General features: G+C 40.2%; 7 protein-coding genes across 11 annotated transcripts in view; 2 read left to right on the top strand and 5 right to left on the bottom strand.

Annotated features, from left to right (window-relative positions):
• Positions 1-5,590, bottom strand: part of LOC146628884 (keratin, type I cytoskeletal 18) — an 8,741-nt gene extending 3,151 nt beyond the window's left edge. The window contains exons 1-5 of the mRNA XM_085358160.1: positions 5,544-5,590; positions 2,768-3,040; positions 2,517-2,642; positions 1,997-2,079; positions 1,157-1,313 (exon numbers count right to left, since the gene is read on the bottom strand). Of these exons, the coding sequence (XP_085214286.1) occupies positions 1,157-1,313; positions 1,997-2,079; positions 2,517-2,642; positions 2,768-3,031 (630 nt within the window). The 5' untranslated portion in view covers positions 3,032-3,040; positions 5,544-5,590. The remainder of the gene's footprint in view (positions 1-1,156; positions 1,314-1,996; positions 2,080-2,516; positions 2,643-2,767; positions 3,041-5,543) is intronic.
• Positions 5,591-43,810: 38,220 nt separating this feature from the next.
• Positions 43,811-53,608, bottom strand: ndufa8 (NADH:ubiquinone oxidoreductase subunit A8). Its single transcript, XM_085358159.1, has 4 exons — positions 53,423-53,608; positions 51,136-51,299; positions 45,584-45,749; positions 43,811-44,262 (listed from the first exon to the last, which is right to left on the bottom strand). The coding sequence occupies exons 1-4, from the start codon at positions 53,471-53,473 to the stop codon at positions 44,125-44,127; spliced, it is 519 nt and encodes a 172-aa protein (XP_085214285.1). The 5' UTR covers positions 53,474-53,608; the 3' UTR covers positions 43,811-44,124.
• A 313-nt stretch (positions 53,609-53,921) lies between these two features.
• On the top strand, positions 53,922-69,492 carry morn5 (MORN repeat containing 5). Its single transcript, XM_085358158.1, has 6 exons — positions 53,922-53,968; positions 54,091-54,238; positions 57,641-57,752; positions 58,065-58,196; positions 66,716-66,768; positions 69,370-69,492. The coding sequence occupies exons 1-6, from the start codon at positions 53,922-53,924 to the stop codon at positions 69,490-69,492; spliced, it is 615 nt and encodes a 204-aa protein (XP_085214284.1).
• On the bottom strand, positions 69,445-80,847 carry lhx6a (LIM homeobox 6a). The gene is made up of 9 exons (XM_085358157.1): positions 80,770-80,847; positions 79,775-79,846; positions 79,328-79,510; positions 77,475-77,596; positions 70,702-70,922; positions 70,257-70,357; positions 70,067-70,162; positions 69,740-69,914; positions 69,445-69,588 (listed from the first exon to the last, which is right to left on the bottom strand). The coding sequence occupies exons 1-9, from the start codon at positions 80,845-80,847 to the stop codon at positions 69,509-69,511; spliced, it is 1,128 nt and encodes a 375-aa protein (XP_085214283.1). The 3' UTR covers positions 69,445-69,508.
• Positions 80,848-83,187: 2,340 nt separating this feature from the next.
• Positions 83,188-98,903, bottom strand: rbm18 (RNA binding motif protein 18). Of its 4 annotated transcripts, none has more exons than XM_085358153.1 (6): positions 98,731-98,903; positions 97,647-97,760; positions 92,122-92,248; positions 91,247-91,333; positions 86,921-87,021; positions 83,188-84,123 (listed from the first exon to the last, which is right to left on the bottom strand). In XM_085358153.1, exons 2-6 carry the CDS (start codon positions 97,751-97,753, stop codon positions 83,943-83,945), a joined length of 603 nt encoding a protein of 200 aa, XP_085214279.1. In that variant the 5' UTR covers positions 97,754-97,760; positions 98,731-98,903; the 3' UTR covers positions 83,188-83,942. The 4 variants fall into 4 exon arrangements, with proteins under 4 accessions (XP_085214279.1, XP_085214280.1, XP_085214281.1 ...); XM_085358154.1 differs by having other exon boundaries at positions 91,253-91,333; XM_085358155.1 differs by lacking the exons at positions 83,188-84,123; positions 86,921-87,021 and adding an exon at positions 87,301-87,666.
• Positions 98,904-99,128: 225 nt separating this feature from the next.
• On the top strand, positions 99,129-124,733 carry mrrf (mitochondrial ribosome recycling factor). Of its 2 annotated transcripts, none has more exons than XM_085358152.1 (7): positions 99,129-99,188; positions 103,646-103,822; positions 103,958-104,110; positions 112,487-112,605; positions 122,102-122,193; positions 123,491-123,593; positions 124,438-124,733. In XM_085358152.1, exons 2-7 carry the CDS (start codon positions 103,648-103,650, stop codon positions 124,513-124,515), a joined length of 720 nt encoding a protein of 239 aa, XP_085214278.1. In that variant the 5' UTR covers positions 99,129-99,188; positions 103,646-103,647; the 3' UTR covers positions 124,516-124,733. The 2 variants fall into 2 exon arrangements, with proteins under 2 accessions (XP_085214278.1, XP_085214277.1); XM_085358151.1 differs by having other exon boundaries at positions 123,491-123,650.
• Positions 124,734-139,730: 14,997 nt separating this feature from the next.
• The window catches only part of LOC146628878 (coxsackievirus and adenovirus receptor homolog), a 7,436-nt gene continuing 2,987 nt past the window's right edge, over positions 139,731-144,179 (bottom strand). The window contains exons 6-10 of the mRNA XM_085358150.1: positions 143,399-143,509; positions 141,904-141,972; positions 141,702-141,755; positions 141,442-141,568; positions 139,731-140,389 (exon numbers count right to left, since the gene is read on the bottom strand). Of these exons, the coding sequence (XP_085214276.1) occupies positions 139,903-140,389; positions 141,442-141,568; positions 141,702-141,755; positions 141,904-141,972; positions 143,399-143,509 (848 nt within the window). The 3' untranslated portion in view covers positions 139,731-139,902. The remainder of the gene's footprint in view (positions 140,390-141,441; positions 141,569-141,701; positions 141,756-141,903; positions 141,973-143,398; positions 143,510-144,179) is intronic.

Here is a 144,179-nt window from a genome sequence, read left to right as displayed (position 1 = left end):
TGCTCACATTGTCATTTTTAAACCAAATTATTTTAGTTGCACTGTGTATTAAATGTCACTTCTAATTAAATGTAACCAACACTGGTTTCCACAGTCAGCATATGAAGAAGGCGTGGAAGAGATCGCTGAACCCTACACCGCAGAGTGACAGAGAGGATGTGATGGCACTTTAATTATTTAGATGTTTCTCATAAATACTGAATGGGAAAGAGCTCAGCTTACCCCTGGCCTTTCAACTTGCACACAAATAATCCTGCTCAAGCATGCTTGGTGGATTTCTTTCACTCTCTCTTCTTTGTTACATTGTTCTCTGTCACTAGTCTGTTTTATTCTAAAGTAGTGTATTACTAAAGCTCTTGATATATGTTTATACACATTTTTCTAAACTTTATTGGGCAACAAACTTGAATTATAGTTTATATATTTCATGCTTAGTCACTGAATTCTTGCTTAGGGTCTATCTAATGTCCCAATGCTCCCCAAAGAGACACTGCTTATCTAAATGAGTTGCCATATATTCAACAAAAAGGCATAGATTCCAGAGATTCACATTCACAAAGCAAGCACCACATGGGTAAAATACATAAAAATTAAGAATATGTGATCTGTTCTAATAATCTACTCTTATTTGGTTAAATTCATGCTGAATATTTGCAGCAGTTCATTGTTTCATTGTGAAAATGAGGTTTTAAAAACCTCCAGTCTCGGACATATTGCTTCTTTCTTTGCATCACATTATTCTAGTGGCCTCTAAGTGGCACCAAATAGGATCTACACAGTCTTGTTTCAGTAAAAGGGAGATCAGTTCCTCCTTTGGTGTGAGGGGGTAAGTTTATCTTTGCCTTGGAGAACACCTCGGATCAGCTGACTGGACAGAGAGAGCAGGTGTGAGCAACCAGATCTACCTGCTGCTTTTGTCCACAGTAACCAGAGGACCACCTATCGCTGCGCTCTCCTCAACCACACATCGTTTTCTGTCTATGTTGGCACTAAAAAAGCCCACTGAGTCCACCAAAGTGGGTCAAGCGTGTTTCAAGCAAGTGTTTGTGAGCGCAGGCTGGGGAAGGGAGAGGGCCAAAATGAAAATGAGACTACACAAATGTCAAGTAGTGAGAAGAGAAAACGAGAACATGGGGATGGTGGCAAACACACTAACCTCTTCATGGTTTTTCTTGAGGAAGTAAAGTTCCTCTTTCAGGCTGTCCAAATCTCCCCTCAAAGAGGCGATGATCTGCTCGTGATCGGTCTTGGCCTTTTTCAGGGCAATACAGTCTCGCTCCACAGACTGACACATCACCATTTCAGTCTCCCATCTAGTAGTTTGGAAAGATGAGCAGCATCGTATATTACAGTAAACTTTTATTCATTACCTCCACAGATAAACTGCTTTTTCCCCCCTTGTTTTTACTGCGGTAGAAACTGCCTATACTGGATATGAAATAACATGTTTGCAGGAAAAAGTATTGTTTTGTCATGTTTTGTTTTTTCATAATTAAAGTTAAACATTTGCATTTGTGTTGCTGTACTTCTGCTTCTGACTTCCCTTTGCATAATATTTATTAGTCAAAGTAGTAAGAAATGCCTATGCAGTCAGGAAGTCTTACAAAAGTAGCCTGAAATTAATTAATACAGCAATAAAAACTCAAAGAACACAAACATTTTCTAATAATAAGAAAAACTTTGTATTAAATATACATTTACTGATATATACTGATAAATATTTGGCTGTATGTAATGAAAACTGTATGTTAGCTGACATACTATCCTTTTTATGCTTTTTAGTGTTCCTACAGTAATCTTTTAATTTAATAATCAGTACTTAAATAACTTTTTCCAAAGAACGCTGTGTTAATGTGCAAACATTTTTTTGTTGATTGAGCAAATGTTTGACCAAAACATGACAGAGGCGTCAATGACATTATTAACAGAAACATCTCTTTGTATCATTCTGCGAAAACAGCTTTATATCACCATGGTGCAATCATTAATCACTCACTTGATTCTGAAGTCATCGGCAGCCAGTTTAGCATTATCGATCTCTAGCATGAGACGAGCATTTTCCAAGGTCTTCTTCCTCACCTGATAAATATTAACATAGGTCAATAATAGCATTAAATCCTGGACTAAAGCTTATATAATATAATTTAACTTTAGTGTATGTTCATGTTACCTTTGTGTGTTACACTAATAGCAACAAGGTTTCTAAATGATACATTAAGAGTTGGATTTGTTCGAGCTTCATTGAACTGTGACTAATTCTGTTTTAAAAAGCACAAAACAATCATTAACTCTGGCCTGGCTTCTTTTACTACTTGTTAACTAGAAGTATGAGCTGATTCTGCCTGTGATGACTCTCCTAGTGCACTTCCTGCTAAAATAGATCTGATATTTGCATGAATGTTTTGTCTATGTAAAGTGATCAGTCATTATAACCTTGAGCCTTGTTTGCCCCTTCTAAACTCAGATCTTATGCTGACCTGACATTTTCCCCTGCCTGCCTGCCACTCGATGCCTACCTCTTGCTCAACAGCATGAGCTTGGGCCATCATGGAATCGAGGTCATGACCTTTGGGAATGCGTTCGAGCATCAGCTGCTTAATTTTCATTTCCAGATCAGCGTTGGAGCGCTCCAGTGAACGCACCTGGAGGATACAAAGAGCCACAGAGAAGGGAGGACACAGGTTAATGATCAAAGTCTTTCAGCTTACTGCTTGTGTTATTTCCTGGGCTGATAACGTAACAGTGGAGTGCTGTGTTATTGTCAGACCTTGTCCAGGTAGTTGGCCAGACGGTTGTTGAGACTCTGCATAGCTTCCTTCTCATTGGTGCTGTTGCCATGCAGTCCGTTAATTTGAAGGCTTGCTGGCCCGTTGAGATCCTGGCTGATGGAAGCTGAACGGGTGAGCGGGCTCGCTACAGCGAAAGACACAGAAGCCCGAGAGCGAGCACGGCCGGTGTCCATCAGCGAACGGCTGGAAAAGGAGGGCTGACGGCCAATAGAGTAGCTTTTCATTGAAATACTGGAGGCCATGATTGGCGGCTGTGAAGGCGTAAAGAACAAAGCAAAAAGGTTCGGGGGTTAAACAATGTTGTGTTTCAAGCCAGTGGTTCCCAACCTTTCTGATATGCCTCACGGCCCCTTTATCAACTCAATTTAAACTGGATCTGGACAGCTTTTACCTTACAATATCAAGGTTTTGCAGTCATGTGACCACTAACCGCATGGCGTTAACTTGTCTAGCATTTTTTGTAAATGTGACAAATGTCAGGTCAGTTGAACAAGACGCCAATTACACAGCCCTGGACACCATTGGTCGCAAGGGCAAAATGTGTATTCCCCAACCTGATGGCAAATGGTCGCTGGAGGTTGATGCTAGGCCTTGCCCCGTCAGCCAGCGACAGATCTTGCCAGATACCCGACCATTTGGCAAAAAGCTTGATTTTGTTGGTTGGTAGTTTCCGTGGAGCATGTGCTCTTGAGTGCAAAGATTCACTAACTACTCTCTGAGCGCCTTCAGAGTAAAAGCTGCACCTTTTGAAACGTGTTGGTTGGGGCAACGAAGTACAAATTTTACTTTACAGATGAACATTCTTCGTTTAAGGTTTGCCTCAAACTTTTAAAACTTCTACTACTGCTCGGCAAGTATTTTGTGACTATTTGCAGACAACTGGCACCTTCCAAGCAAACTACAGGCAACTGTGGCAATCTGCATTAAACATTAAAAAGGTAGCCTCCTCTTTGCAGCTGATTTCATACCGACAGCCAGCGACTTCCAGCAAACACTCGCCAACCAGTTGGTAAATAGATATTTTTTTCCTCAAGACTGACTAGAATAACTTTAATGACAACTTTTAAATGTGTTTTATTTATTTATTTATCCATCCTATAAGTTAACAAGTGAGCAGCTTAAACTTGATTTTAGTAGTTCTGTGCTATTAGCTGACAGTTAGCTATAATGTTAGCTACTAATCTCAGCCAGTTGTTTGTATTTAAAGCATATGTACATTTATTTTGGTTGTGTATTTCCATTGCTAGCCATTACTTTTAGTTGTCTTTAATGCTGAAACCTGCTCTCATCTTACATTAAATGGTTAATTTCTGTTATTACATATTAGCTAAGTTTGGCTATGTAGCATGACTTACCCTTGGGGTACTTATACGTTTATTTTTAACTACGAAGACAAGACGGAGGAAATGCATAAACTTGAGAAACAGAACCAGAGCACAATCACAGAGGTTTAGTCTCTTACAGGTTCATATCTTCGAAGAGAGCAGATGAATGTTTAAATTACACACATCATAACTTCAAAAGCCAGTCTGTTTGACCTTTGGCAGTCATTTAAATGTAGTGTTGCATGAGATCCGGTTGTAGAAAAGCTCTTTTGTGATCCTTGAGCAAATGTGCTTTATTCTAGCATTTCAGCAGACTTTGATGGAAATACAAGTAGGGTCTTATATTCAAGACCACTGATCGCCCACTGAAAATGATGAAAGGAGTCTTTCAATGAGCGTATGCACGGCTGCCTCGTGGCTGTTCATCCTAAGCATCTGCATCAAGAGATGACTGACTTCGTGGCCGGAGACTCTTCAGTCTGTCAGTCTCAGCTCTGTGCAGACATAATTCAACTCAAGTCAGCATAAAATCTAAATGCAAATGACCACAGCTCGGCTATGGGCTGAAGAAGAGCCTCTCACTGAGACTGTGGGACTCTCACATATTCTTTTACGTCTGATAATAAGATGTGTTTTATATTCAAGAAGAGACTGATAGAGGATTTCTAAAAGAACAGAAGCAAACAGAGAAGCATACAGGTGTCTATGCGCCTTCAAATGGCACGTCTTTGTAATCGGTTTTTAATGATCAATGATGTTACTGTCAGTAATATTAGTACCAACGCAACAGGTGTTCATGGTATTTCCTTGACTTTACAAAAGGTTAACTGTTTTTTGGATGTCAAACGTAGTGAAGGACAGGGTGGCTTTGTGTGTGTGTGTGTGTGTGTGTGTGTGTGTGTGTGTGTGTGTGTGTGTGTGTGTGTGTGTGTGTGTGTACGCTCGCAAAGTTTCAGTAGCAGATTAGCGGTCAAGGGAACCTCTCTGTCTCTCTGTCACTTGATCCTCACAACACCGTTCCCACAACACTACAAAGGACCCAGCAGGAGACAGACAGTCCTTGTTCAGATGAGAGATAGAGCTTGGGAAAATGATCTAGAAAATATTCAGAGTGAATTCCAGCAACACAACGGGACACGCTGTACAGCAGGAAATGGGCATTTTATAATGTGGGATCATCATCACGCTATCAACTGACTAATATGTGTGCTGACCATTTGAATGAAACTGAGCAAGAAGTTTAGAAGTTTTATTTGGATTCATGTCAGTGCATTATTATAATTATTCCATGATAACAACCTTATTACTAATTAAATGTATTAAACAAGCAAGCAAAACCACTAATTAATATTTACCTGTTTCATTTAAGTCTGATTCCTAAAAATAAAGAATAAAAGAATAAAACCAACAAGATATATATTCTCCTTACCAGGACTTTGTTCAGGTAGAGTCAGTCTACGATCCAGAAGAATGTAGTAGGCTCTGTTTGCTGCTGATGCTACAGGTGTGCTTATATGCAGGTGAGCGGGAGTGGGAGGATCTAACTCTCAAGTAGAGGTGTGTTTAATGCACCTGAAGGTCTTGAGAAAGGTAGGGTGCTCTTCCCACTCATGCCTGCTCACTTTATGTCTTTGTCATTGTTATTTGCGTTTAAACTCCGATGAAAAGTGAACAGGTAAACTAAACGCAAGACATAATGAAAAAACCAGGTGCTACATTTTTGGGAGGTGATGGTAGGGATAGGAGCTTTAGATCTCCTCATAAACCCGATAATATGTTCTATAGATTTCTGCAGACACTCATGGAGTCATCGGGTTTCACAGCATCAGGCACACATTTAAAACCACTATCAGGCAGAGTGAGTAGCACTGTTTATCTCAGGAAAATGACACCTGTAAACATTACTAGCAACATGCAGGCAGTTCTTAAAATTGCTGCGTTGAAGCAGGAAAAACGGGCAGCATAGTTGTTGATGGCTGAAACTGCAAGACTCTTGGTCAGATCATCTCCAGAATGGCAGGTACTACTAAAAGGATATAATAGAAAGAAAGCAGAACGCATTGCAACATACCAAAAGTTCTTATGCTAACCTCTTTCCTAAGCGCCTATAATTGGCATGTGTGCTCAACTTACCACCGATCAATGAAATAGTATGAGTTGGTCTGAGGAATTACATTTTGTTTTAATTCATGCGACTGACAACAAACGCATGTGTGTCATTTATTGAGAGAAGAGGTGACAATGTGATGCAGTACAGGAAGAAGCCAGGTTGACAGGTGCTGCTAGGAAACCTGGCATTCATGTGGCCGTTACAGTGACTTGTGCTCATAACTGAAACAACAGAAGTCCTTGAATGTTCATAAATGGTTTGCAGAACATAGTAAAGAGTTGAAATTGCCTCAAAATTCCCAAGACCTCAATCTGAACAAGCATTTACGAGATGTGTTTGGAAAAAAGTAGTATAAAATCATGGAGGCCTCACCTTTAAAGTCACAGGATCTACAGCTAATTCCACTTGTCTGATACCACTAGACACCTTCAGCAGTCTTGTGGATTTCATCGTTTGTTGGTTTAGCATAGGGAAGAAGTTGACCGAGACCTTTCTGTGGCTCTGATCTGTATAGTTTGAGAGGGACACGCACAATATTCAGCAGAAATGATTTTCATTTTGTGGCTAAGTGGTGGACTTCTATTTTGGTCTTTTTGGGAGTAATACGAGTCTCACTGGCAGCTAAATGATCCACTGTGGTCATTCTTTTGCCGATGACTTTGCATTTGTTTGTATCACCTCACTGATTGCAGTCAGTTATTGTCATTCCCAGACATATCAACACTATCTGGCCTGTTCCACAAACTAAGTTCATGTCACCTCATTTAGGTGTGTTAGTCCTGTGTTACTGAAACGACGTTCAGGCCCAGTGTTTCCGCTTTATAAGCACAATAAAATTTTGCATTAAGAGAATCAGTGATGTTCACTGAAGAGACTTGAGTTTCATATGTCTTTTGTTTTAGGTTTTGGGTTTTTTGCTGTTTGGTCAGGCGTAAACACCAAAACTACTTGGTTGTAACTAGGGAAAGCCAGGGTTTGGGTAAAAACAGACTTCCACCATATAGAAAGCCCCAAAAGCCTCCAAGCATGAAATTTTACAAGTAAGCCTACATATTCTCACGGCTACAAGAGCTGCCCTGCATGATCACCTACTGAATGATGCTAACAGATGATAACAGTCATTCCGTGGGCTGATAACCTGTCTGCTGGGTAGCAATGGCTTGTTGTGGTTGGCTGATGAAAGTAGTGAGTAAAAGAGCTGCGGTGTAAAACCATAAAGCAGTGAGCACAAAGATGCTCGCAAGGCATTACAATAATTTTTTATTAGTGATATAAAGACATTGATTAGAGTAACTTTCTGAGTAACTAATACTCCTTAACCAGCATATCCTCAAAACGTAGCTACTGTGCTGTTCAGTTTCCACCTCTCATCACAATAATGTGTGTGTTCTCATGTGTCTGTGCTATTGAATATCTAATTAGCCCCACCAGCCTTTTACCGCTAGCACGTATGTGTGCGAGGCTCCACCTGTGGATCTCTGCAACCCTCCTGCCCTGCAGTCACTCATCCTGCTGTAACTCAACCCTCCTTCTCCACGCTGGAGATGAAATATTCAAAAAGTCACTCAGAGAAGGAAAAGCTGCTGGTGGAAGCACTTATACACAAATGTGGTAGAGGATGAGAAAATTAGCCAAACGATCAGTGCTTTCTGTAATTGGTGCACTGAGGAACAAGACAGAAAAATGTTTCAGTGTACTTAAAATTTTAACCTCTAAACTAATTGTGTATGCGTTCTTTACTATGGAAGCTCCTTTTCATGCTTATACCCTCAAATTCCCACAGAGGAAGAAAGACCAGGGACTCCATTTACTCTGGTCTTGTGAATTTTGTCTATGCAAAGTCTCAGAGAAATAGTGGTGCTGCTGATATTAAAATGCGGGTAAAGCATGTGATTCCAGCCTGTATTATCATATTCAAATTGAAGTCTGATGAAAATAACGCGTGCGTCTCACAGCATAGCAAATATCTTTATTTGCATCTCATTCTTAGACTTTCAGAATTCTTCAGTCCTGCATGCGATAAAATGAAAACACATTTGTTTATAACTTTTACATTTTGTGTCTTGTGCAAACTAGTAAATCAACACTCAAGATTCCTCCTTAAAGAAAGGAGGAAAAAAATAGATTTTATAAACACCAAGCACTCTTGTGATTGGCTAAATACCATATCATCAGAAAGATGACATCAGTCCTGTGATGAATGTAACTGTACACGCCCTGCTTTTTTAGGCCCCATTTGCCTATTTGTACACACATTCATCCAGAGCCTCATCCGCCATACGCACTGTTTGCTGGTGGATGTATTCAGGCCAGGTTCAGAGCTGGGCATCGAACCTCCGACATCAGTGGACGACCTGTTCAGCTGTAGTCATTACACAAGATCTATAACCAATGCAATAATTATTATTATTATTATAAACAGGAAACAAATGGGTAAACTTTAGTTTTAAGAACTGATCATTAAAATAATAAAGTGCAGAAATTTATGTAGGAAGACTTTGCAGTAAGATAACCAAAAACCAAAGTGGACATACTTATGTGAGTGGTTGAAAGAGGTGTTTAAATACTGAAATAATAGTCCATCATGCGTCTCCACTGTGTGGCAAAGGCTTGTAAATACAAGCGAAGTTTAATCTAAAAGTAGCACCAGAACTTTCCAAAAGAGGGCAGCAGCAAGCTTTGCTCCTGCACTTCCCTTACAGTCCAGATGAAAGGCTGTATTCCTTTTTGAATGTAGTAAGGGCAAAATTCACAATAACTGAGCTCATGACTGATATTAAAAACAAAAAAGTATTATTTTAACCCTCTCACATATAGTTTTGCAGTTTAATTAATATAGTTTTTTTCTGTTATTTGGGTGAAACGTTAATTCAGATGAAAATAATTTACAGGTAGATGAATCGGGCATCATTTTATGCACACGATGCTTAATTTTTTTTTTTATTTCCTCCCAAATTTCTTTTTCACATCTTTATGAACTTTTGGATCTGTATTTTTGCAATCTATAAAATGAATAACAAGCTGGACAAACAGTTGGATATGAGATATGCACGCCAACACCAGCCACGGAGCTCTGAACCTTAATCAACCCCTCCTGCTACTTTCACTTTCTCGCTCTCTGCTTTAGTCGGTGTCGATCAGAGTTTGGCTGTTAAATAAATAAACAGGTGATTAGACTGCCAGGATGTCAGGATACTACTCATGACCCCACTTGACCCACATGACCCCTGTCACAAATGATCATATGGCCATATCAGCCAAATTGCACACCAGTAAAAGAAAGTAGAGCTGTGATACTGTGGTACTGAGGATGTCCAGGTAAGATCATCACTTTACAGCAATATGCAACAAATTACACTTGTAAAAGTCTTTCGATGGTTCATCTTGATTCTGAAATATTACAATGAAATGTTGAATTTACGCCGAAATCAGTGTGAAAAAACACCACTTATGATTTATACTTTTTGTGAATATAACCGTTTAATTTCAGGGAACATATTGTGTTGTAAGTTGATGACCACATGCAGACTAAAGTCATAAGAAATACACAAATGTGACAGCCATCACTTATACACAACCACAGAAGTGCTTTCTTTGGCTTGTGGAGCAGGTCACCATCATGAAACTAACTTCAGATGACTTGGAGCTGTGCATCATCCTCGCTTCTTCTCTCGTGAAAAGTCACCTCCCAATAATAATTCTGCTCCTGAAGTGATATTGCTTCCTGTTACAGCTCTGCTGCTCCCCTCACAAGCTTTCATGTTGCTTGGCTGACAGGCAAACAAATACAGACACACAGACAAATTTAGCTCCACGAGCTTTGGAGCCTTCCTGCCATAATAATTCAGTCCAGAAAAAAAATGTAAGACTGAAAAATATCTCAGCTTTTGTGTGTGCGTGCGTGCGTGCGTGTGTGTGTGCGTGTGTGTGTGTGTGTGTGTGTGCTCAGAAAAATGCAGGGTTTCGTTTCTCAAGCTGATCAAACCAAAAACGTGGGATGATTGAAAACTAGTAGTAATTCAAGTCCAAGTTTAAAGTTCACTCACTGATTGATCCAAGTGAAGTGCTCCTCTCTCTTGTGAAAACCATGTAATGAGTTTTCTTCTTTGAGAAATCAAGCTACATATAAAGGTTTCCTTTCTTTAGGGGGGCAAGTCTGTAAAAATTAAGGAAAACCTTTTTTAAGCAGGTAGTCTGTGTGAAGACGTGCTTCAATGCTTCAGTTCACTGCTTGGCAAAACGTTTCGGCATTATTTTCTTCCGAACATTTTCCTGTGCCTGGAATCACTCTTGCACATGCTTTTCATAACTGGGGAAATGTCTAATGTATCTCTGCGCATCATCTGTGAGTCTGTCTATCCTTAACTTTATATACAAATATTATACTATGTGCATTTTTTGTACACAGATGCCTCTTTAAAAAAATATGAGACCTTTTAAAATAATGGATTTCATGCCCAATAAGACTAGCAAACATTTTATGCTCGTCTTCTGTGTTTAGTCATGTCTCAGATTAACTTTTTAACATCCGCCAGACCACGATGACCCATTCAGGCTTCATGTTAGGAAGTGTTTTAGCCACAAGCTTTAGAAGCACAAGCTTTTTCTTATTAAACAAAGCCCATTGCTTGAAGTTTGGCCAAATAATTATTCAGTCCTACACCATAACATACCTCCGGAGACGTGGTAGATGTTAAAAGATGTTAAAAGTTTAATGACAGACAATATCATAATTTGTCTAATAACACTTTTTCCAACTTTATTATTCAGCAGCTACTGTGTTAGCGACACAGAGGCTTTCCTTTTTTGTTCATATCATAAAGCCTTTCATTTGGACATATCTGTCCTCCTTCAAATGAGGTATGATGGGAGAAGGAGAGCATAAAGGGAGGTTTCTTAAATGTAACAAACTCCTGAGAGCCATCTCTCTTTGCCTGAATTATGCATAAAGCAATGTGTTGATTACCATAACACACTGTGACTACCTTACTCATAACACCTTACTGTAATACAAACAAGCCTGCAGGCTTTTCTCAAGCTCTGTTTCTTCCAGTTCCTCATCAAATGTTTAAATCTAAGGTAACCAGTGGAAGTGAATTCATTATTCCCGTGGTTTAAGGAACTCCAAACCCTGATGTAATTTGGGCCCCAAGTCAGCGTTTGATAGGCGGACCTCAGTTCACCAGCCGTTCTCTGATAAGGAGATAGCAATCTGCAGTGGAGAAATTACACACAGATAACAACATATGTGAGCAACTCTGGAGGTCAGCACCTGCACTTGCTCTTTCTTTTCTTCTTCTGTTACTATCAGGTCCCCCCCTCCTCATTTGGGCTTTCCTTTCCCCCACCGCCGCCTAAGTGCAGGTTGCTTTTGTCTGACGGAAACACGTCAGACCTCTGTGTGTGTGTGTAGATTCTTATCAAAAGGGGTTTGGCAATATTTAAGATACAGATCTATATGCGTTGCTGGTGACTGTATGAAAAGTTGAAAGGAAAGAGGTCTGTGTGTGTGTGTGTGTGTGTGTGTGTGTGTGTGTTTAAACCACGGGGAAACTTGGCTAAGAACTGTTTTATCCTGTACATGACCTGGGGAAGTAGCAACAGAAGGAGGCAGGGCGGCACCTTCGGGAGCCGCTTAGCGATACAAACCTATCTTGCCGACAGCTGAACCACTGTATTGAGTTTGGTGCTGTGCTCTGTGGCGCTCTGGCAGCTGTAATATTTCCCACAAACAGTCAGAGTGAGGGTTTGAACCGCACAGGCTCTGATTTCAAGCTCACCTGCCAAGGCAGCAGTACCAGCTGAATGGGCATAGCAGGCAACTGTCCCACCACAAAACTACCTATTTAACCGTGCGTCTGTCAGTTAAGTAAATCTGATGAATATGGAATATGTTTGGGCATTTTTCCCAGTGAAGTACAACCAACTGATGCAGGTTTTGCATTACAGGGGAGATTTTTTTGTTTACCGCTAAGTTTTAAATGCTCTGAAAACTATTTTCTCAGTTTGAATGTGTGGGATTGTTTTAATCCATTGCGTGGTTTTTACATATTTTGCATACAATTAAACGTGTTTATCTCATACTGGGCATGACCTCAACTTTTATCTAAATTTGTATATAGTACTCTGTTCACATATTTGAAAGACAACCATCGGACCATCGCTTCTTCTTGATATGAAGTGTTTCTATAATAACAGTATTTAGATTTGATGCTTTACATCTACATCCTGTCTTACATGATTCCCACAACAGCTTTGTTCTGTAAGTGTTGCTGCAGCAGTTCTTCTTCTTTCACATGATGATTCATTTATAGGAAGTTACAGAACAGGAGCTGTTACATGTTGCTGCACACCCCACATAATTAAATGATATTTGTATTAAATTGTGATGACAGTTTTGGAAACACTGCCAGCACTCTCAGTCTGACCAATCCACACCTGCGCACTACTGTAGGAGTTTAACTGACTCTTTGGCCGTTAAATTCATTAAAAAATAGTCAGATGGGGGTTTGGGTTTTTTTTTTTAACCCTGTAACTTAATAATTTAGACATATATCAACAAATATTCATAGAAATGTTAAAGATGTGACAACAGGATTTCATGGGATTTCAAGATGCTTACTTTTTACATTTTTAAATGAAGCCAGGTATAAACAAATGTGCACAGACGCATGTTAGACACTGTTAAACTGTAAGCATGATGTTTCCAGTAAGCTGATGTTTTCAGCACTGGGTCCCACAAGTTCCATACTGTGCATAGCGGATGGTATAAGGAGCTCAAATCCAAATTGTTGTCATAAAGCACACATGTCACTTGCAGGTCAGTCATCTTACACTGGCCATGAGAAACCGGTGTAAATTAATTTTACTGAAACTCTCCAAAAATGTATTTATGTTGGTGAAAACGAGTGAGGCTGAGGCCGTAAACCAGAGAAGACACACAAGACAATAATGATATATCTCTGTCATCCATCGCTAATGCGATCATTGAATGTTTGTTTTGAGGCAGAGAGCTCAAAATCCGATGTTGCTCAGCTTTCCTTCATTTGGTCCCATTAACTGCTGGCAGCACTCTTGTTTTTCCGTTGTTGTTGAAAGAAGCCCTTTCATATTCATATGCCATGTTCTGAAGTCTGCACTCACTCTGTGTGTGTGTGCTTGTGTGTGTGCATTTCCTCGGGAATGATTTCATAACTAAAAGAAAAAAAGTCTCCTGCAGTCCAAAGTTGAGGGTTAAATATTGAGCAGCATGAAAAAAGGGGAAAAATATTTTAAACACACTTTGTAAAGGATAATAAGACTAATTATTCAGTTAAAACCGTTTTTTTGATGTAGAGTGCTTAAGAAATAAATGTATTACGCACATCGGTTTGCTATAAATGAACGAAGAAACGCCTGATATACAAGTGTTTGTGAAAGTTTTTTTTTTTTTTAATTCTAACCCGGCACAGCATTGTTAGGGGCAGTGAACTTTAAGTGCAGTTAATTAGGTTAAGTACAAGCAGGAATTAATATTTGAATTAAGACTATTTTTTAATGAATGGCATGTTTTGTCACTTCCTTTTCAATGTGACACGTTAACAATTAGCCTGTACCTGAGCCTGATTAAAATAAATACTCCTTGCCTAGTTAAAGGGCTTGTCCTACCAGATATTACTGTGTCAATTTTGACAACAGGAAAGGAAAGAGTGTTTCTTTAGCAGTGACAGAGCGACATGATACATTTCAGTGCTTCTTGCTTGAAGTAAGTTGTTGATCAATATGCCCAGCGGGTGCAATGAATATGCACGAGGCGTCCGCCGCGGCGGCCCGGTAATTGCCGGTCGTCAGGGGTGGCAGGCATGGTAATTTGCATCTTGGGGATCCTGCAATCAGCGTTCTATTCATTACCGCGCCAGCCGCTTCATCTGCTGGCCACTCAGAGCTGCCAATCTCCCCTCGGCAGCCAAAGCATTTGGGAAAAAAAAAGAATGGAAAAGTTTCAATTATAAGCCAAGGCTGCGGGTAGTGGTGTAACAAGTCTTAAACCCTATATTTAGGCTTCTTTATGCAGGTGATTGACTGTTATTGCATTGTGAAAGAGAACTGGAGGAAAAGCTCAATGAAACAACCATAATCTCTTGTATTCTCGATCACCTTTATCTCTGGCTGACTGTCTCTATTCACAGGGGGAAGGGGAACAGTGGCTGCAACATCTTTGACCGTCTGAAGAGGGCCTTCAGTGCCTCCATCGAAACAGAGGGGGGAAGGGTTACATGAAAGAAAGCTTATTATAAGTGAACACTGGCACTCAACGCCATTGTCTCATGACGATTACACACAGCGGGCAGGCTATAGGCTAGCACAAGCCACCCTGGGAATCTATCATTTTCTTTGCAACAATAATGCAGTGATTGCAATATGGCTGCACATGACACACGAGGCGAGCGAGCTGATGTATGAGTGGTGCACACACACCTGACACACTTTTCTCTTTTTTGCCCCCCTCGCAGCTTCATAAATCTAACACATGGCATGCTGACATACATCTCACTTTTATATCCTGTATCCTGTCTCTGTCGTCTCCCCTGTGCTTTATTTCTTTCTTTCTTTTTTTGTACCCACTTTGGAAAAAAGGATGTACGAAGCTATCCGGATGACTTGTGAGTCCAGGGGGATGTGTCACTCAGTGTGTGCGTTTCTTCCAGCAATGCAGCAGGAAGGGAGTTCCTTGCCGTAGACGCACAGGGGTCTGAGGACAAGTGCCAAAAGAGTGCACGTGTGTGTGTTTGCAGTAGCGCCGTGAATCTTCTATTGTTTTACAGTGACACAGTTGCTGTTTCCTGCATCATAAATCTGCATGTTCACACACACACACACACACACACACACACACACACACACACACACACACACACACACACACACACTCAATAACATTCAAGTAATTTATAAGTAAAATCACACCTCTTAATCACCCTAAAAATCCTACTTTACACGCATGCACAGATATTTAAAATACCTCCCCACCACTAGTAAAAAAAAAGTTACACACTATTGATCAATAATATTACACCTTCATGCATTCATTTGCTAACTTTCTGTACACACGCCTCCTTTGTCCTGCCATTGTCTTGCAGAGGATGCCTGTGAGGAAGAGGAGGTCAGTCTTGCCCTCAGCTGGAGGGCAACATGGGGCAACTGATGGAGAGAAAACACAGGGATGGAAAGATGAGGCCAAGAGGAGATAAAGAAAGAAGAGGTAGGACCAAAAAAACAGGAGGAGGCCAGGTTTAACTGTTAGCTAATCTATGTGTACGTACACAACAAAGATCAAAGAAATAGTTCAGTTTTTGAGTTAACAAATTTCACAATATTTTGTTCTTATGTCGAGACAGCTTATGTTTGCAGGGGAACAAAACTTGTGTCAGTCTTTGTAACATATAGGTCAGCAGTCTCTCTGACACATACAAATGCACCTCTATCGCACAAGCAAGGATCTGATGGCATTATAATAGAGTCGGCTAACTGGACTGTAATGCCCTCCCTGGCACAGAAACATTCAGCTGATTAAAGCCACCACATCAATCTTTGTGTGCGTAAGCGTGTGTGTGTGATTGATACAGTATTTATATAATCATAAAGAGTTAACAGCTACCATGTTTGATGCGTGCAGCCTGAAACAAAGGAAACAGTGGCCTAATTCAAAGAATACTAGACTTTTGAAGAAGGTTTTAATGTATTTCGAGGGGGAAAAAAATCAACACAGCATTCATTCCCCCAAGAGCAATTAATCTTGTAACAGCCAGATCAGCATACGGAGGCCATAAACAATGAACCACGATTGGCTTTTGATTTTTTGATTTGCTTGTTTGTGTAAGAGGTGCAATACAGCAATGAAAGCCACAAAGCTAGCGAGCGTTTGTCAAAGACGTCTATGTTAATTATTAAAGTTGAATTCAAAGCGCTAAAGGTAAAGGTGCAAATGGTGAATTTAATGTAAAACAATGACATAAAAAGTCATACATATACTTCACAGGACCCACCTAGATATCCCACTCCTACATCAGCACCTCCATCTCTTCAGGTGGCTACTGACACAGTCTCAAACCAGCTCACAGTTCTCCAGCATCCTAAAAATGTTCTTTTTGGCTGCAAGCTTCATCAAAACCCAATGTTTTGCACAGAATATCAAATAAAAAAAGGATACCTTCAAAACATTTAAATGTCATACAATCTAAAACACACATTTCTAGCACTCTTTCATTGACGCCAATACATTTGCAATCATTGCACGCCACCCAGGTGTCGTGTCACTGAAACTGAAAACTAAGGGGCACTGTCTCTTCACTCGCTGAAACAACATAACTGATTTGACGTGAATCTGTCAAATTATTATATAGCACCTCTCCCATTTCTGCTTCGATGCATATCTTTGCTTGCACTATTGCAGCCGGACTCTGCGCACACACTGGCTCCCCTTTCTCTCCAAATGACTGAAATAACACTATTACTCTCGCCATCATCATGTCAAAACGCCTTTTAGTGTCAGTTTGTCTCAGCCAGCGTGGATGACCAGACCTACAGCTGTCAAAATTAGACAAAAAAAAGGAAAAGGAAAATAATGTTGGTTGTAAGAAAGAACTCAAAGAGGAATCGAGGAGTAGTTGAAAAGTAAGGTGAATTCCAGAGAGGGAAGCCGTCGGGAATTTACCCTGGTTAGGCTTCTTGTCCGGTTTAGAACAACAAACCTTTTTTTGTTTTGTTTTTTTGTTAAGAGGTGTGAGTGGTATGCCAGCACCGTCGCGCTTTGCTGGACCTGAAAGGAAAGAAACTGCAGCGAACTCACGGCTCTGCCCACAAAGACACCTTGACACGCACCTGTCAGAGACATCAGTGTGGTTTGTGTGCACGTGCACGGGAAAGACACAGCGAGGAGGAGACAGAAAAGGCAGCAAGCAGACAGTGCAGTGCAGCTCAGTGGGTGGCAAAGGAAAAGGATCACTGGATCTGACAGGAGCCATTTGACTAATCCAAAACAACAGCTGTAAGGTAGGGCTAGAGGGATGAAGGGGAGGAGAGGGCGGAGGGGAGGTGAGGGAAGCAGGAGGGCTGTCAGTTGAGCAGGATTTTGGAAAAAAGGGAAGTGGAATATGAAAATTAATTCCTCATGTAAGCCACAGCGGTGGTGGTGGTGGGGAGGGTATCAAAATGGTGCAAATAGTAAAATGAAAGGATTGGACACAAGAAAAGGAAAAGTGAAGGGTGAGGCGATGTAAAAGCTGCAGAAATGTGACGGGAAGGAAGCAAGACAAAGGGGAGAGAGACATGCAGAAACGGTGTAGCTAGCCTGCATCCATTAGCCTCCACACAAGGGGTTGTATCAGCACACAGGTGAAAATGATTACACACACACACACTCATACAGTACACACACACACACCATCCTCACACATACACTGGCCTTCATTAAACATCTGGTTGAATTTTGTGGAGAGAAGCTGCAGTTGGGTGGTCCTCAATCCTTGAACACATCTAGCCTGTTAACATGGCAGGCCACGGTGAGTCCATCACCTGCAGGGAAACATCCGAACATCTTAGTGTGCCCTGCATGTGTGTGTGGAGTGTAGAAGCAGCAGTCACGGCTCACTGTAGCAGTGCAAAAGCAGCTAAGAAAGAAGACTCTAAAAACTGTTAGTTTAGCATGTGAAAATTGATAGGAAGCAGGGTTATTTATTTTCATGTGGAGCAATACGCGTGACGTCGTTAGCCGTTTCTGGTGCAAACTCTTCTTCAGTTCCCAAACGCAAACAGACACTGTGGCAACACTGAGAGTTAAAAACAGCCCAAATACTTTTATTGTTATCACTATCCATAAGAAAGACAGGATTTATAAAGTTTAATGGAGTTTGAAGTTAGCATAAAGTTAGCTTGCTAGTTTCCACCTAAAGCTGATACTGAGGGGTTCCTAAAACACTACAACGTGCAGTTCTCCTATCTCTGCCGATATAAATGAAGACAGAAAACTAAACAGCAGCAATGTTTATTTGGTTATTGAATTTGGCATATAATGGTGGCTGGGTACAGAGCTAGCCAGCGAATATGTAGGATGAGCTCTAACTTTAAGTGAATGTGAAGATCTCCAATGGACAAATGCAACCACAGGGGAGGAAAAAGATGCTGAAAACAGACCAAACGTCAGTCAAGAGAACACCTGAAATGATCCATCCTTAGCACAAGGTTAGTCACAAATATGCTTCTTCGTGGTTTGGATTACTGATCTGAAGCGTTATATACCCATTGAAATCTTAACCTAAGGCTGCGGTGCACATGAATAGTAGTAGAGAAGCCTAAAGTGACCACTATTTTTTTCAGAGGCTTATTTATATTAAATAAAACAAGATATGAAGCATTACGCATGATCAAAACACAACAAAATTAATGAACGCAGTAGGAGCTTGGGCCCAAAAGCAGACTTGAGATGTCATCACTTAACAACCAGATGACATCATCTAGCAAAGCAGAACTTGCTAATTCCCTCTGTTGAAGACGGACATTCACACGCGGCTGCTACTACATGGTGGCTACTTCCATCTTTCCTATGCAATCTAACTCCAACCCCAATGTATGGACACAGAAAGTCATTTGAAGACTTGGGAAGCTATGCATTTTTCCAAATAATTACATGATCAGATGAAGTTGCCGTGGCAACCTTGCCCTGCTGCACTGCCTGCCCCCCTCATCACTGCTACAATGTCTAATTTTTCAATCAACACACACGAAAATAGTAAATGAGACGTCCTCCACCCGTGCAAGTGATAGTCCAACATGTAATCCTACCCCAAAAACAACAGCTACTTCTATAGTTTTATAGTGAGCACGGGTCCAAGCTCTTAAGACAAAATCTAGCATAAAAACACAAGAGTGATTTCTTCTCTTCTAATGCCCAACAAGAAAATAAACAACCAGTTTCACAAAATTAAACAACCGCATTTCTTAAAGAAAGAGAACGATCAATTCTAATCACTCAATCTATCAGTTCAATATCCAGTAGGAGACCCCGGAGACTTCTTTTGCATGATTTGAGCATGAAAAAGAAATACTACGCTGCTATATGCTTCATTCAAAATGTCAATTCCCAACACAAAACATTAAAAGTTGCTATCTGATGCATTTTTTTCTGTGCAGCCTTCAAAGCATATGGTGACAACCTAAAGATGGTGCTTTCAGAAAGCCCAATCCAAGGCACTGAATGCTGTCTGCTGTGCATTAAATTTAGTTGTGTGATCTATTACTACAATCTATTTAAATATGTGTATTTTAATCTGTGCCTCTCTTCATTGCACAAATTCTATTAACAAACTTGAGGTTCAGCTGGTATCCCGGCCCCTGTACATAGAGAGACAGAGGTCTGCAATCTGCAGTTCTGGGTTCTGTTTAACCCACTGAGGTTACCTCGGTTCGGCTCAGAGACTTGGCTGTGAAGCCCAGTTCTTGTGGCTTCAGCCCAAACCAAGAAAAGAAACTTGCAGAGTTTTTCTACACGTCTGGCTTCTCTCATCTTACTACCCAGTGTCTTCTCGATCTCGTTCCAGAAACCATGGAAGCGAAATTGGCGTAATCTTCTTATGCACTTCTACTGCTGTGGCATTGCTGAAATATCAGAGGGTTTTCACTGATGTATGCTGAAGCTTCATTTTTGATGGGATCAGGCCTTGTTTGGGCATGAATATGGTTTGGGGCAAAGAGACGTGAATGAAAGGGAATGAAAACTGACAGAGTTAAACAGTCGAAGGTGAAGAGCTAATGCGGTGGGCAGCCAAGGAAAGACCAATGTGGTCGGTGTAACTATCAGGCTGTAGTGTTTGCTCGGTGAAGTCAGAGAAAAGCACTACTGTCTGTATGTCAGTGATCTAATATCAAAAGAAGAAACAGACAAATGCAGAGGAGCATGAAGTCAAACAGCTTTTATCGTTTTGCATTGTAAGGTAAAGACTGCAGAGTATTAACCAAAATATAAATAAATTCAATGATCCACTATGAGCAAGCACTTGGAAACAGGGGGAAGAAAAGCTAAACCACTCTCAGACTGCAGCCATGTGCCCCGACACTCACATTACATCATTTTAAATATTACATGCAATAAGCATTAGACACATCTATTATTTTAAAGGCCATAATGCTTAAATTATTTTCTAAAGGTTTAGCACACACCACATCGCATCTTACCTGAACGTCTAGTCATGGACTTTTCTTTAACGTCACTTTAGAAACTTTAAACACGCCTTTATGTCTGATTGGCTGTCAGCTCCTCAGTAACCCATACAGGGCAGCTCCTGCATCATGTATGTGTGTGTTGTGTGAGTGTGTGCACGCCGGTGCTCACGGCTGCATCATGCACCTAATTAGCAACAGATGCTGCACTGACCTCAGAGACTTCCTGGAAACGCAAATTTGTCAAAATGAAGCAAGAAAACGACAGAGCAGCAGTTTAGGTAAATGTAACATATAGGACACGCACACACGCACGCACGCACCAGCATACAGACAAACACAAACTGGCAGCCAAGGCACACTGACACACATGTCCCTTCACTTTGTGGACACAGCCACACTTTGGGTTGTACAACATGGGATGCACACAATAAATAATTGCAAATACAAACACATACATATCTACACGATATCTGGCGTTGACCACAAAAACACACATTTACGACTTCTAACTTCACTACAAGTGCAAAGTCAGTCTACGTTATAATTGCATCAGTATGATCCCTACTGATAAAGGATAGGCCAGATATTAACCAGGCAATATAAACAGAAGAAACACTGAAGAAGTATCTGGCTGAATGGGGACAGAAATAATTAAATAACCTAGGCTAAAACAAAAATGTTAATAATTGCCTTTAAAAAGGGAAGCTCTGACGGGCTAAATCTTTATCTGACATTACGTTTCAGGAAAAAAAAAACCCAACAATAAATCCCTGCAGCTGAAATTTTATCTTCAAAAGATAAAAACTACAAAAGTTTGTTTTTTGATGAAGGACAATTTCCTGCCGATGTAATGACGGAACATTTAAAACACAGCTTGCAAAACAAATCATGTTCTGACTTTGGCTTTGCTCCAGAGGGGCTTTTTTTGTGTGCTTGTCGGCCTTTAAACGATAACACCAAATAATTTGATGTGTGATTTACTGCAGCGGTAAATCCTCACTGAGAACCACATTGCCCTCTCATCCATCTCCCATCTTTCTTTCTGCAGTACCGGAAGCAATCACACTATCTTGGTGACGAACAAGCAGCCTGACCGCATGATATCACCTCTTTAGGAAAACAAGAGGGAACGCGTGCCAGTTGCGCTCACATGCGATCAATTATTTTACGTTGAAGTCAGGCTGGGGGGAAATTTTCAGCCATTAGCCCTTTAGTGCAGGGATCATACCGAGGGTAATAGTGACTAAACACTGAATAAACACATTTGGCTAATAGGTCATTCAAACCTGAAGGGGAGAAGTTGGGGTTGCTGATTGGCTCGAAGGTTGTTTTAAGTAGGCCTACTTATTCTGAAGTGCTGAAATGGGAAAGACAAAAGGCAAAGAAAGCAACACAAACACTTTATAAAACAGCTTGTGGCATTTGGTTTTTGTTCAGTCTGTCACATGAAATTACAGCAAACACTGTAAATCACAGTTTCAAAGGAAACAAGTGACACATATGAGCCACACTGCTGACTTACAATTAGCAATGTGTGTGTGTCAGCTTTAATAGCATTTAAGGAAACACAGGCACTTCGACGCAGACAGTTCCTGCCTGGATTTCTGGATCGTTATTCATTTTTTAAATTATGCAGTGTTGTAAAGGGGAGAATGCTTCAACATCTGGGACAACAAAACACAGCTGCACAGGAATAGGCAAGTTAATTTGTTCCTGAAACTGTCAGACAATGACAGATATAATAGTTACCTATCTATTGTTTCACGCAAGTATATTTAAAGCATTTCTGTGTTTTAAGCAAATCCATTTCATTAGCGTAATAAAGACTATAATGTTCAGTGCCTCAAAGTTATTATTAATGATCAATATAATAATGATAACTATTATATCATTGAGTTATGTCATGTTATTATTTAGTTCAATTCATAAGCTGCTTAATATTGCATGGTAAAGACCCTATGTTATTAAAAAAAACAACAACAGTCACACAACCCTCTAAGAGAAAGCACTTGGCGACAGTGGGAAGGCAAAACTTGCTTTTAACAGGAAGAAGCCTCTGGCAAAATAAGGTTGGACCAACACCATACAATCAAAGAGCATAGTACTAAACAGTTTAAGAAACAGCTTAATGTCATCATCATGTATTAAATGCATGAAAAGGGGCTTTACTTATTAGGCAGAAAAGGAGCAGATGAGATATATATGATGGAATCTGTGTTATAAATCCACATCCTTAATCCTGTAGCTGGTCTAAGTAACCTTATATACTCTTTACTTTTAAAAACCATGGTTTATACTGTGCCAAAGCTCTTATGTCTGCATTTTATAAATGTATTGAACATTTTAAATGTAAATGATATAGTTTAAAATAGGTTCACCACTGCAGGTTATTTAATTTAAATGCAGACAGCATTTTTTAATGTGTGGCTATTATAAGATTTATAAAAGTTAAAGATTTCTGTTTAGCCTTATATATGGGGCTATGTTGGGCATATGACCTAGACCTCAGAGAGTTAATTGTTTAATAGCCTATGTAACATTTTCATGTTATTCTTTTATAGTCTGCTAGCTTTACATTGTCCCAGATGTTTCCAGTAATATTCAGTCACACTTTTAGAAGAACTCGTTACATTTCATTCAGTGTAACCACACATTACAGTGCCCCATCCGTTGACATGGTTTATCCTGAGATACTTTTTACACTGGTGATGGTGGTGAGTACCCTCTTTTATTTTCCCCCCCCCGCTATAGGTGCACATAAACATATCCACAAACTGCTTTGGGCGATGTATGTGCAGGCTAAAGCACAACTACTTACCTAATTAACACAGGCTGAAGGTTTCCCCTCTTACTCCATCACCTTTAACCTCAACATAAGAACCGACTACTCAACAGAAAACCTCTATTATGCTGATTCTGGGTTTTTTAATAAGTCACCAATATCTGCATGTTGTATTCACACTGTTGTCTCCATTCATAAGATTATATTTTTTAATATTTTTTTTTATAGAAATATATCCACAGTGCGCACTCTCTCTCTTCCCATCAGCCTCTCTGTTTTTTTCCCCGCCCTCCTCTCTCGCTCTTACTGTTTATTCTTCTGGTGGTGTAGCAGGCCCCAGAGCCCAGAGGCAGGTCGTGTTCTCAGGGAAACAGCAACTCTCTACAGAGCTGATATCAAAATAGTTTAAAATGTGAATTGTCTGATAGTTCCCAGTGAGTGCAGAGCTGAGCCAAACACTTCCAGATCCCCGTTCCAGGAGAATGTAAACAAAGCCGGGGCTGTGAGAGAGCAAGTGAACCTGCTGTGTTCTTGTCACACAATATAGCTCAGACCGATCTGCTTGGTTTGGTTTACTAGGACCAAGGTTTCCAAACACCCCCCCACGCCCCTCCTTTTATTTTTAAGTGATTTGTTATTTGCACAAAGAGTCAAGGACGTGTTTGGGTGGTGACTCTCAATGGGGGAAATATTTTGTCAAGGCTAGAGTGCTGAGATGAACCAGATATCCTTGGATAGTGTCAATGTTTCATCACTTTCATGTTTCAAATTAAAAATGGTAAAAATCCGAAGTTGTTTCTGCTGACAGAAAGACAGGGAAAAAAAGTCTGGATTTTTGGGTTGCTTGGTTACAGACAATCAATTACAAAATCAACGTGGAAGATTAAAAATAGAAGATGGAAAAATATAAACCTTGTATATAAAATGTGTTTAAGGTGCCCCATTCAAGGTGCAATTTAACATGTTAAAACAAAGAATGATAGATAAAAAAGAACAAAATAGCACACATATATATAACATAATAATGAAAAGCCAACAATACAACAACAACAAAAAATACTGTGTACAACATATACTAGCTATGGCAAGTGTAAATAGTCCAGGTGTTATAGGGAGTTGTAAAATTTGATGCTCACAGGTATTAGGAATCATTTCCTGTGGTTGCTGATCGTGCTCCTCTAACTGTCCAACACATCATGGAGAGGGTGTGGGGAGGATTCCCAGTGCTGTTCCTGACTTGGAGTAGATTTCTTTCTTTCTGGCCCTGCCATCAGAGAGTCAAGCTCCACACCCACAGTGGTATTTGTTACTGAATGGATAATGTCAGTGTCTCTAGGTCAAGCTGTTTGTAAGCAACTCATTCTCTCCCATCAGTCCTTTCCCATATGGAAAAGAAATAGTAAAAACTTATATGTGATTACTCATGAAAGTGGCCACTTTCTCATTACTTTCATATATTGTTTTAGTAAGTATCCAAAACATACAAGTTTCATTATATAATTTTTTAAGGGATCTTATATCTGTTTTCACTCTTATATGCTTTTCATACAAGTTTCACACAAGACAGATACAAACTTTATAAGATTTATATGTATCTTTTCCATATGGGTTTCTACATACGTGATTTTCCCACTTTAAAATAAAAAAATCTAAATGCTTAAAACACTACTAAAAAATCTGAAACCCTGTTTTTGCTGAATAAGATGGTGAAGACAAAATATAACTGTGATAAGTGTAAAGATGTTATCAAAGTGCAAAAACATGTAAATACATTTAAAAAACTGATTTCATTTCTAAAAATATGTCAGTTCTATTTATACATGAATGCAAATAAATACATAATTATTTAGTAGTATTTATTATGTATGATAAATAAATAGCCAGACTTGTGTGATTCACTGTAATTATGAATACAACAGTGAAACAGTAAGTGTAGCACTTAGAATTTTACACAAGTTAAAAAAAAAAGATAAAGTTGTGCATAAATGAATGAATTCACTCAAAAATTCAAAAATTGTCTTTAAACAGTGGGTAATATTTACTGTTGCTTTGAAACATTTATTCATTATTTCCTAACACCTACATTTTGATCAAAGGATTTTTTTTAAATAAATCATTCCTCCTACACGTCAGGAAAACTGATAAATATATCCAAAAGTACACTAAACTCGGAAAAATAAAACAAAAATGTTACACTTCCATAAAATATAGAAAATAAAGTCTTCAATTCACAGATGGGGTAAACTGCCAGAAACAATTGAGCTTGCACTACAAATGACCCCTAACATGGAAAATTCAATGATCTCCAGCTGTTAGCTTGAAAATCCCCAAAATATCATTTGATTTATTCTGTGTGTGTCTCTGTGTGTTTGTTTTCGTTTGGGAGTAAAATATCTAAATCCAGTGTGTATTTTCAGTGCATTTTTGATTTGAGGGTTTTATTGATGTGCTGGAAGATGTAATATTTGTGCATCTTTGCAAAACATGCCAGCATGCAGAAAGGGCACATCTTGCATGATGCTTAATTCTCCCTTTAATTTGTTTGCCCGTTTGTTAGTTTGTGCAGAAATCCAGTCTTTGTTTGTCGAGCAGGTAGAGATGCCAGCATGGAGTTACACAATGTGCTGCATTTGAGGTCGATTCCATTATCATCATCATCACGTCCAGTTCTGCGATGTGTGTTTGAGGCAAATGCAAAACTTGATCCATTGATTTTTTTCATGTGGTTACTTTAAACTATATGTAATTTCTGAAGGTAGTTTTCATGTGCAAAAGATTTCTTTCATTGTTCACTGACAAAGAAAAGCTGTGCCCCCGCTCTTGTTTAGATATGTATTTATGTCCTTCTACTTGCACTGGGTATGTGCAGCACTTCTAATGTTTCTACTCGAGATCACTAAATACAAATTAATGAATTTTTTTTTTAACAAGGAAAAAATTAAACACGGAAAACAAAATTGTTCACAAGCATGTTTGCATGTTGGGCGTTTCTGGGCTCTGCCTGAATAAGCAGTGGAACTTTCCAGCGTTTCTTTTTCCTTATTTATTTTTTGTCTGTGTTGTTTTCTCAGTATTGCAATGCATCACTTGACATTACCCAAGCAAGTTTGAGCTGCAGCGCATCAGCTGAAAGCAATTTGGTCCAGAGCGCAGCTGCCAGGCGGATAAGACTTTCCTTCTTTCGTTTACTTTGAAATGTTCCTTTTTTTTTTTCAACATCCAAAATACACAAGGCAGCCAAATTGCTGACATCTGTGCGAGACTCCTGTGAGACTCCTGCATTCTTTCATGCCCCACTATGCAAAACTCCACATTGTTTATTTAAAGAACACTGAACACTTTAGCACTATTAAGAAACATGTCATATAGTAAACTAAAGGTTTCCTCTCAGGAAAAATCCCTGTCAGTTTATTTTTCCTTTGCATAAAGTTATTTTAGTTTTGACTCACAAACTGCCTGCATTCACAATTAAGCAAAAGTGTTGTAAGCGCGGGATGCTAACGAGCTAGGAAAACCTGGAAGTGGTGTGATTATTTATGTGTTGATGCGCGGACAGGTGGGATAGCAGGACTGGGCTGTCTCCTTCTCGCTTCCTGGCGATCTCTCGAATAAGATGACACCACAGAGAAGACGGTGAGTAAAGCTGGTGTTTAGTTTTTAGCTTTTCTCTTGTTTTTAGCTTGGGCTGCACAATATGCAAAGATTATGTTTCTGGGAAAACAAAAAATGAATCAGTGTGTCTTCGAAACCTACCCAACAGCAAAGTGCAGAGTGTTCGATCACAGCAGGAGTCTGCTTCAATGCAAGTGTAAATTGAAGATGATGTGTCAGGACTGTATTTTGAGATGTCATGATCTTAGTGGAAGACAAAGAGTGAGACAGAGGGGAACGTAAGGGCGAAGAGACATCGAAAACTGACAACTAAACTTAGGATGATAGCCAGAGGACGGCCTGTGCGTCAGTGCAGGCGAGGTGGTGTGTGGGAGGAGGGTGTGGACGCGGGGAAAGAGAGTAGGGAGGACCCACTGTGACTGATAGCCCACCGGGGCCTCAGAGTGGACCGACACTGGGAACAGCTAACCTATCTTGACATGCGTAGGAAACCCAAGACTTTCTTAGCCCTCTGTCAGATAGGAACCACCCACAGGAGCCCTGCCACAACTGTGTAGCCCGAGCTGCTGCGCGTCTTTTTTAACTAGCTCTGTTTAGATGAACACACGGCGGAGGAATGCTGCAGTATACCTTGTAGAAACCGCAAGCACAACAGAATTAGGGCGACTTCCCAGGGAAATCCATGGGAATGAGACAGCTTTGCCTACTAGCAAGATCATAACTGTGTGTGTATGAGTCTCAGTAAAAGTCCCTTTGATGCCGTGGTGCTGTCAGCAAGCAGTCAATAAGAGCTGACAAGGGCGAAGTGCCTCCGAGGTGGTTTTGAGTCATGTTTAGTTGGTGGGTATTACTGTAGTCATACCAAGATTTGAAAGAAAGTGAGGAACCACTCGATTCAAATGCGATGGTCAGTATCAGTTGTCACCCATCCCATACATACCAGCAGTAGATGCGGGGCGCTGACTCAGCAGGCTGTTGTTATTAACTCCAGTGATAAACAGACACAGATAATTTAGGAGACCTCTAGTGGCTGTACATAGAAGTGCATGCAAAATCTCAGGTTGAAAATATAGTTGTAAGCTTTGCATTTTAACCCAAACTGTGATCTTTTCCAAAAACTAACCGAGCAATTCGGACCCCTAAACATGACCAAGCCATCTTTACATTCTTTTATATTTTTTTTTTTACCTCCACCTAACCACGTTTAGTTTTAGTGGGTAAAACTAAATCATCTATTTCTGCTGACTGAACCCAACCAAACACCACATGAAAACAAACATTCAAAGATTTATGTTGCATACTTGCAACACCAATTTCACCACCCAGAAACTTTCACACCAGCAAATAGCAAAACTACTTCCTTCCAAAGAGCAACAACCAGAATTTAGCAACAGCAGCCTTTTCAGATCTTAGGATTGTGGTTTTTAAAACTTGCCTCTATGCCCTCACCTGTTTTTGTTCTTGAATAATATCACACTAGCTGTCCACAAACAACAACATGACTGGCTTGTTTTCTATGTCTTATTGTTACGCTGTCAGGAGAATCCACAGTCCACGTGAAGCTCTCAGTTTACACACTTTCACGACAAGGCGTCAAGTAAATTTGTCACCGGAGCTGACATATTCATCCGGCACAAATTTGCTTCAGCTTCAGTCTTTGCATAGACTTTTTATGTAATCGTGCCACGTGCTAAAATATTGCCTCATTTTTGTTTTAGTCACGACCATTGACTACAGTCAATGGTCACAACATTAGGTCATTTCAGTGAAAGGATGTGTTACATCAAAATACAACTAGGGCTGCCACGATTAGTCGACTAGTCACAATTACGTCGACTATCAAAATCGTCGACGACTGATTTAAAAGTCGACGCGTCGTTTGAAGCTTTGTAAGATCACAAAAGACGCAGGAATAAATAGTAGGATTTAAGAGTGTAATAACGGACTGTGTCCCAGAATTCATAGCGCAGCCCAGCTCAGTTTCCAACAATGGCAGCAGCTAGTTAGTTTTAATGTTACTCTTATTATTCTTTTTGGGCCACAAAATAAACGTTTAACATATTTTCAGGCGAGAATGTAACTATGTAAACCTCAAATATCTGCTCAGTTTATCAAGACACCACATATTTTCGGAGACGTCTGTTCCCCACTAGCTCGAGTGTTAGCCGGGGTTCAAGGCTCACTAGAGCCGTGAGAACACCGGACTCCCGGCAAATCGTTTTCAAACCCACCGCCGTCTTTCGCTACTCAGGTTAAACATGTAATATAAGTCACTTAGATAACTTAAAAATGTTATTGTTTGGCTTTTTTTAGTATTTTATTTGTTCCTGACTAAATCGGTTTGGCTGAGATTAAAGTTTTTACACAGCTGAATAAACGTCAAGCAGACAACTGATCATCAGAAGTGTGAGATGCTGGAGAATTTACTCCGGTGTCCTGTTATATTTTAGATAGCAAGGAGTTTATTAAACTTCACCGAAACAATCTGCAAAATTCATTAAAATTTAATAAACTACCATCTTGTCTTTATTTTTAGTTAGCACATACTTTAAACACTTAAAGCTGTAAGCTAATGATAGTTATATAAGAGCAGACTCATGCTGGTGCAATAAGCTGTAGTTTTACGTCCAATGGATGCATGATCTGATTAGTCGACTGATCGCAAAAATAATCGGTGACTAGTCGACTATCAAAATAATTGTTTGTGGCAGCCCTAAATACAACCTTCTCACAGTAAAACGTGAGTGTCCCACAATTCCTTTTAACGCCTAAGAGTTCACAAATCAGACTACAATTCCCAGCTTACTTCAAAGTAAAACATACTAAAGAAAACTACAAATAGTGATTCTCATCAGGGGCAGATTTAGGGACTCCGTGAGATTTAATTTTAAAACAGTCTGTTAAAAACTGTCCATTTAACCGAAGAGATTCTGACATGACAGTCGGAAGAGCACAGGTGTAACCGACTGAATTAATCACGGCTGAAGTCTGTTTGAGTTTCAGTTGGATCGCTGTCACACTTTCATCACACTGTCGTCACTTTTATTCATAAGACTGTGCTCCAGTGCAACACAAATCAAAACACGAACAACCAATAACACAAAGGAAAGAATGAGGAAAGGGCGGAGATGGACACACACTTGGCCATCATTCAATCTATTTTGGCTGACAGCGAGAGAAGGGGTTTTGGGGGGTTTTTTGCTTCCTTTTTTTCAGACCAACGTTGGGACACAAAAAAATATGAGACAGAGCAAATGACGACAGCATGGAGAGGAGAGGGTATAAAAAGGATTGGATGTTGGCACGCAGGGAAAAGCAGTCTGCGGTAGACTTGTAAATAGCCGGAGGGACAGAGGGATGGAGGAATGGAGCTATCAGCAGAGAAGTGATGAAGGTCTGGGATCGGGCCAAGATAAACACAAGCCAGCCCAGAAGGAGCTGCAGCAACACACACACACACACACACACATTTATGACCAACAGCACATACATGTACAAATGCACAAACACCCAAACACATGAGGCTGCTAGCACTTTATATCCATCATGCACTTACATATACACAAACACACCCATGCATGCACGTATGAACACACACACACACACCTGCAGAAAAATAAACAGTTATGTATGGCTCCCCGACCACAGCTTCTTGAGTGTTAAGCTGTGTGACAACAGGCCGGGCTGTCATTTTGACATCTCATTTCATCACATAGTTCACATTAGTCCATTTGCTCAGATACCACAGAGTAAACACGAAGCCAAAAGAAATGGTTGGAGTTTTATTTTTAAACACGACGAATAAACAGACTCAAGAGTTATTTGAGCCTTCAGAAAATCCCTCTTCGTTTTTGGCAGTCATTTAAATCCAGCTTGGAGAAAGAACCTTGTCCTTTGTAATTACCATAAATCCTCAAAGAAGAAAAAGTCAGCTGTGTCCTGAAGATTTAATCATAACGCAGGGACATTGGGACGTTGTTTTTTTTTGCCGCTACTGTTAATGTGCACGCATGCGTGCTTCTTTCTTTTTTCAGTGTATTTGTTCAAATGTGTTCAGATGTGTGTGACTGAGTTTCATTAGCGTGCTGTGAAGCGCAGGCTCTCCTGCTCCGTCTTGTCTCCAACTGACTAACATCTCGAGTGAAACCATAAAAATCTGCTAAATGTTATCTTAAGCGTGGCATTCAGAGGCAAAACTGCAGTGTGAAAGAGCTGCTGCGAAGCGTGTCGCGCTGGAATGCAAAACACAAGTCATGGTCATCGTCCTGTCACCGCACAGGTTTGAACTGCAAGGACCTACGCTCATTTTTAACTGCAGTCTGTTAAATTTCCCTTAAGCATGGCACTTAATGGTGACTGCTGTGTGAAACAGGGGGCAATGATCATGTATCCATCTATCCTACAGAAATAAAGATTAATCAGATGCTATTTAAAGATTCTCCCATGAATGTTTTTACTTTAACTGATTATGTGACGATTATGTGTATTGTTTTGAAATCTGCAGTTCTACTAAGTTAGATGTATCAGTCCGTTCCACCCCAAGACCAGAGGTCTGTGTCATATCAAAGAGTGCATGAAGACAATGTGACAAGCCCATTAAAAGCTGATGTAGGACATGAAGTGGGCAATTTAGCAGACTAATTAGTCGATACACACTTCGAAATTCATCAACATCCACCTGTAAAGACGAAATGGAAAGTTATGGGCTGGAATAAACAAAAGACTGCTCTCTTCTTCCACAGAATAATGTTGCATGGGTTCACTTATGTTTAACTGTCATCTACACATGGCATAAAGTTCACTATGCTGTATGTGCTAAAATTATGTGAATCCTATAAAGCAGCGGTCCCCAACCCCCGGCCCTCGGACCGGTACTGGCCCGTGAGTCGCGAGAGTTGAGGCTCAGGTGTGAAATGTGTGGTTTTCAGGGTCTTTATCGGTTTTCAGTGTTATTTTTTTATCGTTTTGATCGTTAACTCGGTCTTCCTGGGTCTTTTCACGTGTGTTATGAATAAATCTTCTTTTTTTCGGTACCGGTACTAATTTTATTTTGTTGTATTTATGCAAAATATTGTCGGGCATAAACCGGTCCGTGGCGCAAAAAAGGTTGGGGACCGCTGCTACACTGAAAAAAATATGTTGTTGGATTTACTTAATTCAATGGTGGACATTTGTTGCACACAGATGTTTTGCTTTGGCAGCAACTTAAACAATTGAGTTAAATTAACACAATTTATTCATGTTCAATAAACCTGTGCAATTTGTGTTGATAAAATGTGACTTAAACATGTTTTGATGAAGTAATTTGAGCCCTTGAAATATTTTAATCCTTCACAATTTTCTCACTTTATCCCAACACCATTCAATAACTTTTACCCAATACTACTTGGTCACTTAAATGCTACATGTTATCTTCAAATTACATTTTGCTATTATATTCTAGCATCAAATACACAATTTTCAAATGGAGGCCTTATAACAGATTGTATTGTTCTCTTCCAAGATGGTTGCTGGCATCCACCAGTAACCTTTCAAAACAAAATGTCTAATTTCACTGCATTGACAGTAGGTAAAGAATTAAACTGACATTACTCCTCCACTGAATCTACATAAATCAACAGTTAAATAATGTCAGTTCTTCCGTGTTCTCTGGAATCAATCACAGCAAAGAAATTAGACTGTTTCTTTTGAAAAATGTTGGGAAAGAACAAATCAAAACATTCTATTTAAGGCCTCTGACGTCAAGATTCAGTTAAACAACAATTATAACTAAACAATTTGAGGTAATGTTAGTTTCCATTAACATTAAATTAGGTTACTGAATTGGCAAACACCTTCCTATTAACATTACCCATTTTACCCCAATAACTAAAGAAATTAGCACTTGCAGGTCAAAACCTTTATTCAAGAGATGCAAAAATAACATTGATACAGTGACTGTCAAAAATTACAGCACTGATCATACTGTGACATCTTGGTTCAAAACAGCACACTTAGAAATATTCAACGTTCTTTACTTCAACTGAATGAAACTGAAAATAACATTTCACACGACCCATATGGGATATTTAGACTGCATAACTGTTCATGCTACATCTCTTCATTAGTAAAAGAAAGAAAAAATACAAAGAGAAATTTAAAAATGCTGCCAAAATGCTGTACAGAGCAAAAGGAAAAACAAACAACAACAACAAAAACGACTCGTCCTCATGGCAGTTGCAGAGTATATAAAAATGAACCCTGCGATCTGTTCCTGGAATTGAGCTTCAAAAATGCAGCAGAACAAGTGTGAGATTTAAATGTCCTCTCACCTAGAGCTGGTCACCTCACATGCATAACAGTGAGCTTCGTTGCAGGAGCAGTTTTGTCTTAGTTGTGAGCTTTTCTTGAGAGCTGAGTTGCATCCAACTCCATTACCACCCTTTGAATCACCTCAAAAGTGTAGCAGAGTTGTGATGGGTAACTCATATTGAAGGAATAAAAAAGGTCCAAACAGCATGGCTACTGCAAAGGTCACGTTATCCAGATCTTGAAGAACTACTATACCCTCGATGATGATGCCAACATCAGAAAAGTCATTGCCTGGTGCATCCTCTGGAGACAGATGTTCATTGTGGTTTTCTCAATCTGTGCAGTGGCCTCAGTCAAGTCCTGGTTAAACACAAAACATTTCTTTAAGATTCCTTTTTAAACTCATCTCTTTTGAATCTACCAGTTCTAATGTTAGAGTAATTTAAACCAATGCAAGCAACATAGTAAATAGCTATAGCCAAAGAGTGGCCTGCCATGCTGCCATTCATGGTCTAACAGAGTTTCTAAGACAGAGTGAAAAACATAATAATTTCAAATGCTTTACATTAGTTTTTGTTAGAAAGACACCGGCCCATCAGAAATCCAGGTTATGTCACTCAGAAGATGTTAGAATTTAGACTTTCAGCCCCACAATTTGGTTAGCTGTTGGTCTTTTTTTTTTTTTTTCAAACAAAAGCTAAATATTGGGGGGATTTTCCTTTGTTCACTAGAATGACAAATTTAAAGTTTTTTCACACTGATGTGACCCCTAATATAGGGGGGTGGGGCCTCAAGGGGGGGCGGCCGAGTTCACTACCAGGCCTCATGTGAACTTCAAATTATTAAAGAGGACTACTGGTCCTAACCAGTCCAATGAGGATCAAGTGGATAACTAAATGCATTTTTAAATGTTGCAAAGCCACAATCTACTCATAAAACACTCACCATGAACTCCTGCACCAAGATGTTGCAATTGTCTTTCACACAGATGCGGAGCACTTTGATGAGACTCCCTTCGAGCATTAATGTCATCCTAAAGTATTATAACAAAGAAAACAGAGATTTGTGAACTTTTCAGTAGCACAGAATAGGGCTGCTCAATTAATCGAATTTTAATCACGATTACGATCTGGGCTTTCAACGATCATTAAAAATGACTGAGCCGATTATTAGCCCCTCCCTCATTTATCCGCAACACCTTAAAGGCCGGTCCGTGAAAATATTGTCGGGCATAAACCGGTCCGTGGCGCAAAAAAGGTTGGAGACCGCTGATTAAGAGGACCCGAGGGAAGCTCGGAAAGCTAAGCAGAAGTTATTTGGAGAGGAGAGTGACTGCTGTTGGTTGAAAAGAGAGGTAAAAAAAAAAAAAACTTCAGTGGTGTTGCACACTATTTTATATTATTTTTTAAAGTCATTGTTAACCCTTTAAATCCGGTCAGAGCAGCACGCTCCGTGTTGTGTAACTATTTTTAAATCCCTGTAGAACCTGAACCGTGTAAGCTAGCGCAATAATTTGTTTTGCATATGAAACCGGAGGAGTTGTACTTACAACTTATGCCATCAGCTTGTCCTCGGTCACGGTTTCCTTCCACATATAGCTTTGCAAAAACTGCATAAAAAGCGCTTGCAGGAAAAAAAAACATAATACTCCAGAAACACGCTTTGCCGATCCATCAGCTGTTCGTAACACTTCCCACAGTGAAATGATGCACCGGCTGTTTTCTTTGCAAATTTGCATCATAGGATTGTTTTTTGTTTTTCCTGCAGTATATAAAAACTGTATCTCCAAAATAAAACTATGAAGACACTCAAAATAAATTTCCTGTTGTTGTAAACTATTTTTTGCAACTTTATTGTATTTAAAGTTTTGAGGGATAAACCTCTTAAATTTCTCCAAGTAGAAATATATGTAAACAAAACAAAAGCGATTTTCAATTTTTTTTGTAGGTTATTGCACTTTTTTGCAATTTATGTAGGGGAGAGCGGGGTAAGTTGTCACACGGGTAAGTTGTCACACTGTTCATAACTCCAACACTAGAGGCTCTATCTCAAAAATGAAATAGCCACTTTGTGTGACTTCTTCTTCTATAGTCAACCTCCTGTTCACATGTGGTCAAGACTGCTCTAATCTGAGGTGAGCACATCTTTTTTATTTTTTTGACCTAAAAGGAAAAATAAATCACTTTAAATTTTCTTCAGTACAACTTTGTTAGGTATAGATGTTACAGATTATTATTTTACACAAAATAGAGGAGACATTAACGTGTCTTTTGATACTTCAGCTGATGTGCTATGTTGAGCTAACCCTGACATTTAGCCAAAATTAGCATAAATGTCAGTTTGGGGCAAGTTGTCTCATTAACTTTGGGGCAAGTCGTCACATGTGACAACTTGCCCCAGTACAAATAAATGCTCCAAAAAATTGTGATATTGTAATTCATTTGTATTTGTAATAAGGTTTTTGAAGAAAGGAAGGAGAGGCAGGAATTAAGGAAGGAAGGAAGAAAGTAAGATGGTTCGAAATTATCAACGAAAGACAGAGCGTGGCAGAACACCACCTGACATTATGTTAAAGGCAGTCAGGCAGGTAAAGATGCAGAACAAATCAATCACAAGTACAGCAAAGGATTTTGACATAAATTACCGCACTGCAATTACTGACAGCGGACTACCAACTCCAGAGGACATCCAGCCATATCCAAAAGCTGGCCGCCGAAAACCATCCAGCAAAGGAAGAAAACGACGCAAATCAGCAATTCTAACCGACACGCCAGTGAAGCAGCAACTAGAAAAAGAAAAGAATAAGGCTGAATCTAGCAAAAAGCTGTTTCAAAAGAGAGGGACGCGAGGGGGGAAAACATCTGGACCTATGAAGAACAACGCAGCTAAAAGAAGAAAAATAATTCAAGAGTCATCATCAGATGATGAAGAGTGCTTCTGCCTTGTCTGTGTGGAGCCATTTTCAAACAGTCGTCCAAAAGAGACCTGGGTAAAATGCGTAAAATGCAACAAATGGGCCCATGATGCTTGCACCTCAGGCCAGGCAATTTATGTGTGCCAGAATTGTGACTATGAAGTTGAGTCTGATTAATCAGAAATAAGGCATCTGTTTTGTTCAGAGTATAAACATGTTAAGTAAAGCAAGTTATTTGCAGCATTCCATTCAGTTATGATGGATTTATGTGCAAGCCAGAGAACATTTGAGTTTAAAGTTCAAACTAAAGTTTTCTTTCTACTTAATGTTTTGATTAAAATGTGTATTGGATTGAAATAATTGTTTTTTTTCCAAATTCTCTTGGCATAATTGTTCAAATTTCCAGTTTTGGTTTGAATTTAACAATTAAAATCAATAATCATAATTAAGTATTTGTGTTCATATTTTAAGATAATCTAGTGTGACAACTTACCTGCCGATGGGGCAAATTGTCACAAGTGCACATTCTCCTTTCAACAGTCTACAACTCCGTAATGAGATAAGATATGAAAATGTAATCAATACATCATATGTGCCCGAGACTTCCGTCTTTCATTTGGTGAAACATTTATTACGTTGTGATGTATGGTGCTCAGTAAAAGTTAGTCAGTGTGAAGAGTGTGACAACTTACCCCGCTCTCCCCTAATTACTATGGACTTAATGCATACATATTATTAAAATATGGGCTATAACAGTTGTATTGATGTATAGCAACTTGAAATGCTCCCACAAATGGCACTACAGCATGTAAAAAAAATAATATAAGCTCTGGTGGACTTGGTTCTATAGTAGGTCTTAAAGGGTTAAATAAATATCGTCAAATAATCGTGATCTCAATTTCAGTGAAAATAATCGTGATTATCATTTTTGCCATAATCGAGCAGCCCTACTTCAAAGTTTAACTTAAGTGGAAGCAAAAATGTGTGAGTTATGATACTATTAAAAGTATTTAGTCTTAAAAGTATTTAGTCTGGCCCTGATTAAAGTTTCACAAGTTGCCAATTGTCCTTCACAACGTCTGACTCCCCTGTTGATCCTGAGCCAGCAGGGATGGCTACCCTCCTGGTAATGGGAGAAAAAGACCCCACTGCTAAGGAACGATCACGCCCTCATCATAGATGGAGCTGGTCCAAGAGATCCCGTCTGTGAATATTTTACCAATTACAGCCTATTATATTCTTCCTTTTTTTGGTTACCCAGCATGAGGTTACTTAAATATAGATGATATGGTAATTCATCAATAATTGTGGGTTGCTGGGATAACAGACCACATATAGGCAAAGGGGAGTATCAATTAAGCAGTCAATCATTTCTCACTTAGGCTGTGCAATGATTCTATATTTGTCAAAGGGGGTTTTGCCTTAAGTTGGGCTTTGAACAAAGTGCTATATGGAAAAATGTCCAATCTCCACTGAACTGAGATTTATCTCATTATTCATAAGGCCTTGAAGAAACTCAAGGGGAGGAAAAATAATTTAAAGGTAGAAGCAAATGACAAGATTTCTTAAACTAATTATGCGGCTAGCAGCCAGACAGCAGCCTCGCGGCACAGAAACCTCCAAGAAAAGTTGGGGATTTAAGATGTAAATTACAACTGGATGGCAGTGGGAGTCGCCTTTATATGTTAAATGACCATATTCAAGACAAAAATATTGCAGAAAAATAAAAATGGAGCAGTGTGAGCTAACAAAACTCATCCAACAGCTGTTTGCTGAGCATTTCTCTTAAAGCTAATGCAAAAAGTCTCCCAGACTGTGAGGAATCACTTTAATTTCTTTGAAACAATAGAGACAAAATGTACAATTTATGTTTACTCTTTCATACCGGATTGTCTGATATGCACAATTACTTTGCTGTTGGGAAGGAATTTGTATCTCTAGAGTCACTTGGCAAACTCAAACAACTCTGAGCAGCAGTTTCTACCCACTCAGATTTGGATGTGCGTAAGGACGGTCACATAGATGTATGCGCATGTGTGTGTGTGGTTCACCAGTTTGTTTGGAGATTGGTCATGTTTTCGCTCAAGTCTCAAAACCAGTAGAGCAGCAACATGTATTATAGGATCTGTGTGACAGCTGGGTTTGTTGTGTTGTTGCTTTTTTTTCCCACTGGATGCAAAGCAATTGGATGTCCACTACCGGAAACTGCACACAAGCACAAGCCTCACACATCAACTATGCAAAAAAAAAAAAAGAAGAAAGGAAAAAAAGCAGAGAAAAAAAGAAAAAAAAAAGAAAAAAGAAAGAAAAAAAAAAAAAAAAGTATTTAGTCTCTAGTTTTCTGTGAGATATGAATGCACAGTCAGTTCACATGTCACAATTTAACGCAGCTCTTCCTGCTGTACTCAGGCTTTGCTCAGGTCTTCGTTAGCCCGGGTACGGCTGTGCTCGTGCAGCTCTGTCACATACCTGCATTTGATTGTTCCAGTGGGAAAAAACGTATTTCCCACAACATTTTATTAAATTTGCCTAAATGCAGTTGATGGGTTTTTATTTTCACTCTGAAGTGTAAGGTAGTTTTGTCAAGCTAAGTGTGTCCAGTGTTGGTTGGTTTCTCGGTTGATTTAACGTTAGCTTTGCTGTGACTGGCTAACGTTAGCTTAGGATGGTGGGACGTAAGATAAACCTTCATTTTTGTAGTATAAAGGTTGCTTTCATATGACACTTCTTGCAAATCCCACGTGACATGTCCATCTCATTTGTTCCACAGGTTTGTGATTTAAACCTGGACAGCACTTTTTTCAAATTTCTTTCTCCAAAGCCTCCATCTTTCTTCCTTCCATACACTGACCTCATGTCACTCACTAGAAAAACTCAATAGCATCTGCTGGTATAGTTAAAAGGTAATTCATTTTATTATTATAGTACTAAAAACGTTGTATTTCCAGTTTATATATAAAGATATCAACATTTGGTGTCCCTGTGTTAATAAAATATTGATATGTAAAATATTGCAATGCGATGCTGGGAACCCCTATGAACCACATCTCATGTCCATCCTGTATCCTTTTTATCACTGATGTATGTGAAATATTTATTTATTAAACAGATGAAAGATTTCCAAACCAACCTGCCCTGTGTGACAGTCATTGACATCTATCAGTCGGGAAAGGTTTGCAGTACAAAGTCATTTCTAAGGCTTTGACACTCAGGTGAACCACCATGACAGTCATTATTTACAAATGAAGAAAAACTTGGAACAGTGGTGAACCCAGGAGTGACTGGCCTACGAAGTTACTCCAGGAGAGCATCAATGACTCGTTTAGAAGGTTAGAAAAAAAACCCTGAAAAACAACTAAATACACCATTTACCTCAGTTTCAGTCAGAGTTCATGATTCAACAATAAGAATGAGATTAGACAAAAATGGCATCCACAGTACAGCTCCAAGGTAAAAATCATTGCCCACCAAAAAGAACATAAAGGTTGGTCACATGTTTGTCAAAAAAACAGAGGAAAAAAAAACATTCTGAAGAGCCCAAAGACCTTTGGGAAAGTATTCTGTGCACTCATGAGACTAAAGTTAAACTTCTTGGAATTTTTGAGTCCCGTTACCTTTGGAGTAAAACTATACAGCATTCAATAAAAAGATCAGTCAAACATGGTGGTGGTAGTGTGATGAGCTGGGGCTGCTTTGCTGCTTCAGGACCTGGACGACTTGATGTAATTGATGGACACATGAATTCTGCTCTCTCCAAAAAAATCCTGAATCCTGATTTCTGGACATCAGTTTGTACATGAAGCTGAAGTTCACTCAGGTTAATTTAGACAGTTCTGCAAAGAAGAGTGGACCAAAATTCCTGCACAGCCATGTAAAAGACGCATTGCCAGTTATCACAAATGCTTAATTGCAGTTCTTGCTGCCAAAGGTAGCACGACCAGTTATTTGGTTTAGGAGGCAAAGATTTGTTCACAAAGAGCCAAGTAGGTTTATTTCCTTTTAATAAATAAAATCATCATTTAAAAACTGTATTTTGTATTTGTATTTATGCGACAAATATTACAATTTGTGTGATGATCTGAAGCATAACAAATATGACCGAAAATAAGAAATCTGGAAGGGGGAAAATCCTTTTTCACCTCAAAACAAATGAATTATTTTGCAGCTGAAATTTTCACCCTTAATGGCACTTAAAGACTTGAAGGTTGCAGAAACAAACCCAACAGCCCTCACTTACTAAGATCTTATTCTCGTGTAAAGCTGCCTGCATAGCTCCTCTCAGAAAACACAGTTATTAAAAAATAACAATGTCTGCAAGTGCATGTATGTGCGTGTTTCCCGGGAAATTTACCCCTTTGATGCTCTCAGATTAGTAATCCCCCTGAGTTGTGGTTGTGAATGTGGTGGTGGTACTTGTGACCTGGTGGGTGGGTGTTTTATACTGCAACCTGCATGCTAGTTCAAAGCCCCCTGTGCAGTACGAGGGGGATAAGAGGACACATGAAAGCAGCACTTGACAACATATACCGTCTAAAAGATCACAGGGCCAAATAGCAAGAAAGGTGCACCAACATAAACAAATCAAACACACCTACATTTTAGTTTGTCCATTGAAGTGCACCCACATGTTGGGGGCTCTTAACGGCACTGATGTAGCAGATGTATCAAGCAAGATAAGTACTTTGGAGGGTTACTGACGCAAAGGTTTGCAACTTGCTAATGTACTACAGAGAAAGGAAATTCAATTTTTGGAAAATAATTCACATATCTCTTGACTCGTTATACATTTGTTATCTTTTTTGGTTTTTTGCAGAAAATAGATGTTGGCCTGTTTGAAAGCGTCCTCATCATTTTTCATATATCCATCTAGTGTGTCAAACCTGACACTCGACAGCAGGAATACAGTGACATTTATGTCTTCTGAACAAGCCAGGTTGTTTGAGTATTTTAGCACACTGAGCTCCCAGGCGGGCTGTAGCTTTATGAAAGCCCTGTATTGTATTTCTTTCCTGTGCCAGAGCCCGTTTCCTGTGGCGGTGCTGTGTCAAACAACGATGACCCTCTGCTTCCTGCAAGTCGCATGTAGACAGGCCTGCCACGAGCCCTGGGGCCTCACCGTCAGCCGCCGAACAACCTCCAAGCCCCTGCTCCGTCTGTCTGTTTTCAAGTCGTTTGCCACCTTGCCCTTTCTGGATCTCACTTTTTTTTCTCCCACTTCATGTTTCCCTTAATTTCTTGCCTCCCTTTAACTGTTTTTTATTTCTTTTTCTTCTCTCATCTCTCTTGCACCTATCTCTTCCCCTCCATGCCTAATTTATCACTTGCGACCTCCTTCGTGTTTCCCTGTATCTACACCTCCTTTCCTTTTTGTATCCCTTCTTCCCTCCTCCCTTTGTCCCGCCGTCCAGGTCAGAAGATGGTCTGTCAGACGTTTCCTGTGCAAGCCGCAGTGCCAGACCACACCTCGTGAAGGGGATTTCTGCAGCTAAAGTCAGTGACGCCCCATAGAAACGCAGAGACACGCACAGTCATGTTTGCACATACAGTCATTTGATAAAGTAAAAACTTCTTATGGAAAATTGTAGCTTTTCTTAAGAATATTTGGACAAGTAGATATCTGATCCGCCTTTAAACAGGACCTTCAGTTAAAGGTATCAGCGTATCAGAACTCATCCACAAGGAAACTATCAACATGTTAGATTCTCCAAGATGTTTGTTAGTTTAGTGGACATTTGAAATCCTCCCACGTTCCTCTGAAATGCCATTCTGGGTTCTGCTTAGGCCTTTCCACAGTGGATCTGCCAACTCTTCTTTTTGGGACATTCCTTGGTGGATTTCCTAATGTGATCTGGATAATTACCCTGTTGAAATGTGCCTGTCTGGTTCAACTTCAGCTTTCAAACAGCACTCTTTGATATGATGCACAATTCATAGTCAAATCTGTAAATGCGCTCTGCCCAGTCAGTTAGGCAATAAAGCAACCCCAAACCATAACATTTTCACCACCATGCTTCATAGTTGATTTGAGGTTCTTCCCCTGAAGAATCGCCTACGGTCTGCATCGAGCTGGTCTAACGTCACTGCGGACAAAACTCTAACATCCATCTGTCCAAAGTACATTATTTAGAAACTCTAGTTTTGCATGTACTACTTACACAGAACCCATCACACCAGTTTCCTCCAGGCGCTTGAATAAGATCATGACAAATATTGAAGATTTCTTTTTGCATTAAATGATGTGCTAAGCCACTTCTGAATACCCTTTTAGTCACTCAAGTCCCTGCAATACTGCATATTAATAATTCTTGCATTCTTTATCTTTTTTATATCTTTACATTTGAGTCTTTATTCATCTCGTTTGCACACTGTGGGCCAAAGATGGAACTCTTATTTTGTCCTGTTTATATGGCAATACTGACTTTGATAGTTCTTACATGGAAACTGTTAATTGCAAATAAATGGGAGATCTTATCACAGTCATAGGTATCCAGAAGGCCCCCCCCCCCGTGAATCCTTTTGCTATCATACCTAGCTTTTGGCATGATAGCATCACACTCTTCAACGTCAGAAAGAAAAGCAGACTGTAGATGTCAGAAGTTTAAGTAAGAGATCGTAGGGCCTGCGATTTTGACTTACTTTTTCCAAGCCCCTTGGAAAACTATACTCAATAAGCAAGAAAACGGATCATTCTGAAAATGACCAAATAATGTCAGTTAAGTGTAATTTCTTTTAAGTATCTTACCTTTTTAAATAGCCACTTCAACAAAGATCACAAGCTAGCTTGTATGAACACATAATTAAAAGGCAACCAAATTTTGGTGGGGTGTATGCAAGGGATTATTTTTTACATGACTGCATTCAGTGTTTCTGTACACAAAGAAAGAATATGATTGTTTTGGGAAATGGGGTCCTACTGTGCTGAAATTGTTGTGTGTAGGATAAAATGTAACTTGTGGGAAAATAATAATTTTTATATATATATATATATATATATATATATATACACTCAGAGACCGTCAGCAGAAAACTATCCTTTGTTAACTCACTTTGTTTTTGCACCATTAAAAAAAGTGTTTTTTAATCGTACATAAAAACCCCAGGGCCACATCTCTGCTTGTGAGTATGAGAAAGATGTCAAATTTTATGTTACCATTTTTCCCACAGAAGTCACCCACATGGCAGAGGTCAGAGACTCGTCTCATGTTTGGAATGGACCAAATCGCGACTGCTGCTGCCAGTATAGATTTTAAACAGTTGCTATGTGGGCTGAGACAAACTCTGAGGCCTTACAGTAAGTTGTCTTCAAACCGGTCTCCCGCACCACACTGTAGATAAGCTTGGATCCTGGACACCATCCCAGTGATACGTGAGCACGTGTGTGTACATTGGCACAGTCTTACATGTTCCACAGACCAGCGGGCCACTTTCAAAAGGCTTCTCACCTCCTTCCACTCAAGGTCATGAACACGTGCAGCAATAAACACACTTCACCGTGCATCTCTGAAAATTACCCTTCTGGTCTTCTTCCAGTCCAGGTCAGAGGCAGGAAGTGAGCCGAGAGAAAATGAGGAAGCAGCAGCAGCGCTCTCTTGCTTCAGGTAGTGACCCTGAACCCTGACCTTTAACCTCACCTTGAATCACTCTGACAAAACACAGACTTGCAGCTCCTAATAACCTTAAAGTATATATTTTTTTAAAAGTCAGAAATGCTTAAGATGTTAAAACACATTAGTAATATTAACTGAGCATTGAAATAAATTTAAAATAAAAACAGAAAGCTCCTTTATAATTTATCTCTTTATTTTCGGACAACAATAATAACAGTATGTTGCTTTTGTTCACTTTTTTACATTTACAGAAGTGGTGGACTCATGGACTTTGTTCCTTAATCAAACTATTGGACAATGTTTGAGGTACAGCTGCAAAAAAAGAAATGACTGTTCAGGCATGAACCCTGTCCAAATCCAGCATCCTTAATGCTCGTGTTTGCAGGTCAGAAATTCAAACCTTAGAACTATCTTAGAAGTATCAACAGTCACAAGAAGCCTAGCTGTTTTTGGACAGAGCCCACGGCTTTGGAGGGTGACTGATTTTCCAGAGCTGCCTCACCAGTTCCAGAAGAATAACCTGCTGCCATGTTTGGCAGGCTCCAGTTTGCCCTCGATGGTTTGGTTGGGCTCTGGACGAGGTCTAGAGTGGTAGGGGTTCTCTGGCAGGGGCCGCGAGGTTGACACTTTGGTGACCTAAGGAAGAAAAGCAACACACAAACCATAAATTCTCAGACATACACAGTATAAACACACTGAAGACTCACTCAAATATTAATTGACACACTGATGTCAAACATGGCAGTTATTAGGAAACAATAGAGCACATGCTCCGTGCCAATCTCTGACAAGAGATTATGCTTAAACCGCATAATAGGTCCATGCTAAAATGAAACCATACAAAAGTTGTCAACAGCTGAAGCCCTGAACATTTCCTTAGCCTTTCACTGGGCCTTCCATCTCATCCCTTGTCATGATTTATATCCCTGCACCTCTTTGTTTCCCCCAAAATCATCCAGACTGTCCCCTTTGTCCCACCTTCACACCATTTGCCTCCTAACCTTTCTTACAAAAAACAGTTTGCTAATTTAAGTTCCAAAATGAGTAACAAAAATGGAATCTGTTTTAAATATATAAGCAGCCAGAAACTTGGTCCAGATGCACATTAACTCATTCACTGCCATTGACGTCTATAGACGTCAATTACGTTTTCAATGGGAGGGGCTAGAATACAACCTCGGGCAGCTTGTCAGTGAACATCAGACTGCTTGAAATGTATTTTTCACAAAAAGCTCGTTTTCTCCCTTTTTTTGGTCAAAACAGGCATTTTTGGTGGAACCCACCTCTCTTCTACAGCTGATTACTAAAGAACGGAAAATGGTAGAAACAAGCTTTTTTTTTTGGATGGAAGAAGAGAGTCTGTTCTTCATTTTGGTAGGTTCAGCGTTTATATGATCATAACACACAGTTTTCTGTGGCTCTTCAAAAATGAGTAAAAATGCTCAAAAACCCTGGCAGTGAATGAGTTAAACAAGAACATTTTTCACAGTTTTACAAAGTCACATTTTTGTTCTTTTCTTTGCCGGCTCACATGTTTGAGTCGGTGCACAATATCTCTGTCTAACAAATGAAAGACAGCCAGAAAGTTGATTACAACCATTCAAACGCTCCCAGGTTTTTGGGTTGTTGTTTTTTTTTTTTTGCAGAAGTCCTTTTAAAAGACTACATAAATAAATGTCTAATAATCTATTGTTGGCATCGCTTTTTGGCTCCGTTTTGATTGCTGATACCTAAATTAGTGATTGCCAGTGTTATACAAGCCCCTTAAAAATGCTGGTTTTATGGAAAGAGAAAAAAACAAAGCAGCATAAAACTATTTGCCTGCTCAGAACTGTAGCTGAATGAGACTGCATAAGATGCAATCATACATACCCCACAATCAACATGAATAGAGCCCATCAACCGAGCTACAGTACTCACACTGCAAATGCACAAGTTAATCCCTCACCAGTCTCACCTTAGACAGATCTCCCAAGTCAGGTCTCTCCCATCCCAGTTTCTCAAGGACGCAGCTGTCGAAAGCGTGCTGCTGTTTACGGCAGTGACGGAGTTCTGCCAAGTTTGAGTAATCCAGGCAGGTCCAGTACTCCGTGAAGGACTCGGCACAGTTCCCCTTGATTTGCCTAAAAGGCACAGTGCAGACAGACACACATCATAACATGCAGAAGCAGGATTAATCTTCATACAGACTGAATCTGCAACGCATGAAGTGGAAATCTTTCTCTTAAAATATAATTCATTTTTATCCATCATCCATTATTGAAACATTAAAACCACAAAGATGAAATTCATAATATTGACTGTATTGTTTAAATGCGGTGTTCTCTGGGAAATGATCCCAGCATTCATGTGACTAGCACTTTGACGCACACCACCCATGTCGCAGACAGACACCAACACACCCACTGCTAACACCTTCACCCTCCAAAAAGTGAAAGCACTCCCCGACAGCAGTGGCCTCCACCCTGCGGAAATGTGCCCTGTCAGAGTGCAAAAGTGGCCTAAGTCACTGGCCTGACCTCCAGAGTTCCTAGATCCCAATCTGGGAAGTTTGGAGGAAGCAAACTAAGTCAGATGCACAGAGGCTCCTCTCCACATCCTACAGGACACCATCCAGAGATCCCATCAATCCAGCGACCACTGAGAGATGTTTTGGTGGGTGATAAGGGGTACCTACACAATATTAGGCAGGTAATTTTGATGTTTTGATGCCTAGTTGTATGATACTGGTGCTGACACCAGTCAGCTGACACCAATCAGCACCAGTATCCCACCAGTCAGTGGGATTTTCAAAAGAATGCATATCATAGGAGTCAATAATTCAAGAATGTAAAGGACAGAGCTGCTCAAATTTAAGAAACCAAATGTATTTAAGAACTTATATCAGCGTATGGTTACTCTGCTTGTGAGCAGTCACTTGTTGATTGAATCTGATTGCTATGGGCTGGTTTTCTATAACAAGAACACCTAAAGGTGGCTGGCAGTTGCCAGAAACACCAGAGAATCAAAACAGGCCCCTGGTGCAATTACAACTTTTCTCAAATCTATCTTCATTATCATAATTGCAGGTTTTTCTCTCACAAAAGCACCTCAGTTGCTGCACAGGCGTACCAACATAACCAAAGCTCAGAATAAAACTTTTCAGTAAACACAGACACTGCACTTAAGAGTGAAAAAGGCCAGACCACAAAGTTTTATGGACACAATATGCTTCATGGGTAATTTTCTTATTCATGTTCTAAATCGGCCACTTTTTCTACTAAAGAGAGGGAAAATTACTGGAGTGTTTTCTGCATCACACTTAATGAGCTCAAGTTGATGATTTATTCTTATGTTTTTGGATAATTTAGAGAAGAGGCTGAGTAACTCAGAACAGAGAAATGACAATCTGGAACTGATTTTTATAACGTCAAAATCAATATACTGATCAATAAGTAAAGAGAACATGATAAATAAAAAGCTTTGTGGAAACAAATAGTGACTCAACAGGACAAATGATGCAAAAGTGGAAGCGGCTGTGTGATTATCACACATTACACAATGGAAAATAACTCTTCAACGTATGCGGCAACAACCCTAAAGTTGAAGTAACTGAAATTTTGATGAAATATCTATTGAGGCTCATACTGATCTCATTAAAAAATGTCACTGCATAAATCAACCAGCAAAATACAACAAGATTTAAAGGTTTCTTCCCATAACTTAGTGCACAAGTTGAGCACTCATCCTCCCCCATCTTACATTAGGATGTACTTTGGATAATTGTCACACTGAACCACCGACCTTCTGATCAGTAGATGACCAGCCTTACAGGGAGTGCAGAATTATTAGGCAAATGAGTATTTTGTCCACATCATCCTCTTCATGCATGTTGTCTTACTCCAAGCTGTATAGGCTCGAAAGCCTACTACCAATTAAGCATATTAGGTGATGTGCATCTCTGTAATGAGAAGGGGTGTGGTCTAATGACATCAACACCCTATATCAGGTGTGCATAATTATTAGGCAACGTCCTTTCCTTTGGCAAAATGGGTCAAAAGAAGGACTTGACAGGCTCAGAAAAGTCAAAAATAGTGAGATATCTTGCAGAGGGATGCAGCAGTCTCAAAATTGCAAAGCTTCTGAAGTGTGATCATCGAACAATCAAGCGTTTCATTCAAAATAGTCAGCAGGGTCGCAAGAAGCATGTGGAAAAACCAAGGTGCAAAATAACTGCCCATGAACTGAGAAAAGTCAAGCATGCAGCTGCCAAGATGCCACTTGCCACCAGTTTGGCCATATTTCAGAGCTGCAACATCACTGGAGTGCCCAAAAGCACAAGGTGTGCAATACTCAGAGACATGGCCAAGGTAAGAAAGGCTGAAAGACGACCACCACTGAACAAGACACACAAGCTGAAACGTCAAGACTGGGCCAAGAAATATCTCAAGACTGATTTTTCTAAGGTTTTATGGACTGATGAAATGAGAGTGAGTCTTGATGGGCCAGATGGATGGGCCCCTGGCTGGATTGGTAAAGGGCAGAGAGCTCCAGTCCGACTCAGACGCCAGCAAGGTGGAGGTGGAGTACTGGTTTGGGCTGGTATCATCAAAGATGAGCTTGTGGGGCCTTTTCGGGTTGAGGATGGAGTCAAGCTCAACTCCCAGTCCTACTGCCAGTTTCTGGAAGACACCTTCTTCAAGCAGTGGTACAGGAAGAAGTCTGCATCCTTCAAGAAAAACATGATTTTCATGCAGGACAATGCTCCATCACACGCGTCCAAGTACTCCACAGCGTGGCTGGCAAGAAAGGGTATAAAAGAAGAAAAACTAATGACATGGCCTCCTTGTTCACCTGATCTGAACCCCATTGAGAACCTGTGGTCCATCATCAAATGTGAGATTTACAAGGAGGGAAAACAGTACACCTCTCTGAACAGTGTCTGGGAGGCTGTGGTTGCTGCTGCACGTAATGTTGATGGTGAACAGATCAAAACACTGACAGAATCCAGGGATGGCAGGCTTTTGAGTGTCCTTGCAAAGAAAGGTGGCTATATTGGTCGCTGATTTGTTTTTGTTTTGTTTTTGAATGTCAGAAATGTATATTTGTGAATGTGGAGATGTTATATTGGTTTCACTGGTAAAAATAAATAATTGAAATGGGTATATATTTGTTTTTTGTTGAGTTGCCTAATAATTATGCACAGTAATAGTCACCTGCACACACAGATATCCCCCTAAAATAGCTAAAACTAAAAACAAACTAAAAACTACTTCCAAAAACATTCAGCTTTGATATTAATGAGTTTTTTGGGTTCATTGAGAACATGGTTGTTGTTCAATAATAAAATTATTCCTCAAAAATACAACTTGCCTAATAATTCTGCACTCCCTGTAGTTCCTGAGCCTGGGTGATGTCATGATCGAGATGCTGAATCACCCAGTAATGTTTCACATACTTTAAATTAGCCATTGAAAACATTTTAGGCAAAACTGATTTCGCAACAGCAGTGCACACAGTCTCAAACCAAATGGTAGCATGGATTTCAGGATGACATACTTTGGATTTTATCATTACAATCTTTTTAATTAATTAATTTGTTTAACTGATCTCATGCTGCTCTTTTAGCTGCTTTAATACACTGGCAGCATCTCCTCCTTTTGTGTCTGGAAAACACAAATACATTGTTTGCATATTGATTTTTGTATACCACTTATCATCCCTTGGTCCTTGGATAACACCCATATAAATTTTTATGTGATATAAAAAATGTCATATCACTATATCATTGCTATAGCAACGCCATAAATTTATGTTCCCTAGTGCACAACAACAGGATCAGCACGGCCGTGTCTGAAAGCCAAGCATCAGCCTCCCATGATGAGTACCTAAAAGGCAGCTACCTCAACAAACTCCAACAGTTCTTTCCTGTTCCTGCTAAAGGTGGAAATTAACACATTTATTCGGACTGGGTTGTTTGATACCAGGCTGCGAGAGTTGAGGCTCGGGTGTGAAATTTATGGTTTTCAGGGATTTTATTGTTAGCTTGGTTTCCCTGGGTCTTTTCTCGTGTTGTAGTTGTGTGTCTTGTTTTGAAAGATATATTTACCCGTTACCATAGCGACCAGAGAGCATAAAGGGGCAGAGAGGAGGGTGTTACTCTCAATGTTGTTGGTGCATTTCAGGAGGACGCTGCTAATAAAGTTACACAATTACACAGTGAATTCGCTTATTATTAATAAATTTACAAAATACCACAGTTTTTGTCTTGGTCGTATCATTTTATTTTGTTGTATTCATCCACGGCACCTTAAAGGCTGGTCCGTGAAAATATTGTCTTACATTAAACCGGTCCATGGTGCAAAAAAGGTTGGGGACCGCTGTATTAGGTGATAGTACCAGGTACATGGTACTTTTTTAGTACCTACTCAATCGAGGTTCAAAGCAATCAGAAAATGTGACGTTGTCAGACTGCATGTCACCGATTGGCTAGTCAGTAGCATCACTTGATAAATAATGAGAGTGTCTCCTTCACAAAAATCAAAACCACCATTTTTGCAAACCAGCAACAAGGGAACTAACACTGACTAACACTAACAGAACTAACACTGTGGTCCCCGATTCTGACAAAAAGCCACTGACTGCACTGCAGGTATAACATCACCTCAATGTTGTAGCATTCATGTTGCATACAAATGATGTCACGGGACGTTGAGCCGTGTTAATATAACAACCCCACGTACACATTAGGTAGTACTCGACTGTAATGGAAAATGACTTGTCGCATTGAGACGAGTAGGTAATAATGGAAAAAATGCTTACTTCTCTAGAATCTAGTTGCTCTTCTCCATCCTTGATGTTACATGGAAACCTGATTATCACCACCTTTTTCTTCCCTTGCACTACTTTTAAGTCACATATTCAACTTTACCATGACGTTTACTCAGTTATGTTAATAATTTATTTTAACCAAAAGTCAAAAGATTGAAAACCTTATTAGCAGTAGAAGACACAGAATATGAAACTTCCCAACTCTGCAGTCTTCAACAACTTTGAACTATGAAGGCACAACTGCCCAAGAGCAGCATTGGAAACCTCAGAACACATTCTCTTACCCACATGCCCATCACCAAGAAATGCAAAAGTATCTGACCAGAGTTTCACATGGACTCCCACAGTCTGCACTTTCAGCTGGCTCCAAAGTCAAGCCACATTTTCAATCACTCTCTGACCACAAGCACACTGTTCACTTTTGCAGATGACAACAATGCAGCAGCCCTCAGCTCTAAAAAAAATCACCGGAGTATCGCCTTTCTGTCAAATATCATGACAACGTCAAGCCAAGGCATAAGGAAAAATGTTATTCTCGCAGAAATGACAAAGCCCATCCTTTCACCATTCAGACTGCTCAGACAATACGTCTAAGACCTCATCAATCCAGTCCTGTTTGTATATAGTCTCCTGCTTTCAGTGTTCACTTTCAGATATTGTGTCCATTCATACCAGAACTATATGGCACCAAACTACTACCTGAAGAAGTTGAGTGCACACTCATTGACCTTTCTCCCTTCCTCTAGGCACTTCCGGGGATCCTTCTCCTCCCAACGGCAGAGCATGAACTCTTTGTTGGGTTTGTCACATTGGGAGCCATAATGGTGGGCAGCAGCCTTCAGTACCGAAGAGGACACTTTTATCTGCACAGAAAGCAACACATGGAAGACAATTAGAATGAAAAAGGAACATAACTACAAGAGACACTAACAAATAACAATTATGCAATTGGTGTTTTCATGAGACACACTTTAGTTCACTTCAATTTTATGTATATAGCACCAACTCAACAAGAGTGTATATTAAGGTAGCACTTAGTACTAGTTTTATTTTGGTATATCAACAAGAAACATAAGACAGACCACAGTGAAGCCAAAGTTTATTTGCAATGTCTCTCTCTAGATGGGCTGTGTTTAAAAAAACACAAACAAAAGCCTGGATGCAGTTCCCAGTAGGAATTGTAAATGAACCTTGTATTGATCAGTTAATAAAGAAAAAACAGCATGATGTGACATAAAGAAAGAGCTGTGTTGCTTCTTTAATATTCCCATTACAACTGCCTTGTAGTGATCACTACTAATGTGATTTAATTTATAGCTGCTATATGCATTATTATCTCATGAAGAGCAGGCACGCTCAACATATTAAGAGCTTCTGCTGTGAAAACATGTCCTTGAGCATCTGAACTGTTGACTGTTTATTTTTGTCCAATAAGAAACACAACCTATACAATAAATAAATACATTATGAAGCAAAACTCTACACAGAAGTACAAATTCTAACATGAGAATGACCACTTTAGCCCACAAATTCTGGCTTTTTTAAAATCTGAATATTTTACTAGGACTGCCCCCATGGTAAAATTGCGGCCTGGTCAGTGTTATAATAAAACTTTAGCTATAGCCAACGCATGCATCTACTTGTTTTGCATTTCCATTTTATCAAAGGAAAACATTTGCTTATTTATTTCTGAACTTTTTTTAATCTCCTCGTCACCCTACACATGTAAACATTTAGCCAGCACAAAATTAATGTGAGAAAAAACAAAAAACAAAACAAAAACAGACATCAACCACTGTTTGCCATTGATGCCATTTGACACATTATGAAATGTAATGATTTGTTTTATTTTTGAAAAATAATGCAAATAATGTTTAAGGTGAAATCAAATGTTCACAAATGAAACAGGAGTGTAAACATTATTTGTGACAGTTTCAGGATTTAAATATACAAAAAGCTAAAGTAAAAGAAAAAACTGAGATTAAATAATAATATCTCTGTTGCTGGTGTTGAATTATGTAGTAAAAATGACATTATTAAACGCTATTTACATTTAAATGATTTATATTATCTACAACAATATTTCTGAGGGCTACATAAGTTAATGATATAGCTGTTTTCTTTGTGTCTTCTCTTTTGGAGGGTAAGGCAGCTTTAACAATATGAATGCAGGTCAGATATATACAAGCATTGCTTCTATCTGACCCTGTTCAGCCATTACTTCCAATATAAGTGAATTTACTATCTGTATCAAATATCAATATCAAAATCTTTCAACAAGGTAAACATGTTGGTGCATTTCTACAACATATAAATATATCTGTGTATATATACACTATATTCTTCTCTTCATGTTCTCTTTAAAATATCTGCAGGGGTCTTGCCAGGTATTTAACAAAAGTCATACTGTACTTAAAGAAAGTTTGTCTCACAAGCTGAAAGAGTATGCTTTAGCAAAAGCTTGATCAAGTGCTAGGATGTTAGGACAGATCTAATTTAATGGTGCAGGCTCGTTTATTATATCCACGGTGCTATTATTGTTGGACAGGCACAGGCTGCTGCTGCTGACAGCTATCACCTGACTTCCAAGGACAAGTTCAATATGTCAAATAGCACTGCTACAACAGACTGGTATAAGAACCGAATGGAATCGAAAGCTCCTTTCACCCTGACAGGTATAACCAAATGTACATTCTGAATGCACATTTGCTAAACTTAAAAGACTCAAGACGTTAACGCCATATATTGTTGTCAAAAATAGTTATAAAGGCGCCCGAAATATTTAACACCTTCCTGTGCTATAGTAAATATTCACTCACGTGTGTATAGCATTCATCAATATAATATAACTATCTTAGCAAGTAAAGCTAGTGGCTTAAAGTTTACAGCTTTTCAAATGAACCGTGCAGCAGCTATCCCTTCAGCTAGCTACTTAGCTGGCTTGTCCCGTCTTCTTCATTCATGCTAAACAATAATGGCCGCTCACCTCGTCCACCTTCATCTCCTGCAGGGTGGGGACTTCCAGCTTTGTGGGCATGACTGCGTAGATGTGCAGTTAAAGAAATCAAGAAGCTCAAATACCGCTGGTGAAAAACATTCAAGGTCCTCGTCAGACGTGCGAGCGACGAGGCCGTAAAGAAGGTCAGTTAACTTCCCCTGCTACTGTCAGCTAGTGGCCGCGCTCTGATGACGCAATTCACAGAGCGACGCGGAGCCGCATGCGCACTGTCAAAAGACTTTTGAGAAAATAAAATTGGATTGACATTTATCATATTTTATTTAAAAATGAATAAATCCAACAAACTATGAAAAAAACATTTTTTTTAAGATGAGTAGAAACCAATAACTTGTTCAACAGTCGTATTGTTGCGTCATTGCCATGGTAACGGTATACCGCTTCACTGCTGTTTTCAGTTTTTTTTATTGTTTTTAGATCGACTTTGCATGCTTTTTCCACCCTACATAGAAAGCAGGACATTGTGTTAATGGAGCATATCGGAAGCAGTTACAATGGGGCAACAAAATTTGGCAGGTAGTTTGGCCGTTGTTGTGAAAAAGAGCCACAGACACAGTGTTTGCATGTGTGCGTGTGTTTGTGTGTGCTCGTATACTCAAACACAGTTCATAAAACAGTGTGTTTTTTCTCTGCTTCAGGATGGAAGGTGAAGGAGAGTACACCTTCCCTACAAATACAAGATATGTGGGAGAGATGAAAGATGGAATGTTCCATGGCAAAGGAGTGCTGTACTTTCCAAATGGAAGTAAATATGAGAGTACCTGGGAAAACGGCATAGCCAAACAGGTGAACAGTTTTGTATGCGTGTCCATCCCTTCATGTCAGACTGTCTGCAGCCACATGCATAACTGTGTGTGTTTCACATTGGTTATAGCTGATATTATCTGATATTACATCTGGTCCCTTTTAGTAATCACTCACAGTTATTATCGTAGTAATTAGGTTTGCCTTTTTTCGGTAGGATCTTTAGCCTCTCCTGCTCTAAAGTAAACTTTCATGAACCTCACTGCAATAGCAATCACTACAATTATTATCATCACTGCTGTTGCGGTTCATTTGAAATGATAGTAGCTCTTACCCATGACAAACCTTGGCCCAGACAACCCAGCACCTGCTTTTAGTGCCAGTGAAAGACCTGCAACTTACCTCCATGCAGAACAAATCTAAACAATTCAATAAACCCAGAAGTTTCCTCCAATTTTTGCCTTTTCTATGCGATCCTTTTGTAATACCAATTAGCTTTTTTAAAAGAACTGGCAAATGTAATAAAAAAAATAAAAGAAAAATAAGAAGAGCACAGATTACAGGCGCTCAGGATCTTTATTCACAGCCTTAGTTAGAGTTGTGCAGGTGCTGAAACTGCTTCTGGCAGTGGAGAATGAGCAGGCCTGGAGGTTCCAAGGAGCAAAGGTATGAGGTTGGAGCCCAGAGAGGCTATATGTCAGAAATGTGGCTGGCTGGCACACAAAAAGAGCTCTAGAGCACAGAGAGTCATGGGAGCAAAAACTAAGCAAAGATTGTGAGTAAGCATGACACACTTCCACTCAGTCAGACAGTGGCTGCATGATTTGGTCTTAATACATAAGGAGCAGGCTTGAAAACCAGGGATCCAGGAGAAACCAGTGAGCAGCCATGCTCCTGGGAAGACCTTACAGCATTACGACCCATATATATGCTGTATAGTTAACAGCATTAATCGAAGCTGCTGCTCCTGGATCCCTATCAGCTCACTGACATGAGATAATGGTGCACTTCAATGGAGCAGATTTATTGGTTACACACCTAGTGCAGGTTTCAGAGATGTACTCTGAATATGACTTAGACTAAATGTCAAGGTCTTAGCTGTTTTTTGTTTTGGGGATATTGAATTCCTTGTGAATATATTTGAGTTTGGGCTTCTGTGGAGGTTTATTGTTATTTCAGGTGTTTCCCGTTATGATCTCTGTGTTGGATTTCTGGATTCCTGTTTTGATTTCTTTATTGTAGTAGATTGAGAGCTTTATCTTAGGTGACATTCCTGTTTGACTTTACAGTTATCCTTTTCGGATCCTTGTCCTTATTGTCCTTACTTGTATCCAATTACTTTTTTCAAGTAATGAGTAGAGTAAGGGATTACTATTGCAAAACAGTAATTAGATTACTGTTACTTTCCCATAAGCACGCTACGATACTGCGTTGCTAAACCGTGATTTTGTTTGTGAGAGTGTCTCATGACAATGTCTTACAAGTGTGCGACATCTGTGGCAGCAACAGAGGTGTGTAGATCAACAATGGATAGTATGGAGTGAGAGAGCACGACCATGTAGCGTTTAAAGCTTGGAAGTACTTAAATTACTTCAAGTTTTATTCTGCAAAAAGTGACAAAAACATAAACTCCACTGTAAACTCTGCATAGGAGGAAAACTTCTTTCTACAGCAAAAAATTAAACTTCAAATCCGAGCAATTATCTAGGACACTGCCATGAATGTGAAATTCACAGAGAAAGCCCCGGATCCCCCCGCTGACATGACAGTTGCGGCACCTGGCAAACCCCTGACAGCCCCATTTCTGCTAAAAAAGTGAAAATAGATTTAAGAACGGCAGGACTTAGTGCTGCTGGATCTTTTATTTTATTTATTTTTTGCTGTTTTACTTGCATCTATTTGAAAGAGTGAGTGTAAACACAAAATTATTTTATATGCTGGAATATGCAGAAAATAGGTTTTGTTACGACTCCTTCTGCTAGGCGGCAGGGGCAGTCTCACTTCCTCCAAGGCCCAGGGCCGTAACAGTTTAAATGTTAAACAAATTTCTTCAAAGTCAAAGACTGTTGCATATAATTTATTTTTTGCAAGATGCGATGTGCATAAAGTTAAAAGATTTAAAACTAATAAAACAAGTTTTAAAAAGAGTATTTTTTATTTGATTACAGGTCTATTGCTTTATTATGTATTCCGGTTGTGTATCATGTTTTTTAAAAGTAACTAATAAAGTAACTAATTACTTTTGAAAAGAGGAAATCAGTAAAGGAACGGGATTACTTTCTTGGAGAAGTAATCAGTAATTAGTAACTAATTACTATTTTCAAGTAACTTGACCAACACTGCTTATGAATGGCTTAAAATATTTTTTCAAGTGGCTCAAAAAGCTTCAGTCGAGTCATGCAGAATGTAAACAACTAAATAAATAACTATACATAATAAATGCCAGGGAAGTCTGTTTATGTTATGTGTGTCTGAAAGGGAAAAAATATCCGCTGATATGTTGCAATACCAGATTTGTAAATAGCCAAATATCAGTATTAATATTGGTCTTGAAAATATCACTATAACAGTTGAACTCTAGTTAAACTCTAATTAAAACTATCCAGAGTATCTAACTCTACTTATGCACTGAAAGAAAATGTGTGTATTTTTTGGAAGATTTTGACAGTTATAAGGATATTTTTATTGGGAAAAATTAGGAAAGCATGGAAGAACAATGAAAAAATATAGATATATAGCTAAAAATGACTGGAAAGTGTAATGCTGTAAAAAACAAACTAAAAAAAACAGGCGGCCGTCTGCCGCCATCTGCTGTGACTGGTTGGGGGGGGGGGGGGGGGGGGGGGGGGACTGAGGGAGAAAAGAGGCAGAACAACAAACAGCGTCTTTTTTGTATCATCCCTTGAGGATAAATAAAGTTCACCCCAAATACCAAAAGACATATTTTTCCACTTTCTCCTTGAGATATGTATCTGTGCAGACAGCTTTGGTTTTATCTGCTGAGGTTTGGAGATATTCATCACTGAGAGCTCTGCGTCAATCGAAAGACAATGGAGGGAAATTTAAATTCTTCTGGGTTCTCAGAGAACTCAAAACTGACATTTGAAAACCGCAGCTTCAACTTATCTTTCCAGAAACCATGCCTGGGGTATGCAGAATAACCCAGACCCAGACCTTACATGCAGCAAAGTTTGCTGGAATATTCCGTACGATAACTGTCATCAGTGAGATCTGTGCATTATCTTGGGTTTTTCACTGATTTGAGGAGCACACGTTACATTTCTTTCACTAACAGTGCACTGGGATTGGGGAGGATACAGATATTACAGCTTTGGTAAAGAAAACCCTCACTTTCCACTTGTAAGATATCACTGATAGGTGGTTTTTATTAAGCAGACTTAATTATAAGGATACTTCACAGGTCTGTGTGTGCTTCCACACCAGGGGACATTTACCTTTGCAGACGGACTGCAGTACCAGGAGAAGGACTGGAGCTACTGCAATGGTTATGACAGACGCTTCTACACGGAGAGGTGCAATGGCCTCAGACCTGCAGGTTGGATCTTATTTTCTAGACCACTCCTAAACAAACACACAAGGAATGATGAGCATATAGTGTACAAGCCAAGTCTCTGTATTGTTTGGCTGAAAGCTTCCTCTCAGTGCTGGATAATTTGTAAACTATGAGTTTTATCTGAACAGCTCTTTCTAGTTCGGTCCCTGTTTTTACCTAGCAAAGTTATGCAGGCAGTTCTGTCATCCTGCTTCATGAGCCAGAGTCTGTGTTCATCACTGGCCTGACAAATAGATGGTTTTACCTCTAAGTCATTCCTCAGTCAAATCATAATAATTCCATCTATTCATACAGGAAAATCTCAGATAACAGATTTACATCCTCCACGAGCCATTCCTGATGGATGTTATGACTGTGGAGATGGTTTCTATAACCCCAGCACCAGAGTGGTCACAGCCTACACCGGCAGGTTTCTCAGGAGCGCAGGTGAGAGCAAAGCTCGCTAACCATTAGGAGAGGTGTGCTCATTCATATTAATTTTTTGTTATATACTAGTGGATACTTTGTAGCTTGTACCCCTGATCCACACAAGAAGCAGAATTATCTGTATTTTCACAACAAAATCCTCCTCTTTCACTGCTTACCCCACTGCGGTTTTGTGCACATTTTTCCACTTGTTTTGTTGCCAAACTGGCTCTGTCCACTGCTGAGCAATATCCAGGCACCGTGGCCTGTTGCGCCAAGGTAAATTAGAAAGATTAAAGGCAAGCTCAAACACAAAATTTCCATTTCAAATTATGTACACAAAGTGTTACGTCCAGTAAAGCACCTGTCAGTGATGGATTGCTTTATGTTAAAATATATTTATTCAGTAACCTAATAAAGTATGTCCATTTGTTTCTACGACTGACCATAGCTAGAAACAATATTAATTCCAGTAATCATGTAATTAATTTAACCTTAGCTTCAAATTTACCGCATGTGTATGTACAGCAAATATAAGTTTTGCACCTATGTTTAAACTAATGCTTGGATCATAGAAGAAAGCAAATATTTCCTCACAATATGGTTCTGTGTGACTGAGAACACGCGTTGCTGAATTCAAACAGGAGGGAATCAAGTAAAAAACAAGGCTGAGAGGTTAAATGATTGATTGATTGATTGATTGATTTGGCGTGAGGTACACAGGTGAGGAGTCTCTGGTGATCGGGTTTTACTGTAACATAATATTTAAGAGGCTACTGATGGAATGAGCTGTGCACAAATATTCCCTGATGGAGGGAGCGGTGGAGCAGGGCTGAAGAGTGATGCTAAAGAATCTGGACGGATGTGATGAACTTAGTTGGAAGGACAACAACCGTGAACACTGGTGGTGATGTAAAGTGCGAGGCGAAGAAAAGGGTTGCACTAATCGGATGCTGAAATGACCGCTGACAGGAGCAGAAGACTGTTTCAAGACTATCGCGGTGCATCCAGGTGGGAGGTGGGCAATTGTGTGAAAAATATCATATGACACCAGTTGAATTTCACAAACAAGACTTTTCTGATACTACTGCACAAGCTTGATTGATTAAAAAAAAGTAAAAAGTAGGGTATGGGGTGTAGGTGAATTTTTTCACTTTTGAAATGGGCTGTTCTAGACGTTCGAGAGCTGCTGATGAGACATGGTGAGAGAGAGAATGTAAATTGCATTAGTCTTTCTGATTGAACTTTTGCTAAACTTCATTAAACTCTATTGAAGCTACTTTTAAACATAGTAAATCCTCAGTTCCTCTTTCAGAGTTTCATACGTTCTGTTCTGTGCATCTGCCTGCACAGTATGTCTGTCAGCGAGATTACACAAATAGTTCAGGCAAGCGAGACATGGTGGAAAGGTGGATCTGATCAAAGGAAAAATCCACGAGTGACTCACTTTAAAAACGTGAGTTATGGCAATGGCATCAGTGAAGGATTTGCTTTACTAGAGCGCTTTTAGGACCCTTTTTCTTTCATCATATTTAATAACTACAACTCTCAAAGTATACAGTGTGGCCATATGGAAAGGTCTTGATAAGACTGAACCCATGGAGTGACATTAATGGATTATCCTTGCATTATCTGATTGCAGATCACTGTTGCATTTCATCTGATAGGCAAGCCTCTATAGGCTACAGCAGTAATTTTTTTTTCTCTTTTGTTATTTGTCAAAAGTGGAAAATTGAAGACACATTTTTCCACTGAACGAGTGCCCAGACTGGAAGTCTTGATTCGAAGTGAACGCAGTCTGTCGGGTGTCCCAAATTCTGACATCCTCTGTTTGTCGTGTCTCCCTGCCATGATTTTTCATCACTAGAAAATGTAAGACGTATAGTCAGTGTCATGTTTCTAGGGCTGACAACATCAGGCTGTCGTCAGGTGGCTTCCCAGTCGATCCAACAATCTGATCTGGATAAATATCTCAGCTCCCACATAGATAGCTGTGCACTTTATTCAGGCCTTAGTAGGCCTCATGCCTGTGGGGTTTGCAGTCCTTTCTCTGAACATGTGCTCTGCAATGTATTGACAAACTCCTGCAAAACTCTTGTAACACTGGTTTTAATTGCCGTAAGCCTACAAGTCAGTGTTTTCTGACATTCTTTCATTGTTAAATAAGACAGAGTCCAGCTTCAATGTCTGGCTTTTTATCTAACCATTTTCAAATCTGCTTTATTTTGTGTTTGAATCTGATTGACTCTTTTTCCTCTTTAGGAATCACAAACAAGTCTTAAGAAATGATTCTTGGCACAAGTTACAAGGTGACTCACGAGCTCCCTGAGGTATTAATGTATTTCGGGGCAGGATATTTGTATTTAGATGAGCTACTTGTAACACAATGCAGATTACTTCCACCGGTACACAAACCTCATTTACATATGTGTAGAGAGAGAATCAAACAGATCCACATCCTTGCCAGATGTCATCGGTATGTGTAAGAAGACAAAAATTTGGTTCACGATCCTTTCCTTAATGCGAGTTGTTCATCATCATTATAGTTCTGGTATTGATCTGCAGAGTGATGAAGAAAGGGAGATATGGGGGAAAAGAATAAGGGAGGATAAGAAGGAAAGATTTTTTTTGGGGGGGGGTTGGAAGTTGAGTTGAGTTTATTTAGATAAATATGAAGTCAAACAGGAACTGTTTAATGGGTCTGTGCCTCTTTTTTTCCCCTTTGTTCATATGCAGTTTGTGTGGAGTGATGTGTTGTGTATGTGGTGAATGCTGTTACATACACTCTTTATGCTTATGTGTACTCTCCCTTTTGTCTTGGTATACAATTCTTGAGAAGAATGTCTTCGTATCCTGTATGGATTTATTTTTCAACCCTGGGAGGTGAAGGCATATTTGTCAGAGTGGGTGTGAAGACTGAATTTATTGCCTCGTGGTTTCCGCCCAGGATGAGGACTGCGGGGATGATGGGGCACAGGGAAGGCCCGCCCTCCCAGTGGAGAAGTTTGCATGCAGCAAGTAAGAGGAAGGAGATCCCTATGTCGCTGTGGGGAAAAATTGAGCCAATGAAGACAAAGTCTCATGTTGTTTTAGTTTTGTTTTTAAGGTGCAAAAATTATTATTTTTACCCCCTGGAACCACATGTTGCTGCTTGGATATATCTGGCTAAACTTTCCTTACCCGCCAAATTGGACCTTCTGCAAAGAAGCCGTTGCAAACTTGGACAAACAGTCCTTCTTGGAACAGCGCCAAGCAGCAAAACAATAGGATCTGTTGATAATTTTCCCCAAGAGGTTTTAGATTATTTTTGGAGTCAAAGCGCTTTCTTGTCAGTTCCCGTATGTATGGAGGGATTTGTCAAAAACGGACCATGTAGAGTGATAGTGATAATGGAAAGTGGTGGGAGTGGACACAAAATACAAAATAGCTACAGGGAAGAGGATTCAAGAGTGAGTTCGAACTATACGTTGTGTATTAAGACGGCTGTAGCCAAGCTGATTGTACTTTTTGGTTAGCAAAGTCCATTTGTAAAGACTCGAGATAAGCATGTTTTGGAACCAGAAACAAAGAACTCAAAGGGCATTGTTACTCTAAAACACCTTGTTTTCGCCTCCTTTTGGCTGATGCTGATCATAATTTAGAAAATGCTGTATCCAATAAGAAACCAGTGACTGAGACTGCGAACCTCTCAGAAAAATGTTTACCGAGGTCATTGTTAATGCCCTCTGCTGGCCATTGGAAAGAGTGCAACGCTAATGCACTTCCATCTTTTATATACAGTCTGTTTACAATCTCCAAATACGCTGGCTGTCCACACTCATTCTCAACTACGGTGCTCTTTTGCTTTATAAGCCTCAGATACAGATACAGCTGTATTTCATGAAAGAGGATGCTGGCCATTAATAGAACGATTGGGAATTTGTTCCTCATATTCAAGTTTACTCAAGCTCAGCACCAAACCCTAAACCACTCCTCAAACGTGAGTTACTCTGGATAAATGCCAACGCCAAATAGTTGCAACTCAAACAGTGACAACAGTAATGGATGACCCTCTCTTTCTGAATCCAAGTGGTCTGCTCAGTTAATTCCACAAAGCCCATTACAAATATTCACTTTAATCATTGACCAAAATGACTCTGCAAGCCGACGGAATGATCTTTTTAACCTATAGACGATAAGTGTCCTCCTCCAACACGCTGACGCATGAAGTCAGTGTGTCGTTCTTGGCTGCTGTTTATTATTTCATTTAAGGTCATACAGTCTTGAAAAGCTAATCCGTCCTAAATTATCTGCTAAATTAGTTTTATGATTCTAATCAAGCAAAGAATTATCTTTTTTTTTTTATTATTATTATATCTAAAGTTAGTGATTTCATAGCCTCAGTTAAAATAATTTCTCATTAGGATTCGAGAGGCATTTCAAAGACTGGCACAGCTCCGCACAGTTATTGTTTTTGGTTGGATGACACTGGAAGAAGGGAGTTTGGAAAAGGGTCTCGAGCAGGAGTCAGACAGGTCACTTGGATACAAAGCTACCTCCTGCTTTGAACAGAGGACAGGAAAAAAGGAAGTGTGCACTGTGCAGTTATTGAAAGCGATTCAAAATACACATTCATCTATCGCAGATTTTGTTTCTGGTTTTACTACCTCTTCTTAAGTCCCACAGCAGTTTGTAGGTGGTGCAGTAGGTTACTTATTGCTCACCTGGAGAATAAACCAAGGGAAAATAAGAGTATAGTGCATGTCAAGCAGCAGATAGAGGGAGCACCTTTGTGCTCTAACTTTAAGAGTAGGGATGGGTATCGAAAACCGGTTCTTGTTGAGAACCGGTTCCCACTGTTTCAATTCCTTGGAATTGTTTGCCATTTTTGCAAACGATTCCCTTATCGATTCCAGTCACTCCGAATGATGTCACCACGTTGCGGAACGCCATTTAGCTGGCAGGAAACATGGCGGCTCAAACGCTCAAAAGTTTGATTGTACTTTACGAGAACAGGGCAACGTGCAATACTTGCAAAGTAGATATTTCATTTAAGGGAGGAAACACTACGAATATGCAAAAGCATTTGCTCACAAAACACATGATGACTTTAAATGAATGTCATGTTTTTAATTCCACTCCGGACTCGTGAATCTCAACCCAGCAGCAGCGGTAACGTTTGCACGTCCTCTCCCGTTAATGCGGCAGGTAAATAATCAACTAACAGTGCATATTATGTTAGCGCGATCTGCCTTCTTACAAAACCTGCCATTACTGTGCATTTAGGTGACCATGATGAGAGAGACAGACAGAGTCTGGCTGGCTCAGATGCTGGCAGTTCTCGCTGCAGTCTACCGGTAGCGTCTCCTTTCAGGCCAGGATAGACGAATGTCACCGAGCAGTGTCTAAGTTTGTGGTAAAAGGTTTGCACCCATTTGCCACAGAAGATGCCCCCGATTTTCGGTAAGTGAATGTGTTTAATTGTTGGCAGGGACATTACTGGATATTCTTGTGTAATTGCTACAGAATAATTTATGTTATACTTTGTTATTGCTACAGAAGAATATTTATTTTACAATTTTACATTTACAATTTTTTTTCCCTGGGACCCTGTGACACCCCATTTAAGAGCCATAGGCTGTGGATCTCTTAAGATCTCACTGTTGGGTTTGTAAGGCCATGCTACTCCTAAATTTCTATCTTGTTCAAAGAGAAGATATAAAACAAAGTTCTAAGCTAATCGACCTTAGTGTTCTCCTTTTTTTAAAATAAGAATTGATAAGAGAATCGAATCGTTAAACAGAATCAAAAATGGAATCGGAATCGTGAAAATCTTATCAATACCCATCCCTATTTAAGAGTGATCTCACTAAATCAGTTGAGATTTTCTAATCCAGTTTAAAAGAACCAGATAGCCTGTAGGTGAGAAGGTTTGATAAATGCACGATGTGAAAACAAACAACACTATAGATTTTTTTTAGACTGCAGTTCTGAAGCAGTTTGAGGTTTTTTTGTTTAATAATTTCTATTTTCATTATGATGAGATCGTTACAACAGTTGTCTTTCCACCCTCACTGTGTCACAGACAAACACAGCTTAATTAAAACCAACAGACTGCAACACAGGGAAATGATTACTGTTAAATGTTAAATCCAAATCACACAATCAACAGACTAAATATTTTTAAATACAAACAGCTCACAAGGCTATTTTTAATCTGCTTTGCTGCAGACTTCCAGGGACATACATTAGTACTTTAATTAGCCATTGCTGATGAAGATTGCTGCTAAAAGTTTGAAGGTACTAAGACATTTTGCACTGCTCTGTGAAACTGTAATTTAAAAAGAATGAGGGATGCATAGGTCACATCTGCGCTGGAAATCTCCACTGGCGAGTGCCTGAATACGTTCTGTTATTACTGCAAACAAACACACACACAATCAGTTGTGAATACTGCATTCTGTCTTGGCAACAGGCAGCTTCAGAAGGGGCCATGTGTTGCCATATTATTTGGAGCGTTTTCCTGTTTCTGGAATAACCGCTTCCAGTTGAGACTCTGGGCAGAGCAAGCTGCACACCGAACACATTCCACTGCCAAGGAAAACACCTCTCTGGTGACCAAAGCGCGGCCCCTCCCTTTGTCCCCTTCCAGCCAAGGTGTTTCACAGACAGATAGAAGTCAGCCGGTCCGCTGGGGAGTGCAACATATCCTCACGCTGCTTTTCCTATAAAACAGGATTCCTGTGTTAATCCTGTGAGCCCTGGCAGATGGATTAATACATTTACAGCTAGAAATTGTAAAACCATCGCTGTTTCATGTTGTATGTGTGTGTCATCAAGACACAAAACCACATTAAAATTGGAGACAGATGACTTATTTATGTATGTTTGAATGTTTGTCTAAGTGTTCATTTTGTTGATTTCCATAGAGCCTTTGCTTAGAAACCAAAAGTGTGCTCCATCGATCGCACCAGTGAAGGGTCAGGTCGTTTCTCAGCGAGTCACAGAGTTCCTGTGAATATTATCCAAATTCTGGATTTACTTCAGCAGAACCTTGTTCATCTCTTATGCAACCACTGTGCTATAAGAAAACCCATTTTCGTTTTTGTAGTCAAGCCATGCTGTATATCTTTGTGTGCATGTATACGTATGTATGTATGTGTGCATGTGTGCTACACCACTGCCATTAGGCTGGAAGGAAACACTTTTCTCTCTGAGTGTATTTTGAGGATTAAGATAAACAGACTTTAACAAGGTGCCATTATCGCTTGCACACACTCCCCTCCTCTCACACACTCATATAAAGGTTCTCCATGTAGGTTGTTAGTCGACCAGAAAACTGTTGATGAATTTGTTTCTGTTATTGTTGTGTTGCTTTTCCTTCTTATAATTACCCCCCCCCCACACACACACACACACACACACACACACGCACGCACACCCCGGGATTTCACTGCAGTTATACCCATCCTGCCTGATAATTACCACCGTCAAAACTGCTAAATTTAAAAATCACAAAAAAGTGCTGTCCTCGCATGTAAATACGCCAGCCACCTGTACCCTCAGCTAACTTTAGGTGCCAATTACACGTGACTTAAATCCAGAGATAAACGCTGCCAACACTGAAGAGAGCGAAATTGCAGCAAATATGAAAATGCCCCCCAATCTAATTATCATTAAGGAAGGTTTTGGGGGGTTGGTGGTTAATTGAGGTCAGTCTCGTGGCCGCTCAGTTATGTGTGAGCTGCCGTAATTACCTTTTCCGCTAACAAAATGCGTTACAAAGATCCGCGGCGGCAGCTGCCCGCGTGTCCGTCGCGTTCAATTGACCTCCCGATCAGAGCAGGTAGAAAAGGAGAGGCAGAGAATGAGGGGAGAGGTCGTTTCACACTTGAAGAGGCTGTTAGTGTTGACGCCCTCGGCCGGCAATTACACACAATCAGCGGGAGAGCTGCAGACCTGCTCCTCTGTACAATGGAGCCCCGCGCGCGGTCGAACCTAGGGGTGAGGCCCGCGAGCCGCTCAAGTGCGTGCAGCTGTGCGCGCTCCAGAGAGAAAAGCCGACTTCCCCTGCAATTAGCTCCTCGTTTCAGTTTTTAACAACGAAAAACTGGTTTATTATCATCTCCTCTGGCAGTCGTTTCGGTTAAAAAAAAAAAGAAGAAGAAGAAGAAGAAAGGAAAAAAAATTGGCGTCCATTTTTTGTGTGTGGGGGTTATTATTTATTGGTGTCTGAAGTGGCTCTGAGAAGTTATTTTCTGCTAATTGTCGGGCTTATCTTGCTTTGACAGATTTAACCGAGACTTAAATGGCACTTCAACGGTGCTGCCTCGCACTCAGTGCGACCTGCGGTGTGATAATGCTTGCTGTTAGGTTTTTGATTTAAACGTTTTAAGCGAGTTCAACCAAAAATGCTTCTTGCTGTGCGCCTATATATGATTAAATCTGTACTATTAGAGTGTAGGTCAAAAGAATGGTTAAATGGTTCACTTTTATCTGGAATAAAAAGAAGAATAAAAAGATACAAATTCTAATAATTTCCCTTTGGATCTTTCCACCAGATGACCAGGAGCATGAGTGGATTGTGCGGACTTGTCGGAAGGCTTGGGATGAGGTTTGTGGCGCTGAGCCGGAAAAATCAGCTGCAGCCAGATGTGAGGAGAGCAGCAATGTTAACTTTTAGCATGTTATTTATTAAAACCGAGCTATAGGGAATTTCTGTCTTGTATTACATTTTGCATTAATGACTGAAAAGTAAATGATCAAGTCCATGCTTTTAAATCATCTCGTTTTATTTCCCCCCCACCCACATTGCTGCTGTGGCCTATGAATTCTGGGAGGTGCAACAGCTGCCTTTCAGTGCATTCATCTTAATTTCCATAATACTGTATGCATTACAGAGAGGGAGCTAGAGGAATGGAAAGAATCTGGGAAATACATTTACAATCAGTTTACAGGCAGCACAGAATACATCCAGTTTTATTACGTGCTTTGATTGCCATACTGTATTATTTCAGATCTACATCTCACACCCAGAAGAATTAGGACAGGCAATCAGTTTCCAACTGGGTTAAACAGTCTTTATACATGCTGCCCAAACAACTCTGTTATTCTAACTTTATCCAACAACACATTTCCCATCCCTGTAATAAGAATTGACTTATTTACAGTGAATTAATGATGTGCAAAACACCACAGATTGCTGGTGTAACACAAATGTGCCATTCATGTGTGAGGGTTGGTTTTGAGGGGCTTTGGTGCTTTTTTTGCAGGGTTTTTTTCATGCCTAAATGAAAGATTTTAGCAGGCATTCAAAAGTGAGTGTATTAAACTACAATCTGAGGTAATTTGCCAAAGATAGGAAATTAGCAGGTAACATTGACAAGGCTTTGATCTGCTGGGCGAGCGTCAGGCACTCATTAAATTACTCTTCAACATATCGCCATAAACTCCCATCAGCAGATCATCTTTTAAAAAAATATCAAATAAAATTAATAATGAATGAACACCCTTGAGAGCAGGAGAAATTTCCCATAATGCACTCTTTGTCTTGCACAAAAATGCAGACCCAGCACACACACACACACACACACACACACACACACACACACACACACACACACACACACACACACACACACACGAGGATGTACACTGTTAACCACTAATCTAAGCACAAATGCTAAAGTAAACACACAAGAAGTGAAGTTACAGCAAAACACAATGCCTGACTTTAAAAAATACACATGGAACACAGAGTTACTTTATATTTATGGATTTTATTTGTGTATTTACCATTTGAAACTTCATTCCATCTGAGCCCGATTTAATTGTCTTACACACTTGTCTGTGCTTCGCAGTTGACATGTTTTGGAAAATTAAACGTGAATAATTGCTTTGTTAGTTTATCCTCAGAAATGATCCAAAGCCACCAAAAAAATATCACATTCTATTTTATTGCATTTTATTACACAAAACATTTATGATGCACAGTCTATCAAATAAACTTTTGTTTCATTTCATGTTTTTTTTAAACAAAACAAACAAACAAAAAAAAACATTTCAAATGGGGGAAAAAGTGCTTTACAGGGATTTACCATCTCAATAAATACAAGGACATTGAGGTCTTGTTGGATCCTGTTCTTCACACTATGGCCATGGAACTAAAATACAAATGCACACTCTATACCCCTGCCAAAACTCACACATTCACACACACAGACGCACACACATCTTAATATGTACAAACCCAGTCATTTTATACTGTCCATATTGTACCAATACAATATTCCCCGCCTGCTTGTGTGGAACACACACACACATACAGAGGCTGAACAAGCAACCTTATAAATTATAAATTAGTAACAATACACCTGTGGGAAAATCTGGAAATGTGGTCTGATTTTGCAGGAATGTGAAGTTTGACTTGTATGGTCATCTCAGACTTTCCTCTTTAAACAGGACTGTAACGGTTTAAAGTCTGCAAACTCCTGCTTATAACCGGTGTTTTATTCACGCAACAGCTCCAATGTTGTCCTTTGCAGCTTCATTAAATGGTAAACAGACAAAATGCTACAACAGAGTCTATTAAATAGTTTGTGATTTTCTGCCAATTGAAGATTTAGGAGTCTCATAATTTTTCCTGCGTAATAACAGTTAAATGTTTAGTGAGAAATATCACTTTGGAAAAGATAAGGCACGTAATATTTTCTTGTCTCTAATTCTGCACCTCAGTTCGGTGGGAAAGGAAGGAGGAAGTTTCTGGTTTTCTGAGACGTCATAAAGTCAATATGTCATTCCGAAATAAAAAATATTTCAACAATCAAAGATTCCTGTTATATTTAGATTCCTTCATGGTTGCTTAGAGAGAAAAGAGCCAGGAGCCTTACCTCTAATGTGGTCTACTGTGGCCTTTGGGCCACAAAGATAGTTCCCCTTTAAATTTCTCTTCGTGTTTTGACAGCACTTCAAGAAGTTTCCTTGCTCAGTTTATCCCTTTAAAGCTCCCTTCACCTCCACATTAGGTGGTGGCTGAGTAGAGTGGAGGATGCTGTACACGTGAAGCAAAAGGGTCCGTGTGATACATAGTCTGTGAGTTTAATGATAAACGCTTCAAAGTCGTTTTTGGAAGTCCTATCCCCAGAAAAGAACATAATCACAGATGGTTTTTTAGCTTTTATCTCGTTCATCCATTTCTCTTTTTTTCTGGTTTCAGTGGACAAGGCTCCTGCAATATTTGTCTCCTCTCCACGCTGACTCCTGGATGACCTTCGAGTTGGTTCATGAGACATCACTGATGTTAGATCAGGGGTTGGGATCGGGAGGTCAGGGGTCATAAGGGCCATGTCGGAGAACTAGCGACTGAGGGGGAGCTGAGGCAGCGACATGGCCTGATGAGAGAGACTCTGAGAGGTCAGGACAGAGAAGGGATGACCTGGGGAGCAAATCATAAAAAACACACAAGATTAAAAAAAAGAAAAAAGAAAAGCAAAATGTGTCTTACAAAGTAACTCCCATAATTTAAAAAGTCAAAACAAATACTAAAAATGATGTGCCTATTTACACCACAGTAAATGATAACTCACTGTCAATGTACCCATGAAGGGCCACCATGCGCGCTCGCTCGGGACTGCCAAACGGAGAGTAATGCAGCTCATCGGGCAGAGATGAGGGTATCCTGGACTGAGGATGACCTTGAGGAGCCCCGCTGTGCTGGGGCGTGTGCTTTTTATGTCTTGCTCTGCAGTTTTGAAACCACACCTATGAAGATGCAATGTAACCAGACATCATGTGGCTATATTCTTAAAGTTTGTCTTTTCAGTGTACTGTAAGAATGTGTTCCATTAGTTTAGCATTTTAACATTTAATTATATTGACGTCATCCATTCGTGCTTTTTATACACACTGCTCACCTGTATGACTCTTCTGCTTAGGCCTGTCATGTCAGCTAGTTTCTGTAGCGTCTGGGCATCCGGATTGTTGTCCTGAGCAAATTGTGCCTGCATGATCTGCACAATGAGACAAAATATTAGGTACTGTGTCAGGGCTTTGGCACAGTAAATCAACGTTGTGTACTTCGGTGTTGCTGAGAGCGTTTCTCACCTGTAGCTGTTCTGCGGTGAACGATGTCCGTGCTCTTTTGGCAGGTTTGGGTTGACTGTCTTGTTCTGTTGGAACTGCTCCCTCTAATGTGATGCCATTGCCTACAAAAATACACACACACATGCAAGTCAGATAATAGTTCAGTGATAAATAAAGTGACTATAGATGTCAGGAGACATAGGTAGTCTACAGGACTTGAAAAATGTATCATATCAAAGGGACCTCAGGAGTTTTGATGCCCCAGCAGGGACCCAAATTTAAGAGCCGTGGCCTACTTTTCCGCTCTTGCAGCATAACATGCTAATTCTGTAGGTATTACCGTTCTCAGAAAATTAACAGATATCAATCATTTGAAATAGTTATGACAAGGAATGATTCAATCAGGCAATAAATTTGCTGAAAAGCATAGCTTCAGATATATCTTGTCATTTACCCAACCACTCACCGCTCTCAGCTGCTCGTTTGAGGTTCTCCACCATGGTGTCATAGTGGATTCGGCACAAGACCTTCTCCTCCACCAAACCAAACTCTTCTCCCGTGGACAGCTGCCTCTTACACGAGTAGCAGGCAAAACATGCCAAGTGGTATGCGTTTCCCCTTGCACGCCGCACCCAGTCGCTGGCGTATATCTGCCGCCCGCAGCGGGCACACTTAGTACCAAACCTACTGTGAGGGGGATAAGAACAGAGCAACAGAATGAGGAATTATGGGTAAAAAAAGGGAAAAAGATCAAATTGTTGCAGAACAGAAAATGAAACATACACAGTGACTTCCTTTTCTTTGAGAATATTTTCTTGAAGTGAAGTTTGACATGAATTTGTTTTTTAATTTCTGGCAAAGCTCAGAAGCTTTAAAGGAAACCTTGGAGGAGGAGGATATGGCTTTCAGAAAAGACTCCTGAGTGCGGCTGCAAGCTGAGCCTTGAATACAAACAAACCAACACCTGCAATTTCCTGACTGATGCATGAAGCCCCTGACACATATATACACACACACAAAAACACACATAAGCCAGGTTGGCTTTAAACACAGTGGAATATGAAGAAAAACCCAGATGACATCATTCTAGATCGCCTCGCTGTAACTGATAGCAACAGCGAGGTTGGCGGTGAATAAACCCAAACCACCTGACTTGCTGTTATGGATGGGTGGTTGGTGGGAGAGAGAAAGAGGGTCAAAGATGTAAGGCTAGAAATGCTTCAAGACAATTCCTCATTAGCAAGAAATAAGATAGCTGAACATCTGCTTAGTTTAAATGTTTTAAATGAGGGGGATAAAACGGGACACGGGGGTCAAAGAAGAAATAAAGGCTGCTGTAGATTTATAACTAATCCCACAAAAAGGCCTTCCTATCCCGTATGTCGGTGGCCATTCTTCTAAAAAGAAAAAATGTAAATCCCAAATATTAAAAAAGTATTTTCAAATGTAATAGTACATTAGTAATATGTGTGTAGAAATTAGTCAAATTGAGCTGCAGCACTTGTGCTTTATGAAATAAGATATATCAGACATAGGCAATACAGATGGAAAAATGTCGAATATCTCATATCCCTTCACGAGATTGTGTTTACTGTGCAGCTGGGTCCGTGGAGTATCCAAATAAATCTCCATTTTATTGCAACAGAAATATTATAGATGCTCCCTGTTTTGCACAAGAATAAAAAGATATTAAGCGCCTCATTTGAAGGACCCATTATGGGTTTTAATGGGTATCAAACGCTTTAGGTTGGAGATGGTTATGGTTATGTTAAGAGCCATTGTTGGGGTCGGCAGCTGCCAATTCTGCTGGAGGAGGCCAGATTTGTAAGCAGCCTGAAAGAAAGTGCTTCTTCAAGGGTAAAACTGGCGTGGAAGGGGGTGGGGGTAAACATGCGCAGTGTGCTGCACTGTACAGCCGGATTTGTGTACATTCATCAGCCGTGCTCACCCCGATATTTCGCTCGCTGCTCCATACACAGCCACAAACATGAGCCATATTTAGAGTCAGAGGTCAGTGGAGCTGGCGGAGGGCAGGGAGCCGGAAAAGAACAGTCATGGAGAGAGAGAGAGAGAGAGAGAGGACGTAAGTGACTGAGACAGGGAGTCGTAGGGCTGGGGGGAAATGGCAAAGTGGAGAGCGTAAGCGGCGGAGAGAGCGAGCAAAGAGAGCTGGGGGTGCAGAGGAGCACAAGGGCTGCCAAGTGAGTGGGTTTGGCAGCGTATGCGTGCACTCAAGTCCACTCTATCTAGGATGAAAGCATACTAAGGCCCTGACATCTCACAAGCTTGTAACCCTCCTTATGTGCAGGAGCTTGTTTGCCAGAAGTCACTTTTATGCATGTAGTGTGGTGCAGACTATTTATGGGGCATCATTAGGCGACTACTGTTTGAGGGTCAGCCTAGTTTTTATCATCACAGGTCAACAAATTATGTAGATATCACAACAAATGCAAAAAATGGTATTCATCAAGGGGGAAAAGCAGTGCAACTGTAACAGCGAGTCCTTGTGATGACCTTCAAGGAAAATTGGCTGGCATGGCACCCACTAAGGCCTTAAGTTGTCTCTGATATGTTCAGATTTAACCAAACAACCTCTTATGTGCCATTAAAGCCGCTCCGGGAGACAAATGGAGTGCACGGCTCACTGTACGATATCCTTTCAGACTCTTACAGAGAAGTCGGGCCTGTTTCTACAGTAAAGAGGAAAACATTGTGGAACGTTGCAGCTAATGCAGCATGACAGCTTGTCAGTTTCATGGTCTGAGACAGAACCCAGAAAAAGCTGCAAACCATCCCTTGTTTTAACCCCCTCCTCCTCTTCTGTCTTCCTCCCCTCCCTCTTACTTCTGCACCCATACTTTTTCTGTATCTTATTTTCCATTTGCACCAAAAAACTGATGTTTATTTTGGATCCGTGTCAATCCTCGCAGCCCTTATATCACTCACCGCAAAACTTCCTTTCCTCCTCAGACTTCTCCTATTTGCTCCCCTTATTCTGTCTAATTTTTACTCTTTTTTTATACAGTAATTCACCTGCTGCTGAAAGAGGGGCCTGAGGAGGTACACGTTTTTTGGATTATTTATGATGTGCTCTGAGAACATGCTAATCTCTATTAGATTTGTCCTGAGAGAGGCTGTGCGGTTTGTGTGCGAGAGGTTCACATTAGGCTGACAGGATTCTGAGCTGAGAAAAAGAGGGGGAAATGTTTCATATGCTTTACGTCTTTTAACAGGTTTTAATAGATCAGAGTTTTATGGATAAACCCTGCAGAAAATACAAGTCCTTGACACTCTCATCCGCTGCTCTTTTAGCCTGTAGTAACTAGGAATACGGGCAGTTTTCTTTGGAACAGCCAATCTGATTTTCGGCATGAATAATGTAGTGCAGCGCTTTAACTGAGCAGCGTAACACTGTGTGTCACAGATGTCTTATTATAATTTTAATTCATTCGCTTCTTGATAAAAATCTCTGTAGCTGCTGCTCTCCTTTGTTGCTATGGAGACCTAATCAGCTAACCAGAGGTGGGTGGTTGATGAATAATTATTATTGCAAAAAAATTTAAAAATTCAAGCGCACACACACACACACGCATAAAGAGACATGCACACATCCACATGTGCTCTCATCTCACCCACGAAGTTCATTACATACGTGGACTCTGGTTACAGTGTCAGTGTCACGGGGTGCCCCTGATTAGGGCAACTTCCTGTGTGGCCTGCAGCTCACGGACGCGGATGGGGTTTCTATGGGGCAAGGCGAGGGAGGGCTGCAAGGAGGCGAGGGGGGAAAGGGGAGGAGGCTGATATAGAAATGGTTTGCGTATGTGTGTGTGGTTAAGAGAGAGAGAGAGAGAGAGAAAGCAAGCCCCCAAGGCCTGACATGGGTTTGAGAGGCACAGCGGGGGCTCTGTCCTGCACCCCTATAACGCTGACATCGCCCCCACCCAACCTCTGCATACACATACACACGTATATGGAGGGAAACCCACTCTGATTTCCTGCTATTACGCCCCATTAAAGCAGCTGTCAGTCCAAAGCCAGATGAGAGGCTGACACAGATGAGGAAATATCTCCAGAGGTTTGAAAGCAGCCCAAAGGATCTGGACTTGCAGCGGTGTTTAGCCTAGTTTAAATCTGGCCTAAACCCAGATTACAGTTTATATTTACAGAAGTAACCATTGCACAGGTCCCAGCCCTGCAGCAAAGCTTCAATGCAGCATTTTTTAAAATAGCATCACATTCTCAGAGTGACTTATAAGGACATCGAATCCAAAAGTACTGATGTTATTGTGCAAAAGAGGGGTTTCGTCCACATATTGTAACCATACTAACTATTGCAGTAGTTTTTAATCTGCGTATCTGCATTATGAACTCTTTTATGACTGTGCTTGTCATCCCTGTCTTTAGAGTCATAGTTCTGTACAGCAGATAGATGACAAATGTGAGGTAAACTGTGGAGCAGTTTAGGTCCTTTGACCAGTTTTTAAACTTCTAAATTTAGGAAATTAGTTGCTTAGCATTTTGTGAAAATAACTATAAGTTTTTCTTATAAAACATCTGTCCAGAAAAACCCTTTTCATTCATACCCTTTATTAAAAAACGTTTTAAACAAAATTAGGAAAAATAACAAGAGTAATAATACGTTTTATTTTAGGGGGAAATGTGTCAGTTTATGTGACAGTTTAATTTAGACCCCCAGTTTCTATGAATTAAATATTTTCTTAGCTTTCTGTGCGTTTAAATAATTAATTAACAACCATATAGGTTTAAAAATGCCACTTAACTACATCTATGACCAAATTAACCAGAAAGAGGCCCTAAGTGACCGTCATTATACACAACAAACGCATTTCATTTTTACCCAGGATGCAGAAATCAACCACTACAGAGCAAAGAAAATTAAATTAGCACAATAATGACAAATGGCTTTTAATATCTGGGGCTAAAATACTGCAGTAATTCTAAAAAGAGATTAGATTAGATTATTGAGGTCTTTTGCGTCTGATTATGTACATTTGTTGCCACTTTCAGGCCTTTAAAACGCTAAAGAGTAAGTGACTAAATATTTGTCAGATGCCTTGATGATTAAAAGAAATAATAATTGCTGCAGTGTTGCACTTCTCCTATAATGGGATGACGCCACATTGCCGAGGTTTTCTCTGTTTTAATTCGTTGGCGCACAGAGGAGAAAGAGAAGCAATCTGATGAAAGACAACTCTACCAACAAATGACAATATATCTTAAAACAATCAAGGGCTTAAAACTCTTTGACTGTAAGAGAGCTTAAACTGTTTTATTCATTACCATCTTTGGAGATCTGATACTATGACGTATTTAAGCGTCCACATTTAAAAAGCATTTCTGAGTCTCTCAGTGATCAGTGAGCAGTGTGGAGGTAAATTCTAAGGGAGCATTTAACCAGAGCTGGGCTGGTAAAATATTATGGTGCGGCAGAGCAAACACAAAAGTCTCCATTTTCGGGAAAATATGAGCAAAATGACTGGCAGCTGCTAGACATGCATAAATAAACAGAGATCTGTGTGTGTTGGTGACCAGTGTGTGCGTGTGAGTAGGTGGATTATGTGTGCAGGTGTTTGCAATGGGCATTTCTGCTAATGCCCATTTCAAAGTTTCATATTTGTGTTTTTATGTTTCTTATTACATGTTTGTCTGTGTGCAGGTATCTGTCTCAGGGTGTGTTTTCAGTTTGGACATAAGCCACATTCACACGAGTTACATGCTGACCAGGCACTCGGGGAAGTCTAATTGCTGGTCTGGAGGCTTGAGGGTCTGGGGTGGGGGGACAACTAATTGCTGGTGATTATAAACCTCAGAGCAGTGACTTGGTGTCAGATTTTGATCAGACAAACACTAACGCTCACTTGCAGCTCCATGCACTCACTACACACACACACACACACACACACACACACACACACACACACACACACACACACACACACACACACACAAAGCGTTAAGCACAAATTGGCACACGTGTCCATACGATTAATACACCAGCTCCAGGCTACTGAACAGAAATTTACCATACTGATGCTGCTGTGGCTGTGAACCCCATTTAACCCTATACTACCACACACACACAGGCCTGCACACATTTTTATATTTTCCTCTTGGCACTCACAAAAACACACAAAAAGGGAATAGAAAACTGAGTCAACACATCAGACAGGCTTTCTTAGTCCAGCTTGTATTGTAATAAAATTGTACAAAATTTGCCTACGCATTCATGGCATGTTGTATACAGACGGTATACAATTTTATTTTGTATTATTTTAGATATATTATCAGAGATATTTAATTTTTAAGGTTTACTAAACAATCATCATTGGGGTTTTTATTATTATTGCTATTAGGCTTGATTCTCTAATTGAAATTGTATTTGCTTTTTAAAAATGAGACATATCCTTTTATTATAGAATAGATAGGCATTTCCTTTTTTGCACTTAAGCTCTGTTTGTCTTTAGGGACCGACTAAATCCGGACAGCTCAAACTGGCATTTCCGCCAATTTCCGTTTACATCACGTGTCCCTGTCAGGGTGTTAAAACAGTTATCCGCGCGCATCGTGGCACGTGGTGTGTTAATTTTGTACCTCATTCAAGACTGAGTCATGAGAAAATGATTTCACCAGCTTTTAGGCACTAAATGCTGGAGAAAGGATCCAATGATCGGGCAGTTGCAAAACACAAAAACACGCCCAGCCAGTCTGGCACGGTGCACTGGAAATGCATAAATAAGCGAAAAGAAACTAAAGTGTGCTAACTTTAATTTGCCTTTTAAGATCTGATATGATCAAAGCGGTAAAGAGAAGCTGGTCATAACAAGGTCAAAAGCGTTTTTCTTTAAATAGCGTAAAACTACACAGCCCACAACTTTTTAAACACTTTAGGGAAATTTTCCCAGAGTGCAGCACTCCAGTGTTTTTCCTTTTATAGGCCTAGCTGCTGAAAATGTCGCGTTTTTTGGATAGCCATAACAAAACTGTGAATCTTTCAGCCCTTCGCTGTAGGCAAAAGCTTTTATTTTGTTACACACTTTCAGTTTTTGAAAAGGCTTTTCAAGAATATATGAGGCAACCCACATGCATACGTTTCAAAGGATAAGCGTGCGTGAGTGCACGTGTGTGCGACAAGAGAGAGAGAGGGGGAGAGAGAGAGCTGTGCTGGCAGAGGGGCGGACGTGGTATTTTGAAAACACGGCCATAAACTTACCCTACCTGAAATAATCCATTTTACAGAAGATCTCTTTGTTTTTGATGTAGCAGCTGCTGTGCTGACGTAGTGACGTCCTGCACACTGAGCACTCCAGACAGCGCACGTGCCAAATCAGGTTGTTCACCTGCAAAGAGACACCAAGCGTGTCAAACACACACAAACTGATGATATAAGGCCGCATTAAGGTCTGCTGTGGTGAGTAATGACTCTGTCACACTGTGGAACACTGACGTGATGCAGCAGCATGCGTTATGAACGCGCCTGCGCAAATCCGATCGATCGTGAGCTTATTTTGAATGTTTATGAGAGCTATAAATAAATTTTTTTAAACAATTTTTAAAAATGTATTTTACTCATTATTGTAAATGAATAAATAAAATACAAAAAACTCTAAATAATAAAAATACCTCACAATTTTAAGCCATTTACGAATATTATGCTGAAACTATAAGGCGCGCATCTTATCACAGATGTTTCTGTATTTTAGCAATATGCTTTTTAGGAGGGTTTTTTTTTTTTTTTGCTTGTTTGTTTGTTTTGTCCTAAAACATATTTTATTGGCAATTACGATATTATACGAAATATTAAGGCATCAACCGATATTTTCTGTGACTGGATTTTTTTTCTTCGTTAAACAGCACTATAATCGTTTAGGAAAACAATAATTTAAAAAATGTTTTAAAAACTTTTTTTTTTAAATTATACTTTTGCAAGCTTACAGGCAGCAAAGCCATCCGGCTTGTCTATTTATTCATATGAGAGTTAAAGGAGGCTGCCAAAAACACTTGCCCTAATGTTAGATTTATATTTATAACCTTAAATGATTATTAGTACTTATTATTATTATTTGGCCTAATAGATATATTTTTCGTTGATGAATTTGAGTTTTTTAAATTATTATTTTGAATACGGTGTTAAATGATCAGTCCCGACATTTAAAATCATGGGAAATATGTATTACTTTTTTTTAAATGGCTAAATAAAGAAGACAAACAATTGTTGCACACAAAAGATTTTAATTGTTTAGGTTTTGAGATCGTATAAATTAAACCTATCCAGAGAATTTACAACATGTATAGACAAAACGTCTTCTATAGATAATTGCAGATAAACTAATAGTTCTGGACATGAAAAATACAATAAAATAAAATAAAAATTTCAGCGTGACTAATTTATTATAATAGCATAAACGTTTAATTTAAGACCAGACATTAAATATTTAAATAAAACAATCTCATTTGTCTTATCTGTCCCGCGGATGGAGAACAAAGTAGGCAGATAACGAACTAATGATCTTCACACTTCCTGACACACACACAGGGCCGCGCGCGCACTAGTGAAGATTGTTTGGGGTTGGAAAGCGCACGCGACAAAAGCAGGGCGTCCTGGCTGTGAAACAGCAAAAGAACCAAAACATCCCTGTTGTGACTGTCTGCGGTCTCCCAAACACAGAGCGCCGTTTAATCTCCGTTTCCTGAAATGTTACGGTGGCGATAACATAGCTGAGATTTAGAAACAAATCGCCTCTTGTGTCTTTTCCTGTTTTCCGAGTTGGCTAGATAATAAAAGTTTTAAGTAAGTCAGGCATATAGCTGCTTTCAAATATCACTGCAACCTTTTTTTCTTTTTCTTCTGTTTTCAGTTTGAAGTTGTATTTATTTATTTTTGCTTTCAATCTCCAAATTGCGTTAAATTCCGTGCAAACTTACGGCGGGCCCCCAAATCCAAAAATAAGGGCAGAGTCAGCACAGCATCCTTCTTCATTAGCTCCCGATTGCCTTGTGCAGACGAACTATTTCTGTCTGTTAATGTAAAAAGGAAAACAAAAAGTCTAAAAGTATGGCCGGCCTCTCACCTTCAGCAAGTATCTGTCCAGGATCTCCAGACCACAGCTGGCGCACAGGTTCTTCCCGGTGGACGGCACCGAGCTGGTGGAGGAGGTCGGCGAGCACACGGAGGGGGTGGACGGAGTGCTGGGGGAAGAGCGGGTGTCCTCCCGCTCCATGTTGGACCGCTGGGATTCTCCGTCCGAGTGAGACTGCAAGAGGGCATCAGCAGAGCTCAGCACTGACACACACACACACACACACCGATCATCCTCATCAGCGCGTTGACAGTTTTCAGGTGTCGCCATTTTTTTTTTACCATGCGTTTGCACTGCAGTGCGCGCATAATTCACAAATTTTCGCCAGCGCGAATGCGCGTGGGCCAAACGGTCATCCGCTGCACGCTATCGGCGCACTGAAAGAGCCTTTTTTAAACATATATGTTTTAAAGCATAAACGGGCAATAAAACTCTCACCATTGGCGTGTGCTTAGAGTCCACACTGCAGCGCGAGGCTCCCGGTGTGCTCTGGTGCTCGGTGGAGATCACCTACAAGAAAACGATCAGTGAGCGGCGGGTCATCACTTTCTCCGTCTCATCATCAGCTGAGCCGAGCAATCCTCGGGATACATTTGCGGACAGCTCTCCGAGGCTACTCCTATTTAAAGTAGTCCTGACAATAAACCCCCGGTCAAACCTGTTTAAAAGCCCCCTGCAACAAAAGGCAATGTTTTAATGAAGCTATCTCAAATTGGATTGATTTTGTTCCCCCTGCCCTTAACCCATGCCTCTCAGAATAATAGTATTTTCTTCGCAATCCAGGACACGAGACTGGAGGATGGGGAGTGGAGTGGAGTGGTGTGTGTGTGTGTGTGTGTGTGTGTGTGTGTGTGTGTGTGTGTGTGTGTGTGTGTGTGTGTGTGTGTGTTTTCGGTGGGGGGGACTACCTGTAATTACAAATAGCTTGAAACGCTGGGGGGATAAGAGGGACACGGAGTGTCAATTTCAACTGTCAATCAGGGTGGAAAAAAGGCAACGGTCACCCAAAGAATTGCAAATTTGATTTTTAATGGCTGTAATTAAAATCTAATTCTCTTCACGCGAGTTGGCAGCGCTCGAGAGGCTCACGGACAGCAAATCACGCCTCACGGACAGCAAATCACGCCATTCATACGCAGAAGAAGCGCGTGCAGCTGATCTCCACATACACACAAGAAACATGATTCTTGTGAGATCGCGGAGAGACAAAAAAATAAAAATCCCCGCACGATCCCCTCCCCGGGGGGCTGCCAAAGAAACTGCGCGCTTCTGCCGTCCGTGCCGTTCAGTGAGAGAAGAAACTGGCATGTTGAAAATATCCCACAGTAAAGCTAGAGCCTAGTATAGCATCCGCACTGCACATATGACTAGCTGCAAGTAGAGTCATTTTAAACCTTTTTTTTTAAAAAGGCCCAAACATTGCGTGTCAGTACCTGCTTCGTTGGGATTCCTTCGGACAGAATTTTATTTCCCTCTGAAAGAGGGGACAACACTTCATTTTTCCAGTACATGAACCCCTGGCGTCTCAGAGTTTCCAGAGTCTGGGATCAGGAGAATAGTCGGCGATGGGCGTGAAAAAACAAAAGAAAAAGAAAACAAAAAAGTAAAAAATGGGGAAAAACAGTTATATCCGTACCATGAATGAACTGTGGCGCGCACTTTTGTTTTACAGAAAAGTGTCTCTTTAAAGCACGAACACGGTCTGTCACGGCAGTGATGCAGCCACGCAGCGCCGGAGAGTTTTGCTTGCTGCTCTTCACAACAGATTTCTTACGTTTGCCCTTGTCTCTCTCTCTCTCTGTCTTCTTCTTCTCTCTTTCCCTTTTCTGATCGGGGGTCCGACCACAGGAAGTGAATCAAATCGAGGCGCCTCGTAAAAACTCCCCCCAAAAAGAAAAGCTTTTGAGGTTCAGCAGAGACCTGAGGGGCTGCACAGGCGAGCGGAGAACCTGAGTGTCTCTGCAGAGCTGCAGTGAAAGTTGTGCGAGACTCTGGCCTGCCTTATAGTTAAAGAAGGGGGAGGGCGAGTAAAGAGTTTCATGTGCGTGAGAAGGCTGGACGCGCAGTTCGGAACAGTTCTGATTCCTCAAAGCTCTGCTGGTGGATGTTTGATATCTTAGACACTTATAGCAGCAGAGGGAAAAAAAATAAAATTATACTTGTTTATATGATTGTCATTTATTTGCTACTGGAAATATACAGCTGGCGTTGACCGCGGACAACAATGCGGCAATTAACGCACAAGTTTGCGCTCGAAAACCAAAGTTTTTGTTATATACACGCTGATTGTTGTGTATATGCGGATAAAACCATATGTATGTTCTTATTACTCATTTATATATATATATAAAAGAAAAAATAGTCATTATTAAAGAGAAGACAATTTTGAGACTGAAATTAATTTAACTCCATGATTCAAAATATAATTCCGTTAATATTTTGGATAATTTTATGCCAGTTGTCGCTATGCTTGCAGTTATTTAAAGAACATAAATATTGCGATTCAAGGCATCATGTATTTATAAAATAAAACTGGTTGAAGTTAAAATTCATTAAAAAATAAGAATAAATTCGATGTTTAAGTAATAAGTTAAAAGATGTATATTAGTAGGGCAAATATTCACGATTTACAGATCTTTCAAACACAGCTGGCGCTACGTTTAAATCCACAGATTAATGTGTTTGTTTGTTTTTAATGTAAATCCTTAATACAATTATGCAAAAGTATAAAGACATATACATAAATACATAAACTATAGGAGCTGATGTAACTGAATCTAAACGCTGACAGAAACTCAGGGAGCCATTAAACAAAAGGCTGAGCTTTATAATTACAGGATATGTTTGAGCCTACAATAGTTTAGATCGATATGTCAATCATCCCGCTTTCCACAGCGGATCCATGATTATCTGTAAATCTACACTTCAGGAATTATTCCATCAAAAATGATCCAAGCGTTTAAAAAAAGAAGAAAAAAATACACCCGAATGTGTATCCATGAACTAAAAAGGATATATTTATCCAGTGGGCCCTTTATTGAAAACAGATAATTACAGGCAAGGAAAATAAAATAAATAAATAAAATAAAACAAAAATAGAATTAAAAAAAAATGCTGTAATGGATTTCACAAATGTTCTGCAGCCGCATGAATGATTTTACAGCAACAAACAAATCCCACGAAGAGCTGAGTGATGTCAAGAGGTAGGATTTGGTCCATCGGTCTGCACGAAATTGTGCTCTTCCGTCTTCTCCAACAATTAGCCCGCTGCGAGCTGTAGACCAACAGTTCCTACTTGGTAACCTCACAAAAACAGAAAAGGCCATTTGGCCAGCAAATTCAATCATCTGCCAATTAAATCCAGTTTACAGTCTCATCGGGATTTCGTCTCTTTTTTTTCTTTTTCTTTTTTAAAAAAAATCATAAGAGCCTCAAACTCCAATAAAGAAAAAATGCCCAATATGACAGCAAATGAAAAAAAAAAAAATGCAGTTTATAATAAGGAAAATGTGTCCACATTAATCAGTCTTACAAAAAGGCCTACAAAGTATTGGAAGTATTTACAGGAACTGCACAAAAATAGTAAACTACTTAATATTCATCATACCAGAGTGGGAAAAGTGAGCCTCAAAAGGCTACAATAGCTAAGACTATATGATTATTGTGGATAATGTTGTTACATAGATGCTCTTTCTGGTAATAAATAAATGATTTGATCCATGATGGCTGATTTTCCACAAACAAAAACCCCCAAAACGAAAGGGTTACATGTGAGGAGAGGGAGCTTTTGGGCAATGGAAACAAAATATTTTAATGGCAACAAAGAACACCATCAACATGAAAAACACAGGAGCGAAGTGATTATTTACCTTTAATGGAGAATTTTAAATAACAAGAATGCGACCAGGGATGGATCTAAATGCTACGCAAAAGTCATTAAAAACAGTCGTATAAAATTAGATCCAAGAAAAAAAACAAAACAAAAAAAAGAACAAAGGGGGGAGAAATCAAGCGCGCCCACACACACACACACACACACACACACACACACTAAAACTCGCAGTGAGAGTCGCTAAGCGGCTTGTGGCTTATTATTTTTACACTCCATTAATAGTAACCAATTAGGACAAACCGAAGCCCAACCCGCCCTCCAAAAGAAACATATTCCTTAATTAAATAATGTGATCTGGAAGTTAGAAGATGTGTTCAAAACAAAACGAGAAGCAGCGTTTACACCGCTTAACACTTTCAACTGTGTTCAATCGCTGCAAATCGTGATGAGGCAGGCCGACGAGAGGCCCGACCTGCACGTCAGCCAGGTTTGGGTCACATGTCCGGCTAAATAATGACCGATGATTCTGAGACCTGAAATAATTTAAAAAAAAACAACCCAAAACCCATTTTGGGTGCCGTCCATGATGGCTGTGGTTACTCCTTAACAGTCAGGGTTCACCTTCGAGAGCTTTTATTTTCCCCACATCGGACAGTCGAAAGTACTGAATGTGGAAACTGTTTGTGTGGAGGTGGGGGCTGAGGTGTAGACGCTGGCTTTGGGTTTAGAGAGGAAGGGGTGGGTGGCTGGGGATAGAATAAGTGGGAGGATGGGTCATCTCCTGAACTTGCGGGGCCTGCTCTGGTTGCTGTGGTGTGATTTAGAGTAGGGCTCCCAGCGTTTCCTCTCTGGCGGCTTGTTGTAAACGTAGGCAGACGGGCCTGAGTAGCTATCGTCTGGATTCTCCTCCATCATCTGGAGCTTGGCTTCGATGGCGCGGATCTTAGCACTCGTGCTGGAGGAAGAAGGAAAAAATGAGAGGAGGTGTTAGCAGCGAGGCTGGGGGGGAAATACTAGTGTTGATACTGAGTGTGAGGGACAAATAGGACTGATGTACAGACTCTGGGGGACAGAAAGAGGAGGTAATAGCAGTCTTAGTGAGAGGGGGGTGGACAGGTTTAAAATAAAATACAGAAGAATGAACAGTGAAACAGAGGACTACTTTTATTTAAATGGTGAAACAGAATTTGGAGAAGCAGAGGAGATAAGATTGTGGGAAAAAATTGCAGTGCTTGTGGGGAGGCGGTGGGGAAATGAGGGAATGAGTATGCGCGAGAAGTAGCAAAAAAAAAAAAAAAAAAAACTGGAGAGGAAAACAATAGAGGGGCCATCAGGGAAAAAAAGAGAGCTATAGTGTATATTTCCTCTCTTGTGCTGTGTGGATAGAGTGACTTTGAGGTTTGCAGCAGATAGATGAGAGGTTCCTGCACAACAACACGAAATTACTTCTTTTTTTTCAACCACGACATATTTACACAAAATTAACAGCTTCCACATTTAAAGGGTAAAAAACACTCTGCTCAGTGAGTCTGCTCACTCCGGGGAACCTAATTTGGCATTTGACCGTTTTTACACTCCATTTGTCTTATTTTAAATAGGCTGCAAATGCATTATTAATCCCCCTAAAACTGTTGTTTATGTTAAGGAAAAGATCATTGATCAGCGCACTGCTTTACCTCACAATGGTAAGGTGAATCCACCGTGAGGCCAATTGCTGAGTGTCTTCTCTTTAACATCCCATCAAAATAAAGGGTAAAAAGGCCCCAAAATAGTAAAGGAAAATATCATAGTTCAGGTTAAAGTCCAAGAGTTGCCTTTTTTTGGTTGCCAGTGGGATGTATACTCACTGAGTAGCCTGCATAAAATTCATGCTGTGTATTTCACGTTTTGCTGTGACTCTAGGCTGGATTACCTCAGTAGGAGGCGAAAACGCCACAGAGTGACTTAACAGCACTTTATTTATTTAATTGGTTGACCTGCAAGTGTGTATATGGGAATAAGGGCTGCAAATGTGGCTGCTATAATGGCATACTTTGGAGTCGGACAGAATTTCAACACTTCCATTGATGTCTTTGGAGCCAATGTGGTCTTTCAATAATTTCAGCACCACAGTTGAGTACCGTGAAGAATGTTTTATAGCAGAGGTGTCAGACATGCATCCTGGCAAAGGGTCAAATCCAGTCCTGCTGGACAGCTTTACAAAGTATCAGAATGGCTGAGGAGCTAATAATAACTCATTTTCTTTAACAAATTGCACTGCTCTTGCTGGAGAGGTGGAGCTGTGAGGATAGCTAAACTTTTTCTAAATCATAAATGATTATTTCAATCATAAATGAGTAAAATACTATTGTTTAGTTTCAAGCGTGTGCGTTTTGCGTGTTTTTTTTATAAGATCCACTTTGATCTGTAAAATTGTAATGCAAGGAAAAACTGAGGAACATTGTTGAAATAGCTCTTTTTTTCTTCTTAAGACATCTCAGACTGTTTTTAAAATGGATGTTTCATTAAATGTGAATGTTTTCAGAAGGTACTTGGACTACACTAAAAGAAAGAGAACAGCTCTTGAGATAACATTAGGCCCGTATGCGGTCCAAAATATGTCTGAAACTTCTGTTTTTCATGTATTTGTGCTGGCTTGGTTAATTAAGGTTTAATTACAGTATGTCAGAAGATAGACGTGATCGTGGATGTAACAAAAGGTCACACTCACAGAGTGGGTGAAATGCTTCATGGGTTTCTCCAGCCCTCCCCCCAAAGTTGGATGAGTGGAAAAGAATGAATGGAAAAAAATAAACAAGTGTTTTCTACTGATTGCATTTACTTTTTTTAAATTTTTTCCCCCATTCAGTGACCCCCTGCAAGTAGTTATAACAACCAACTGGTCACCCAGAGCTTAAGCATTCAACACCCTAACCTATGAGTGCCCACTTTCAATCAATGCATAGGTCACCGAGTGGAAGGCAACCTGCCTCCAAACAATCGCAGTCTGACTCGGACTGAGTGCAGTCACTCTCAGACAGATCGGAGAAGGCTTGCAAATAACTGCTGTTTAATTTATAACGTTGCCATCACACTGGTGTCAGTTGCAACTCGTCTGCAATTGGTCTCTTTGCAGTTGGGGACATGACTCAACTGGTTGCCAACTGGTTACAATCCTATGTAAAAGTTAATAGATAAACAGAAATATCTGAATTTCTGTTTCGGATCTATGAGGTTCTTGCTAGACTCTGAATGTAAGCAGTTGAAGTGCATTTACATTGAAGGAGATAGCACCAGATTAGCGATCTTCACCGATTTATCACAGTTAATCAGATATAGACTGCATGTGTACATGCCAACTTAATCCAGTTCAATCACAGGCTGACTGGTAGCAGACTGTCTTATTGCCATTTTATCACCTTCTCAATGCAATAAAGTTTCTCTGAGGATGGCAACTGTTATGAGGCTCAGGTTTTAGTAGTTGGAGCTCTCTCTTGTAGTAGGAGACGGTAAACTTCAGCAGCATTCTCACTGCTAGAAATTCTTTCTTAGGTTTAAGCAAGACTGACAGGTAGAGAAAGAAGAAGGCAATTCGATGCCCACTGGCTCATCTTTGCACTGGGTGCCGACAGATTAGAAACCAATTCAAATCCATTCAAATACAAAAGTTCAGGCCTTCAGCTCATATGTGAACACACTCAGAGAAAAAACAAAACCTGATACAACAGCAGAAAGTTTATATGTGTGCGTGTGTGTCTGCTGTTGATGCCAACCTGAGGTGGTTGGTTGTTATGGATCCATCCTCTGTTGAACCGCTGCATGACGGTTCCAGGCTGGGAGGCATCGTCTTGTCATTACGAAAACCTTCAAACCTCTGTAAACAACATACGTGGGCAAAAACAAACAAACAAAGACCCACACAAACAATGATGGAAACGTGTATGGACAGACAGATGAAAAGAGATAAACAGAAGGAGTAAAATAACAAGTAGAGTAAGTAATGGCAGAAGATACACAAGATACAGGGAAGCAGACAATCAGTGGAAGAGACTGAATATGTCCTAAAGATATAATGTGGACTGTGATATAGATTACAGCTCACAGTACACATCAATCAAACTTTAACTTTCTAAAAATTCCAATTCCTAATCATTAATATCAGTTTAACAGCATTTTACCCCTGAGATACATTTTAGGTCTAAGTTTGAACAGGGCCAAATAAAATAAGGCAGACATTTAGAAAACAACAGACCTTCTAACAAATACTAACAGCAGGTCTCTGAAGTCAGCTCCAGTTTTCTCCCACAAATATGAACATTACTAAACTACAGTATTGATCTTGTTTGTTTCCGGTCAAACAGACAGTAACCAAGCAGCAAGCAAGCACGTCCGGCTTGTAATCACACCCTAAGGGATGATCGAGGATAAAAGTGGGACCAGCTGATGAGCAACAACCAACGCGTGCACTCATTCCTTTCAAAACCACCTTCCAAACATCTCCAACAGCCAAAACTGAAACCTGTGGAGAAAAAAAAGAAAGAAAAAAGAAAAACTAAACAAAGTAACAGTCACATGATGGGTAATGATAAGCTCCAGCACTTGGCGCAGCAGTTTCCGTGTGCAGTACGTTTGGAAACCATCTGGCGAAGTTCAGCCGGTGGAAGCAAGACAGACTCACATGACATTACATGAAGTTACATAAATGCAGCAGAGCACACGCACACACATTCCTACATACAGTTCCATGAAATAAACAACATGTATAGCCAAGAATAAGAGTAAAAACAATGACCATGCAACCAGCCAGGACCCTTCCCTTCCACCTATTCCTAAAGGCATGTGGCTGGAATGCATAGAGATCTGAATGCAGCCAATAAGAGCACACTGAATCTGAAAACACTCCAAAACCTGCAAATAAAGCTAAATTTGGGTTGTTAAATTTGTTTTTCAGGAGATAGCATTTTAAATTAGGTTAATAAAACTAAATATCTAAATAACTGCACTATAATTGGCTGACAAGTGAGAAATGCATAGCAAATGTAGTTAAACTTTTGTTTTGTAAATTCATTCAGTGTTGGATGTATCACCTTACAATATGACACCAATAACTTTTACTTTCTAACAAGTAACAAGTTCACCCAACCGGGTGGTAAAATAGTTGAGGAGGTGCTGGAAATATCATGAAGTAAACTCAATATACTAAGAAGACTTCACACGCTCAGGATGAATAATCAACACGCACAAACTAAATGAAAACCGTTTATTGTTTCTGGTAAAGCAAACAAACTCAAACGAGTAACTAATGCATACATGATGCTTTAATGTAATAGATTACTTTTAAAATATCAAGTTGTTTTAAAAGTAAAAGCCTATTACACAACACGGAGTACAAACAAATAAAGCCAAGAAGAAGTGTACAAAACCGTAGTTCCTCTCGTGACCACTTGAGGTTGGCTCGAAAAAGGAATGAGACCCCAAAGACTCCCATGCTAAAATGCTCCACTTTGCAGCATTAAAAAGAAAACTTGCATACCTGGTATTAAAAAAAATAATAGTTTACCCTCAGATCAACTCCGAGTGAGGGTATTTTTTTTTACTCATCCAACTGGGTAACTCAGTTACAGGTAGGGTCACGGCAGGCGCCCTGACACAAGCATAAAGCTGATAAGTGTGTTTGTGTGTTGCACTTGCTAACTAAGCTCACTAGGATAAGCTGATAAATTAGCACTGCACCCTTTTAGCCACACAAATCATTTCATCTCCAAAGGTGGCATGCATCATAGATAAGCTTACTTATATAAGTATGGGTATAAAATACGCCATCTTTAACAGTTGCATTTGCAGGTTTGGAAATCTGAGGATTGTGGACATCCTTAAATAAATGATCATCAGAGTAATTCCCTCCATTTCAAAGCTTTAAATAAAGTCAAGATGTAAGCCTGGATGATTGGATAACTTCAACACCACCTGTCTGTGACTCACATATCCCAGCACATCACTCCTGGGTTGGACTCAATGAAGACAGGCTGGCAAAAATGTAATTCATTTTTAATTTGACCTGAGCCGGCTCCATCAGTGGAAGATTGCTCACAAAGACGGGACTGCAAAAATTAGTGACTCGCACTTCACAGACTAGTCCACTTGAAATATCAGTATACCGGCTTCACTGGAATTGGCAGTGATCTGCAATTGACCCCATTTTGTAATCTCTGTAGCTAATAAGAAACATAACCCTTGAAATTATGCATCAAACAAAGGTTAAGAAAGGGGAAAAGCGCACATATTGCATGCTTTAGAAGGAGGTTTAATGATCAGATACCTCTTAGGAAAAAGCTCCTGAGGTGATGGGTGAAGTTGAGCGTTGCGGTGCCATCTTTTTTGGAACATACGACATGGGTCATGCTTAAACCTCTAATCTTTTCCTCGCCTAAAACTCACAATAAGAAAATGTGGGGGAGTCTACAACATGAGGGAGAAAGATTGATGAACAATGTGAAGATGACTGTGGTTGAAATATTAATTTATTTTCACAAAGGTCATGATAATGGTGATGTGTGAATTCATTTCTGCCAGGAGGGAGGCAAATCCATGTCTGCAGGCTAGGCGGAGATACTCCCTGTTGTGAAACTTTAATTATAGCAATCAAGTCTAGCAGGACAGTTTGCTGGGTCACATGATCACGACCGTCCATCAACACACTGCAGCAGAGTGGAAAAATGGGGTTGCGCATATCTAGCTTACTTTAACAGAACAAAGCTTAAGAATACCAACAACATTCGCTGGAAGCCGAGGTCAACCCCAGTCTATAACCCACTGACAATTTAATTATAATTAAAAAACTAATTCCTAAAAAAACTTGCACTTTCTCTGACTCTGTTAGTCACGTATGCGGCAGAGAGGACAGCAAGATAAATATTCTCCAAGACTGTGTTTTAACTGCCTGAGCTGATAGACAGAAAATGGTATTTACTGAGAGGAACCAGCATTTACTGTATGCCTGCCATGCAGGCAAAGAGTCAAAAACCTGTTTATTCATATAAATCCTCACATTAACAAACCTGACGCTACAGTCTGGGGTCTGTTGAATCTAAGATGACCCCAACTTGACCCTGAAAAATACTGTTAATATGTCATTTTAAGCTTTAAAAGAATAAAACAATTATTAAGTTTGAGAATTATTTATATTAGCCTACACGTACTGCTAATTATTAAAAAAAAGAAGAAAAAAAAGGGGTCAGAACCAGACCCCATTCAGCTGATTATATTCACTCACTACAGTACACTAAATTATTCACAAGATTAACCGTGCTCTCCTGTTAGTATAACCTACGCTAGAGATGCTTCTTGCATGGAAGTGTTTTTACATGCAGCAGTTATGCAAGCTGCATAACTGACTTGCATAACTGGACAATAGTTATGCAAGGAAATGTTTGATTTCATAGTACCGCACCTAAAAAAGTGCATGTGAGCTAAGGCGAGTGGCAAAGATGTTGGGAGATTGTTACTTAAGTGGTTCAAGGTCATTTTTATTAGTGGCACAAAAATTGTTTTTTTTGTTTTTTTTAAATGAACACTTGTAGAAGCATGGATATAAACAGCCACTACTTTTGCTTGAAACGGTTGATTGAACTGTTATTAGGTAAATCTTTGAGCAGATTTATCTCACAGCGTGTTCTCTTAAAGGCGGCAGCGTTGACCTTGACCCCCTTCTACCATGTGTTTGTGTGTGTGTAGGGCGTGATTCGTCTCTATACAGGATATCCTTTCACCCTTCGCCAGTAGGCTTTCTATTGTTAACAGACAGGCATGCTGGTTGTGCTGGGATCCCTGTGCTCTCTGTGAACTGGCTCTGACAGCAAAAACACTAAAATTAAAACCACTACTGGCGGATCATTTTTATCTTTCACCCTAAGCCAGATTGACCTCTGCCATCACATATTTTGGTGATTTCTCCCAACCCTTCGGTCATTAGAGAGCCTAACATTTTTCTAATGCACAGATCTAATATTTATATTTAGTCTCTATACCTGCAGATTAAACCCAAAATGTCAGCCACATTCAGAGCAGTATTGTATGCTGGGAGTGAGCGTGATACTTACCCTCACCTGTGCGTGCGCCCAGCGCACAACCAACTTCTTGGACAAAGCTAGCTTCCCATTTAAACACTGGATAGCCCTCTCAGCCTCCTGCATGCAGCCACAGAAACACAAACACAGAGAAAACAAGGAAGAGGAAAAGAGAGAAAGACAGAGGGGCGGCTTTTAAGTCCTGATTAAAAATCAGCTTTGATGATTGCATCCGAGTGATTAAATCATTAGTCCTCATAACAGCAGAAGGCCATAACTGAGGTGTCTGAGTGTGTGGCTGTGTGTATGAGAGGCAGTGTGAATAAATACAGTTTTATCTAATCAAATGTGCAAGTGGCTTTGTTGCTAAATTATATTAATGCAGTTCTTTATCCAAGCGTGTCTACATGTAAGTGTGTGTGAGTGTGAAAGATAAACACACACTTCCTCTGTATAATCCTTTTGGGAGGGCTTCATATCCCACTGATAGACACTAGCTGTGAAACTAGATGCTTATCTCAATCCCACAGCACGCTCCAAAACAACCTGTGAAGCTTAAACCTGCTCCCTATAAAGCCCACTTCAACAGGACACACACGCACACTGCTTCAGGTTGACTCATGAACGTTTTTACACTCAGTTTGGGTCATTTTCATAAAACATCCAACTCATAGTGGATGAAAATTGTTTCTCATCAGATCTTTAAGTTCAAATATTTTTCCTATATTGATGAAATGACTCGTTTTACTCCTGCCAACTGAGGATTTACTTTTAGAAATGATAAATCTGGTATTTCATGCATCTGAGTTTACGTACTAGTGTACAAAGCCACATTCTGTGGGTTTAAAAAAAACAAACAAACTTTAACACAACTGACATTTATATGCAGATAAACATGCTGCACGTACCTCCCTGGTGCTAAAGTTGACAAAGCAGTAGCCTCGTGGCTGTCCCTCCAAAGGCCCAGACTTGTGAAACAGGAAGTCAAACTGTTTCACTTTGCCAAACTTCTCTAACAACTTCACCAGGTGATACCTGTCGAGAGAGAGCGAGAGAGCGAAAGAGAGAGAGAGCAAAAAAAAGTGTAAGAAAAGACTGCTCCGTAAAGACAGAAAATGGGAAATAAGAAGGCAAAATGACTTTGATATTTTGCAAAAGGGTCTCAGTCCATGCTGTATTTGGCCCCCGTAAATCTGTCAAGTGGGGCTAATGAGAATGACAGCTTTCTCTCCCTGACACCTTTTTAGCAGCAGGCCAGCTGGTGTGGCAGGCCGGTGACAGTAAATCTCTGACTGAGACAATGCTGAGGATACAGTAGCAGGACAATGAGGGAATAAAACAGAGGAAGCTTAAAATCCCCCCTGAGCACAGAGATCTGCACAAACAACCTCCACTGACTGTGCGGCGCTGCTTAGGACTACAAATGAGCATACATGTGGTCACTGAAGAGCTATGCAGTGTTTGTGAGATTGTAGGTGTGTGTGTGCGCGCGCGTTTAACCAGCAATTTGCAGCCATGGGAAAAAAACATTTCTTTTGACAGTACAGAAAAGAGCAATGAGTTCAGGGTCACTTGGAGACTAGATTCGCTGCTACACTACTGTAAATACCCCGGGGCTGATTGATTGTTTTCAACACAAACTGAGCAGCACGTGCTTTTCCATTTCGTTAAGAAGAAAACAGGAAAAAGTGTCCATCCCAAGTTCCAATATACTGACACATTCGAGATGCTGGGGTCAACTGTGTGAGTCAGGCTCAAAAAATGACTGAAATGGTGAAATCAATTAGCAAAATTGTTGCAGACTTCTTTTAAGAGTGTCAATGGACTCATTTACAGTAACTGTTTGAGGTCCAAGAACAAGTTTGAATCACTGTGAAAACTCCTCAACAAGAAACAACACATCGCCCTGCTGATTAGTCACTGAAACCACCACAGAATTAACTCCTCATGTTCCTGAGTGAAGGCAAAGAAACGGCTTTTAGCAGTCCTCACTGTATGAAAGACGACAACACCCGTAACTGTTTGCAAACCAACTCAATCAGCAGTTTACGAAGAAAAAAAAAAAGGTTACAGTTACACATTTGTATACTTTAATATTTTGTGTCAACCCAAGGAGCGTGCACATGCACAAACAGTTGAAGCCAAACATTTTCAGCAATTCGTTGATTTTATTTTTGTTTACATGTTCTTGTCTTCTGTCACAGGGGAAAAAACTGAAACGCTCGAAGAAAAGAGTCCAACAGACGCCCTCCTGTGTTCTTGATTTGGTGCCATTGCCTTGTGTGACTGTCCAGGCCTCAGAGTGACCCCAGGTGTTTTGTATAACTGTTAAAGAGAAATTAATGCTTCAGCCTTTTATTGTTTAGGAGCCTGTTATTTTTAATCCTCAAGTGGTTTGTGTGTGTGTGAGAGACCAGAAAAATGTCAATGTGCAAGTGTGCAGTGTATGTGCAAGGGACTTGATGTGGCATTCTCAGAGTGAAGCGAGGTTCTAAGCTACAGGTTGTACTAATGTCTTCTACGACTCCCTGGGGGGCTTTAGACCGACGACAGTTTCTGCTTTTCCCAGACAACACCCTGCAAGCCTCCCCATGTGACAGTGGCTCATCTAGCCCTAGATTACACTTAAGTTGTTGTTTACACTTCAGTAAACAAAAACTGTGCACTAGTGAACTATGCCGTCCTTTGAAAAAGCTATATAGTTAGACGTTTGAGCATATGTGTATTTTTAACAGAGGTTACACACTAAGAACCTTATTGGATGCTAAACCACAATGGAGAGCTCCTCCTGGGGGCTGTAAAACCCACCAGAGGAAGAGGGGAAGAGAAGGGGGAGGAAAGGGAGGGAAAGGTGAGCAAACGGAGACTAAAGTTCAGAGAGGGGATATTGATGGCAAGGTGAAAGGTGTAGGAAGAGGAGCACAAGGCAAAAGAAGAGAGGAGGTGAGAAGCCAGGTATGACAGATACAAGAGTTAGGAAACAAGAGGAGAGGAAGGAAGGGACAGGGGGGGATGTGAGTCAAGTCCAGAAAAAGATAAGACAAAAGGTTCGGTCCAGAAAAGTGCAGGTCAGAAGGGAAGAATTTGGAGAGGAGGAGCTAGGGTTTGACTGCTTGACAATGCAGCTATCTGCAGTTGTAAAGAGTAAAAGAGCGTGCAACTGACAACTAGCACTGTGACAGGAACTGTGGGATTTTTACTGAAAATTTAAAAGGGAAACAACATCATAGTTTCCCCATAACCCAATGGATATCTGAACAGGATGAAAAGCAGAAAAGGTCAATTTAATTATCACGCGTGGAATAAATTCTTCTCTCTTCATTGTAAGAGATGAACTCATAGGAAAATTTCATAATTCTCTCAACAGGGAAGCTTATAATCAAACAGAACGGTGCACAGGACTTCACACAAAATCACAGTGCTGCTTTTCACTGTATTCAAATTAAGTGTAACGTTTTACCCTGAACCACCTAAAACAGCACTGAAAACATGAAACAGAACTAAATCTCACCTAAACGCCAGCACTGAAAAATGCAACAATTTTACAAGAAGTCTTTAGGAATAGTTCTCCAGGCTTCCTGAAGGATAGTCAAAGCTCCTCTTTGGATGTTTCTGCCTTTTGTTCTGTTCTCTGTCAAATATGATCCCACACTGCTTCAGTACTGTTGAGGTCTGCGCTCTGGGGAGGCCAGTCCAGTGTTCAACTGTGTCTTTGTCTATCCAGGTATGCTTTCACTGCATTGGTAGTGTTTTTGGGAAGCCGCTGCTATTCAAATGTTTTCCAGATGGTATTGCGTTGTGGATCAAAATCAAAATGCCAAGTTTTCAGCTGATAGTTCTTTGGAAATCACCTTGCTACTGCAAAATACTGTTTCCTCCAAGTCAAACCCAATTATATTTGGCAGTGTAGATTCAACTACAGAAATTGGAACAAACTATATACTTTTGTGACAGGCTGCTAGTCACAATATACCTAAAGATACACATTAAAATTGGTTCATTTCTAAGTTGTGTGTTATGTGTAGACACAACATTGGTTCATCTAGTTTGTTAGGTGCCTTTTTAAAACTTTTCATAGGTGAGTGTTAAGTGTCATAACAAACAAAAAACATTCCTTTGGGACGACCAGGTACAAGGACTGGACTGAAGATGGGTGCAATCTAAAAAAAAAAAAAAATCATTCAAAGACCTTCAGAAAGCTTAAAAAAAGACAAAGTGTGTATCACTGGAAGCAAAATATAAAGAAATCAAGTGGGGCTTAAGACTTTTGCACACTTTTGTATTTTCAAATGATCCAAGCTCAAAGAAATAAAATTTCACCCTCACAGAATAAATTACTCATGTCATCTTTTGTAATAAAATGATATAAATTAAGATTGGGGGCAGTTTAAAGTTGTATTGATTTTAAATGCTGAGAACAGTTTGTTTCAGTTCAATCATTTTTCCTTGTGGCATCAGCACCTTGCATCTGCAGGGAGTTTGGCTCACCCAGACAAACACAGGGGGTACTGCGTGCTATCCCGGAGCTAATTAATCTTCCCAATCAGCAACGGGGGCCTTGAGCATTTCTCTTGTTTTCCCTCCATACTGAGAAGTAGAGGGCCATTTAAGAAGAAGCAGAGCAGGGAAAGGGGAAGGAAACGCCTGTCTAGACGCCCACCAGAGCTGCTGCCCGTACATTCTCCAGCAGCCCCCACAGGCGTACAAACACACCCCTCACCCCAAAAAACTACCTCCTCTTCATCACAGCATATGCAGGGATGTCTTTAGCATTCAGCAGCAAACACAAAGAAGGAGGAACAAAAAGGATTTGCATGTGATGCTCTGTCAAGACTCTTCTGGGTGTCAAAGCCTCTACCAGCTGCCACCCAAACATCTCTCTCTCTCTCTCACACACACACACACACACACACACACACACACACACACACACACACACACACACACACACACACACACACACACACACACACACACACACACACACACAGCTCCAGGTTGACACAGAAACAGTAAACAGGGCAGGTGATTGAGGAATGATGGCTGCTCCTTAGCCGAGCAGGTCTCCGCGCTTCACTGCCTCTCTTTCACACACCCAGCCCTGTCTGCTCAGTCTCAGCTTGTGACACACACACACACTCTACACACACAGTTAATCAATCATATACGGACACACAATACATTGCCTTTCTATGGGGTAGAAGGTACAAACCAATGCCTCAGTTTCATACCATCTATTACAGTGACCACAGATCACCCACTAAAAGCCATCACTAAATGTTACTCCATATTAAAGTGGCGCTTTCGCACATTTGACGCTGAAAACGTTACATTTAACTCCTAAAAATGCTCACTATGGCACAGCTCTATTGTAATCCCAGTGGCTCTTTGACTATGAGCTCAGATCCCTGTAATCATTACTAACGGATTAAAGTGTTGTAGATAATTTACACTATCTAAAGTGATATCTGGTGGATCAATGAAGATGAAATATGAGCTTGGTGGGGCTCATTTCCAAGGGAGACGAGTCTACGTACAGAGACGAGGTGGAGCAGCTGACGTCATGGTGTAAGGCCAATAACCTCCTCCTCAACACTTCAAAAACCAAAGAACTCATAATAGACTTCAGAAGGAAAAAGGCAGAGATCCAACCACTATTCATAAATGGGGACTGTGTAGAAAGGGTGGCAAGCTTCCGCTTCCTGGGAGTCAATATAGAGGAGAACCTTTCCTGGAGTGTGAACACCTCCGAGCTGCTGAAAAAGGCCCAACAGAGACTGTACTTCCTGAGAATTCTCAGGAGGAATAACATCACACAGAGACTGCTGGTGTCCTTCTACAGAGCCACCATTGAGAGTGTTCTAACTTACTGCATATGCATCTGGTACACTAGCTGCACAGGGGCTCAGAGGAAAGCACTCCAAGGGATCATTAACACCGCCCAAAAGATCACTGGCTGCCCTCTCCCCACACTGGAAGTTCTACACGACGCCCACTGTTTTAAAAAGGCCCAAAACATCATAAAAGACACCTCACATCCTGGCCACTCCCTGTTCGAACTGTTGCCCTCAGGCAGACGGTACAGGGCAATCAGAGCAAGGACTAATAGACTCAAACACAGCTGTTATCCAACTGCAATAACACATCTGAATACTACAAAAAAATGTCCATCACGCCACTCTTGTGTTAATCTATGCACGGTCTGAAGCATGTGTGTGGGAATGTATGTGAATGTTTTACTGTTATATCTTATTAGTATTTTAAGTATTCTATCTATTTTATTTATTGAATTTTATTGTTTTATTTATATTTTGATATTGCTAGGGATGATGCAATGATCGGGGACCATTCTTAATTTCGTTGTTCTCATGACAATGACAATAAAGTTTCTGATCTGATTCTGAAAGCAGAAGCTGACTTTTTTTTTACTCACTCTGTGATTTTGGGATCAATGTTTCCTATCCACAAGCGGTTTCCATCATGGGCCGTGCTCTCTGAAATAATAGAGGCATTTTCGACTGTCTCTGCTGCCGATGACATGTGGAATCTGTGGGATAAAAGAAGCAAAAGGCAGAGTTTTTGATTATCGCAAGTATGAATTTGCATGGAGCTGAGGAGCTCAGACACTCAACAGCTGGGCGTTTGCCTCTGGAAATCTCTGGAACATGAAGGAACCTACCAGAGAAGACCTGGACACCTATTGGGCATCTGCACGCTCAACCAAATACAGATATTCAGCTAATTATACCCTCATTGAAGGAAAAATCCAGGAAAGGTCAAAAAAGTAAAGCGTCAGATAAACAGCTTCCACATTAACTGCACATAAATAATAAAGAGTCTCAAAACTTTGCCTTTCAGCTGCCCTTTATTGGACGCCACAGTTGATCATCTTCCTTCATCTGACACTATCCCAAGCATCCTCCTCTGTCACAACAACCCTCCTTGTCCTCCTTCCCTACATCCACGAACCTTTTTCTTCCTTCTGCTTGGCAGTTTCACCACCAACATGCTTTCTACGACATAGCCACTACCACGCCAATGATCTAATCTCTGAAAAGTGTCCAATTAAACAGTGAATTTTAGGGATTTTCTAATCTAACTCAGTTAATTTCATTCAATTAAAATTTAAAGCAGTTGTGTGCAATATGTGCGCAAAGGTTGTGCCGATGTATGTATTCATAACAGGGGTTTTAACTTAATCAGGAAACAGAATCAGGAAACGACGTAGTGTGGGTTACTTCCTCGCACTGTCAAATAAACACATAGTTCCTGAAAACATCTGAAAAAGCAAAACTCCGACTCCACATCTGGGAAAAGCTAAGCAAATAATCTTAGTTTAACAAACTGTACAATTCTACTCCTTAACTCCGGAACTTCTTCGGATAGATCCGCCCGGGTAGAGTTAAACCAGACACGGTTATGCAGGTGGTAACATATGTGATGAAGATGAGCTCTCAGTCACTTCGTTATAGAAGAGCAGTGGATTGCAGCAATTAGCTAAGTGAGTTTCCGTTTACCTCGTTGTTTGTCAAACTTCCTCTTCGCTGGCGAATTCTTCGAATTGATTTACCACTGATCCCACCTTCGGGATGATTCTGGTGCGTCAAAACGTCAAATTAATCATTTCCTAAACTGTTTTCGTTCTATATTAGAGACTAGGCGAGCTAGCTCTGACGATACCTCGCTACCGTCTGACAACAAAGGCGCGGGGTGATGACGTAGTTTGTTTGAGCATGCGCAGAGTCCTATGGGAGCACTCGGTTACTGTTTGGTATCGCCTATATCATTCTCCTACAACGCTTCCAGTGTCCTCTTAGTCGGTAACCCCGCCCAGTCAGTGTAACCTGTACGGATATCGAACATCTACCAGGTGGCCATAACATACAGTCTCGTGGTGATGACGAAATAGATGTCAAACGCGTTTTCCCCGATGGTTGTTGCCCAGGCTGACACGCTTCTGTGAAGACTTTTTGAAGTAAGTGTGTGTTCTGGTGCACTTTACAGTTGAGGCTTTTATTTTGCTGGGTTGTTGTTGAAATTAAGGGTAGCACTGTGCTGAACACAGTTCACTTTGGTTCAGTTTGCCCCCTGTAAGAATGGAGAGAAGTCTTACTGACCTTCTCAACCCCTCAGCTATAGAGTCGTACAGTTGGTTAACCTAAATGTGCATGGGCTTGTATGATAGCTCCCAACTGCTGTAACTGCTGTGAAATTTGCACCGAATCGTTCTGGTGCTGTATGCAGGAGCGAGTCCACAGTAATATAAAAACATATGAATTTTTAACGTCATGTTAAGTTGCGCATGTGATGTGCCCCATAGATGGCTGGGGCGCACGTTTCTTATTGATTTGTGTGTTTGATTTGATTAATTGTGAATTTACTGTTGGTGTCAGTAAAACTAGGTGATGCTGTGTCATGTTGCTCTAGTTTGTCCTCTTATAGTCGGAAAAACTACAAAATTATCACTTTCATACCCAGCTGGGTAACAGGAAGTCTGTGAAAAGGTCCATTAAAACACGTACATAAGCAATAGTTCCTGTTTTTACATATTTAGACTCACTGGATATTAGGTTCATCTTACCTGTATTGGATTGGGGGCCATTTGAGTCCAGTAAACCCACTGTCATTTTCAAGAAACCAGTGCGTTCTGGTGTTATTTGAGCTATTTGAAACTGTGCCATGGGTTGCATCATCATTGCTGATTTGAGGCAGGATGGATGCTTGCTGCAGCAGAAATCAAGACTCATCTTCCAGTCTTCTGTTGTCTAATTTTGGAGAGATCGCGTTTATTATAGCCTCGCTCTCCTGTTCTTAGCAGACAGGAATGGCACCCAGTGTGGTCTTCTGCTCCTGTAACCCACAGTGTTCGGCGCGTTGTGCACTCAGTGATGCTGTTGTCTATACCTTGGTCGTAACTAGTAGCTATTAGAGTTATTATTATCTTCCTGTCACCTTGAAGCAGTCTGACCATTTTTCTCTGGCCTCCAGGGACAGTTCAACCAGAGAACTTCTGCTGACTGGATATTTACTCTTTTTCTCTGTAGACAGAGTGTGTGGGGGAAGCAGGGATGAGACACGTGCCTTTGTCTAATTGTAAAGCCATGTCATTTAAATATGATGTGTGACAAAGCTGAATTATGAATTGTTGCTGTATAAATTGTGTTCATTATCACAGATATAACATTCTTCGTGACTTTTTTTTTCAAAATTTGGGGCTTTTTTCAAAATTAAATTCACAACATGAGACAGTGTGGCAAGATATCAAACCTTATTTTAATCGCGCACAGAGTGTAAAGACAAGAAGGTTTAGTCACGCATTCAATCACCCAAAATAAACAGCTGTGTGCCACTCCTGTTTTTGTACTATGATGGTTTAAAAAAAAACAAGAAAAAAAACCACTTTAGCAATAGTAGCACTTTTGCTTCGTTGAGTAAAGCTCTGCCAGAGAACCTTTTCTCTACTCCAGCTGCACCTTTCAACACTGGGTACTAAGACTTGGTCACAAGAAATGAGTCTCCATTTCTACATTATGCTGTGGTAAAAACATATTCATCAACACATTATGCTGATTGATTGTTATATCAGTCGAACTGCAGTGCTACTATGTGATGAAATGATTAGTTTGAATTGATGGCATCCTCAAGCCTGTAACAATGTGAAGTATTGTCTGGTGCCTGCTTCTAAAATTTGGGGATCTTTTGCATTTTTGGTATTAGACAAAAAAGAACATTTGAGGAAAGTTTAGGAATTCATTACACACTAAACCAGGTGCGCTCAATGGTTTTTAATGAGAAGAAAATAATTTGTTTCGCTCCCAGCATGAACATCTTGTTTGAGGAGGCAGAGCCACGCAGAACATCATCAGATACTCTGCTGTGTTGTTCGCTGCTCAGGCTGCAGAGCGAAAGGAGAGAGAGCATGCGGGTTCACCAGCTGGTTTCTGCTGCTGGAAGACACAGGGTGTGTCTGCAGCTGCTGCCGTGTGTGTGAAATCTACAGGACGTGAGGCTACAGTATCCCACTGAACACCTGTGCCTCACTCTTTCTGCTCGGCTGGCTTCTTAAAGAGATCTGTCACCGTCCCGCATCTCGGCCTATCGTCTCTGCCACATTGTGGCGTGTCGCATCATACTTGCTGGGAAACCTGCCGGCCGTGGATGCCTGTTTTGGGCTTGTACTGGAGGTGGTGGTGTACTGTGTAGCCTAAATATTGCCAAAGGAATGAGTTTGGATGTTGGTTAATATCTGGAGTGAGCGTTGGATTGACTCCGGGGGATTAGTGGTAGCTGGAGGTATAATGGCGAACAGTGAGGTCAGTGTCATGTCTGGTTGGAGACAAACCACACCCAGTGGCTTGTTTAAAGCTCACTGTGACACAGCCTTTGACTTAAAATGTTCAATTCGGGTATTAAGACTGTTCAGACGGTGTGTTTCCCCTCACAGGTCGCAGTTATAAATACACGAGGCACAATAGAAGATGTCAGGCGGGCAGCAGTGCACCGCACGCTGTTCACAACCACTGACTGTGAAAGACAGGCTTTAGAGTCTTGTTTGTGTCTGGGGGGCTTAAATATCTCCGTGTTTTTCTGCACTTGTGTGTGCACACCGTGGGTCAGTGACACAGTTCACAGTCAAGAGCCTATTTGTGAGGTGGGGTGTGATTCGTCCATTGAAAGGCAGGGCCTGCTGTCATATTGTTGTTTTTTGGGGGGTTTTTTGAATAGGAGGTTCCTCCCTCAGGAATGCCCAGACGAGTGCGCGTGGGCTGAGATAATGGTTAGCTTTATCCCACAGATTTATGAGAAATGGCATGTTTTTAAGTGTATGAGTGTAACTGAATGTAATGTAGGTGGTAGAGCTGACTGTTGAAAGCTTCACAAAAACAGTGACATGTGGATGGATTTATAAGAACCAACCGTCTGTGTTCTACTTCGAGAGAAACTCTGGTCAAATGCATGGGCTGTAATTCAGGTGGAAAGGATTCATTTTTTTTGGAATACCAGAAAAATAACAAACTTTTATTTATTTAGATCAGTTGATTAGTAATTTTTGAGCTGCTCTCAAGAATTTCTTATTCATAGGCTTTTATCTCTGTTTCACAACCCAAACACGCACATGATTTTTCATGAAAAGAGTTTATTTCTTTTTTTTATTATGTTCTAAGGGGATCGTGCACATTAACATGCACACCGAGACTCGTGTAAATGTGCTTTAGTTACACTGGCTGATTTTCATCTGCAGTCCCTGGCAGGTTTACAACGTTTGCACAGAGTGGGGAAAAAGAAAGACTTAGTTACACTATAAAGGTAAACGTAGTTGGCCACCTACACAAACCCACTCCATGACACTTTAAGCACACAGTTTTTGTGCTGATGTTAATACCAGAGGAGGTATGAACAGTTATCAAGACCATTCACCTTCGCACCTGCGACCAGTTTAGAATCACCTAGCAACCTAACCCCATGCGCATCTTTGGACTGTGTGCAGACACAGGAAGAACATGCAACAAAGGCCCCAGCTGGATTCAAACCCAGGATCTTCTTGCTGTGAGGCGACAGCACCGTGCTTCCTTGGCTGTGTTGCTGTGGTATTTAAAAGCTTCTATTTTGCAATAATATCACTCCACTCAGGGCTGATTGTGGAATATCTACAAGGGAAGAACTTTCACAAAGTGACTTTTTGAAACAGCGGCACCCTTTTACAGCACCACGCTCGAGCTCTTTAGAGTGAACATTTGTAAAGACAATCTGCGCGGCTAGGTACTTGAATTTACACAACCGTGGCAAAGGGACTGAAAAAACCTCTATCGGATAGTGTAACATAACAGCATGTTCACAGTCAGAAACAGAGTAAAAGATCACTTATAAACCTCACAGGGAAAAAAATTAGTTACAGAACTTTGGAAAAAAATTAGATCAGATCAGCTGTTTATCAAGCAAACAGTTTATGATGTCATTATGTGCTCTCACTTAATAACAGGTTTCATTTACTTACAAAAGAGCAAATATTGATCATTCATCTGCAAGTCAATCCCTTTTATTTGATTTGAATGCTTTAATAATTTATGGAGACCGTAACAGAAATGCTACAAAGCAAATGTAGCAGATGACAGATTAGTAGGTTGCATTCATTTTGATTTAGTTGCACTTCTGTCAGAAATTATCATGCATTTACTGAGGTGCACACAGACTACGGTGCCGTACTGTTAGAAGAAGATGAAGGCCTACCTCCTGCTGGCTGATATGAGCTATTACCTCATTTTGATTAATATTACCAGCTGTGCTTTCAACTGCTTTTCTGATTGAATTGTAGCTCTGTCGAATGTAATCACATGTTGCCCTTCCAAACTCAGCTGTATGGCATTTATCTACTTTAAAATGTTTTGTTAATTTAAACTCTTCCCCCCCCCCCTCCCTTTCCGGTGTCAACAGTTATGGCTTTGAATCATCTGAGCTTGCTGCGGCCTCTCCTGTGTCAGCCCCTGCTGCGACATGTCAGGTCTCCGCTCACATCCAGAGTCAGCCTTAGGCCTCTTCTGGCTCCTGACGCTTTCCACCACCCTGCTCCTGCTGTATGCATCAGGCTCTACGCCACCAAAAAGGCCAAAGGTCAGTGAGGAGATTTCTGAAGTTAACTTGTACAACTTCCATGACTCTGCTGGCACAAATGTGATGTTATTTATCTAGATAAGTCTCCACTCTTCCCTCGGTTTTTTCCTTCTTTCTCTCGTTTAATCTTCAAAGCCAAGGCAAAGGGCCAGTCAGGGAAGGTGAACATTAATTCATCTCTGGTGGAAGACATCATCAGTCTGGATGAAGTGAAGGAGGACATGACCACTGTTCTCGATTCGCTCAAAGATGACTTCACACGAAACCTCAGCATCCGAACCTCGCCAGGTAGTGAGCTTATCGTACTTTTCTTTCTTTCTTTTTTGGACTGTGCCTTTCATTCCTCTTGTTTTAGTACAAAGTTCAAAGCAGAGAACAAAGGGTTACCAACAAGGCAGATGAAGCATGAAAGCATTACCTCTAAAGTTAAAAGAAACGTTCAGACATCACTTCATGTACGTACAGTCCAGACTGAAAACATTAAGACAGTTAAACACGTGGCAGCTAAACTTTACCTGTGTGCTCGTCCAGCTTTTGTTCATGCACAGAAAAGCTCACCAGTGCCTCACATAACAAGGATATCACAAAGAGGAATCTTCCACAAAGGCCTGTGGATTCTGTGTGAAATGTGAATGGAAGCAAAATGCAGAAACAACATTTTAAAATAGAACATAGATAATATCAACTATTTCAACTGAGGAAATCTAACATTTTAAGAAAATTATTGTCTTATTTTGAATTTGAGATGTGGTTGCAGCAACAAGTCTCATAAAAGCTTTAAACTGCATTGCATCCTCTCTTCTTTTAACAACAGTCTCTAAGCATCTGGGGACTGAGGAGTCCAGCTGCTGGACTTTTGGGAGAGGAATGTTGTCCCATTTGTGTCTGCTATGAGTTTCTAGCTAAGCAGTCCTAGGTCTTTTTTGTCATATTTTTCATTTTCAGCTGGTCAAAGGTCTGAAATGCCAGCAGGCCTGTTCAGCACCGCACCCTTCTGCTACAAAGCCGTGCTACTGACTGGTTGAGATATGATGTCTGAATTGAAGCACATGTTGCTCTAAAACCATTGAGCGTTGATGGTACCTTTCCAGATGTACACGCTGCCAGTTCTGTAGGCTTTAATGCACCATCTGAGATGCTGGCTTTTAAACTGAGTACTTATAATAAGCTGGACGGTCCCTCTCCTGTGTAGTCCAGTGTCCATATTTTCCAAATAGAATTTCACATTTTTATTCATCTGACAACAGAACAGTTTTCCACTTTGCCGAACAGAGAAGATGGCAGCATTCCTGGATCGCGTTCACGTGTGGCTTCGTCTGACAGAGCTTTAACCTGTATTTGTGGCCATCACGGTGAACGGTGTTCACACACGGTGGTTTCTGAAATGTTCCTGAGCCCATGCAGTGATTTCAAAGACAGAATCATATCAGTCTTTAATCCACATTGCCTGAGAGCTTGGAGATCACAGGCGGCCAATATTAATTTTTGATGATGTCACCATACAGAGAGTCTTTTGATGATATTATGTACTGCAGATGATGTTGGAGAAACCTCTGCTCATCTTTACCACCACCAGGGAGGTTATGTTTTTGACATTCTGTCTGTAAACCCGATAGTTTGAAAGGTCTTCAATCAATTCTGATCAAACTTTGTAGTAAACGATCCATTAAAATTGAACGAGAGAGAAAGAGAGAATCTAAAAGACGATGACGATAAACAGTTAAAGCCTTGGAGAAGTCGATAGACATCATGCTGGTAATGGTGTAAATGATTCTAAGCATTTATTATTATTGTTTTCCTTCACGGGCATCTTTCCATTTACTTTTGTGCTCCTAAGCTGTTAAAAGAATTACGTCTCCCACTTAGTTCTTTTCAGATTTCTGCAAACCTGCTCGAATTACAGCTGAAACCTTAGAGTGTTTAGGTGAGCTGCATGTTTTTGAGAGGTGGGGTTGGGGCTAATTTTCATCCTAAAATGTGAAAACTTGCTCTTGTTCACATCTTTAAAGGAAAATATGTATTTATGATGAAGACAGATGAGTTTTTAGGGGTTATATTAATGCCAGAGGAAGACATTTAATGTGGTATCCATTATTTCGTTTCAGAATTAACATACTGGAGGGAAAAAATGGGTAACTGTCCAAATATAGTGTGCACAGCGTGCACTGTAGTTAACAGGGGGGCTTTTTCTTAACGTTTTTAAAACTTTTGGAATCAAAGTCTTTCTCGGACACGGCGCCAAAAGGCTTAGCATAAAGAGATCCCTATTTGATGTTACCTTGACCCCGCCTTGGCCCCTGTTTCCCCAAGTACATCCAGGTCACAGCCTTTTTCTTTTTTTTTTTCCTCTCTGCATTTTAATAAATGGGGGCGCGCTCGGGGAGTCAGAGGTGGGGTGTGTAATGGAAGCTCCCCGGGGACGAGGCAGCTGCCTGAATCGGACTTCAAACTGAAATTACTTTGAATTTGTTCCACTTTTCTTCCGCACACGTATCTGATTTGCTTTTAGTGTAATATTCCTTTTTTTCTTTTTTTTTACACAGAATGAAGACACATACAATATCATGAACCCTTCAGTGTCCAGCTTTGCTTTTCACATTCCCAACTTTTCTTTTTTCTAATCCGGTTATCACTCAATTGATTTTTGCTCTGAGTCATTTTCTGTGTGGAGCCCTGCCTCTATTACTTTTGTCTTATAATTTTCCAGTGCTTCTCAGCTTCATACTTTGTCTTTTGACTAGATAAGACCACATAAGAAATTTTTAAACCACCTTTTTACAATTTTATAACACGTTTCAGTTAAAAGTTCCCTTCATCGCTTCCTCTTTTTCCAGTCCTTTCTACCGTTTTTTTGCATCCATCCCTCTGTTCTGTCATCCTTCCTGTGTCCCCTCCCCCTAATCCATATATCCCTCGCTCCTTTCCTCTGGTCCATTCATCCCCCTCTCCTCTGTCCAGCTGGACAGTAATCCAGGGAGGCAGCAGGACTTAGAGTTGACAGCAGAGATGAGATGGTGGAATGGGATGACGTCAGCTGTCCGAGCGTATGTGTGTGTGTTGTTCATGAACCTCTCATCTGGCTCTCATTAAACTTATGAGAGTGAGTGTATGACTGTATGTACTGCTGTTTGTTGCCATGAGTCTGTACTTATGTGTGCAGCAAACACGTAGCAGAAAGTCAGACAGATAAATGCAGAGAGAGGGAGATCAGTGCTACGCCCACCATCTCATGGTCATCGCAGATGGGTAATGTGACTTGGAAACTAGCGCTGTGTCCAAGAAAACATTGTTTAAAGTAGACTTCACATTCTTGTTTCTCGCAGACGGGTAAAAACAACAAGCTGAAACATGGATATCGCCATTTCTTAAGCTTTTAATCAGCATATACTCTCATTGCGGTAATTGTAATCCGCCCAAGCTGCAATGCATGTGGACACCCGCTGCTCACATCACATGTAGGAAATCATTAAATTACCGTTTTGGAAAGAGCACGGCTATGAGGATGCACTCATTGGATGCATGTGTGTGTGTGATTGAGCTGGTTCGGAGCGTGGATCTGCAGAAATTAAACTGAATAAAAACATGTCCAGCTGTCTTTGTGAGAACTGGTTTTGGACGTCAGATTTATGACATTTTTACAGGTTTTTGTAAAAGAGTGTTTTGGCCTGCCTCCTTTTTTTCACACTCCTTCAAAAGCCTGTTTGAGGGTGAAGACTTGGTTTTAGGGAAACTTTAGAATTAGGTTTACCGAGTTTTTCCTGGCTGAAAACGCGGCTCTGTGCTGAGACTACACACAAAAGCACATCAGTCCACATACGGTAATGAGTCTTACTTAACAGAGCTATATACATTTTCCTTTTACCCCTGGCCATTTGATAAAGAAAAGCATATTTATCCTGGAGTAAATAAAATAAAACCACTTTAAAAAGAAACGTCTGAAGTATTAATTTATCACAGCCCTGGTGATTTTCTTTTGGAAGAAGGCCAATAGAACAGAATTTTATATGCAGGAAAACCCCAGAGTTTAGTTTAGTTTAGGTTTGGACTGGAGGTCTCAAAGTTTTCATGACTAAGAAGCCGATGTATGATTTAGGACAGCGCAAAAAAAAAAAGAAGCACTAATCCAACATATTTAGTGTTTGTAGCGCGTCAGAAAATGGTTATGTTGGTAATCGCCCTTTTTGTGCTGTTGGCATTTCTCGACAGCACCTATATTTGTAAATTTCTTCTAACAAGGACACTTATAATCAGACACAACCGGGCACAGGTCAGAGCACTTACACAAAATCATAGTGCTGCCTTTCATTGGATTCAAATCAGTGCAACATTTTGTCCTCAACAATCTGAGCAGAAGTAAAGCTTTTCACGTGTAAACGAGAACACCGGTCAGCACACACAGATGCAGTATTATTACTCCACAGCTTTGCTGTTATGTGAAACAAAAACCATTTACACTATTGTTCAGAAGTTTTAAGCCGCCCCTCGTTTTGTTAATTTGCTAGGAAAATTGGAGACTTGCAAATCCAAAGTCAGTTTGTACAAGTTTGAAAGTCAGTATTTGATGTAATCATCTTTATTCTTCAACACAGCCTGAACTCTCTGAGTCACACTTTCTAAGAATGTCTTTATGTAGTCCTCAGGAATAGTTCTCCAGGCTACTTGTAGGACATTCAGAGCTCTTCTTTGGTTGTTGGCTGCCTTTTATTATGTTCTCTGTCAATGCGACCCCAAGCTGCTTCAGTAATATTGAGGTCTGAACTCTGGGGAGGCAATCCATGACTCAGTGTTCCAGTGTGTTTTCTGTGCAGATGTGCTTTTACTGCAGTGAAAGCATGCTTGGAATCATCGTTATGGTGAAAAATGAACCACTGTCAATCAGAAGATGACAGAGACTCCACTGTATTTTATAGATGCCTGTAAACACTCACTGTTGTAGCCTAGTCTTGATCTCCTTCATACATACTGATGATAATTTGAAAAATTTCCACTTGGATTTGCATCCCATTAAGAACTGTTGCTAAGAATGGATTCATTCCTGTTCTACTGTAATTTGGCATACACTGCACAGCGCTCCATGCCAATATATGACAGGTTTTCAGTTAGTAACTCTTTGGTAATCACCTCGTTGGTGCAAAAATATAAATTGGTGCAAATTTCATTTCAGCAAAAAAGTGCATTTAAAATTGGTGTTTTGTTAGGTTGGGCGTTCATCCTTGAACGATTCTTAGGACAGTGTTAAGTGACTTAAATAATTACAAAAAAATGGGGTGCAAAGACTGGACTGAAAATGAGTCATTGTTCAAAGAAAATGAGAACTATTGATCAAGATCACTTTTATAAGAATTACAATAAAGTCTGGCTTCTTGGAAGCAAAATATAAAGCCATGAGAGGTGGCTCAAGACTTTTGCACAGTACCCCTTTCCTCAAAAAACTGACTGGAGCAGGCAGCAGTCACTCCAGGAAAGGGAGAACTACCAAAAGGCGAGAACTGCTCATCCAAACAACCTCAAACTGAGCACTGGGCTTACTCGGGTGAACGACATTACAGCCAGCAAGTTTGCAACGGTTCAGACAAACACTCGCTGAGATAGGCGAAGGAGATGGGAACTGATATAAATTTTTACAGCACCTTTTTAAAAGGAGAATTTGACATGACAAGACGCAGAGGGAAAAAGTGCAAATTAATGTGGTACGTATCCTGATTACACCAACACCCAGACGCAGCATACAGCTTAAAATCTGTTTTTGGTATCGTTAAAAACTCAACGTGTTTAAAAAATAAAGAGCATTTTAGCCAAATTTCATCCGATATCTCAACCAGCTGCCACCCCCTCTCACCATCCATCTTTGTAGCAATGACCGACTGTCTGCCGGCCTGCCTGCCTGCTTAAAGTACTTGCAGATGTGCTGGTGCTCGTTGTGAAGGTGCAGGTAACAAAGTCAGACAGGCAGAGATATGGGCATGAGCAAAGTAAAAAAGGGAGACGGTATAATTGGCAGCAAAGTAGGCAGCGTGTCAGCTGATATCCATGTTATCACATCATACCAACCTTTTATTTTTAATTCCTTGCAGCTGTATCTTACTTTTTGATTGGATATGTCTCTCTCTTTTAACCCTTGAAATCATATGATAAATTGATCTTTTAGAGAAAACTACACCACTGGCTCACCTTCGGTTCACCTCACATTTCCACAATCACACACCACTAGCGCAGCCCCCCACCGGGTGAGCCGGGAGGGAGTGATGTAAGGCAGAGGTGGAGAAGAAGGAAACAAGCGCGTCTGAGGTTAGCCAGATGGAGGATGGAGAGGAGTGGGTGGATGCAGAGAGGGAGGGAGGGACAGAAGTCAGCTTGTGTTGGCAAACATGCATTAGTTTCGTTCAGTGTTGACAAAGAGGGGAGACAATAGATCATGGAAACTTTTAAGAGTCTGACAGTGGTCTCAAAATGAATATTTTTTTACTGTGCTATTGCACGTTCCTCTGTCTATCTGTTAATCTGTCCAAAGGACTAAATGATTTTTCCCCACATCTATTCCATTACACCATAGCAACATCTTATTAACTATGTGCCAGTGCTGGTGTTAACACACAGGGTGAAACTCTATAGTCAGACCATTTTTATTTTTCAATTTGAGCTATTTTGCTTCCATAGCTTAAGCTCCAAAATACACATTTGGGACCAAAACTGGTCTTTTGGTCGTTCTTCCAGAGTAGTTAATATCTAATGATAAAATACTCCATCTGTATTATCATACATATATTTTCAGAAAGGTTGTAATGAAAAAAAGCCTCTGATTGATTTTTAAAGTGATATAAAGCTACTTGCAGCTGCTTTGTTACTCGTAAGTAGTCGCCGTAGCATCGCTCCGCATGTTTGATTTGGTAGATTTTCTTTTATCTCCTGAGACAAGCCCAAAGGCGTTGTTTGCCTCCTCCATGGATCAGACTGGGAATCATTCACTTGTTAAGCAAATGTGCAAATCACTGCAATACAAATGCTGGTTTAAAATTGACAAATCGAATGTTACAGTACAGGATTTTAGAAGACCCGATCAAAAAGAGATCTTTTTTCATACTCATAGCTTGAAATCTTCCAATTTAGGAGCGCTAACAAACTCTTATTTTCCTCTCTGTTTATATTTTGAAGGCTTTTACAGAAACCATTTGATAATATATCTTTAAGAGACAAATTTTACTTTGTTTGTAAAAGACTTGATTTTTTTTTTATGGCTCTTGAAAGTATTTTCTGATTTATGGAGTGATTAAAGATAGATTTCCCTCCATCTGTGAAGCAAGAATGAATGATTAACCTGGCTTTAACCAGAAATACAGTTACTGTTCTGTTAGTAATCAACTGGGCTGTTTCGTGGTGGTAACTGCTGCTTTTTTTTTTTTTTTTTTTTTGATTTGCTTTCACCTGATTTTAAAGCTACAATTTACAGCTTTCCTCTAAATGCGTCACAGAGAGGCGATAATTAGGTTACTGTTTTGAAAAGAGGACAGCCATAAGCATGCATGTGAATATGAATGCATGTGTGCGTAGAAATGAGTTATTAAAACATGTCCAGCTACAGTGCTGTGCAAAAGTCTTGAGCCAGCCTCCGTTTCTTTATATTTTACTATAAAAATGGGGAAACGGGTGCAGTTATTCACTCAAACATGTTGAAATATACATGGAAATACAACATTTAAGACATTTCATTTGAGTTTAATTCAAAGCTCATCTTTGAATGTTGGCTGCCTTTTGTTCTGTATCAAAATGATCCCACACTGTTGAGGCCCAGGCATTGGGGAGGCCAGTCCACGACCAATATTCAATTGTATATTTTTCTATCCAGGTATGCTTTTACTGCATTAACAGCGTGTTTGGGATCATTGGCATTGCTGATAAATGAATAACTGCCAATCGGATACTTTCCAGGTGCTGCTGGAGCAATTTTGAGACGATTCTGCCAACACAACTCACTTAAATGCGTCCCCAGACTGTGACCGAGCCTCCGCCGTGTTTTAAAGATGGCTGTGGATGCTGACTGTTGTACCTCTCTCCTAACCATGATTTGCCAAGTTTTTCGCAAAGAGCTCTTTGGGAATTACCTTGTTGGTGCTAAACTATTATTTCATTCCCATCAAACTATGTTACATTTGGCTTTTTTTTTTCCCCCCAACTATACAAATTATGTGTTTCTGCTAGTAACAAAATGCCTTAAAATACATTTTAAAATTGATTCTATGGTCTTCAAAAATGGAAAAAAACAGCCAATGTCCAAAGAGACACTCTGAAAGACCTTCAGAGTGCCTGGAGAACTACTACTTAATACTACTTAAAAAAAAAAAAAAAGTCTGGTTCCTTCAAAGAAAAATGTAAAGAAAATGAGAATGAATCTATAATTATAATTCTGGGGTCAATGCATATCATATCTTTCTGAAAGATGGATTTCATAATTAAAAACAACAGTAAGAGAAAAAGAATTAAAGTACATTAAATGTATAAGTTAAATCTGCCTTACAGTAGAACGGTTAATCCTGTGATACGAATACAAAGGAAAAATCGGGATGCTACAGTGCACACAGTGAGAACAATGATGCCTAAACTGTCCATGAAGGTAAATAAATGAAGAAAGTAAACAATGGCATTGACCATTGACCTGTATTTGTTTAGGAGCTCTGGATCACATTGTGGTGACGACTCAAGATGGGAAGTTCCCTCTCAAGCAGCTGGGCCAGATCTCCATGAAGTCACCTCAGCTCATTATGGTCAACATGAGCAGCTTCCCTGAAGTAAGACGATCTCTCTCTCTCACTCTCACACACACACACACACACACACACAGTCAAACAGAGCACACACAGCTATGATTTCTTCCTACCGGTATCAGTTTGTCTCATATGGACAAGCGCGCAGTAACTAAGCTTTGTAAAAATAATCAGACGCACAGACAGATAGATGGTCCTCCTCACAGAAGGAAAAGTAAGCCAGACCAGAACTCGAATCTCACATCACTCTGTAAATGAAACCTGACCTACCTCTCTCTCTCACTATGCTGTGTCTCAGATGCTAATTGATTGATCACTCGGGGAGCCCTTTGTTCTGGGGTGAAAGATAGCAACAAAAGTCTGTATGTGTGTACTGCAGCGCGGATATGTCTTAGTGTGAGTTGTCACAGAATAGGAAATGACCTCATTTTACCCCCAGGTTAGGAAGGAATGGATTATTTTTCTTTTTTTGCTTCTTTTCGCTGCCTCCTTTGCTTTGTAGATTTTCACGTTTTTTGGTGGCCAGACTTTCTGGTGGTCTGGAAAAGCTGAATGTGCTTGCATGTGTCACTATACAGTCATATATCCAGAGACGCTAATGACCGATATGCTCAACTTTTTCTGCTGTCTGCTACATTTTCTTTGATCTCATTAAATATTGAACGGAAATATGTGCACAGTCCTTTATTCTTGCAAATTTTTCTTCTTGTATTATTCTCTTGTATTTTGCTCGTTTGTGTTGTTGTGTTTGCACATCTCTGTTGCTTGTGGGGCTCGCACACAAGAATTTCACTCGCATGTGCTGTGCCAGTGTGCCTGCACATGTGATGTGACAATAAAAAGTGATTTGATTTGATTTGATTTGAAATGACAAACAAGAAAAAAATGATCTGAAAATGTTGCAATGAAAATATCTTCACATATGTATGAATGAGGAAAAGTGCTTCAGACAGGATACAATACGGAAATATGCATAACCAGGGTTTTCCTGGCTCATTATGGGCCTTTGGGGGATTGGCTGTGCACAGCAATAAAGCACGGTCACCGGTTTCACTACAGAGACACAGAAATGTGTGCAATTTCTTACTGTTTAGGACTATTTCATTAATAAAATTGACTATTTTGCCTGTGTAAATAAACCCAAATTAACATGTATTTGTTTTCCATTTGGCTCTGGTTTAAACCCCTTTGGATGGATGCCAAAATGTCATTTATGTGGAGGAAAAACTAAAAAAACCAAGCCCAGCGGTGTTGGTATAATCTGGAAGCACACAACAGGAAATAAATGATTTCACTTCTTTAAACAGTTTGCTTTATTTGAGGGTGATTCTTAAACTAAATTTAAACTCTTAGTCTGAGTTTAAGCCCTTATACCAGGTCTGAACTCTCAAACAGACCTGAGAGAGGTGGAGTGAAAAGTAAGGATGGGCTGATTCTGGTAATAGTTTGTTCTAAAGGCCCATTTCAGTCACTCTGAATGCCTATGAGGTGTTTAGAGAAACTCTGCCCACGCCACCCACAGCCACCATATTATCAACCTGCGGAAAACACCGCTCTGAAATTCGGGCACTTATGAAAAAAGAATGACTCAATTCTCAGGAGTTATGTCTAAGATCGTAAAAATAAAGTAAAACTAAACTTCCCGACAGTCTATTTTTTTTCAGTTAAGTCATCACAGTGACATCATCAGACAATATCATAAGTTGGTGTTTTTCATAGTGGAAGGTTGGGAACAACAGAAACTCGTACAAACAATCCGCTTTAGTCCTTCTTGAATCATAACCACCAGTGTTTTCCCAGCAACCAGCAGCCATGCTGAGGTCTAATTACTGTATTCTGTTTATTAAGAGACACCGACACACGCATGAACTTTCAATGATTTTTAATAAAAATGCATTTATTTTCTTTTGATTCATTTTTTAAAAAATTATTATTTATACTGGTTTACAATTCTACTGTTTTCTACTGGGATGGAGTTTACCTGGAAAACTACATGTAACATAATGTTAGTCACTGGACCGCTGTGCATACCTGAGAGGAAGAGGCAGTAAAGTAGAAGGCTGATGGAGGGAGACGATGAGGATGAAGGAGACGGAGGGAGCTTGGAGCCAATAAAGAGAAAGTGGCAAGGAAGAGGAGTTTACTCCACCGTCCTATCTGCATTTTTTGTGTTTCAGCTGCTTCCTCTCATCCTTTTCTGTCTTTCCTCACATCTGGTCCAATTTTCAGTCTCCATATTGGTCTCCTTCAGGTTCTTCCTCACCTCCTCCACTTTCTTTCCATCACTGCCTATCCTTTTTTTCTTGTATCTTCCATTTCTTGTTTGACTGTATCCAGTTCACTTTTTTGCCCTCGGTTTCCTTCTGCACTTCCTTTTAATACTTGTTTTGTGTCCTCCACAACTTGTTTTTCCTCACCAAGTTTATTTTTCTTTTTCTGCTTCTCTCAGCCACTCTTGCACTGCCTTTTGCACTTCCTCCAATTCTTTCTTGTCTTCCCACGGTTGCCTGTGCTTTTCATTAAGTCTTTTCTTGGCCCCTTTCAGCTTCGGTCTTTTCATCTTTCTCTCTCTCTTGTCATATTTCCTATTTGCTTCTGTCACGTCTTTCTTTACCTTCTTCAGTTGTTTTTTTCCCTCCTCTTTCAGTTTTTTGATTGCCACCTTAACTTCTTCCTTTTCCTCATCCAGCACTTTCTTTCTTCCTACAGTTTATTTTGTTCCTCCACAGCCTTCATCTCCTTCTCCAGTTTTTCTCTCTCTCTGCCATCTCCTTTGTCAGACTCTCCAGAGTGCTACAGTTTGGCATCCAAGTCTCCTTTTTTTTTCTCTTTTTAAGGTTTACATTGAGCCTCCCAGAGAGACTCCTTCTACTCGTTGAGCTCCAGTATTCCTGAGCTGCTCCCTCAAGCATTTCCCTTCCACCGTGTCTCTAAACAAGACCCCTCTAAACAATCTTCATCTTTCAGGTGGTTGTTTTTTTTTCTCCCTCCAAAAGTGTTAACATCCTGTCATGGTGCTGCTGGTTTTCTAGTTTTACAGTTATCTGTAATAGACTGTATTTGTTTTGTTGTTAGGAATTTTCCTTGACTTTGTTTGTGTGAAGGACACAAGTATTGGTGTTAAGACTCGCAGGTCTAGTGCTCATCGCTAATGACTTGTCAATCAGAGGTTAGTAAATGAGCATATCCTGGGTAATCCTTCTTACTTAGAATGACTAAAATATCACCTGAAATGGGTGCTTGAGTGAATAATCTCAGCAGGAAAGTGTTTATAGAGGTCAGGGTTAAAGGTCATTTTCCCATAGACTTCTTTAGGACCGGGTGTCTGTCTGTGACCACAAGCATCACACAGAAGCTACATACTTCTTTGGTTTTAATGTAAAGGCTTTAAAAGCATGCAGGACCTGAGCTGCATGTCACATAAGTTGGCTGAAACGTTGTCAGAATTGAACATTTTAACATTCTTTGTTATTTTAACGTTTTGAACTGTTGGATGTTTGACTGAGATAAAACCCAGCACATACTTTTAAAACTGTATTCCTGTACTGTTCACTTGCACCGTCATTTTCTTTTCTCCAAAAATACTCTACATTAACCAATGTGCAGTGAATCTGGGTGGACTGCGAAGGATCCACCTGACGCATTCTTCCAATTGCATGTTTGGACTGCCTTCGTTGCGTCGCTGTGACATAACTTGAGTTTGTACGCAGCCTACCTCCGTGTTTTGTACTTTTTGTGGTCGAGGGCAGTTGAGACAGAACTAATGGATGCTGCTTATAATAGAAAGTGTACTTTAAGCTGAGAAATGACCGTGGAGGATAAGTTAAGAATGGTTAAACTTTTATCGTTTAGCCACAATTAATGCAAAAAATGTGCCAACAACACAGTTATGCAACTATATTGGCAAAAAAATACTTAAATGACATTATGAATGAAACGTAAAAGCACTTATAATGCCGTAAAACGGTCCTTGTCAGTGTTTCACAGAAGCCATGTTGACACAGATTAGTAGTAGTAAACACAGGTGTGACTAATCCGAAGATTCTCAGACGGAGTGTTCATTAAAACAGGGCTGAATGATGACGAGTAGAGTGTGAGTCACTCAACTTTACACAGCTTTTTCATGCTACAGTCACACGAAGGGGGAAGCCGTAGTACGCTGTCACAGCAACGAACTCACAGTCATATTTCCTGTGAAGACGGGGACCAGGCCTCCGACGACTCGCAGTAAGTTGTCTTCAAAGCGGAGGACAGTCAAGTGATGGAGTCAGTCTGCTGTCAGTCTCCGATTGAACAGGGCCAGTCGACAATCATGTGTAATCTGTGTTTGATAACACAGGGATTGGGATCAATCAGTGAAAATCACAAATCTGTTGTTGTTTGTAGAAGATTTTGTTGCTGTCTGTATACATAGAAATTCATATTAGCATTTACATTCAGATTCAACCTCATCAGAATAATACTCATTCAGAAATCCCTCCACAGATCGTGCCACGTTTGCTTTAGAACAGCAATTTAACTGCAACAAGACACTCAGCAACCTTGCTTCTATGTAGGAATATAACCAGAATATATTGAGTCGAGTTTCCTGTGGCAGACAAGTTGCACTCACCGCTGCAGACTGACTCAGATCAGTCTGCAGTTATTTGCAAACCTTAATAAATCTCTCAGTCCTTGCTCAGGTGGATGAGCAACACCCTCAAAACATGGGTAACCAGTTGGTCACCCCAACTACTAGGAGTCAGTCTCCAGCAGCAGCAAAAACCTCATTGCAATCACCGGGCAACCATTAATTCTTTTCCTAGGAGGTTTGGAAGAGGCCGCCATACTATTTTTACTCTGTAAATAAGTGTGATTGAACCACAATGGGTAATAATCAGGCTTTAATAATAATTAGCTTATAAATTAGCACTCTACCTTTTCAAATATGGTCACTTGCGGCCCCAAAAACACCAAAAATATTTTATATGCAGTCTGTCGTTAAAAGTGTCTGGTTATGCAGTGTGTGGACAAACTGCACAGCTTGCTGTTGTGCTATGTTGGCTACAGAAATGTTCCTGAACATTAACCTCCTAAGATCCGAACTCTTCCATGGCATGCATTTGTAATTTCTCTTTGATATTTGGGCTGATTGGGACCTGATGAATGTAAAAACAAAGAATTACCAGGGTTTTTTTTAACCTAATTATTGTTTCTAAGAAAAATAAGAGCCACACATGAGGATATTCGTTTAAAATTTCAATAGAACAGTGGCAATTTAATGTCCTCGTAAGTGGATATCAGGCCCTTGTAGAGCAAAATTGAGGATTTTGGTCTAAATAACCCAAAATGTGATGTCCACATTAGAGATGGACCGATCCGATATTATGTATCGGTATCGGTCCGATACTGACCTAAATTACTGGATCGGATATCGGAGAAAAATAAAAAATGTAATCCGATCCATTAAATATCACGAAAGCACCTCACAAAACTTGCAACACGCCGTAACTCACCTCAGAACGTTAGCACGTCGGAGCAGTATGCATCACGTGATAGAGCGGTTGTGGCATGCAGGACCTGTCGGTGGTCTGGATAGCATGTGGAGCTTCGCTAGCAACCCGGCATTTCATCTCCGACAAAGTTATCCCGGAGAGAAGTAAAGCAAGTGTGTAAGTCCATCTCTGAATGTTTGTAAAGCATTCCTGCGTTAAGCTTAACAAACGACTGCCTCTTCTTGCTGCTACTTCAATCATGAAACTGCTTAACGATCAGCTGATCGGCTTTTCTGTCGGGAGTACGTCTCTCTTGTTTGCTTTTGGCCCACTTTGCACCAGAAAGAGGAAACCAGCGGCTGAACAACAGCAGCACGTTTAAGCTTGATCAGCTGTTGTTAGAATTTATTTAATATTACTTTCTACTCGAGGATCTTTTTCTACGTAGCTGACGGCTGGTAACTGTGCAGGGGCGGATCTAGCAAAGTTTAGCCAGGGGGGCCGATAGGGCATTAACAGGGAAAAGGGGGCACAAAGACATACTTTTCTTTCTTATTCTCATTTAAAATGTCGAGCTTTTAATAAATAATTATCTGACAGCCAAAGTTTTAATTTGATGCAAAATGAATAGAAGTCCATTACTGTATATAGTAACTATTAAGTCTAATATATATATATATATATATATATATATATATATATATATATATATATATATATATATATATATATATATATATATATATATACCCTAGTAAGCTATAGTACTTTTTCCTTTGTGAAGGTACCATCTGTGCAGTCTGCAATTTTGTTGAAGAAAGATGTTGAATCTATTTAATATTTCTTGAAAAATAATTGATTTCTGTGCATTTTTTTTCCCACACTGCATCAAATTAAGGTTGATTACGTCGATTAAGCATCATGAGGTGGAGCGTGAGGGGTGGTTCCCTATTTTTTATTTATTTATTTTTGTTGTTGCTGGGAGTTGGAACCCTATTAGTTAGATTGCTTAATATTTACACTAAGTACTCTTTAAAATACCAGAATAGGGAGGATGGTGTAGGTTTAAGTTTATTAGATTGATCAGTATTGCTGAACTATGAAATATTTTTTTTGGATACAGGTATAACAGAATAGCTTTAGTGTAGTTGTTGTTTTAAACTTGAGTATGAACTTATACAAAATGCAGCAAGATATTTAAAAAACAGTTTTGTTGATTAAAACACACTATATCGGATTCATATCGGTATCGGCAGATATCCAAATTTATGATATCGGTATCGGACATAAAAAAGTGGTATCGTGCCATCTCTAGTCCACATATGTGGACGCCAGGTCCTAGGAGGTTAATGTGACTGTGGCAGAATAATTCATTGCTCTCATCTCTGTAAAACAGAGATTCCTTAATTGGGGGCATTAGCAGGTCCTAAGTAAAGTGACTGTACACTGGCTATGATGACAGCAGATACAGCCTGCATCTTTTCTTCTATATATAAAATGGGTAGAAGAGGCAGTGAAGGCAAACGATAAAAATCTGTCTCAGTAAAAAAAGTTAAAAGAAGCGTCTTTGCACACGACATCCAAGAGCTTTTCTTTTCCTTTTCTTTTTTTTCCAGTACAACTTGCCAAACAAAAACCTGTTTTTAAATATCTTCCTGCACCTTCTATTTCCACAGCCAGTCACCTGAGGGCTGTGGTTTCCCTCATTTGTTCTCCAGGTGAAACCACAGCATACAAACAACATGCAAATCCAAGTATTTATCAACACCTCAAATCTGTGAAGTCAGTTTTCCACCTGAATCCGGAGTCTCTTTTTTTTCCTTCCCAGAAACCCTAGAAACCACAGACCACACACACACTGACGGACACACTCATCCACACGCACGCTACCCTGTCATGTCCCGTGTTACCCATGTACCACACAGAGGTGAGTCGTCAGTACTCAGAGCTAACAGGCTTATAATGATGCATTACCAGGAACTACAGAGGCCCTGCCATTGTTTTCCATTCATTCATTAAGAGCAGGCTGGGACGATACAGAGAACAACATCTAACCACTACGCTCGGATCCGGAGGCAATTTGGTGTGTGTGTGTGTGTCCATGTTTAAGCATTAAATTTTTTTTTAGACACACACACACATTCCTCTCCCTTCGCCTATTTGCTTTGAACCAAGTCGTGAGCGTTTGATGTGAAACTTCAGTGTAATTTCTCTTCCTTTCCAACATATTAACCAGAACCTGCCCAGCCTTCACAGAGAAATTCCACTCGGGTTTTAGTAACCACCGGAGTGGTCGTCAGAGAGGGGAAATGGTGATGAATTTGATGCTGAGAACAATCAAACATAGGTATGGGATGAATCTATCACCCCTCGCTCAAAGAGTGCAACTGCAGGCCTGTTTCCCGAATGACTTTAACAAAAGAAAAGAAACCCCTTGAATTAATTTAATGCACACAAATAAATTCCTTTAATGTTGCTGCCATTTCTTTCCCCCAGTGGATGAGGCCAGAAGGAGCTGTTGAGAAAGCAGGATGGGTTAGTGACGGTTGAAGTAAGAGGAGGAAATCTTTTTTCTTTTTCTTTTCTCCACATGCATTGCACATTTGCTCGCTTTGCAAACTGAGTTATGAGGCTGTTGCGCTAGCTTGAGGAGTGTGGCTTTGTTCCTCTCCATTGTGTCTATGCACTCTTTTAACTGTAGCTTTATGGTCCTATGCAGTCATTGCTTAACTTAAGCTTCACTTGGTAGATAATGTCTCAGTTTTACACATGTAAACATGTCTTAATATGTCATTTTGAGTTTTAAGTGTATTTCTTAGTTCTGGGAAAAAGACCAAAATCCAGCTTCTCGCGTAACTGTTGTTGTTGTGTGTTTGTGGTCCAGTAGTTTCTCTGATCCTGTTGTTCTATCTCTATGCAGCACTGCTGCCTCTTCAACCAGTGTCCACACAGCGCTCTCCTTTTAATCTCCCCCAATCTTAATTCATTATAATGATGACAGCTCCAGTCTGGGGGGAAATTAATAAATCTTGATAAATTCAAGACAGATCCCAAGCTGTTGTTTAAGGATTCAACGGTTACCATAGAGATGCAGCTAACAGTAGTTGGATGTTGTATTATTATAAAAAAAAAAAACGATCCATTGGTGGGGTCTTACTTCTAGACTGTGACTGATATAGCTGCAGGCTGATATCAGTATCTGCATTCATAAAAGTAAAAATGAGAGAAACACCCTTCAACCATGCTGTGAGTGTTCATGTTGCATAGTTTGTCCACCAGAGGGCGCCCTGCAACAAACACAGCATCCTGCTGATCTGAGCAGAGTTGAGCACTTCCTATTTTCTTGGTAAGGACTCGTAAAGGGCAACAGGATAACAAGTGTTAAGGGAGGAGTGTTTGTTTTGTGTATCCGAAGCGGGGGGGAAAATTATACACAGTAATCATTCTACATATACTTCAATATAACTTGTGTAGTTCATGCTTCATGAGTCTTTCACATCTGTAACTCATAATCTTATAGCTCCTGTCTGTGTCATGTACATATGTAAAACATGTTTGCATTTACTGTTTATTAAGGTGAATAAATATATACATGTTTGTCATTGTAATAAAACAACAATGCATAAATACACCCCCCATATACACAGGCGAACAAAGTATAAATAACTTTTATTAATAATAATAATAATAATAACAATAATGTGGTAATGATTCTACCAGAAAACCTTCAAGTACAACTGAGCACAAACTCACAAAGTTTGTGTGTGTTGATCTATCATCCACAAGCAGACTCTCCTGTGGGGTCACCAGGAGTCACCACCCTGCCCTGCAACCTCTCAGTCCTGTCCCACGGGGCCGAGTGTTGACAGTGGCCCGAGGCAATTCCACACTACATGGGATTTCCCTGACACACACACACACACACCATATACACACCACACACAACACCTTAATGATTGCCAGCTGGAGCTAAGCCACTACCTGCACTTGTAGATTTGCTTTTTATTCACTCCAGTGTGTGTGTGTCTGTGTGCATGTGCCCCCAGGCTACAGCAGCGGCCACCCGTGCCCTCAGAGAGAGCAGCATGAACTTAAACCCAGAGGTGGACGGGACGATCATCAAGGTGCCCGTTCCCAAGTGAGTCTCTCTTTGACGCACTCGCAGACAAACACGCCGGAGGCCAGAAAACATTTTTGCTCCCTTTAGCACTTTCTGTCTTTCACTTCTTTTTTTTCTCATTCACCTTTATTTTTCTTTTGGTATTCCTCTATTTTCCTCCTCCACTCGTCTCCGTGCTCTAAACTGACAGGTTTATTGACTTTTGCCTGTACATGTATAGAGACCCCCGGTGTGACGACGTGAGGGTTGGGCCAGTCTCTTTCTCTTTCCCCCGGCCAAATCAAACAACCCGACACAAAACAATCAGTCACTCACTCACTAAACCGCTCTGCCTGTGTATATAAAGTATGTTTTTTTACATATACGCACGTGCGTCTCAGTGCATGAATGCTGTCTTGTGGTTATGTGCATGCATTATCATGAGTGTGTGTGTGCGCATGGAGCAGCAGGTGTTATTCTGGCAGAGGAGGGACACGAGAGTCAGACTGCTTTTCCCCCTGCAATCAGTCTCGGCACGCTCCAAGCCTACATTTGCATTTCCAAAGAGAAGGCGCTTCTTGATTGGCCCTGGAATCGGTAATTAGGCCGTATTGTTTGCAGTAAATAGACGGCGCACTTGGATTGTTTGCAAATAGTCCCTGAGGCAAAAAACAAGGGGAAAAAAAGCCAATTAAGGACAAAGAGGGAGAGTGAAATGGGAAGTAGGACTTTCTAAGTGATTAACAAGTGCAGAGCGAATGCAAAGTTGTTAGGATGACGGATGTTTCGGCTCTGCTCTAAGGTCTGAGGAAGATTGTTTGGTGGTTGCTGCAAGTCAGAGCTAAGAGGATCAGACGTCATGCTTATAAGCACTTAGCGTCCCCATCTGCACAAGTGAGGACCTTAGTTTTCATTATTTTGTTTTTCAGAGTGTATTTGCTCGTGCCACACAAAGTTGTGACTGCTTGTTAGTGTCTCTTACTGAAATGTTGTCGTTTCCAGGATATTTTTAATAAAACCTTCTTACCGTACTCTACAAAACACAGTAATTACTTCCTAGCTCGTGCTTAAATGCGGTCAAACCGAGCTGGTATTAGACTTCATCTCGTCTTAAATAAACATGGTAAATACAGATGCATAACAGGCGGTTTGTGCTTGCAGATGGCAGCATACGCCAAAAGTGATGTCAAAGCTGCTGGCATGCAGCAAGAAGTCTCATTTCAGTATTTAGACCATCTCCCTTTTTTTTCCCTGTAACTTTGAATTCTATATTTTTTTGTACTCTCGTTTTTTTGTTTTGCCTCTCATTTCTGACATTTTTCCCGTTTCCCTGCAGAGTGACTCGGGAGCACAGGGAGAACCTGGCCAAGGTAGCCAAACAGCTCGGCAACAAGGCTAAAGACTCACTGAGGAGAGTGCGCTCTAATGCTGTCACACAGGTCAAAAAAGCAAAGGAAGTACACTCAGAAGACACAATACGACTCGTAGAAAAACAGGTAGGAGACGAGGGATTCCCTGAGATTTAAAAAAAAAAAAAAAAAAAAGTATAGCTTGAGGTGAGGAAAAGATCAAATAGTTTTTCCTCTGTCAGATATGTTTCCCTGAATGCAGCACGACCAGAAGTCACTTTTGTTGTGCTGCACAAAACTCTAAGAAAATATATTTGAAAAACTCATCAGAAATGTGTTGCTCCGAGGTTTTCCCTCCAAACCCCCCCCCCCACCAAACTGAAGTGCCTAGTTAGAGTTTACCAGCTGTTGCAATCAAAACATGAACACTGAAAGGATACAGCTGATGACAAATGATAACTTTATCATCGCAAAGTTACAAAAAGTTTTATTTTATACGGGGACATGGTGAAGCCTCTCAGTTCATCTTCTATCCAATTCAAGCAGTTTTAGCTCCTCCCACTTTAAGAAACATTTGCCTGATTGGCTGCCCCTTGCAAACAGGTTTGACCAGCAGGAGCTGGTGAGACGACCATAGGATGTCAGCTCTCTTTGAGCTTGATCAGCATGCACTGTCATAAGAGCACATATTACAGAAAATAAGGAAAAGTGTAGTGAGTCCACTTCACTGATAAGTTAACTATTGATCGTATTTTCTTTATTTGAAAACTACATTCAAAATGAGAAACTAGCCTCCACCCGAATGGAGCTCACCTCCGCTCACCCTCATCCTTTTCTGGAGCTGTTTCACGCCACCTCTTATTAGACCTCTGCTCTCTGAAGCGTTAACTTTCATTACTTTTGTTTTTTTCCTCCCCTCTCTCTGCCTACACAGATTCAGCAGATGGCAGACAACATTGCAGCAGACATCGACAAGCAGCTTGCAGCCAAGACCAAGGAGCTGTTAGGCTGACTGTGGAACTTGTTATTTGTGTCACTGTGAAACAGAGGACACACTGAAAAGCAGCAACATATCCTCCTTTTTTTTTTCATCTTGTTAATAGACAGTGACTGGATCATGTTGGGGAGGTAGTTTTTGTTCAAACCACATCTTGGGCTCTTGTTCCTGCCCACATCACTGGGTAAGACCACCTTCTTCTTTTTTTTTTTTTTTTTTTTTTTTTTGCTGCGTCGTGATATCTGCATAAACAAAAACTGGTACAAAAACGACAACAGACTACCCGTCACCTCCCTCCTCCCTTGTTACTCTTCCTGTCTTCAAACAAACAGCGAGAAAGCAACGAATGGACTTTTAATGGGATTTGTGGGCCTCCTCCTAATCAAACCCTTTGCCACAGGGCCTGTCTGTTTATATAAAAGCAAGCGCACCCGTCTCAATGTAAACTGGCTGCGGGTTTGTCTTGGTGGCAAGAGCGAGAGCGAGTTTGTTCCAGAGACGTAGGAGTCGACCGAACAGATGCCATTAAGATGCTGCCAAACATTTGTTTCACATTGATTCCAAGTCTGTTAAAAATGCACTTGAGGGGGGGAAAAAGGGGGCTTTAATTTCTGTCCATGTTGAGGATTGATAATATGGCTACTCTCTTTTTTAAACACAATAAAGTTGGGAACGTAACGTTATTGATGGAGTCCATTAAAGAAACGCTGCTTTGTACCATGTGCGTCATCTTGTTCTCTCTTGTTTTCTTTTCATTTTCTCCACTTTATGTTTGAAGTCGCTCCCTCCTCCATTAGTTGGAGTGATAATGGACTTTTCCTGCGCACAGACCCCTAGGCCCTGGCACCACAATTGTCCATTAGGAGAAGGCTTTTAATGTTGTGCACTTGGCCTTTGCCTTGAAATAGCTGCACTCAGGAACTGTAGCGCAATAGCTGTTGAAACCAACATATGTTTGAATGAGAAACCCAGCGACACTCACACACACAAACCCTGCTTTCATGTATGTGCTGTTTACAGCCATTATGTGGTCGGTGTCATCGTCTTTATCGTGATTTGTTTTGCTTCTTCCGCTACTGGTCACAGGCGGCCCACAAGTCAGACAGGTTTTATTTTAAGTTTGCCCACACACTTGGTCCTACAGCTACACAGTTGATTGGAGACCACAGAGCTCCAATTTTGCATCAGCTAATTACATTTTAATCAGAGTGCCTTCAGACTTATTAAAAATGAATTGAGAAACCGTAACAAACCACATTTCTCTTTGGTATTTGGTAGCCACGCTGTGTTTCTGGTTAGAGGTTGTGACTTTTTTATGTTATTATATTTGCTCTGTCTCCTTCAATGGCTTTTCTTTAATGGCCTAAACAGTCCAGAGTCACTGGATAAACAAGAGTTTAGCAGAGGAGTGGCTGGGTTAGGACAGAGGAGGGGTGGGGTGGAAATGGCAGGTTTTCGTGGTGATTCTAGGTCCATATGTCAGCAATTTGAGGGCATTGTGTACCTTGGCCTAAAACAGAGGCTTCATGATCGATGGAGGGGTGAAAATCTCCCAAGTTCCTGGCACAGAACACAGGCAAGCACAAGGAAATTGCTTTCAGCTGATAGCTTCATTTTGGTTGACATTTATCAAGTGAATTACCCCTGTTCAAATGTTTACTACTACTACTAGCACCGCCTTTTGACGTGCGTGCATGTGCTTGAGACTGCGCTCGTGTGCGAGCGAGAGCGGCGGAGGTTTGTCTTTGTGTCTTTGGTGTGTCCTTTGGCGATTCCTCACAAAAATATACAAGTCTAAATTAGTTCAGTAAACGTTTGATTTGATAGCCGAGGCTTTTATCCCAGGCTGGTGTGCAGAGGAAAAGATAACCAGACACACACCCAAAAATCACTGCTTTTACTCACAACGCCCTTTATAAAAATGTCATTTTACTGAAATAAAAAGTTTTTTAAAAGTGTTGACTATTAAAACCAGGTTTTCAAGAACAAGGACCAAAACCAACTGAAATAAGAATAATTTCTACAGCAGAGGAGTTAAAATCCATGAACAACCTTTATGACTGATATAAGTAGAAAATGTGAAGTTTGCTAACATACAGTTAGCCTGTAGGTGCTAAGCTATTTGCAACTGTTGCACCCTAACAGCCCTGTTGATGGACTAAAACCAGGCTGCTCATATTCAAACTGATAATTGGATCTATACTACTGTAAGTCTCTCGAGTGCTGTTTGTTAAACGTCTCTGCTGTCCACAAGTATTAGCTTACTGCTTTAACCAATGGAAGCATTGTTTCTGTATTTAAAAAAAACAAACAAACCTTTGCCACGCAAAGTTTAATTTTTGATGTATTATTTCAATCTAAGTTTTAGTTGGTATGTAAGTTGAGTTTTTGACTTACAGATGGCAAAATTATCTTTTTTCAGCGGTGGAAACTAGCTTTCATGAATTCCTCTGTAAAGAATGAAAGGTTGAAAGGTTTGTACTGCAGGCTAACAATTTTAGTGATGTTTCTTTTTTTGCTATTTAAATTGCTTTTTAAAAAAATTAGATATAATCTTAGCCAGTGTCTATGTATTTCAGCAGGTATTCACTATATTTACTGAATTAGTTTTAATATATTGTTAGCTAAAAGTTTAGCTGCTAGCTATACTTTTAGCATAATCGCAACTTTTTTTTAATGTTAGTTAGCTTCTGTATTAGTTATTCACTATGTCTAACTAACAGTTTCATGTATTTACACATACAGTATATAAGCTTGAGTGATGACATAAAAAAAACCCTGAACTCTGACAGAATTTCAGCAGAAATGCTGATATAAGTTTAACTAGCAAGAGGGAAAAAACTAGTCTCAAAATGCTCAATGTTTTTGAGCATCTTTGTGATATTTGACTGAACATAAAGCATCTATGTGACCAATGAAATCAATGTTTATTAAGATAGTGCTTCAAATTAACTACCTAGGTAAGTGCCCAAAAGCATTTCAAAATGGCTGCGAAGTGTAGACCCTTGCTGCTGTGAAGACTTCAGCATTGGCTTATACATGTGAAGTGTTTACGAGGTTTAGTAAGTTCAGCCTATTTATCAAATATTCTTGGCTGTTATTTTCTATGACACTCAATTAGTTGTGATAGTAGCACCCCTGAAGAACAGGTACCATCAGACCTAGAGAGGCTAAAGAAAAAACGCTGTACGGTAAATTAACTAAAAGTGCATTTTAGTGCTCAAAGTGTTTATTAGCAGGGAAAACTTTCAGGTTGTTTTTAAAAACATATATATTCTGGTGTCTGAGCGTAGCACGAGAACAGCAGCTTCCGTCCTCTCTCTGTCTGCACAGGAAGTGTTCAGGCCCAGAGCTTTAGGTCACCCGCGTTTGGCAGAACTCGTTGCCCAAACACACAATTAATTTAATCACAGGAAAATGGACCTGAAGCATTAAAATGCATTTGGGCATGGACATATAGTGCAAGTAAAACTAAGCCAGCGTGCGTGACTGAAAAGTGCATGTGAAATGCTTGGGTGTGGACTCGCCTGCGCTCACACTCGTGCTCTTTCTCTCTCACCTTTCATGCAGATTTGTCTCCTGCATTATTCATACATGTTGAGGGAATCTGGTGACAATAGCGTAATATGAATTCTGTTATGTTGTGTATGTCTCGAAAAAGGAGCAGGAGTCTATATTATATGGAGGCTCTCTGCCTGCTCTCTTCCTTCTGTGCCGCCTCTGATTATAGCCCGAGCCGCGGCGCTCCTGCTGCAGCTGAAACCGACGAGGAGGACGTGGAGTTGGGCGATGACGGAGCGGACCACTTCAACGTAGTCAGAATTGGATTGATCCCACATACACACCTCTCATCTCCTCCTTCTCCCCTCTCTCTCTTCTCATCTCCTCTGGAGTGTGAAGAGCACCAGAGTGTGAGAAGCCACCCTGAAGATCTCATCAAGGATCCAATCAGTGTATGAATACAAAATGCAGGCTCCTCTTGCGATGTGATGATGGGGGAAACGAGAGCCTGTTTGGAAGGAAAAAAAATCTCTGCATATGCAAATTGAACTTAAAATTTAAATGAATTAGAGTGTCTCTGACCCTTTCAGGGATGTACTAACAGGCTCTGAGGAAAAGAATCCGCGCAGATTAGCCTATTAATATTTATGTGTGTAATTGGTGGGCTGCGTGGCGTGAGGCCTGGTTGCGCCTGGTGGCATGTGGACCACGTTCAGGCTTAATCCAGGTGGGCGCTCTTGCTGCCTCTAACAGGGAAATGATCGACCATTTTAGGAGGAAGCTGGATATCCTAATAATCACGTAAACCAATACTGGGTAGTGAGAGTGTTTCCTTCCGGAGCTGTTGGCACGTCAGTCATTCACAGAATTGCTCCTGTCTGGTATGCGAGCCATTTTAACTCAATGGAGCGGCCGCCGCCCCACCCCCTCGGTGCGTTTAGAGAGGACCACACGGGGCCTCTTTGGATAGCTACTACACCCGCGAAGAGGCTCCCCAACCATCACAGGGACCAACCAGACGTTCCAGCGCACACACACTTGCGCGCACACACACCTCCCGGTTCTCAAATCTGAACAAAGCGTGCCTCAGTCTAAAGTGGTTAAACTGTCATTTCAAATCGTCTGGACATCGTGATTACCGGCATGGGAGGAATTATATATTTAGCTTTATGTCCGTCGCCATTTCCTCCCCCCGCCCTGATCTGAAGTGACTAGCCAGTAGTGCCCTCGATATTACTATCTCTGAGGAGTTTAAGCCTTCCCCCAGGAGACGAGAGTAATCAACGGCTGCCAGCAGGAGAGAGGGAGAGGGAAGGAGAGAGGATGAGAGGTGTGGGGTGGGTGGTGCTGGAGGCTTGGAGTGATGAGATGGTGGAGGGAATGGCAATGGACTTGGTTTCTAGATATATCAGTTTATTTAATAGAAAGCATGAAAAAAATTCTTTTTGAGCAATGTTGTTATAACAAATAATTTTTTCCTCTTTTTTTCTTCCATTTTCAAATCTAAAGATTAATAGAGCCACCTGTGGTACAACAATATTCTATTGTATATATTGTACTATATCCACAGCAGGTAAAATATCCTTTGGAAAAGGCTCTATTTTAGTAGGTCATCTGTCATTAAGACCATTAAGTTACATTTTATCATTTTTTCAGCACCTTTAAGACATTTTTAAGAAGTGAAAAATCCTGTTGCAATGAACTGCAAAACATTTAGCCTTTATTTTACCGATGACCTAAATGTAACCCAGTTTGTACTCTGTAAATCCTCATGATAAGGGACAATAGCTGATAAAAGGAAAAGTGTAAGTGTTGATGCTGGTAACACTGTTTTCTCCACACTCCCGGCCAGTCTCCAGCATTTCATCCATCCTGAAGAGACCCATCCATCCTCAATAACGTCACTGCTCGGTCATCAATAAAAGTGACCTGTAGGAAAGCAGATGAACGCAGCCAACGGACTGGACAGGAAGCCTGTTAATCTGCAACTCAATCCAGCCCTAGTCTAGTGAAACCTGGCTCAGCTTGGCTGACCGAGGCCTGCGAGGAAGGAAGTGAAGGACTCAGGAAGCAGTGTTCAGAGCTTTCACCAGTCATATCCATCACATAGCACAGTGTTGGAAGCATATGTGTGCGTGTGTGTGTGTGTGCGCCTGTTTCGCCAGTCATATCCATCACAGGGCTCTGTCTCCAGGCCTGGGCAAGAAAGCTGGAGGGTCATTAGAGGGGCCGGGCTGTAGGCTGCTGCGCTGCACTTTAACTAAACATCTTTTCCATAAAATAAATGCTTCCAGGTTACCGCGGGTCCTGGAGGAACCCTGGTCGCTTCGCTTTTGCTGCCACTCATCTGATCCCAATTACCAAACAGACTGGGTCAGTGCCAGCACAGAGAGTGTGTGGATATTAACTGGAGTTGTGTGACCAGACTCCAGTGAGGATTCAGAATGGACCTCAACAACCCCAGTGGCATCTTCATTTCTTTCTTTTCTTTCTTTTTTTTTTAAAGCTTTGTGGCACATCAAAGAGGGGTACTCACACGTGGCTCCATCGTTCCTAACACTGTCCACTACTGTAATCTAAGCAAAAAATAATCCCTCAAGTGACCTTGTACATTTAGGTTAACCGTCCAGGGCTTAAAATCTGACATCTCGATCAAACCTGTGACCTATTTGCAATGAGACTGAACCCACAGTGCCAATTTAACTGCCAAGAAATTTGATACTTGAGCTCTGGTGTCCTGGTTGACCCCTTTCACTGTTCTCCAAGCTCATCTTTTACTGAATCTACTATTTAAAAGAGATATGTTTTTGTGATAAAATGCAGCGTCAAACCACTTCAAGACAATTTCTAAATTATTTGTTTTCAATACATTTTTTGTATCTGCTCTTTGGTCTTCCCTGCTGTCCAGAACCTTGCATAAGCTGTAGTAGTGTATTGTGCGTTCCCATAACTTGCTGCTATGTGCTGTCGTGGGGGTGTTTCATATCAATTCCTTTCATGAGCTGCATGCATGTAATATATTGTCACGAGAAACTTTTAAAGGAGATTTTGATTCTATAACCTCCTCACAGTGTTTGCATTGATATTTAAAATACTCAGTCTGAGTGAACGCACCGTGCTGACCTCGGAGTACACTGACTTTTTTTCATTTTCTGGTGCTTTAATGTGATAAACGAAGATGCACGTTCGCAAACAAAGCCGATCAGCTTGCGAGAGCTAAAACCGCGGTGCTCCGCGTTGGATTTTTGCACGAGAACACCCATCACAGCTGAATCTCTGAGTGTTTGTGTGCAAGCCAGCACATTCATTGCTTTCACTCCAGTTGTATTAATGTATGAAGGTAATCTGATCTTGGAATAGAGGAAGAGTCGATCACAGTGATGTATATGCCCTTGTGCATATGTGTGTGTTTTTGTGTGGAGGGAGTGTGCATTTACATTCATACATTATTGAATAATTGTTTCCTGATGCTCCCCTCTTTCCTAGAATATTAATTACCAAATGATGAAGCTTTGTCGGTCTGAGAGGTTGACACTGAGGGAGGAAGTGCGGGAGGGGGGCACACATGAAGGAGATCGTTCTTTTTGATGGGGGTTAACTCTCGTTTTGCGTGTGTGCGACTTGTGGGTCTGTTGTGATGTGGAGCGTAGAGCGGCTGAGTTTGGTTTCAGGGCAAGGTTTGGGTTTTTTTGAATGGGTGATGAGAATTTTCTGGGACAACTGGACAAAGTGGATCTTTACTGTTACTGGCGAGTGATTGATCGCTTATCAATAGATTTACGTTGATTTCAAAGAAAGTTTTTTTCAATTAGAACAAAAAGGCATAAAACCAGATGTCTAATAGTTGTACTGTAATATTTATGCGCTCTTTTGGCCACTGTTTTGATATTTTATGTACTCTTTTCCTTGTTAAATGAAGTTCAGTACAGGACCATTACATTTACAGTGACAACAGTTTGATCAGTGACTTTAATTGATTCAGTTTAGGCAGGTTTTTGGCAGACATCAGGGTTTCTTAGGGGATAAATCACTTTGAAGATAAGACAGAAGAAAGGAAGCTATAAAATCCTTCCCAATGAGAGAATCACAGCAAATATTGCTTGCTTTTGTTCATGTTTTCTTTTTTTGAAATCCAGATTAGCCACACAAGTAAATCAAATTTCATGGATTGAGTAGCAGACCAAGTCCACAGCTCTCACTGTGAGCCTGCATGAGAAGTGCAATTGCACCATCTAGTGGGACCCTCGTGTACAGTGGCTAAAGAAAGTGTCTGTTTTTGTGTGTGTGCATAAAAAGTGAGACCAAGATCAGTAAGTTCAGAACTTTTTCCACCTTTATCGTGACCTGTAACTTAATACAGCTGAAAACTGAAATCCTTTACCTGGTTGGTAAATAAATACGGACACCCTTAACCTCCTAAGACCTGAACTCTTTCACGGCATGCATTTTTAATTTCTCTTTGGTATTTGTTCTGATTGGGACCTGATGAATGTAAAAACAAAGAATTACCAGATTTTTGTTTTTGACAAAAGTGAGATCCACATATGAGGACATTTGTTTTAAATTTTGATAAAACAGTGGGAGCATAATGTCCTTGTAAGTGGATATCAGGCCCTTGTAGAGCAAAATTTAGTATTTTGGTTGAGACAATCCAAAATGTGATGTCCACATATGTGGACATCAGGTCCTAGGAGGTTAAACTAATTCTTTGTGGAAACACATTTTTGGTTTTAACACAGCATTCACTTGTTTTAGGGAAAGTTTCTTTCATCGTGGCACATCTTAACTTTGTAATATTTGCACTGTCTTCCTTGTGGAAGTGCTTCGGATTGTGAGGGCATCTCCTGTCCACAGCTCTCTCCAGGACCCCACACAGATGTTCAGCTGGGTTCGGGTCTGGGCTCTCACCGGTCCACTCCAAAGCTTTAATCATCTTCTGGTTCAGCCATTTTTGTTTTTCCGTGGGTGCATGTGTAGTGGTGGTGTGCTGAAAGGTGAAATTTATCTTCTATTTCAGCTTTCTAGCAGATGCCTCTGTTCTAGCTAAAGAAGAATAGTCACTACCTTGTTCAGCAGATGTTTGGGCTCATCAGATCACACGCTTTTTAGTGACTTGCTGCAAAATTGAGCCTAAATGGATGTTTTTCCTCTATAAGAAAAAGCTTCCATCTTGCAACCCAACTCCCCCAGGCTAATGTATATACAGAATATGGAGCTTGTTGTCACATATAGTACATGACCCTGCTACTTCTCTAATGTTGCTGCAGGCCTCTTGGAAGCCTCCCTCACCAGCTTTCTTCTTTTCTTTTCACCAGTTTTGGAGGGGCTTTCCAGTTTTTATGTAATGTGCCATATTGTCCCTGTTTTCTTCACTTACTGATGACCGTCGTCTTTGTTTTCCGTGACCCATCTCATGTCTTGGAAATTCTTTTGTGTTCCAACTGATCTCTTTGATGCTTACGCAGATGATGGATTTTGCTGCAACTAAGTTAACGTCTGGAAACTCCTACTGGAAAGTAAACTAAGAGATGTTGGTTTGTTTTATAACAGGACTGTATAGCTTATAGGACACATTGAATGTGGAAAAAGTTCTGAAATGATTTATCTTGGTTTCTTTTTTCTTTTCTTTTTTTTTTTTTTTACATTTTTTACAAACATTTTAATGACTTTTTATAACCACAGCAGGCAACGATGGATCCCACAGTAAGTAGGCTTTAATGGCTGGACCAACATGCTTGTAAACACCGATTAAATGAACAGAAATCTCTGAAAAGTAAATTCCCAGTAAGTACTTAGCTTTGGTTTACACTCACCGTTTAGCTTTATAAACCCAGACGTCACCCAGACTTAAAGCCATGAAATACATGAGGCTTCTGATGTAGGCGCAGGCTTGTAGCTGAGAGAGAGCACGTATGAGCTCAGTTTTTGTTTCTTTGGCAAATGGTTTTCTGGCGAGAGCTGAGGGTGGTGAAATTATGTTAACACAAAGAAGAAGCCCCTCTTGCATCATTAACCACTTCTCTTCTGTCTGTAACCATCTCCAAAATATCGCAACACATTTGGTGCTTCCCGTAAATTTGGGTTTTCCTAAGAATAAGAAGATACTAAAATGTGGAAGCTATGGAAGAGGCATTTTTGACTAACTGAAGCTGAGTCCTGATGTTTCTGAAAATGTGGTCAAACTGCTTCGATTATGCGGTCTGTTATGGGTCTAATGTAGAAGAATGAGGATTGATGGATTTTTTTTGATGACTGTGTGTGTGCTCTGTTTGACTGTGTGTGTGTGTGTGTGTGTGTGTGTGTGTGTGTGTGTGTGTGTGTGTGTGTGTACACTAAAATGTAATGATTCAGAAAAAAAAGGTTATTTCAGCTCCTGACTCTTTCATGGCAGTAAGTGTTTTTCCCTCCTCTTCACTCAATCCCAAATGATGAAGCCCTGTCAGAGACAAATATAATGAAATTTCCAGCAGTTCCAGTGAACAAAGTAAAGGCGCAATGATTAAACTAAAAAATGATCCATTTTTGAATTTGCTGCGAAGAGCAGAAAATCCGAGGCTTACCAAAAAACCCCGAATAAGCAGATTCTGCTTTAGCAATTTAGAGTTTGGGGGAAGTTGTTTTAGATCATTTACAGGCAGCTGCTGATCAGAACAAGGCAATAAAATCTGATAATGTGTAATAATCGTGGGTGGCTTTGCTGTTCAGTCTAGTCATATTTATTGCCTTTCTTATCTATTTCTCTGATCTCAAGTAAATGTGGCATTTATTTGGATTTGTGTTCGTGGTTACGAGGGTCTGATATTTCTCCTTTCAGGGCAGATTTTCTGTTGCTCACTGCCAGGGTAAAACCCTCTTTTGGCTTTAAAGAAAAAGCCTCCTGTCTGTGATGGTCCCTGGGATTTGTTATTTTTGTGGTTTATGGTAAGGTTGGTTTCTGTTTCTTTAGTGCTGTGTTGTTGTTTTTTTTGGTCATTATAACTTCCTGCTTTTGGCTTTATCATTTGAGACTCAGTCTTGTATAACATTTCGCTTTCTGTTTTGACTTTATTTCTTATTATATTATATTATACTGTTCTTTCAAAACTTCTGTTTTATAAATTGTCGTGTTTAAATAATTGTCTGTCAGAAATCAAACAATGGTTAAATGACAATTTCCTCCAGTTAAATGCAGATAAAACAGAGACCTTGATTATTGCACCTGATCACATGCTCTCAGAAATTAAGCAGCATATCAGTTTTTTAGACCCTTCATTTCAGTCGAGTCTCAGAAACGTAGGTGTTATATTTGATAGTTCAATGTCTCTTGAGAAACACTCTAAACAACTTGAACTGTTTTTTATCATCTAAGAAACATTTCTAAACTCAGACTACTGGTGTCAAAGGCAGAACTTGAGATGATTATTCATGCTTTTATCTCTTCTCGTTTGGATTATTGTAACGGTCTTTTTACTTGTCTTAACAAATCAGCTCTGGATCGCCTTCAGTCTGTACAGGATGCCGCAGCAAGACTTTTAACTGGCACAAACAAGAGGTCACACATTACTCCAGTTTTGGCTTCTCTTCATTGGTTGCCTGTAAATTTTAGGGTTCATTTTAAGATTTTAGTTGTAACTTTTAGAGCTCTGCACGGTGAAGCTCCCCAGTATGTCTCTGACCTGCTGAAACCTTATGCTTCATCCCGAGCACTTAGGTCGTCGGGTCAGAGGTTACTGGTGGTCCTGCGTACTAGGTTTAAAACACGTGGGGGTCGGACTTTTCAGGCACTGGCACAGAGGCTGTGGAACTCCCTGCTGTTGTCTTTACACTGTCTAGACTCCATTGACTCCTTTAAAAAGCAGCTGAAGACATTTATAAACAAACAAGCTTTTAATTAATTTTTTCACTGTTTTATATTATTTTATTTGTATTTCTGATTTTATTGTGAAGCACTTTGTGATTTTTATATGTGTGTGAGAGAGAGAGAGATAGCCTTTATTTGTCAGTTGCAGGTCTTTTGCCCACAACCGAGATGACAGACCTTGCCGACCGTACATACAATACACAAACATCACATTGGGGAGACAGGTCAGGCTAGGGGGAAAAAAAACATTGAAATGTGTAACACAAAAGGATAATACAGGAATGCACAGATATCAACACACCATAGCACAATAAACACAGACAAGCAACATGGGAAAGAGTTCCAGTGTGAAATGTGCTATATAAATAAATTTTACTTACTTACTTACCTTCCCACTCGATTAGTTTGTTTCCTTTCTGTTGTCTGTGTGTTTAGTCAATATATTTTGGATTGCTTCCTGTTTTGTTTTATAAAAGTTTTCACTGGTGCCTTGTTTCATTTCTGACCTTCTGATTGTCGGATTGTTTCTTGTTCCCATCGAGTTGTAAGTATAGGCTATAAATAAAACAGTCCTCCCTTTCTTCTTCGACATGTCATCTGCTTTGGGTCCATTTCTGTTGTACAGAATTACCTTGTCTGACTCGTAGTGTTTGATTATATCGGAGGTTTTTGGACTTTGTGTTTTTGAATTTATTTAATCGCCAATTAAAGCGAGAGTTTTATTCGAGTTCTCTCCCTCCTGCGTTCTGGATGTTGCGTTTTCCTATCTGCAGCCCACAAAACCACCTTACTGTCTGCTGTCTGGCTTTGCCGAAGAAGTTCATGAACAAGTTTGTGACTGAAAGGCACGTAAACAGATTTATTGCGTATGTCGTGTTTTCCCTTTCACATCACTAAATTTTGGGAGGAAAATATTTAAGTGAATCATAAACGTACCCAGTACGACACATGCAGGCTGCCAAGTTGCTCTTTACATTGAGCGTGTTGAGTGTGTCAGGGTGCGTCCGGTTTTAGTCTCAGTTTTACACAGAGATCAGTCAATAATGAAAGCTGGAAGAAGAACCAAAACGTTTGCAGAGCTCTGCAAACATTACAAATGTATTCTTAAATACATTTGGCTTTTATTTTTCCTCCCCTTTATTCATGCTTGAATGTTTTTCAAGATTGTATCGTGACTGAGACAGAGCTGAGTTAGCAGACCAGCAAATTGTAAGATTTAGACTTATTCAGCTGTTCAGATTTTGCAGAAATTGTTGTTCTCAGATGACTCTGAGTCAGATTCTTCCCTTTGACTTAAATATCTGCAGCCTCACATGTGGGGGAAAAATGATGAGGATGATACCATGGCATAGTAGTCATGACTTCACCAACTTAAGGATTTCTTAGGGTCTGATTGGAAGTAATGATCTGTGTTTTGATGACGTGCCAGTTTCCAGTTTACACTGCACCCTGGTTTTGCATTAAAGCAGGTTTTCTTGGATAATGCCTGCGCTCCAGATTGTGTGCCAGATTTTTCCAGGGAACAGCAGCCTCTAAGATCCCACCCAGCCCCACCTCAGCTTCTTACAGAAGGTTTGCCCTTACATCACAGTGTATAGATTATCTGTTATCTGCCTTTACTTGAGCTGTCTGTGAAAGTGAAACACATGCATAAAATTTTAAAAAAAAAATACTGTTTTATGCTTGTTATGTTTGCCTAATGAGGACTGTGATCATCTAATTTACAGTGCTCTTGTTGGTTTGCATTATTGAAATAAATTAGTCCACATCGATATTTTTTTACAGGTCATCGGCAAAGGTTTCCAGGATTGTTGCTTTTTGGTTCCCCCTTATTTGCTGATCTAATTTAAGCCTTTTCTTTTAAAATTTCAAAAACATCCAATAATCTTCCATTTTAATGTATAAAAAAAGTTGTTTTTTTTTTCACAAACAAATTTGTATACAAATTAATTGGCTTTAGAAATCAACTGTAAACTACTGTGGAACTGCTTAGTTTGAAAAATGATAGAGATGTGAGGTGAGCTTAATGAAAAAGGAGACATTTTCTCAAAGAAAAAGTTTGTTTGCGTTAAGAATATGCAAAAACACACACACATAAAAACACTTTTTCATCTTTAGCAGTGGTTGTATTGTCATAAAAGCATATCATCTAAAGAGGGGATGATATTCTGACCAGTAAAAACCATGAAGTCACAGATTGTTTCAAAAATAATCAGTTAATCAATTCTACTGGATATAAAGAGGGAGTTATATAGAAGAATTTTTTTATAAACTCCAGGAGTTAGACAGCCGGGTATTCCCAGAGTTGTGTGTGATTTTCCACACAGATCTGACAGAAGTTTGTATTTTTAAAAAATGGTGAAGAATTGAAGTCAAAGTGCACAAGGGCAAAGCCTGGAGTTGGGTAAGTCTTTTTTTTAAACAGATGCTGTCTGGGGTAAAGGTCTTGTGCTGAAAGAGAAGTAGATGGCTGACTAGGTTGCATGCGCTCTTTCTCATTTCTGACCATTACAACAGTTCCTTCTACTGAGAAACGGCCCCATAACATGATGCAGCCTCCACCGTGCCTTAGCATTGGAGTGCTATTAGCCATCTTGGCTTAGAAAAAAAACAACAAGTAATAAAGTGCTGTTGAGATGGTTCTCCTTCTTCTATCCCACTTGTAATGATCTTTTAGACACTTCTTGTACATCCTGGACTCTCAAAAAAATCTGTCAGGAAACCGAGCCAATCAACTGCCAAATGGGGAAATAAAGCAAACATATGAGGTCTTTTTGTGACAACAATTTAAATTTCTTTTTTTTACTGGGTTTAACTACTATGGCTGCTAAATGACAAATTGCTTGGATGCTTCCCTGATTCAGGCCCTTCTTCCCTACATGTAAAATTATGTGATGAGTCTTTAGGGATTTGGTCTTGTTTTAGCTTTCTACAAACCCATCTCTGCTGAGTTTCCTTTTTTAAAATCACATTTTAGTTGTGTATTAGCTTAAAGACAACAAACTACTTTGGTGGAATATTTCCCCGTCTGTTTTGTTGCAGTGTTAATCGCACATCACGTGTGTGACTGTAAACTACAGTAAGCCACATTATTTGGATATCATTCTCTTATTTAAAGCATGTTTTCTTTCACTTCTCTATTTACCACACAAACGTTCATCGCTTTTTGTGCATTTGATAAACGAAACAACAACATGCTGTTTACTGCTGACTCAGGACTTTTTGAGATCATGTAAAGTCACCAGCCGTAGCGAAAAAGCGCACAATCGAGTTTAGTAAAAGATGATGTCGACCAGTGCAACAGATCAGGGCTGAGAGAAGTTACTGGCTCGATGCCATTTGAAATTTTGTAAACATGCTAGCTTTTCCACAAAATGAAGAACCTACAAAAATTTTAAAAAAGAATAAAAAAAAAGACCCTTTCTTTTTTTTAAATTAAATGTTACTGGCATAAATGATCTCTTGTCAGGAACACTCAAAGTGTCACTTCCTCTTACTCTTGACACCAGAGAGAAGCTGTTGCTGCTTTGATTGCAGTCTAGCTGATGCCTTAACTATGACCTTTCTCTTTTTCATGCACACACACTGAGCTAAAACAGAAACCACTGCTGTATCTGAACTGTTACATGTATTGAAAAAGGAGATTTTAATTGCCGCGTTCATAGATTCTGCAAACACCAGTTTCTTATCACTGCTTTCACTATGCAGCTTTTCCAGTAACAATGATGTACTTTCTCTAAAAGAATTTTGAAAAAACATATTGCACAGTAATGAAAGTGACAAACAAGACAACAAAGAATACAAAATTATAATTTGTTGCACGTCTATAACTTCCCAAGCATCACTTTGAATACACATCATCATGCAGTACATACATTCTGCAGCATATCTGGGCTTATAAAAAATCTAAATGCCTATCTCTCTCTCTCTCTCTCTCTCTCTCTCTCACACACACACACACACACACACACACACACACACACACAAAACTCTTGCCTCATTTGTTAAAAATCTAACTCATGTACAGTGGTTTTTTTTTGGTCACAATATTATTTTTAAACTCAGTACTTTGCAGGTTGTACTTGAAGCTTTCGAACTCCTTCATTCCCAACCGTTTGCCTGAGCACGGGGCAGTGTCCTGGGCTGGCCGTGACCAGCACCCTGCAACCTGTTCGTTCACTTAGAAACTTCCTTAATGAGTCGTCGAAATATTGGTTTCCTTCTTTGTAGCTGTCCAACAAAAGCAGAGCCTTGCCAGATGTGATTAAAAGAGTTCTCAACTTTTCTGTTGATATATTTTTGGTGAGTGAAAGCTGAGTTGTTATCTCCTGAAACAAGTCGTCTTTCACGGAGCTGCAGTCAACATATAAGAGAAGATGAAGTGCGCTGAGGTCGAGGAAGTTGGAAAGGGAATCTGTGGGCCATTCAGTCCAGGATGAGATCAGGATGTGGGCTACAGTTGTTTTCCCGCTTCCGGGAAGTCCCTCAAGGAAAAATGTCTCACCAGGACCCGGGAGTAAAGCAGGAAGATTCACAGGGTGGCCTTCACTGAAAATAAAAAAAGCAAAGTCGAGATTGTGAAGTCAACAAAACCCCAAACAAATTTAGAGCATGGTGTGGCTGTGAGGTTTAAGTTCTTTTTCGAGATCCTGGGCTTATTACAGATTACTTTTACTTTACCTCACAGTGACTTCTGCATAACAACGTTTGCATTTAAAAACTTTACTGCGATACATCGTCATGTACTGTAGCTATCAGTGCATTCAAAAAATGTTCTTGAGCTGAGCTTCACAAGCTCGCTCACTGATTTCGCAACTGCTGCCTTGGATAAACCGATAGCCATGACAATGTCAGTCAACTATCATAAATTAGCATTAAATAGGCAGAAGTACTGTTCGCAAACACAAATGTAGGAACAAAAAAAAGAAAACAAAAGCCTTGCCATGCCATGGTCATTCCCTTTTGTGTATTATAAAAAGTTTTTAGCTGTCACAGGAACTGTGTTTAAACCCAGCATTATATAGTTTCATTAAGTTAAATCTGTAAGTAATCGAAGGCTGTGGCTGAATATACAACACAAATTTAGTTGAAGTCCACACAGTAAATTAATTGTGACCATAAACTTGTCTTTATGAGTGACTTATGTATGTATATATACGTATATATTGTACTATTCTTAGTTAGTGTATTGTCTGTCTTGTCTTAATGTTGGTTTATAATGGAGCACTGTAACAAAAAATAATTTCCCCCAGGGATCAATAAAGTATTCTGATTCTGATTAATAACCCCTAAAAATACAATAACCTCATTATTTTTTAAATGTGCTATCCATTACTGTAGATTCATAGAGGATGGTGTTACTGCTAACAAGGACCACTACCTAATAGAACACTAATTGAGATGACTTCATGTAGCACGCCACACACAGCTCTGCACAATGCTGGGTGGTTGCAAGTAAACGAAAAGAGGATTCATTCAAGGCGATTTTCTGGAAAGAAGAACAATTTTTTTTTTAAGGCTGCGTGTACGGGAAATGATATCGGATAAATGCATAGTCGTCTATTTCCCAATCATTTTGGACGCATGTATTTATGACTCACTTGTTTTGCAGTCTGCGAGGCAGCTCCTCCGCACTGAAAGTGGTGCATTGATTCCTTCGCTCTGCACTGAGAAAGCTTTCTGAGTAATGCGTTTTCACATTCAACCCCAGATTTTCCTCAACGTCGCCTGGAGACAAAAAGAAGTCCAGTCAGTCATTTGCTGAAGATGTGAAATATCCTGCAGGTCTTTCTTTTCAGATAATCTTTCAGTGGCACATAAATCCTGTAAACTATATTTCTCAACTTGATAAGCTACCTACCTTCATTACAAGGAGCTATCTCGTTCTCATAGTTGTCGTCATAACTTCTCAGACCTGACAGGACGGAACAGCATTGTTAGAAATATGACAACACGGAGGACAGTAAGATAAAAAGAAAAACACTGAAGAACTCAGTTTTATTTATAACCAGTGTAGAAATTCAACAGCAAAACAGCAATAAAAACATAACCACTGAACTCACGGGAAGCAGCGGTAGGAGCAGGTCTTTCCAGGAGGTTCCTGGTGCTGTGAGTGCTGTGATTGTGGGACCCTGTAACAAAAAAGTGCACTTTAATGCAACGTACTGGTACAGCAGGTGATGTAGTCTTTAAGCACTGATACACTGAATGTATGGAGGTTGTTGGGTTTGGTTTGTTTTGAATTATACATTCTTTAATTGATCTTATATTTGCTAAAATAGGTACGTATATTTATACCTATATCTCTGTATTTCTCTATATTTTTGTATCGATATGTCTGTTTCTACACTTTATTTTAAATCAGTGCTTGGTGCAATGGCAGATATGATCACTCAATTTCCCTCTGGGATTAATAAAGTCTCTGTGATTCTGATTCTAATATTTTGGCTTTGAAGTTTCAATTATTCCTCAAAATGTCCAATATTATCATATGCTCTTGAAAGCACCACAATAAAGATCCATGCCTTCCTGATAACTGTGTGACAGTTTCCTGATCTATCTGTAAGTAAAACGTCATTTTTACACATTCATATGTGAAAATATGTTTAATAAGTTTTCCAGTGAACTTGAGTGAGGTGTGTGAACAATAATATAAACTCGTGCTGAAAAAATCACCCATGCGTTTACAATTAGCTTTGAATTCCCCTTGTAGATAAACCAAAACCACACTGGGTGTTTCCCACAATCTAGCCGGTCTGGTCTGATAGTTGCGAAACGCAGTAGAATGTAAAAAGCTAAGTCATGGTCACACGAAAAAGAAAAAAAAAAACACTGCAGGTCACATGCTAAAGAATTTCCAGCAAAGTTTTGTTCAAATCACAAGCATTATAGAACAAATCGGACAAGAACCTCCTGAAACGTTCACAGATGCTTCCTCTTTTACATGACCTACAGTGTCACCAGTGTTCCCGGGAGTATGCATGTGTTGTTTTCTTTTCTTTTTTTCCCAGTCAGAGCTGCGCAGCCTTTGACACAGGAAAGATACGTTTTGCAGTGCTGAGTAATGAATTTAGATTGTCTGTGAGCTGTTTGGCACAAGACCAACAACAAAGTTTTGGTTTTTCTTGGGCATTAAAGTTAAAATCATTTAGCCGATGTCAGCTCTGTCGTTGCACATTTTATGCAGTTTTACTGAATGTTTAAAATGAAACCAGAGCGAGCATTTGCAGCGAGGTGTTAAATACTTTGTCTGTTTTTGTGGCAAAGGGAAATGCAGGTTTGCATTAAGATCACCTACATGTTGTATTACAGGTTTTGCAAGATGACTGGCTTTCATTTTGAATTTGTTTCTTAAATATCTTGCAAAGTATCCATTGTTTGAGATAACTGTTTTTATCTAAGCCCATTATTCAAGATAACTGCTGCTATCTGTGGTATTTTAACACCTCACTAAATTGTTACCCATCATTTTGTTTGAAACCAACATTTCTGTCTGCAGCACGACACAGGATATGTAAGCATTCCTGTCTGTGCTGAACTGAGGGACTGATTGGTTACCTTTTCGTCGTCGATAGGTGACCACTCCGACAGAGACGAATGCCACTATCACTGCTATGCACAGTATAATGATGACAGCATCACTTTTTGCAGGACTAAGTGGTATTTCATCTGTGAAAAGAGTCAAAACATTGTGGGATTAGTATTTCATGGTAATATCTATGCTTTAGCAATTTTAGCCGCTCTGGAAATAACCAAACATACCAAAGGCATATAACCACAAACTTCCCCTTTGCTGGTCAAGGACAAAACCTTATGGCAGCTATAGTGCCTCGTTATGCTGGTGCAATGGCAGATATGATCACATAAAAATATCTTCTTTCACATATTTTATGTATTTATTTATTTGTTCTTGTATTAAAAATACATTTCTCTTACTCTAGCATTGAACATTTTATATGTATAAGAAATGAATTAAAATATATTTCTCATTTCCCTCAACAGGATCATCATTAAACCCTTTTGTGTTTATCATTACAATATGACTTACAATAAAGCTTCCTGTGGGAAATACCGCATGGGAAAATGTGGCTAGTTTTTCATCAAAGAAATAAATATGACACACGCAAAGCAAATTAAAAGTGAAACGGTTTCGATACGTGTTATGATTAAATATATATTTTTTCCATATTGGTGTGAAAACAATGAGCACCCTACATGCAGACACGGAAAAGTCTCACATTTGAAGATTTGCTACGCACCTACATCCACACACCAGACACACACCACCCACCGGCTTCACAGAAACACATGGGAGGGTCTTTGAATTCCAGGAAAGCGG

The sequence above is a fragment of the Diplotaxodon limnothrissa genome, linkage group LG7 (genome assembly GCF_057381915.1).
Source record: "Diplotaxodon limnothrissa isolate DT_005_m linkage group LG7, D_limnothrissa_male_GT1.1, whole genome shotgun sequence".
Taxonomy (NCBI): domain Eukaryota; kingdom Metazoa; phylum Chordata; class Actinopteri; order Cichliformes; family Cichlidae; genus Diplotaxodon; species Diplotaxodon limnothrissa.
This window is presented reverse-complemented; position numbering and strand designations above follow the sequence as displayed.

Coding starts and splice junctions, on each gene's coding strand:
- ndufa8 (XM_085358159.1), bottom strand. CDS start 53,473: ATGCCCACAAAGCTGGAAGTCCCCACCCTGCAGGAGATGAAGGTGGAC. Junction 45,750..51,135: donor TGTGCACTCAACTTCTTCAG/GTAGTAGTTTGG, acceptor TGTGCCTTTTAG/GCAAATCAAGGGGAACTGTG. Junction 44,263..45,583: donor ACTTGGGAGATCTGTCTAAG/GTGAGACTGGTG, acceptor TTTCTTCCTTAG/GTCACCAAAGTGTCAACCTC.
- morn5 (XM_085358158.1), top strand. CDS start 53,922: ATGGAGCATATCGGAAGCAGTTACAATGGGGCAACAAAATTTGGCAG. Junction 53,969..54,090: donor GGGGCAACAAAATTTGGCAG/GTAGTTTGGCCG, acceptor TCTCTGCTTCAG/GATGGAAGGTGAAGGAGAGT. Junction 57,753..58,064: donor CAATGGCCTCAGACCTGCAG/GTTGGATCTTAT, acceptor CTATTCATACAG/GAAAATCTCAGATAACAGAT.
- lhx6a (XM_085358157.1), bottom strand. CDS start 80,847: ATGTACTGGAAAAATGAAGTGTTGTCCCCTCTTTCAGAGGGAAATAAA. Junction 79,847..80,769: donor AAGGAATCCCAACGAAGCAG/GTACTGACACGC, acceptor GTTTTCTTGTAG/GTGATCTCCACCGAGCACCA. Junction 79,511..79,774: donor ACTCTAAGCACACGCCAATG/GTGAGAGTTTTA, acceptor GCCCTCTTGCAG/TCTCACTCGGACGGAGAATC.
- rbm18 (XM_085358153.1), bottom strand. CDS start 97,753: ATGTCATCGGCAGCAGAGACAGTCGAAAATGCCTCTATTATTTCAGAG. Junction 87,022..91,246: donor GGGCGCACGCACAGGTGAGG/GTAAGTATCACG, acceptor TGTTGTTTACAG/AGGTTTGAAGGTTTTCGTAA. Junction 84,124..86,920: donor ATAACAACCAACCACCTCAG/GTTGGCATCAAC, acceptor TTCTTCCTCCAG/CACGAGTGCTAAGATCCGCG.
- mrrf (XM_085358151.1), top strand. CDS start 103,648: ATGGCTTTGAATCATCTGAGCTTGCTGCGGCCTCTCCTGTGTCAGCCC. Junction 122,194..123,490: donor ATCAAGGTGCCCGTTCCCAA/GTGAGTCTCTCT, acceptor GTTTCCCTGCAG/AGTGACTCGGGAGCACAGGG. Junction 123,651..124,437: donor TACGACTCGTAGAAAAACAG/GTAGGAGACGAG, acceptor CTGCCTACACAG/ATTCAGCAGATGGCAGACAA.